The sequence below is a fragment of the Astatotilapia calliptera genome, chromosome 8, assembly GCF_964374335.1.
Source record: "Astatotilapia calliptera chromosome 8, fAstCal68.1, whole genome shotgun sequence".
In the NCBI taxonomy this organism is placed as follows: Eukaryota; Metazoa; Chordata; class Actinopteri; order Cichliformes; family Cichlidae; genus Astatotilapia; species Astatotilapia calliptera.
Genome location: NC_137429.1, coordinates 21,941,898 through 22,086,076, shown reverse-complemented (window position 1 = coordinate 22,086,076; position 144,179 = coordinate 21,941,898). Strand labels below are relative to the sequence as shown.

Below are 144,179 nucleotides of genomic sequence, written 5' to 3'. Positions count from 1 at the left end.
AAGTAATTCAGATCTTTTAGTCTCTTATCTTATCTACTAAAGTTTAATTTGGACATTTTTTTCCTCCTGTATTTTTTTTAAGTTAATATTTGGTGAAACAAAAATGAAATTAACCGTACAGTGAGAGAACTGCACTTTTATAAAGATAAATACATACATGTTGGTATCCAGATCCACACATTATTAGTTTTGTTGCTTCTGTAATTTCCCCCCTTTTTGCAAATCGACCAATTGCATTAATACGCTGACTTAGTGTTCGACTACAGTAATTATGATATCAGCAACAACAAACCTGCTTCAATTTGTGCTAAAACATTTTAACATGTTTACCAAATAATTAACGTCATCCAATAAAAATGTATAACTGAATATTTACTTTGTAGTTTTACACATGAAAATCTTGTTAAACAAAACCACGCGCGGCTCTGCTCTGACATATTTATCGGTGAATTTAAACAAATATAGGTGTTGTCACTCACTCGGAAGAGCTTTAAAACTTCTCACGGTGTTTCCTTCCTTCTGGCTCTGCGGCTCTTTACTGTATTTCTCGTACACTTTGAACATGTTGATGGTGACCATGTCCCGGTTCGCGCTTTCTTGCGCAAAGACGCGCTGCTCTGCAGAGACTTCGGCACCTTGACGCACGGCTCTTTCCAGACCTTCAGATTGAAAGTAACTCCAGCTGGACTCCAGGACCGCCAGTAAACACAGGGTGTAAAAAATCCGGTTCTCCATCGTAGCTGATGTGGAAGCAGATTCTATTAAAATTATCTTCAATCAATAAAAATTTTTATTTGTCTATTTTTAATAATTAATTAATTTTTAGTTGTTTTTTTTTTTTTTGTAAAAATTTCTTTCTGGTCCTGCCAGTTTGCTGCCCACCCAGACTTCAAATCAATGCCCAGGTTATCCGTGTCAGATCCGAACTCCACGGTTCATGGTCTACAGCTGTTTCTACAATGGGAGGAAATCCGCGCAGACGCTGCTGCTGCAGGATGACAGATGGTGACGCCTCAGAGCGCGCAGCCAACGAGAGCCATGCAGCCCATTATGTGAAGTGCTCATGAGCACTGACAGGCTTCACAATCCAAAACTTCTTAAGACAGTGACCTCTGACAGAAAATGCATCAACACTAAGGACTACATGCTGAACACCATTCTGCGCTATCACTGAGAGTTTTATGAGGGCGTTTAAAAAATAATTATGATGGAGTATAATAATAATTTTGTTTTATCATGCTGCACTGGAAGACTACTTTGAAAATCCAACTAAAACTCATCCATCCATCAATTTTCTTTACCACTTAACCAAATCAGGAACCTATCCCACCTGTGACAGGGCAAAAGGTGATGCACACCCTGGACGAATTACCAGTATACTGCAGGTCTACACCTTTTGTGGTGTCACCATTAGGACTGGTTAAGCCTTTAAAATGTAAATAAAACATATACATGTTGTTACTGTGACATCAGACAGATTTCTCAAGTTCTGATGCTTTAACTTGAAAAAAACAACTGACATCATCAGCCTCAATCTGACTGACAAACCGAAGAAAGCAAAATACCCCCATCAAACAATAGTTTACAAAAATGATCATCATGCTGTATTAAGTGGGACTTAGAACTAGTGATCAAAACTATAAACTCATCAGGAAAATGTTTACTGTGGTCATAAATAAACCGAGAAGCAGGGATGTTTTGTCAGAGATTTAAATAAACCTGGACTTTTTCTGCAATTAGAGGTCTGGTGGTCATTAGCGAGAATGCAGCTTTAAGGCACTTCCTTCAGCTGTATTGCGCAGACCGTGAATACATGTCCATGTTTTCATCTGCACTCTACAGTCAAGCCAAACGCACACTGATCCTGGCTTACAAGTCATCCCAACATATTCATATATCGTCCATGTCACTCTTTAAACATTGCCCATTATTACAATTCAATAATGACCATGTAATTAACTTCTGTACTCTAACTATCTGCAAGCCATCACCCATTTTGCAAGCAGTTTATACTCAAACAAAGGAGAGGCAATAAAAGATGCTGCAACAACACCTTCTTCATTTCTCCTTCCCTTTGAAGTTTGCCTGAAGGAATTTCTTGGATGACTCCACCATTACAGCACAGAAAAGGTAAAAAGTCTTGAAAAGGGTCAAAACCCCAAGACCTCTTGGGATTTTTGCTTGCTTCAAACAACAACTGCTTGAGGCAGATGATCACCCCTCAAGACTGTGGATCTGCTGCAGATTTCTATCTGTCGAAAGGGAGAAGGTGCCAAGTGCTTTCACAAAGAGAGGTATTGGAGTTTTCCTGTTTAATACTGTAGGGACTCGACCTTACTATATAAAGTGCCCTAGAAGACTTGTGTTGGAGCTATCCTAGCAAAACTGCATTTTAAAACAACACTTGCACTGTTGCTAATATACTGCAGGTTGCTTGTTCAACCATGAAAAACACATATTTGAAACAACAATCTTGTAACACAGAATTAGATATTACTACTGTCTTAGTGTTTACCCACATAGCAAACAGGTCTGGCCCAGATCTGGTTTCAAGCTGGATCTGCTGGCTGACTTCTGGCATGATAAGACGTATGTCATCCAGATATGGGTCAGGCCTGGCATAAATGGCACTGTCTATGCAATGGCATGCCATATCTGGCCCGATTGTGGTTTGGTGTATGTGGCCCAGGCCCATAGAAAACAGGTCTTCCCTGCTGGCACTTTCTGACGGACTGGTGTCATGGCAGGGTGTATGTCAACCAGATGTGGGCCAGGTCTGGCAATGATGGCGCTATTTATGTTCCTATTTTTCTATTTTAGTTAGAAGACCCAAATGCCATTTGCAATACTATACTGCTGTGGTAGCCAACGTTTCAAATGCAGGTTTGACAGGTTTGTGAGTGTACACTTCCAAAACCTAGTAACGGTTTGCTCATCTTTGCCAGTGGGTGGCTGTAGCTCAGGAGGTAGAGCAGGTCACCTATTGATCAGAAGGTTAGTGGTTCGATCCCTGGATCCTCCAGTCACATTTGTCAAGAGTGTGTATGTAGTTAGGAAGCACTCAGTTAAGAGAAAGTTTTTGGTTGGGAGAATGTGGCATGTTGTATAGAGCACTTTGAGTAATCCGGGAGAGTAGAAAAGTGCTATATAAGAATTAGTCCATTCACTGTCTGAACAGAGTTTTGTCATGTAACTTTTGCACTGTTTTGCATGTTTTGGCACATGTTGTTATTGCATGGCTTGATTAAGGTACACATTAGGCTGACATCTGGGGCCAGCACAGGGCCAGCAGTGTGTCTACAACTGGGCCGTGGCTGCACACCACTTACACATGGCCCACATACTGCAAAGAATGACGGCCCTTCTGTGGCCCAGATCAGGTTTGCCAGAGGTAATCCACACATGGGCCAGCACAGGACCACTAGCGTGTCTGCAACTGGCCTTGTGTCTGGCCCATGTGTGGGCCACCTCTGGCAAACCAGGTCTGGGCCACCAAAGGGCCTTCATTCTTTGCGGTATGTGGCCATGTGTAAGCACATTGTGTGGGCCAGATCCAGGCCATACCAATTTTGCTATGTGGGTATATGTTCGCTTCAGCTGCAGTCAGTTAGCCCTGGGTGATCAGAAAAATGTTATTTTTATACCTCTGGAAGCTTTATTACTAAAGCTAGATCTTCCAAGCTTAGAAAAGCTGAACCATGATGAGTGTTCAGACAGGAGCTTCACTGACTGATGGCCGAGTCTCAAGGTGAAACACGTGTCATTTTGTTGCCTGACAGTTTCTTTTAGGCAGCGAGTAGCAGAAAAAAAGGAGAGCTGCTTTGTGTGTTTCTGCTGTAGCACAATGGTTTCCCTGTAAGAGACGTGCTCTCACCACCACGGGTCAGACATCCATTAAAATACCTCCTGCTGGTCCTTGAGAGGGATCACAAGGCACTCTTTGACACCACTGTGTCCTACATCAGAGATAAAGGACTCTGCTGGGACTGGGATCCCCTTCAGTAAAACAGTGGCGTGTTAAAAGGTCGTGCTGCTTCAAGGAAAGAGCCAGATAGTATCAGCCTCCTCCCAGAGAGTAATCAAAAGATGTTATCACTCAGCGTGGGGCAGTCTAATTGGTTATAATAGGGTTTGGAAAAGTAACATTGCTCTTGTGAGTCTTCTTTTTGTGGTGTTGTGGTTTTTGTGCCCCATTTCAAAGTAGGCATATGTGACTGTGAAAACGATCAGCACAGTTGTGTTTGTCCTCATCAGAAAAAAAAGGTAAAAACATTAATAATTTGACCAAACACTTATCAAAACCCTTAAGGTGAAATTTTTTTTTTTTGCCTTGGCTGGATTACTATCTGCCCCCTCTGGGATTTGTAGCCCTGGTATTATCTGGAAGTTGTTACAGTGCCACAAAACTGATGAAGAAGCAGATCAGTTAAGATGAATGGGGGCACAAAGTGCATGCTGCTGATATTCGAGACCACCATTCACATTTAATCTGTTAGAAAGAAACAGCGGACCTGTGGTTTCTTTGAAAAATGACTACAGTCGTTTCCGACTTTTGGCCTCATAGTCTTGGTCGTTCAAGGGCTGTTTTCCATCAGGTGGTTTTTGGGTGGCCCCAACCTTTACGTGTTTTCTCACCGTGAGGTTGCCTGTTGAACTTCTTACAAGGCCATCTAAAGGTTTGCCTGAGGTTTGCTTTTTGGGGGATGTGATTGGTGGGAATAAATCCCTTTTTGCTAAAACTTGTCAGATGCTCCTGGCTGCTGCTTTTAACTTAGATTAATGAATAATATAAAATATAACCCATTTCCAAAAATGGAAAAGAGTTGGTTGGTTTTTGTTTTTTTAAGTTAATGGAACTTCATAATAACACTTTATTCTACAGCGGAAACTTTCCCTATTCTGATAACAATATATCTAGAAAATTCTTGCTTTAGGATAATGGTGTTTATTTATTTCATGCGTCATGATCATTGGCTCAGGGATCTGGTCGATAGTCATTTATCGTCCAATATTTTTTCACAAACTCCAGCAGTGTCATCAGTTTTCTTTCACCTGGCCAAAGAACCGACGAGTTTGCACCATGGACAGGCACCATCATTCACCTGCCCAAAATTCACTACTCCAGTCACTTGTCACTACCCCTCCTTCAGTGCTGATCAGATTTCAGTGAAACTTGCACACAATGATAACCTAATAATGGGTTTTCATATAAACCCTGCTCAGGGTCAGTGTCAGATGATTTCTTTTTGGTATAAATAATGTCTTAAACTCGGTTAAGGCTGCCCAAAAACAGGGCTGTGATATGATTTACATAAGATTGTCAATGTTGATACATTTTTCCTACACAAATGATAAAGAAAAAACTTCATAAAATACAAAATCATATAATACTTGAAATATCAATTGCCACATACTACAGAACATGCCTACAGCCTACAGAACAATTGATGACTATACACTAGAGAAGCACTAGGGGAAAAGTCTACAACCAGATGCAAGTGGTTTCTCGGGGTTTCTAGCAATTGCTGTAAAATTGATCGATAAAGCCCTGATCCCAGGCCAAGAGATCAGCAATTGACACTTTGATAACCGGTTGCTTGGGAAAAGTGTTCTGCATCTGCCAGGTTGTAAAGAGGTGTACAATGCTGCACCAGTAAACCTCCTTGCAATAGAGCAGATTTTATACAAGCACCAGTCCTTTTAGTTTATATGTGGAAACTCTTGTTTACCTTCAAAGTAAAAATTGTGCCTCACTGCTGGAACCAACACTTTTTAAAAGGCATAACTTTTACTTTGACGCAAATCTTCTCTGTTTCCTGTTTGCGTTGCACTTTTATCAAGTTTTACTACAGCTTGGAGATTAAAAGGCAACTGTTTGCAGAGTAGTTTGCATCTTCCATGCAAAATACGTGACTCTGGCAATTTAGTAGTGACCACATCAATCACTAGAAGCATTATCTTTGTGACCAATAGTGACAGCCATATGACATATTTTCCTTCCTTTCCTTTTATGGCCATGGTTTCTACGGGCAATGTACCCTGTGCATGACAAAAAAGCCTTCTTTCTTTCTGTACTACACATTTTATGTATTGTGAGCTGGATGAGCTACTACATAACTGATATTCTATTTAACTTTAAGCTTTTGTCAACTCATGGTCCTTTCAGGTACAATAATACAAAGAGAGAAAACTCCACACTGTCATAGAAGCTCAGTAAATTGTGTTTAATACTCACCTGTGTTATTACAGAATCTTTCTCTATCTGCTGTCTTTCACGTCATGATTTGTGCCTTCTTACACTGAATACAAGGTGCTCATTGTGCTCCTCTTTTTATTTCTGGTGAACGCTGAACACAGAAAGTGAGTCATTTCTTCTGAGGAGAATTTACAGTTGATGTTTTGACAGTTTTTGACTATGAAACTTTAAGCTCTATATTGATGCCTGTGCACTGAGCCAGGACTGCTTCAGCACAGTCATTAGCCACATGTTTAAAGGTAATTTAAACCCCCGCCAGTATTTGAGACACCTCCAGCAAAGTCTGTAAGAACCCTCATTCAACACTTTACTGCCATAGGAGAATTAAGAAAATCTTAGAGAAGACATACCTCGTCATTTTCTGTATTTCAAACTGTTCTATCCAATGAGCATAAATTCTCAGTGATTATAAAGTCGCCTCGTTATTGTGGATTTGCTGCCAGACGTCAAAGGCCCAGTGTCCCACACACGCCATCCATATTAGCAGTAAGGCCGCTAATAATTAGGTGTTGAAGCAGAAATATTAAATGGGTTGACACTCTATATTCCACAAGGACTTATTTGTACTTGATATATGAATAAAGCAGTGGAATAAATGTCCAAAATGTAATTTCCATTCTTTGTAGTTGTGGTTTTGGCTAAACAGAGGAATAGCTTGAGTTTTTTAGGAAAAAGGCTAATTGGCTTTCTCACTAACAGTTATTTTAGAACACAGATCCTAGTTTAACATCGATAGAGTGGTTCCTTGAACATGCTTGTGTTTTTCAGGAACATGAATGAAAACCTTTTTGCAACAAAAGTGCGTGAAAGGGAACTAACATGCATGGTGAAGGTAGCTAGTTCAGAGTCATAGGGGCTAAAGCCTATCACAGGGTGAGCAGTAGGGTTCACTCTGGAGAGTTCTTCAGTCTGTAAGGATAGCTTCCGTTTAAATAAAAAAATCATGTTGTGCTAAACTGAAACATGTTGAACATCTATGCACTCAATATCAAGCCTAAAGCCTAGATTAGCCTAAAGCCTAGACTGGCCTAGCTAAGCATAAAGGTTATGTGTGAGGTAACAGCTCATCTTGTCAAACCTGACAAACTGTGCCTGTCAGCCTATATGAAGTCCAATAAGTATGAATTTATATGTCTTTTAATTTATTTGTGTAAAAACAGAGATGCAGAAATGTCCAACTTCATTTGTTAAGGGTACCCAAGACATGTCACTCAACATGTCTGACAAAAATCCAGTTCTACATGTGCAGGTGGTTCAGCTAAACTTTTATACACTATAGTATAGCATATTCTGTTTCTTTTTTACAAGCATGTGGGTTATTTTTCTTTCTGTCCTGACCATTTACCTTCTTAATCCATAAATGTGGATTGCACTAACTTAGTATACCCTTCTACATATACCCTGTAGTATAAATGTAATCATGTTCAAAGTCTGCATTTTATCCATGCGTTAAATAGCCTTAGAATAGTGCTAGGCTAGCTTGTCCTCTTTTCAATCTTCTTGCTAAATTATGCTAACAGCTTTAGCTTGCAGACAGAGAGCAGTATCAGTCCTTTTATCTAGCACTCTGAAAGACCTCGAATAATCGCCACCTTAATGTTTTGCATGTACCTGTGCATTGTAAGGGCCTTTGGAGGTTTTTCAGCAATATTGTAAGTAATAATTGTACAGCAATATAACTACCAGATGAATAAGCAAGCCAAAATTCACATCCTCTATTGCACACCGAGACTCATTTAACATTTTTCATTTGTATGACATCATCGATGAATCACCTCTCCGCCACCTCCTCCTCTTTCTTCTGTGCAGGGTGAAATTGAAGTGTAGCTCGCACAAATATGCTCTCATTCACAGAATATTTGCCTGGGGTGCTCATCAGGACATGGGGAGGAGGACAGACGAGCCCACCATGTTTTTTTTGGCGTGAGACCCCATCCTTCATCCTCCCCCTTTTCCTCCCCTTGACTTGTTTTCATACTGCTGGCTGGTGCTGAATGACCATTCATGCTCACCGATGCTGGATGTGGCTGTTTGTGTTCGAGTGTGTGAGCGCCCGAGGGGCATGGCATCCCTTCATCTCATGTCTGCCAAGCCACACACAAACACACGCATTCACACACACAAACAGCATAACCCAATCCAGTCTGGGCTCTGTGTCATACCTCCCTCATAGCCAGCCAGAGTCATGCCACTTCAGCTCACATCAGCATCACTCAGACAAGAATGACAGGTCCACACACACACACACACACACACACACACACACACACACACACACACACACACACACACACACACACACACACACACACACAGAAACCTCTTGCTCTCTGGGAGATATCCGGTTGTCTCATGCACAGTGGTGCAAGTAGGTGCAGCAGTGCCAGCTGGAGTCAGAGGGGAAATTTGACCATGACAAATTTACGACTGCAGATCGTGGTACTTTGCCAAACTTTATGGTAAAAAAATAAAATAACTGCGGACATGTGAAGAGGTTTAAATGTCATTTGCGCATTCCTGCACCACCTTGTATCTTGACAGAAAACCAAATCCACAAAACCTGCGTGCGAGTCTGATGTTCACTGTGCATCCACAACATTCAGTTTAACTGTGTTTCTTTGACTGCTGTATTTTACAGTGTAGTCAGAGAGAACATAAAGGAAATCTTAGAGTAGGCGCAGTTGGAGGGGAAACAAATGGGATGGGGCAAAGTTACATGATCTTCACAAGTTCAAAGGCTTTCAGTTTAACCAAAAGATCTCCCTTTTGAATGTCAAGAGAAAACAGAAAACATCAAGCGACGGTGTTTATGCCATGTTCTCTACTCAGGGATAAACTATAAGCTGAATAAAACCCAGAAGAACAGGGCACTGTTTTCCAGTTTAAGGTCTAATAATCAAAAGGCGATACGGTGAAAAATTTAATTATATTCAGTTTTATTTATATAGCACCAAATCACAGCAGCACTTACCTAAAGGCACTTTATATGGTAATGTAAGGACCCTGAAATAATAGAGAAAAAATCCCAATGATCAGACAACCCCCCTGTGAGCAAGCACTTGGCAACATTAGGAAAGAAAAACTCCCTTTTAACAGGAAAAAACCTTCAGCAGAACCAGGCTCGAGGAGGGGCGGCCATCTGCAGTGAGAGTGAGGGGAGGAAGCCAGGACAAAAGCCACACTGTGGAAGAGAACAAAGAGTTATGTATAGCTCCAAACTGATCGATCGATCTATCTATCTATCTATCTATCTATCTATCTATCTATCTATCTATCTATCTATCTATCTATCTATCTATCTATCTATCTATCTATCTATCTATCTATCTATCTATCTATCTATCTATCTATCTATCTATCTATCTATCTATCTATCTATCTATCTATCTGAAATTGAGTTATGCTGAATTAGTGATGCGGGTGCTATGCATAACAAATGTGTGTCATTACATATTTTCTTTTTTAGCTCAGCTGTATTAAAAATACTATAAGACGTCACTAGTGAACCAAAATTGCCATCCAGTTTAATTTGAGTTGCTAAACCAAAATAGCTACCTAGTGCAAGTGGCCTAGTTTTGCCAGTTTACAGTTTTTCTCAGTCGCTTTGGTGCATTTCTCACAACAGAATTAAACATTGCACAACAGTTAGTTCAACCACCACAACATGTAGTCGTTTTGGCACAACCCTGTGGCGGTTTCACGTTCACTGCGTCCAAAGGCAAATGCCTTTGGACATGAAGCAGTTGAGTGAGTACAAATATCTAAAGAATGGTCACGTTTGACTTCCTATTCATCACTATCTCCTTTCTTTCATCATGAATGTCACAATTATTCATACTTGTACCGGCTGAATAGTCATTGTCCTTACAACTAATAGTCTTCATTGCATTGCTTGTGTCAGTGCACTCAAAATTGCTGAACAGCTTGTCAAACGATTCATACACCCATTTTGAAAACCCTATTTTGGAGGAGTTCCCATGAAAATCTCCATAAACTACATGTCTCAGGTGAACCTTATCTCACACTAATGAAAATTGGTGTGTGTCACTCCTACTTGCAACCAATGAAAAGCCTCTCCTACCCAGTCACAGGTGAACCGCGGCACAGCATCCCCCACTCCACAAGTACATATATACTGTAATGTAAACCAACAGACAGGATTGGCATGAGGTGCATACTGAATCTACAAAACAGCAGAACATGGAACGTCAGCCTCGTGGAAGAGGAGTGAGGATCGGTGGAGGACGAGGACAAAACCGGGTGAGAAGAGGCCAACCACATAGACACGTTCCTGACGAAATCAGGGCAACACTTGTGGATCATGTGATAAACCATGGCCTCACAATGGCCGAGGCTGGTCGAAGGGTGCAGCCAAATGTTGGGAGAACTACTGTAAGTTCTATCATCCAGACATTTCGTCGGGAAAACAGGTGAGCACACCGTAATCTAGTTACAGTATGCAGCACAAACTAATTTGCTCTGCACTTTCATAGTCATACAGGAGACTTGCATTAGGACATGACCTTACAGATCCTTACACATAGACGTACTGTAACTGAAGCGCAGACTTGGCCCAGGTGTGGCATAGTGTGCTGTGGTACAATACAGTAATGCTGTAAAGAAAGGAGTTTTGAATGATAGTCCTGTGACAATCACTGTAAGCATGTTTGCGCTTACATGTGTGTGTTTTCCCATCTGCATCTCAAAAAGGACTGCCAGACAACCTAGAGGAGGTGGAAGAGGTCCACTTATGACTCCGCAGCAAGAGGAAAGAATTTGTGCAATGGTGGCTGCAAACAACGCTTTGAGACTGAGAGAAATACAAAGAACTGTCGTAAACGATGACACCATCTTCGGAAATATTCAGTCAATATCAATTTCCACCATAGACAGAGTCCTCAGACGGAATGAAATGTCCATGAAGCAATTGTACAGAGTGCCATTTGAACGGAACAGTGATTGAGTGAAGGAGCTCCGTCACCAGTATGTACAGGTAACACATGTTCGCATATGTACCTCTGTTCACTGTAACAGTTTAGGCCATGTACTCAACCTACATTTATGCATGTTACTGTAATCCTATGTACAATTCCAACTGTACAATCTGTTCTGCCAAATGCACCATTACAGACCTGTCTGATTCTCATCCTTTGTAAAGCATATCCTGGAGTTGGAGGCCAGGGAACCCCTGCACATGTTTGTATATCTTGACGAAGCGGGATTCAATCTCGCAAAAGGCAGACGGCGTGGACGGAATCACATTGGAGAAAGAGCCACCATTGATGTCCCAGGCCAACGAGGAGGGAATATTACAATGTGTGCCGCAATCTCAGAGAATGGTGTTCACACCCATATTCCTCGTATTGGTGCATACAATTCACAACACCTGTTGGCTTTTCTGGATGCTCTTCATAGGGACCTGATCCCACAAAATGGAAGGGATGATCCTGGTGACAATCGGACAATGTATGTAGTGGTTTGGGATAATGTAAGCTTCCATCACTCTGCTGTAGTCAGGCAGTGGTTTGCAGCACACGACAGGATGCTTATGGAGTTTCTTCCTCCTTACAGTCCATTCCTGAATCCAATTGAGGAGTTTTTCTCTTCCTGGAGGTGGAAGGTATATGACAGGCATCCACATACCCAAATGACCCTGCTAGCAGCTATGGATGCAGCTTGTGATGACATCACAGCAGAGTCCTGCAGAGGGTGGATTCGACACTCCAGAAGATACTTTCCCCGATGCATCGATAGAGCTGACATACGCTGTGATGTTGATGCAAATATGTGGGCAGACAGACGGGAGCGTCTAGATATCAATGATTGATATGCAGCAGTGTCTGTTTTTCAGTTTGTTTTTTTTGAGTCGTAACTACTGCAGTGAGGTTTACTGTCTAGGTGAGTTTGTTTGCTGTAAAATGTTTGATTTACTGTATTTCCCCAGTTTGCACAATGCTGTGAACAGTTTCAATTAAATATTATCAAGAGTGCATATGGAGTGTCTTGATTGTCCTTTACAATTTATGGTTTTCAACATGCCATGCATGCGGTCCGGACTTGACATGTCATTGGGAAGCACCTACAAAGACATCCGTCACAATGGGAACATGTTCAGACCATGTGATTTTGTGACCAAAGGTGCTGGTCTAATGACTTGTAATTGTGACAGCCCTGACACTTTGTTTGGTATCAGTACTTGCTTTTGATGAATGTATTGTCTGTTTTGCTCAAGGGATTTGTTGTTGATGCATTGACAACTTATTTTGGACACCTGACTTTTCTTTTTGATGGAGTGACTCACTTTTGCAAGTTATCCACCATGTTCTGCAGTTTGCACTAATTGTTTTGAGAAGTGCCTTAGTAGTGGTGGAGAGTTCAATTCTGTTGTGAGAAATGCACCAAAGCGACTGAGAAAAACTGTAAACCACTTCTGCTGGTATATATTTACAAAACAGCTGTATTTAGCTTACCAGGTTTATTAGATAAGCTAGCAAATAGTTCTTACCACTAATTTAGGCCATTTTTCATTCAAACTTCGCCTACCTTAAAGGAAAATGATGGCTTTGTACAATGTGGACTGTGATTATACAAGTAATCTGGCAATTTTGCCAGATGAGCTAACACTTACAGAATATTACACAAATCATATTACATAATCTAGACCTGTTTTGGCAGTTTTTTTAGTAGTAATGTGATAAAGTAAATATAAAGTAAAGGGTAATGGGTTTTTTCAACATTTATCAAAATACCAAACTGCTCATTCACAGATAACCAATGAGCAGTTCGATGTTAAGCAGTCAAACAACCTCTGCTGCCAGAAAAGAGTCCATTATACTGACTAAAAGTTATGCTTGAATTCCCAGAAAGTCCTCCCATCACAGGTTCTCTGAACTGTGGTAGCTTCTTGTTCAACCTGCGCCCCACGATCAGTGTCAGCTTAACCCTGTGCCACGGGTCTGTCAGAACTACACATGCAGACAGGCTCATTGATCATCCCACTGGAGACAATGGGCCTGATGACTAACCAAAGTAATGAGCAGCTCTCGGCTGCGCAAGGGCTTCCCTCCTGAGATCCAACTAGCATGTGCAGAATCCAAAACCACAAGAACCCCAACACACCCCATGCAGCACCACCGCCATGTGGCTCCACGCAGACAAGGCCAGCAATCAGCGTGATGGATTTAAGCTCTGACACGCTTTCCCTCAAGCGACCCAATTAGAAAAAAAAATACTTTTGCGGGTTGTTTTTCTCTTTTTTAACAAAGCTCAAAGTTCTCATTGTGTCTTCCTGTTTGATCCGGTGATAAATGTCCTGTGCTGGAGGAAGATGGATTGATTTTAAAGAGGAAATTAAGTTTCATTATGGTTCAGAATAAGGAGTTGGGGAAATCCCTTTGCACAAAAGGAAAGTGAGAAAGCAGATCTTAAGCTAGGTGCTGAGCTCCAAACCAAAGAAAGACAGGCACAAAAAGGCTTGAAAACTCGCAGACAGACCAACATGCAGTTTTGAAAAATGAGTCCAATGTGCCGTCCAACAGCAGATTCCCAGTGAGGAGTCTCTGGGATTCACTCGCTCTCACTAAGAAGACATGTCATAAGGAGTCCCAGACCTTACAAACTTTATCTAAATCTAATCTCAGTCTGTGACTGCGTGACAGACGAAACTCAATGTCTCCCCTGAGAAGACCGCTCATTAGAAAATGATGTTCACTCTTCTTGAGTGTTGTCAGGACTGCAATTTTCTAGAAGGGAGTTGTTTTGGCAATTCCTCCTCAGAGGCCCCTGTCTGAGAACAATCATCCAAGATGTGTTTGTCAGTTATTTGAAAAATTCACAACAATCTCAAATTGGACCTATTATTCACATCTTAGACTTCTGCACCAGCTGTATAAAAAAACAAAACAAAACAGCCATGATTGCATCTCTCTCTGTGTCAGTAGGGATGTTTGGTACCATCAAGCTGATCTCAATCTGGCTCCACCTTCATATTAAACTGTTCTTTTGTCAGTAACAAAGATAGGGATGGTTAATCCTGATGGAGCTTACACACTGTGAAAGCCAGTAATGCCTTATCACAAAATTTGGTTTGTGATATATATTTTTTTACATCCTTTGCATAGACAGAGAGGAAAAAAATAAATAAAGATGCATAATCATTGAAGTAAAAGTGGAAATAAAATATACACACAGGTGAATAAAGCATGCTTTTTGAGTATTTTAAATTTTGTTTAATTAATAATTAGTCCAAAAACGCTTTAAGTTAAATTTAGATTATTTAGTGTTTCCCAAATGGTGGTACAATCAACCATAAGCATACTTATTTAGTGAATGGGGTATGTACAATTTGTAATGTTAAGTTAAAATCTGAAAAACACCTATAACGAGTTCAATAATAAAAGTGTAAGTCAGATAAAGTTTACTTTCTATCAAATATTCCTGTTTTCAGTTTAGTAATTAAGTGATGCAAATGATTTGTGGTTGAAACGTAAAACATGAAACAAGTGAAAATCTGAACAAAGAAGTTAAAAAGCAAAAATATAGAACAAAATATAGTTTTTTTGCATTCATGTGATCATGTTGATTCAATGGATTTTAAAGACAACCCAAAATTGTTTGACATGCAAAATCCAAACTACATATATATCAATTTCCTGTTAAAACAATTACATTAAATCAAGTCCACGCAGCTCTAGCTGTTTATTTGACATCACATTAATGGTAAGACTCAATCTCAAGTTACTGTGGCAGTAGAAACTCAAGTTGTGGGTTGTTTTGTCTACCCTAGTTAGGCACCAGTTTTCATTTGAGATATTTGGCTGTACTTTATATGTTTCCCCTCTGAATGCACTGGAAGTGAGGACAACCACATACATTTCCTTTGTGATGCACTGTGATTATTTTGGATTCACCCCGTGCTGTTTAACTTCTAAACTGGCTCTGGATGTTAAATAAGTGTTCGTTTAGAGGCAGTGTGCTCTTTCTTTGCAGTAAGATGATGAACAACCCAGGATATTGGAAGTGTGCTACTGCTTGTTCAGCAATCATCAGTTAAGAGGTCTTTACACAGCATCCCAGAGGAAGAAAATATAGGAATTAGTTAATGGCTGAAATTTATCTTTGGAGACACTGGTGTCCAGTGCTTAAGGCCACAGTAGATAAAAACCCTTTTACTTTTTTCACATACTTAGACATAATCATACCATGATGAAACATTCTACTCAGGTCTTAAATGTGTAACACCATACTCAAGTTTAGAGACTATGGTGGAGGACAAAATGGCAAGCACCTGGCAACCACTGGTTGCTAGGGGAAAATGAGTATTCCCTCACAGATCACGAGCAGCTGCTGTGCAATTGATTGCTAAGCCCCAATTGAGACCAGCCTGTGACCTCCTTGTAAGCACCAGTTGTTAAGGAAAAATGTGCACCCCCGACTGGTTGTTGAGTAGTTGCTGAAGGTTGCTGTAAGAGAGTCGGGAGAGTTGCAAAGAGATATATAGTCCTAAACCAAAAAACAAACAAACAAAAACCCATGCAATTGCCCTGGTTGCTAGCCGATTGCTGTTCAAATTTTGCATGGAAGATAGCAACTACTCACTAAGCGACAGTGAAACAGTAAAGAGTGCAATGAAGATTGGGCAATTGGCCTTTTGAGTATAAATTCCACCTTTTGAAATATGTTAGTCTTTTACTTTAAAGGTGAATGTTTTCAGTTTCCGGTTTGTGCCACACCTTTCCAAGTTTTTTCTAGTCTCATTTCACTAGCAAGTTTATGAAAAGCAGTTCAGAAAAGCAGAAAAGCAGAAAACCTCCTCAACTGGCTTCTTGTAGAGAACCAGTGGCTCTAGAGTGAGTCCTGAACAGCCACGCTCCTTGCCCTATCACAAAAGCTGAGCCCAGACAACATTTGGTGGAAGCCAGTTTCCACCACTTGTCTCCATGATGTCACGACCCACAGGTTGTGACCACAAATGATGGATGCTAGCTCTATATTATTTAGTTCTACTACTTTCTTATTTTGGAGACAGCAAGTCATGCATGTACACACGTACTGTGTTCAGCCACTTAAGAAGTAAATGGAGGTTTTGTTTAGTTTTTCCTGTTTGATCAATAGCTAGGGTAAGGCTGCTGTTTAGTATAGCTTTCTCACTCATATGGTGCAGCGGTTAGAGAGCTGACTAACATGTTTGAGGTCACTTGTCATGTTCTAACAAAAGTGTGCATTAGTTTTATCCACAAGGGCAGAAACAACAGCCTATATTAACTTTACATTGGTGCAGTGACATTTTCATCCTGGGCAAACGGACTGAAGCAGCAGCAGTTTTAACAGACAAATGTAAAGTTATCGGGCTAAAACAGTTCATCCACTTTGTTGTGTTTGCTTTGGCTCGGTATTGCGAAATTGTGCTGTCTTTACCCAAAGACCCCGCGATGTTTATGCAACTGATGAGCTGAGAAAGAGGGAATGCTGCACTCTATCCACGCTTCTATACATCACTTCGAGGGCTACCCTACCGAAAGGGGCCATTTTCCCATCATCTCTCAGTCAGTGAGGCAGTTACTCTCCACATTAATGGACCAAACGGACCTGACGACTGGCACCAAGAGCTCTCAATCTTCCTCTCTCCCCCACTCACTGTAATACTCTATCTTTGTATACTTTTTCTTTCTTTCCCAGTCTGTTTATGGCTCTCTGCCCCCCCCCTCTCGCATTTTCTCTTTGTCCTGTTTTCAGCATTTTGGGCCTGCTGTCCATAAATCACTTGTCATATCACTGTGACATACTCTGGCCCCACTGAGGCAGCCTGTGGTGTGATTTAGCCTCAAGTTGATTTTCGTGCCGAGTGATACTTTGTATGTCAGTGCCTCTGTCAGTCGCACACAATTCGGACGCAGCGAGTTTTCCAGCCAGCGCTCAACTTTTTATTCTCTTTTCATGCGAGAGAATGGAATTAAGTCGGTGCATTACAGACTTCAGTTTTTCTGGCCAGGCATATTGTTTTCCTTGGCCGCTGCACTTAAAGTCTGTTGAAACAGGCCTTTTTTTCATGTCTATAAATGGGCTCCTTTCATGAATCCATGAGGGAATGCTTGCTTTTTGAAGCAGTTTAAGAGGATACTGCACCGTACTCAGTCAGGGGGCTTAGATTTGCGCTCGGTATTCACACACTCCATCATATTGAGGTTAATATAGTATGGCAGGCCCACTGTATATGAATTGTCATGGTATTTATCAAAATGGCTTGCCAAAGTGCTGGAGACAGGAACAACTGGAGTGGTGATGAGAGGAGTTAGTGAATTGCTTCCTGTCTTAGAGAGCTGATGAGTGAAAGATAGGAGGAGGCACAGAACACAGATAGCAGGGACACAATAGCTTTACATGTCCTATCGTTAAAACAAATACCTCGGCTTGAAACAATATGAGCCACAGTCTATTGTTTCTCCGACTACAACTGTATTCATTGTTGAGGCGTTTACACCAAAAAAGAGCTGTGGTGCATTACTTACTCTGAAGAAAGTAACTTGTTACACTACTAGTTAAAATATTTTGGTAATGCTGTGTTGTGTTGGTCACCCTCTAGTGGACCCGTAGACCCATGGACCCCAGAAGGTGTGCTGTGGTATCTGGTACTAAGATTTTTCCAATAGATCCTTCGAATCCTGTAAGTTACGAGGGGTGGCTTCCATGGATCGGGCTTGTTTGCTCGATTAGATTGCGATATGGAGACGTTGGAGGCCATGTCAACACCTCAAACTTGTTGCTGTGCTCCTCAAAGCGTTCCTGAACACTTTCTGCTGAAGGAGGATACAGCCATCAGGGCATACTAGTTCGAAGATAGAGTGCACACAATCTGCAACAATGCTTGGGTAGGCAATACATGTCAAAGTAACATCCACTGAATGATCTGTGGCTATGCAGCCCTGTACTCAAAAACTGCATTTTGACAACTTTCTATCAGAACCAGCGTTGGTCAGACTCACTAAAATCCTTACATTTGTCCATTTTTCTGCTTCTATCAAATCAACTTTGAGGACGAAATGTTCACTTGCCCTCTAACACAGCGGTCCCCAACCTTTTTTGCGCCACAGACCGGTTTATGCCCAACAATATTTTCACGGACCGGCCTTTAAGGTGTCGCGGATAAATACAACAAAATAAAACTAGACATTTTTGATACTTGTTTCCAAACAGGAATAGCAACACACCTTAGGAGGAAATCAATATATAAAACACCGTAGCTGCTTACAATAGTTACTGATTGTTTCATGCTAAATTAAAATGGCCATAAAATGGCTTTTAGTGCTGCAAATACCGTACAGAAAGAATCCCCTGTCCAGGCCTGCATCAAAGCTGAGAATTTGAAAGAATAAGTAAAAACGATGCAATAACAAGACATCTTTTAAAGAAAAGACAGAACAGCAATGACCCAATCCTGTATGGGGGACTTCTCATATCATTGGCAGCTATTGTTGTTGATTTTTACATATCATTGATCTACCTGTAGATTAATTGACACATTAGTATCAATTATAGGGGCTTTTAATTCTAAACATGGAAATAAAGAGGGAATTGAATGAAAAGGTAAGGAAATACTTTACCTCACAGGAATAAACGGCCACGGTTCTTTGGGTGTAGCATACAAATGTCTCTCTGGTATCTTCTGTGACTTTCACCCTTAGCTAATTGTGTAGAATAGTATAGGTTTACCAGACAGGAAATAAAAACTTAGCTACTTGCTTAAAACTTAAACCCTCTAGTCACTGTTAAGATGTGCTCGTCAAGTCCATGCAACGTCCACGTTCACGTGGGTAAAAACTGTGTAGCTTCACGACCTGCCTTGATCTTTTTATCTTAAGTAAATATTTTAATCAATTATCACATACATGTTTCGAGTTTCATTTAGCACATTGTCTAAGGCAGGGGTGGGGAACTCCAGTCCTCAAGAGCTGTAGTCCTGCAGGTTTTAGATATTACCCTGGGTCAACACACCTGAATCAAATGATTAGTTCATTCCCAGGCCTCTGGAGAACTTCAAGACATGTTGAGGAGGTAATTTAGCCATTTAAATCAGCTGTGTTGGATCAAGGACACATCTAAAACCTGCAGGACACCGGCCCAAAGGGGAGTTTGGGAATGAACATAGAGCCATGCATGGCATTATAGTATGACGATTGAAGCACTATAAATAAATCGAAACTGGAATCTATTCTCATGACCCTTTCCATTGAAAACATACTCAAATATATACAGTACATATTGCTGGATTTACTCTTTAACACTTACATCACCACGGACTGCCATTTGGCTTTTTCTACCTTTAAAACCCGGAGAGCAGCCAAATGGGTTTTAGCTAAGCTTTAGCTTCAGCCAAGTGGAAGCTAAATTGGCTAGTCATTCATATGTATATTAGGTTGTTAGCTGGGAATTCTGGAGGGAGGGGAGTGGGGGTGTGTGGATGAGGGGGTGGGGGAGCTGCTAAAAGCTGTGAACTTCCTTTTGTGTTTCATCTTGATGCATTCTCAATCATCCAGGGAAATAAATCTCCAAAAGTCACCAACTTGGAGTGTTTCAGTTTGCCGTCTTAGGGAGAAATCAACACACATGGGTGTAGGTCCTTTGTTGCTGAGATTTATTGATAAAAACAGTACAAAAAACCAACCATTTGTACACATATTTACAAATAATAATAAAAAGTGAGTGAGTACATTTAAACATTATACCAGTGGTCTGATTGATGCCACAATGGAGCAAATCGAGCAAAGACTGATAAGTTCGCTGCAATTTCCAGTGTGTGAGGATCATTGGTCACCAACTGCATCACGTGCTACAACCCTGGTCTACATATCACCGTTGATGAACAGCTTTTCCCATCAAAGACTCTGTGCTGTTTCCTGCAGTATATTGCAAGTAAACCTGACAAGTTTGGGATCAAGTTTTGGGTGGCTTGCGACCTAAAATCCAAGTACATTTGCAATGTCTTCCCATATCTTGGCAAGGACCCCAATCGTCCCACTGGGGAGAGACTTTCTGAAAATGTAGTAATGAGGCTGATGGAACCATTCCTAGTCATTCATATGTAAATGTGGTGGAGCTTGCAAGAGAGTTGGCTCACTCTCATGTAGCTGAGAAGAAGGCAAGAAAAGAACAGTTGCTTCGGACACAACCCTCCACACCTAGTCCTGGAAAAAGAGCCATGTGTCAGGTCAAACACAAATGCAAGAACAATCATTCCACTGTGCGATGTGTTCACTGTGCCAGGATTGTGAGTGATTGCTGAAAATGTTGAAATGTACTGTACCGGTCCGTTGCCATGGGTTACCTGACCGTTGCCATGGGTTAACTGTCCGTTGCCATGGGTTAACTGTCCGTTGCCATGCGTTTACATGTGTTGTTATGGGTTAACTGTCCGTTGCCATGCGTTTACATGCGTTGTTATGGGTTAACTGTCCGTTGCCATGCGTTAACTGTCCGTTGCCATGCGTTTACATGCGTTGTTATGTTTTAACTGTCCGTTGCCATGGGTTACCGGTCCGTTGCCATGGTAACCGTCCGTTGCCATGGCAACGGACCGGTTACCCATAACAACGCATGTAAACGCATGGCAACGGACAGTTAACGCATGGCAACGGACAGTTAACCCATGGCAACGGACAGTTAACCCATAACGACGCATGTAAACGCATGCCATGGCAACGGACAGTTAACGCATGGCAACGGACAGTTAACCCATAACAACGCATGTAAACGCATGGCAACGGACAGTTAACCCATGGCAACGGACAGTAAACGCATGGCAACGGACAGTTAACCCATAACAACACATGTAAACGCATGGCAACGGACAGTTAACCCATGGCAACGGACAGTTAACCCATGGCAACGGTCAGGTAACCCATGGCAACGGACCGGTTACCATGGCAACGGACCGGTTACCATGGCAACGGACCGGTAACCCATGGCAACGGACAGTTAAAACATAACAACGCATGTAAACGCATGGCAACGGACAGTTAACCCATGGCAACGGACAGTTAACCCATAACAACGCATGTAAACGCATGGCAACGGACAGTTAACCCATAACAACACATGTAAACGCATGGCAACGGACAGTTAACCCATGGCAACGGACAGTTAACCCATGGCAACGGTCAGGTAACCCATGGCAACGGACCGGTTACCATGGCAACGGACCGGTTACCATGGCAACGGACCGGTAACCCATGGCAACGGACAGTTAAAACATAACAACGCATGTAAACGCATGGCAACGGACAGTTAACGCATGGCAACGGACAGTTAACCCATAACAACGCATGTAAACGCATGGCAACGGACAGTTAACCCATGGCAACGGACAGTAAACGCATGGCAACGGACAGTTAACCCATAACAACGCATGTAAACGCATGGCAACGGACAGTTAACGCATGGCAACGGACAGTTAACCCATGGCAACGGACAGTTAACCCTTAACAACGCATGTAAACGCATGGCAACGGACAGTTAACCCATAACAACACATGTAAACGCATGGCAACGGACAGTTAACCCATGGCAACGGACAGTTAACCCATGGCAACGGTCAGGTAACCCATGGCAACGGACCGGTTACCATGGCAACGGACCGGTTACCATGGCAACGGACCGGTAACCCATGGCAACGGACAGTTAAAACATAACAACGCATGTAAACGCATGGCAACGGACAGTTAACCCATGGCAACGGACAGTTAACCCATAACAACGCATGTAAACGCATGGCAACGGACAGTTAACGCATGGCAACGGACAGTTAACCCATGGCAACGGACAGTTAACCCATAACAACGCATGTAAACGCATGGCAACGGACAGTTAACCCATGGCAACGGACAGTTAACCCATGGCAACGGTCAGGTAACCCATGGCAACGGACCGGTTACCATGGCAACGGACCGGTTACCATGGCAACGGACCGGTAACCCATGGCAACGGACAGTTAAAACATAACAACGCATGTAAACGCATGGCAACGGACAGTTAACCCATGGCAACGGACAGTTAACCCATAACAACGCATGTAAACGCATGGCAACGGACAGTTAACGCATGGCAACGGACAGTTAACCCATGGCAACGGACAGTTAACCCATAACGACGCATGTAAACGCATGGCAACGGACAGTTAACCCATAACAACACATGTAAACGCATGGCAACGGACAGTTAACCCATGGCAACGGACAGTTAACCCATGGCAACGGTCAGGTAACCCATGGCAACGGACCGGTTACCATGGCAACGGACCGGTTACCATGGAAACGGACCGGTTACCATGGCAACGGACCGGTAACCCATGGCAATGGACAGTTAAAACATAACAACGCATGTAAACGCGTGGCAACGGACAGTTAACCCATGGCAACGGACAGTTAACCCATGGCAACGGTCAGGTAACCCATGGCAACGGACCGGTTACCATGGCAATGGACCGGTTACCATGGCAACGGACTGGTTACCATGGCAACGGACCGGTAACCCATGGCAACGGACAGTTAAAACATAACAACGCATGTAAACGCATGGCAACGGACAGTTAACCCATGGCAACGGACAGTTAACCCGTAACAACGCATGTAAACACATGGCAACGGACAGTTAACGCATGGCAGCGGACAGTTAACCCATAACAACGCATGTAAACGCATGGCAACGGACAGTTAACCCATAACAACGCATGTAAACGCATAGCAACGGACAGTTAACCCATAACAACACATGTAAACGCATGGCAACGGACAGTTAACCCATGGCAACGGACAGTTAACCCATGGCAACGGTCAGGTAACCCATGGCAACGGACCGGTTACCATGGCAACGGACCGGTTACCATGGCAACGGACCGGTTACCATGGCAACGGACAGTTAACCCATGGCAACGGACAGTTAAAACATAACAACGCATGTAAACGCATGGCAACGGACAGTTAACGCATGGCAACGGACAGTTAACCCATGGCAACGGTCAGGTAACCCATGGCAACGGACCGGTTACCATGGCAACGGCCCGGTAACCCATGGCAACGGACCGGTTACCATGGCAACGGACCGGTAACCCATGGCAACGGACAGTTAACCCATAACAACGCATGTAAACGCATGGCAACGGACAGTTAACGCATGGCAACGGACAGTTAACCCATGGCAACGGTCATATAACCCATGGCAACGGACAGTTAACCCATAACAACGCATGTAAACGCATGACAACGGACAGTTAACCCATAACAACACATGTAAACGCATGGCAACGGACAGTTAATGCATGGCAACGGACAGTTAACCCATGGCAACGGTCAGGTAACCCATGGCAACGGACCGGTTACCATGGCAACGGACCGGTAACCCATGGCAACGGACAGTTAACCCATAACAACGCATGTAAACGCATGGCAACGGACAGTTAACCCATAACAACGCATGTAAACGCATGGCAACGGACAGTTAACCCATAACAACGCATGTAAACGCATGGCAACGGACAGGTAACCCATGGCAACGGACCGGTTACCATGGCAACGGACCGGTAACCCATGGCATCCTCACCCCTTCCTGTTACGTGTTGCATGTTGTCCATTGTTTATTTACCTCTCACCAGTCGGCAGCGTCCGCCATGTTTGTCTGTGCTAAATGTCACCTGCGGTGTGCTCAACAGCTATTTGGTCAACAGGCTCTAGAAGAAACCAGAATCAAACTTACGTGAACACAGTCTGTATCCACACTTTTGTTTCCTCTGTGACAGCCATCCTGTTTGGTAATCTGCAAACTCAAGAGCTTGTTGACCACTGTATCGTAACCAGAGTGGTTACTTTGTAACGTCCTCATTGTTTAGTGTTACTGATTTGCCAAAATCACCGTCTCAAAGCCTTGAATTTCTCCGTTTTGAAGCACAACTTCTAGCAGTTGAAATACAAGGCTATGGGAATGTGGCATTCCTGCCACATTTGCTAATTTTGTAGCTCTTATGGACAATTTCAGCTTTAACCCAAAGTTTTAACTGCACAAGTGTTTCCAGATTTTCTGGATTTGAAAATTATAACAATAAACACTCAGTTGTCAGTTTATTAGGGAGCTCAAACTAATGCAGACTAACAACAGTCCTGCAATAAAGGCAACTTTTCATAGTTTCATCTTCATTGTAAAAAAGAGGAAGTGTTTGTGGTGCTGTTTTCATGTACTGCATTATACAGTAAGGTGTTCCTATTTGCTTTTCTTTTTTTAGCTTAACCTCATTTACAGAAATGAGGGAACAACTGATATAAATTAGGTGTACCTAATAAAGTGAGAACTGAGTGTACATCCTCTGCTCTTCTTGCTTAAAAACACTCTTAAGAAATTGAGATGTAAACAGAAGCAAATGTCCAGATTGACCTCTTGGTCGTCCAACATGTGTGTCCCCCTGTCTCTCACCCCCCCTCTCCATGCCTACTCACAGATCTCCGAAACCAGCCTTTCCTGCGAGCGGACGCGTTGATCCGGAGCGGTTGGAAGAGACCCTAAACCACTTATTCGTCACTTATAGTCCCCTCCCTATTGTAACCCTTCCCTTTGTCCCAGTGGCGCATCTCAACCCTGAGGCTGCAGATCACAAAGACTGAAAAGCGAGGACAGGACAAAGCCCTTGTTTTAGCCAACATTTAAATATTAAATTAGCAATAGCTATGTGCAGTACATCAATATCATGTTTTATATTTGGACTATATTAAACTGCACTGTCCCTTTTAAATAAAGAATTATTATTATATTAAGATCTGATTTGTTTCTTAACCCCACAGGCCCTCATTCATTCTGAACTATCTCACCAGAAAGGAAGAGGGGCAAACAGCCAGCTCAGCTTTCTTCTCTAACGACTGAGCAACAACTTGGCACATATTCTGGGGCTTTATGAATTTCCCCCATAAACATACATAGAGCTGTGATAGACTGGCAACCTGTCCAGAGTGTACCCCACCTTCTGCCCTGTGTTAGGTGAGACAGGCTTCTACCACCTTGTAAAACCCAGAATTAGATAAGAGGTTGTGAAAACGGATCGATTGGATGGAAATACACACAAAAATAAGTGTTGCAAAATGTGTTTCTGATAAGCTCTCAGTTTTTCTGGGAGCTATGTTTTAGTAGAAGCACTCCACATTTAATGTTGTGGTAGAATAATTAGAAAAATTATTTCCAAAAGGGGCAAATGAATGTAAACGCCACCACAAATCTGAACAACTTGGAAAGTCAGCAACACCTTTGGGACCAACTTTGCCAAGTTGATTAAATGTAAAATTCACATATATTGTTTGCTAACATTTCATTTGCAATATGGTGTCAGGACCGCACCATTCACTGGATCTGAATCAGAAGAGCTATCAACGACACAAACACGCTGGTCAAAAAGAATTACTGCTCGTTGCACAGCTTTTAAATCTGGACAAGTGAGCTAATAAGTGTATTTTTTACCAAACAACAAGCTGTTCCTTTAGGGAGAGCATGCCACAGTGCATGAAAATGTCTAACATTACATCTGTCATCTTTATTGTTGAGCTCCACTGTTGGCTGGGAAAAAAGTAACTTAATACTTTTAATAGCCACATTCCTGCTGGGACTACTCCAATTGAACCTCTCCACAGAGACATCATTTAAGTTGCTGTTATATTAAGATGGGATGAACAACTGTAAGTCTGGCAGCGTTTTGAGCTTTTGGGGGAGTTTGTTCTTCTCCACGTGCACAAAGTCTGATGTGATTTTCCAGACTTCCTGTTCCTGTTGTCTGTCTGTCTCTCTTTAGACACTGCCTTTAACTGCTATGTATGTTCATTTTTATAAACTATTTGAATTATATTACTTACAATTCACAGCTAATGGGTAATATTAAAGGTTTCCATATTTTCTGTAGTTAAAGCTCAAGGATTGACCCTTTGTTATTGTGGCATAATAGAGCATTAGTTCTTGCTTTATTTGAATTTGGAAGATTGGGGTTGGGGACCGCTGGTCTACTTGATTTTGTACTCTACCTGAGCACTCAAAGTGCCAAAATATACTTGTCATGCAGACTGGAGCAGCCACGGTTCAAAACCACCAACAATACACATCTGAGATGGTACCATTTGAAGTAGGTACTTGCTTATCACATAAAGACTTGCTACTCAACTCTTTAGCATCTTTCAAAAACTTTTTCTGCGACTCTGCTGCTTTGTTTGACTGCTACACCAACTGCAACTCTTCTTTCATTCAGAAAATACTTTCTGAATCTGCAGCAGAGTGACAGTATTTAAGGTGATATCACTGTAGGGCTGTTTGTTGCCTTCTGCATCTGTAACTTTCTTTTTGTAGTTACTGTTCTGCACTTTCACTGACACTAATTAGCCAGTGTTGCTGTTGTCGTAGATGTAATAGTATGTAAAGGAGCCTGAACACATAATCTAATCCTTAAGCCAGAACTGACTTCAGCTGAGAGACATTCTCGTTCCAACCAAACTCGTAATCAGACTTCAACTTCACAATGCTGCTCCCTCTGTTTCTCTCTCCGTCTCTCTCAGGTTGCCATTAATGATCACATGACCCCGTCCTGAACCTTTGATACTAAATACTCCAAATGCAGTGTGATGGGGCAGTAAAACCACAGCAGACTTTCCCTCCCTCCATTCTCCCCCCGTCCTCTTTCTTTTCTTTCACACTTCCTGTCAGTCACTCAGTTTTCCTGTGCGTCAAGTGTGTGTTTACAAGTGAGGTCAACCTGCCGCTTTCTGCCAAACACCTTTAATTAAGACATTTGATATTGCTACCTCATATTACTGTGGGAGAGTGAAGAGGGACTTAGCTTAATGTGTCATTTCATAATTTACCTCACTGTCTGTCCCGTCACGAGACGAAGGCTTGAAGGAATGGAAAATTCCATCCGAAGCATTAAAGACTAACATGTGTAACGAGTGTGGTTCAGTCTAAAATGGTCAAATATGATAAAAACACTAAACATAAGATTAATTAAAAAAATAAACACAAGTGTTACCAGGTAACATAGTATACTCTGCCAGCTCTTCGATGTGGTAAAAAGGACACAACTGCTAGAATGCAAATAAAATCACGAGTGTCCGTTTGATGTTTAGCTGTCATCAATTAAAAAACTTAACAATAGCTACAAATATAACAGATTTTATCTCTAACACCAAAACAATTTTCATTACCTTTTAAAGTTAGGATAAAATGTGATTTGACACAAAACAGAATCTTCCAAGTGTTGAAAACAGAAATTTGTGCACAAAAACTACAGCAGAGTGTGTTCTGATTTAAACTAAACAGGAAAATCACAGGTTTTCCACTTAACACATTAAAATGAGCAAACCAAGGCAACAGCTTACTATGATACATGAAATCTCAACCCCTATATCCTGTATGCACACAGTGGTTTTAGATATTCCAGCTTTGCCACACAAAAAAAGACTTCATACAGTAGCAGAAATTAAAGACTTTTTTTGCAGTCGTGATCGGCACCTTCATAAAAAGATAGAACAAAGACAGGGGGAGGCTTTGAGAACCAGTAAGTAAAATTATAGGACCTCCTGGTAAGTTCTTAAAATATGCTGCTGTAACTTGATCCCAAAGATCAGTTGTACTCCTTCTTCTCTCATTGGCTTTTATGGGCAAATATTTGAGGTTTTCCAAAAATGCACCAGCAGCTGTATTCAGGAGTCTGAACACAGTGTGAAGGTTGATAAAGCATACCTAGGAGATTTTATAAAAGGTTAATAAATCCTTAGTGAATGCTTTATTAAACTGTTATAACCCCATTGCCAGATTATTAAAAAAATCTGAATATAGTTACATTTCTGTTAATCAAGAAATTATTTAAAGCCAATTTTAATGGATATCAGAGCATGAAGTAAATATTTCTGTTGGGAGTTATCACTCGCATTTTCCCCCAAAACCTGAAAGCTGACAGGCCTACAGAGAATTACCCCACTCTTCACACCACTTTAGCATCTTTCAGCTCAATGTTTTGGTTTTATTATCCTTGTTTTCCAGGCAGCAGGTAAAGAAAAGCCTTACCAATGTGGTGAACAGCTTATTTATCAGCTAAGGAGCCAGGGAAGACAAAACTGAATCATGCAAAGGGCAGAAAAGGTTTGCTATCATGCACCGTTTGCACCAATTCAATTTCAATTCAATTCAATTTTATTTATATAGCGCCAAATCACAACAAAAGTCGCCTCAAGGCGCTTCATAGATACAGAGAAAAACCCAACAATCATATGACCCCCTATGAGCAAGCACTTTGGCGACAGTGGGAAGGAAAAACTCCCTTTTAACAGGAAGAAACCTCCAGCAGAACCAGGCTCAGGGAGGGGCGGCCATCTGCTGCGACCGGTTGGGGTGAGAGAAGGAAGACAGGATAAAGACATGCTGTGGAAGAGAGACAGAGGTTAATAACAGATATGATTCAATGCAGAGAGGTCTGTTAATACATAGTGAGTGAGAAAGGTGACTGGAAAGGAAAAACTCAATGCATCATGGGAATCCCCCGGCAGCCTACGTCTATTGCAGCATAACTAAGGGAGGATTCAGGGTCACCTGGTCCAGCCCTAACTATATGCTTTAGCAAAAAGGAAAGTTTTAAGCCTAATCTTGAAAGTAGAGATAGTGTCTGTCTCCCGAATCCAAACTGGAAGCTGGTTCCACAGAAGAGGGGCCTGAAAACTGAAGGCTCTCCCTCCCATCCTACTTTTAAATACTCTAGGAACAACAAGTAGGCCTGCAGAGCGAGAGCGAAGTGCTCTAATAGGGTGATATGGTACTACAAGGTCATTAAGATAAGATGGGGCCTGATTATTTAAGACCTTGTATGTGAGGAGCAGGATTTTGAATTCAATTCTGGATTTAACAGGTAGCCAAGCACCACTTTTCCCCCTCATAATTTTAAGTTTTCCACTGGAGCTCCAATTTCAAAAAAGTATTAAGACGTTAGGGGAGATTTTTTTTGCTCAGTATATCAGATTCAACCACGGTGTTGCTCTCTAAATCAGTTTTTCTCTTGAAAATGGGATCATTTTTTGTATCCTGTGGACACAGGTTAAAACCCCCCCACATCATAAAATATGAAACCGAGTCGCTCAAGATATGCAATGTAAATGTGGTGTGAGGAACCCCTAGAAGCCATCGCCGTCTGCCTCCCCCTGTTAAATCTGTAGCTTATCCTTATTTATGAGCACAGGTAGAGGTGGGTTTAGGAGATGACAGAATATGGATATCATATATGGACGCCGAAGCTACACTCGGCAGACAAAACCGACATCCACGTGGAAATGTCCCAGACGCACCCTCTTCATCAGATGTCCAGGATGAATCCCACAAGCAAACATCTGTAGGAAACTGAGCATCTGTGCGTGTGTGCGTGTGTGTGTGTGTGTGTGTGTGTGTGTGCGTGCGTGTGTGTGTGTGTGTGTGTGTGCGTGCGTGCGTGCGTGTGTGTGTGTGTGTGTGTGTGTGGTGAGGATGAGAAAGAGAGTGATAGCGATTACAGGAATGTTTCTGATTCATCAGCAAGGCTTATTTTCAGGTTTCAGATGCCAAATAAAATATTTGGTTATTGTGTTTCAGTGAAGGAGACTGACAGAGTCAAACACAGTTATGGTAAAGAACGAGAGAACATAAAAAGAGAGGAAAGAAGGAAGAGAGATGGAGAAACAGAAAGGAAAAAGATGCAAGCAGAGGCAGAGAAAGGAAGTCTTCCGCTCTTGCTTCATCTCATCAGTCAGACAGGTTCATGACTGATAGCAGCCAAAAGACCAAGCAAGGAGCCTGTCCCCGCCGTCGTCCACCCTCTGCTTTATTTCATTGTGAAAGTTTTATACGTGGAAAAATAACAGGACGTGGAGCCAAGCGGCTCAATGGTTGAAAGAAAAGAGGAAAAAAAAAAGTCTGAGCCCTGTGAAACAAAAGGCTTCTGTTGTTTCTAAATCAACGTTAATTTTTAACTTGGCGATCCCCCGCCTGGAGGAAGCTTGCGGTAAAGAAAAGAAAATGAGGGGGGTTATTTTCCTCACATTTGCCATCTGAGGTCCGGGGTTGTTTTTTATGCAAACCTTGTGGCTTAGCCTTAAAGTTTTGAATTTCACCTCTGTGCCCTCTAACGCCCGCGCCCCTCCAAGCCCAAAACGGCTTTTTTGACCATGTGGGAACGAATGTAGTGATGGCAATGAATCAGAGCGAACGCTCATCCTGGGATTTGTCCACATCACGACAGAAGCCTTGGTGGAAACCTTTGTCCTGCATTTGTCCTCCAGATGATTTGTTCTTAAAGGCCCAGAAAACAGACTGAAGTCAGTGTATTTTAAATTCAAACTCTCGGGCGCAAATGTACGGTAAAAGGCAGGATTTGAGCAGTCACAGAACATTTAACTTTATGGATCTTGGTAGGTTTCACAGAAGCAACAATAACAAAGAAAAAAAAGATACGCAGAAGGAAAACTCGAGTGGTGAAAGCGAGACGTGAAATGTGCATATTCCATATCTACATCTGTCCCTGGCAATGAGTTGGCTGCTTTGACTTTCAAGCAGGAAGCATTGCTGTTTTAGTTGGAGAGTCGGTTTAAGTTAAATTAACTGGATTAATACGAGCTGTAGTACGGGCTGGTATGTTAATCTAACACTTCAGATGGGTTTGTCCAAGTCTTGCTGCTTGCTGTACCAAAACAAGGCAATGAAGATCATAAACTGGGAAAACTGACTGAAAGAAGCCAAAATGAATATCTGAACTCAACATTGTCTGAATTTTCAGTTAACATTATTCAACTTTCTGTGATGAAGAAGTTAATAATTTTACATATTTCCGTCTTTCATGAAGTATAAAGATAATATACCAAGATACAGTTATCATTACAAAAGAGGAAGGAACCTCACTTTTAATATTCTTTAAGCCCCCTAAGTTGATAACCGCTGTCACTAACCTCTGCTTAATTTCTGCAAACGGTCAGAGAAAAGAATCAGATGATAATTGCCTAAAGATCTGCATTCTGCCTCCAGGTCACTAGATGGCGATAGGTGTGGCTTTTTGTCTTGACATTGGGGAAACACAATCACATGATAATACTGGAAAAAAAAAAAGTATGACTTAAATCTTGATTGCATCGTTTTCCAGAAGGAGACTCATCGGTGGCATGAAGCTGCACAATCAGTGGTTAATTAAATGTCAGTCACAAGTCATCAGCCAACAAGTTTGAGGTTTCAGAGTCAGTCTTCATTCATTGTTTTTTTTTTCTGCAAACAAGATGGCGACATACGTTGAGGCTTCCAAAGAGGACTTTAAAATAATTAAAATGAGCATTCCTCCTAACTTACTGTATCTCTTTCTTGCTTTACCTATACCGATTCCTGTGAAGCAATTCAGGCAATGGAATAAACAGCTCTCAAGATTCATTTGGCTCAACGAAAGACCAAGGATGAAGTTCTCTACTTTGCAGTCGCTGAGGGAAAAAGGGGGCTTGGCTCTACCTTCTTTAAGGGATTTCTACTTGTCTGCTCAGTTGAGATCTTTGGTGTGTTGGTGTAACCCATCTTATTGTGCAAGGTGGATGGCGATTGAGATGTCTCTCTCGGAGACGCCGATCCAGTCTAGGCTTGGTCACACAGCTTCTGAGTTGGGCAATATTTTGACAACCAGCCAATGGGTCAATTTGACATTAAAAACATGGAGGGGAGTGGTCAAGCAGGCACAACTTCAAGAGGAGATAAAACTTCTGAGGTGGCCAGCATACAACCCTGAATTTTTACCTGCCTCCCATGACAGCAGATTTAGACAATGGGCATGGCATGGTATTACTGCTGTGTGCACAGTTATCGCAAAATCTAAAATTATGGCTTTTGATACTTTATGTAAGACTTGCGACCTTCCAATACTTGCAATTTCGTCATTGTATTGGTAAAAAAATAAACAGCTGTGTCCTTGGAGACTTCTCGATTGTTAACATCTTCATTGACGCTTATGACTCTGGGAGTAACAAAGCCCTGATAAGTAAACTGTACAAATGTATGATTAAGTTTAAAAAGGACTCAACAAGTTACATAAAACAGAAATGGGGAAAGAGAAATGGAGATTGAGATTACAGAAGATGGGTGGACAAGGATTTGGGAAATGTAGTTCACCACAACTAATTCCAACACGTGGCGGGACTTTTGTTGGAAAAACATTATACGTTTTTTCATAACACCTAAACAAAAGTCTAAATTCAGTGCTACAACTGCACTGTGCGGAAACTGTGGGGAAGTCATGGCAGATCATGGACACATATTCTGGTCCTGTCCGGCCGTACGAACCTTCTGGTTGGAAGGAATGTATGACTTTCACCCTGCGACTTCAGGGGGACTTGGGAAGGAGAAAATGGCTGGGCTTTACAAACTGTGGCAGCACTCTTTAATGCATAGAACTTACAATATATAGTTTTTATGTATGCATGTATGTGCAGATGTATATACGTGCATATATTTGTCTTCCCATGACCTCATTTTTTTCCCTTTTTGCTGTATAAAAATTTTTCTAAATAAAAACTATTAAACCAATAGCTGCCTCCACTTTTTTAAACTGACTAAAATTTCATGATATCGCCTATTGATGTATGTATATCTTAATTTAGCTGTTAATCATTTTCGATCGTGGCTCAAGAGTTGGGAGTTCGCCTTGTAATCGGAAGGTTGCTGGTTCGAGCCCCGGCTTGGACAATCTCAGTCGTTGTGTCCTTGGGCAAGACACTTCACCCGTTGCCTACTGGTGGTGGTCAGAGGGCCCGGTGGCGCCAGTGTTCGGCAGCCTCGCCTCTGTCAGTGCGCCCCAGGGTGGCTGTGGCTACAATGTAGCTGCCATCACCAGTGTGTGAATGGGTGGATGACTGGATATGTAAAGCGCTTTGGGGTCCTTAGGGACTAGAAAAGCGCTATACAAATACAGGCCATTTACCATTTTCAATTCAGATTTATATTATTACTGTTACACAAACTTAAATTACAGAACTAAATGTGGCCATGCGAAGTCATGCACGACACATTTTTAACATCAAACCCTAAAACTCACTGGATTTAAAATTGGGCAATTTAGTTTAACTCAACCCAGCTTACAGTTTACCAGTTTGATTCTAACCAGTTTTGGTTATTTGACCTTACAAAAGGACACTGGGGTAAAATGAGTGTTGGGCTGATGGATTCCTGGAGGATCGAGGTAAAAGCAGGGGAGGCACACAGTCCTGCAGGCTTTGGCAACTCTAGTACTCTGGGAAGAAACCATAAAGAATTTACATTTTTTTTTTTTTAACAACCAGAAATAAAAAGTCACATGTAATAACAGTTGTAAAGAGTCAAAATTATCTTGGCCCTCTATACAAGGATATCCTTTAAACTTCGTACAGTCACCCTGGGTATAGCTCTTAATATAATCTCCAGGTCAATGACTTTTCAGTATTTGGAAGATGGAAAGTGGTATTGGCCATTTTAAAACTTTAATTTCCTAATGACTTCTCAACATCATCATCAACTCTGTTATAAACTGACCTAATTACATTATCACTGTCGTCATACTGTTGGGTAATGTCGATGTGTTACCCAACAATTTTAATAGAATACAATGACTTGGTATTAAGATTAAACCTCAACCATCAGTTTGATCAATCAGATGGAAAATCTGGTTATAAGTCAGCTGACCTATATAGTGTTAGCGCTATAATGACCTAAACTTAATATGTGTGTATGTAGGTTCTTCTTATATAGATTAGCAGGGTGCAAACATGCTTTAAAAGCTGGACGTTTTAACATGGGATTCTATGGGGACTTGAGCTTCAGGTGGCACCTAGCAGAACTTCAGTTTTTGTCACTTCATCACTGGCTTCATTCTTCAGCTACAAAGGTTGCCCCTAGGTTCAACCCTCACAGCTCCCTTACTTAAACCATAAAGTGTTTCCAGTCATGCAGTATTTGAAGCTGATTGTTTCCTCCTGTGTGAGAAAGGAAAAAATCCCAAACCGATTCTCCCAGAATTTATGGCTGTTCAACAATTTTGAACGTAGACGCTAACAACAAGCCAGTAGATTGGCACGCCAGCTCGGTGAATAAGTAGCCTAATTTAATCCATAAGTGACTGAAGGAAGGACAACAAGATCAAACTTGCTTCTCAGTTATTTCTGCTTATCATATGCCAGCCTCTTTAGACATGATGTAGATGAATATGTATGGTTTGAGAATGAAAGCTAAATGGTAACAGCTCCATGAGAGGTCGCTATCCAAACATACTCTGTGTGAAAGATGCAAAGCATGACAGAGAGACAACAATGGTTCAGAAACGTGAGACAGAGTAGCATGAAAGAAAGCAAATATCTTGCTCTGAGTTCCGCTCTACTTTCTTTAAGCTTCGAGGCATAAAATGAGAAAATTCGACCCATTGCCGACGATAAAGACAATGTTATTGCAAGACTCGCGGTGTTGCATTGCATGATGTTTGTCTCCCTGGAAACGAGCCCGTTGGAGAGGCGGATGGGTTAGCAGTAGAGCTGAGATCAAAAACAGGTGAAGACTCTCTGCTGGTCATACTATCTCTGCACCTTCTGCCATATAAATTGGGAGCAATTGCGTTCAATATGGTCAATATGACAATTTTCCTGTCAAAAGCAGATGTGTTCAGTCTGCGTTCTGGGTGAAAAAGCATAAGGAGCAGCATTTACGTCATCACCAAACACTACACTGAAAATCCGATAAAGTTCATATCTGGAGGCTAAGCAGATGTACGGTGACAGAATTCTGACTTTGTGTGACTGAGCTCGGCGACTGAGAGCTTTACCTGACTGCCATTGATCTCCATTTAAAAGCCAGGTCTGGACTTGATTGGGAGGTGAGCGGAGAGGCGGCCAATTTGTCATCATTTGGGTGACAACTTGTCTGACTGACACACTCCCTCGTTGACCTCTCTGTGCTTTGAACTGATAACAAAACTGCACGTGTGCGAGGAAAGAGCGGAAAATGAGGAAAAATGACAACAAGAAGGGAACAGGAGACGTTAAAGAGAAAAGCAGGGCTCCTGGGTTAAATTGTACAATTTCAAACTTTTCCAGACCTTCGTATCATGATTTCCTTTGAAGGTATTGATATTCACCGAGGTCTGTGTCGACTTCCATCGCATGCTTTTCCCCCACAAAGACAGATATGAAAATATGAGATCATTTGCATTTGACACCACATTCAATCACATTTTGGTAAAAATGTTTCACTTTCTAGTTTAATTTTATTTTTGGTCTATTAATTTCCAGACTTGATGCTGTTCCAATTTTTATTTTTAAATTTTGCTCTAATCGAGGAAACACTTAATATGCTAATGGATTTAGCATTATGCCACATTGGGGCTATGTTTAGACTGTATACAAAAGATGGAAAGAAATCATGACATCACCCTCTGGTTTATGGATATTTCGAGCCAGAAGTGACAATATTTGAATGAGGTGAAGTGCTAAGTTATCAGCTAAGGCCAGCAAGCTCTCTCCAAATTTCACACACTGAAACTGAGGCAGTTTTTCAGCCCAGGAAGCTGCTGCTCAGTGCTACACACAGCTGCGCAGACACACATCGACATGCTGTAACTGGGTGCTGCCACTTGAGGGCAGTATCAGAAATATGTGGGTCAATGTGTAGCCTGCTATGTCTGTGCAGTCAGGGAAGACAGATGTTACAAGATATACAAAGGAGTTCTTTACAGTGGATTAAAGCCAAGTGCTAAACACAATTAAAACTGTCCACTGCAGTCACTGCCTGTCCTTTAACACCAGGAATGTTTCATATCTGTTGTTTATGCTCTTTATGGTGATCTCCACTGTTTTCATTCCTTATCCTGTCCAAGCCAACTTCGCAACCAGTCCACAGTGATCCTAAGCATAGCATACAAACAGGCTGATGTTGGCTCACATGTGGAATACACACACTCAAGTCTCTCTGATCTTTGTGTTGGTTGTATTCCATAATGGGGGGGAGGGGGTTTCTGTGTAGGTGGAAAAGTCTACAAATTGATGCCAACTCAGACCATAAATCACCCTTAAGGCAGATAGAGGAGGACTGCGAAAACAGTATTGCAAACGCTGGAGTCCCAAGTTAACCAAAGAAAACAACTTAAACAGAGTTCAGCAATGAAAACTTCAAGTTTGTATGAGTTTGTGCTAATAACACTGTACATTTTAGTATATGAATATTATGAACAACTGATATCTTAAAGGCTGGACACTCATAAATATCCACCAGTTAGTTTTTTAATCACATTTTCCAACAAACACTGATGCGTTCTCATAAAATTGAGTCATACATTCCAAAAATCTCATCATCTTGGAAACAGTGGCTGAGGTGAACATCACCGTTCTGCACAATCACATTTCTTTACCAAACAATTGAAAACATGATGGAAAGAGAGAACACAATGGATAAAATGCCATCTTCTTCATCTTTAGCCTCATCTCCTGAAATGACGTCAGGGCTCTAGCACATGGAAATGTTCACAAATGCGTATTTATTCCAGATATCGTGGCACGTGCTAACTGCCAGCAGATTAGACATGTCCATCTCCGAACAGCTGACAACAAATCGGCTAAACAACAACAACAGCTGGTTATAAGATAACCAACAGTCAGCTGTGGCTGTTAGGAGATACAGGCTAAATTTCACGTTTTTCATCTCTCTGCAGTGGCGACAACAGCACTGTGGACTTGGGAGGATGATAATAAATGATAAAAACAATGTGAAATCAGTTGCCCAGTCAGTCTAAGAACAAAGCCCGTCTGCTTTGTTGGCTTACCATCCTCATCCTCGACCTGTGCCCGTGCTGACAAAGCAGCCCGTCAGTTGCCGTTGGTTCTCCATCAATTTTTGTGTTAAAGGTGGGAGGAAAAAACTTTACGCTCTTCAGCTACTGGTCTCTCACCTTTCAAAGTATCTCTAGGTTTGCCTTGCCTAGATCCAGTCACCCAGCTTGTTTCATTTGCTAGTTTCAAAACTTCTTTCAATACAGCACTCTTTTAATACACCATGAAGTTGATTTTACAAATTAAGAGTCCAATTCAGAGTAAAATTTGGTGTCCTTTGTGTAACAAATCATATGGACAGTGTCCTGTTTCTCAGTTAGATCAAAATATTCAAGATTCAAAGTGTTTATTGTCATGTGTCACAAGTGAAAAAAGTTGTTCAGTGTTCAGTTGTATTTGGAGTTACCGTAAGGATCTGAATGTTCAGTTTTTTCCCCCTATTAATATTACCACAGTTAATAATAGCTTGCTACCCAAGCTAGCTGGCTAATTTGCTGATCATTTTCAAGCTCTCATCCAAATATTTAACTCAGTTCAATTCAATTTTATTTATACAGCGCCAAATCACAACAGCAGTCACCTTGACGCGCTTTATATTGTAAGGCAGACCCCACAATAATACATACAGAGGAAAAACCCAACATTGAGCAAGCACTTTGGCAACAGTGGGAAGGAAAAACTCCCTTTTAAGAGGAAGAACCAGGCTCAGGGAGGGGCGGCCATCTGTCGCCACCGGCTGGAGTGAGAGAAGGAAGAAAGAACCAAAGGCTGGGTCTCATCTCATCAAGACATGCAATGGGTAAAACTTAGCGATAGCAGCCCTGAAACTGAGGGGTGAAGTCCCGTTTGTGTAAAACCTATTGACACAATCTGTCTTTTAGGCAACTTAACGATGGGGATGCCAGCGACAATAGAAATTAATGTAAATCAGAGATCTTATGATTGCCTAATTCTTCACAGGAACTCTGTGTAAAAGCTTTTTAAATACAGCGATGAAACAATTATTAACATAGCACAAGCCACAAGAGCACTGCTGAGAAAGTCCGTGTGAATGTTTATGTTTCGTGTGCCTTTGTTCATATTGGTAATTAAACTGTTTATGCATTAACATTTGCAGTTTGTGCTTTTGTTTGCTTTTTATTTTTGCCCATTTACTTCTTATATCAAACACTGTGCTCAGTCACTGTTTAGTTTATTGCCTGTGATTAAATAAACACATGCCCGTGCCCTATTACTCACACAAACAGTTCAGGACCATCAACGTCTAAATTAGAAGAAGATGACGACCTGGTTTTCGTAACTCCACGAAAAAACAACAGTTAATAAATAAACCAAAATCTGAAGTTGATTACGAAAGTAATGAGTTTTCTGTTTCAGAAGGAGCTTTTGTATTTTTGAATTTTTTTTTTACAAGCAGTTGGTAGCTGTGCAAATAACCCGACACGGGGAGCCAGCCAGGTACTTAGATGAGGTTGCAGGCATTGTGAAAGCAGAATAATTACATGGGATAAATGTTTTTTTGGCTAACAGCATGGAATGGAAGATTAGCTCCCCAGGGAGAGAATTAAAAAGATCCAACCTCTAATACTGCTGGCTTGAGGACGATCGCTGAGGCAGACAAGATGCAAGAAAAGAGCCTTTTTCTGCATTTCAACATTTTGTCTTTCTTAGATTTGGATGGATATATAATTTAAAGAGAACGGTAAACAAGAATCATGTGTGCACCAGCAGCTTTAAGAGTTTCCCACCTCTTTAAATTGCTCCACGGGTCTTTAGCGGTTGTTGCAGGCCAGCAAGAACAACTGATGAAAAGAAGGCAAAGTTCAGCTACAGCCAGTTGTGAGTGACTAAAGCAGCAGTCAACAACTGTTACTATCAAAAGAGCTGTTTTTGAGCAATTTCGTATAAAAAGAAACAAATCTGAGTCTTACAATTAAAGTCAAATGACCTATTTAATGCAAATTTGCCTTTTGAACATTTCTAATGGTGTGTAAAGAATTAAAATCTGGGACTTCAGAATAGCCATTTATGTGTATACGCCCGTGTTTGCCTCTGCCACTGATATCAGCAAAATTAAGAGGATAAGGGACCAAGCGGTAGGCGTAGGCTATGAAATTTGTGTAATTTTTTAAATTCTCAATGGCGTAGATTCAGCAGGGCGCTGGAACCATTCCTCACGGAGTTCGGTCCATGTTGATATGATAGCATCACACAATCGATGCAGATTTGGTCCATTTCATATCCTCGATGCAAATCTCTCGTTCCACCACATCACAAACGCTCTATTGGAGATCTGGTGACTGTGGAGGTCATTTGAGTACAGTGAACTCACTGTGATGTTCAAGAAACCAGTTTGAGGTGTTATGAGCTTTGTGACATGGCACACTATCCTGCTCTGCGCAGTCATCATTAAAAGGGTACGCTTTGGTCACAAAGAGAGATTCAAGAATGTGCTGCTACACCACCAGCAGCCTGAACCTTTGATACACGACAGGATGGATCCATGCTTTCATGCTCTTTATGCAAAACTCTTCGAATGCTGCAGCAGAAATTGAGAGTCATCAGTACAGGGGCAGTTTTTCTAAGCTTTTGTTGTCCAGTTTTGGTCCCAGTTTCCCACTCGATGGCATCTTCTTCTGCTGTAGCCCAGCTACTTCAAGGTTGTACACTTTCAAGTGATTATTGCTGTCTTCCCTTCAGTCTGAAGCAGTCTAGCCATTCTCCTCTGAGCTCTGGCCTAGAGAACTCACCAAATATTCTCTCTTTATCTGGATCTTTGTTTTCAATTGTTTGTTTGCTTTTTTGGACCATTCTCTGTACACTTTTGAGATGGTTGTGTAAGAATATTCCAGCAGAAGTTTCTGTAGGTATGTAAGTGAAAACAGTTAGTGGCTGCAAATACATTCAATACAGATATTTATTTTTGATATTTAGTGTTGATATCATATTATGCTTCTATGTTGTTGTTATCAGCTTGCTTGATTTACTTGGTATTATTCTGTAATAATTTTATTGGTATCAGCTACGTTAAAAACAAAGTGTGGTAAAGGAGCAGGAACATTCTGGAGACTATGGTAAATGTCCTTTTTTAACCCTTTAAAGCCGGTTTTGCGTAACTATTTTTAAATCCCCGTAGAACCGGAACCACGTAAGCCAGCGCAATAATTTTTTTTAAATATGAAACCGGAGGAGTTCTACTTACATCTGATGCCATCAGCTTGTCCTATGTCACAGTTTCCTTTCACATATAGCTTTGCAAAAACTGCACAAAAAGCGGAAAAAAATACAGGAAAAAAACACAATATTCCAGAAACACATTTTGCCGATCCGATCAGCTGTTCAAAACACTTCCTACATTGAAATAGACTTTAGTGCGTGTCCGAAACCGGAAGTGACGTCGTTTTCGCGGAAAATGTAGTTTTTTACTTGTAGGCCTATACTGCCTACTGGTGTTTTTAAAAGTCAGGTTTGACTTTATGCTTTTCTGAATAGTTTCTGGGATGCTTAGAACTCAAATTGCACTGCTTTAAATAGTTTATTTTGATGCACATGCTGTTTTCTTTGAAAATTTGCATCATAGGATTGTTTTTCATTTTTTCTGCAGTATGTAAAAATTGGTGTATCTGAAAAATAAAACTATGAAGACACTCAAAATAAATTTCCTGTGGTTGGAAACTATTTTTTCAACTTTTTTGTATTTAAAGTTTTGAGGGATAAGCCTCTTAAATTTCTCTAAGTAGAAATGTATGTAAAAAAAACAAAAAACAAAAAAGGATTTTCAATTTTTTTGTAGTTTATTGCAATGTTTTGCAATTTATGTAGTTACTATGGACTTAATGCAGACATATTACTAAAATTTGGGCTATAACAGTTGTATTGATGTATAGCAACTTGAAATGCTCCCAGAAATGGCTCCACAGCATGTAAAAATATAAAGTAAGCTCTGGCGGACTTGGTTCTATGGTAGGTCTTAAAAGGTTAAAAGGTGGTTTTTTTTTTTAATTTTAGTGCCACAAATCATTTTTAAAAAGTATTAAACATATATATAAAAAACATTGGCCAAAGAGAATGAGGTCTGTGTTTTCAGCTTTGAAATGTGTGAAGACTGGCATGTACAGCAGTGTTGGGGAGTAACGGAATACATGTACCGGCGTTACGTATTTAAAATACAATTTTGTCCAAATACGTTACGTATTTAAAATACAAAATATGAGTAACTGTATTCCATTACAGTTACCGTTTAAAAAGGTGGTATTCAGAATACAGTTACTTTGCTGAAATAAAGGGATTACACGGCGGTGTTTTCCTGTTTCATATGTTAGATTGTGCCCTCTCTATTTGTTACAGGCATAGCCCTAGCAAATGTAGCCTCATGGGCAGTGTAGTCCAGTTGTAAGTAAGCTATTAAGACTCGACTGTACACTGTGTTCGTGTTTTCCTCCGAAACAATAGGTTCCGTAGGAGCAGTCTTTCAACGCCTCTCCCTGTCTCTCGCTAGCAAAGTTGACCCAGGCAAGAAAGTAAAGCTAGTTTTCGGCTACGAGCCCGACACGAACCCGACGTATTAGCCAGAGGTCCCTTTACTACGCGGACCTGTTTTATATACGCACGGAATAGTTTTCTATACGAGATCACTGCAAAAAGTGCAGCCTTACCTAATGTCCACCCTACTCTTACTCATTTTATATTAAGATTTAAAAATCTAGTTGGTATTGTTATGACGAGTAAGCTTCAGTAATAGTAATAAATCACACAGCAATATAACACTGAGCAGTTCCACTGGGTTTTAATAAAAACTCACACAATGTGATCTAATCTTTATCAAAGTGAAAATAATACTGACAAGCTGTCACAGTTCATCCTACTTGACTCGATTTGGCAATGAGATTCCTGTCAGGTTACGTGTCTGACTGGATCTAAGAAGTTCCTTGAAAAACATGTGCAAACACGCCTGTCATTCACAGGTCTCTCCAGCATCCCTCTTAATGACCAAAAGGTGCCCTGACCTTCTGTGGATACGTGTATGCGTGACACTTCACTGCCAGCCTCCTGCTTGGCACCTTTAGGGGTTCTTCTTTCCTCACTGGTTACGTCCAGCCTCCTTCACCTCCACCTATTCTGTCTTCTTCTCTTCTTCTGCCTCTGCTGCTAGTCCAGCCTCTGCACTTCTCACTGTGCTCTTCTACATTCTCTACTTGACAAAGCTAAACAATTTCATAGTTAATATTGATGTCAGCTTTGATTTTACATAAAAAGCTGAACGTTAGTTCCACATACTACCAAAAAAGTGGTATTATAGGATACACGAGTAAACGCATGTTCAGCAGCATGAAGCAGAAACCACCGCTTTTCTGGACAGTTCAGTGTGCTAGCATGTTGAACAGTGGTTCTTTGTTAGAAGACAGAAACATTCTCCCTGTGTGATCACCACAGGCCTCACACACACACACACACACACACACATACAAACTAATGGAGCTTATGCCTCAGAATAGTTGCCCTCCTATGAAAGTTTAATAAGTAGGGAGAGGGGCCAGTCACAATTCACACACACACACGCACACACAAACTTAATGAGGAGTGTCTCACACGTAGTGGTTCAACTGACGCCAGCAATGGTGGGAGAAAGGAAGGTGTCTGAGTGTGTGTAAGTGTGTGTGTGTGAGTGTGTGTGTGTGAGTGTATATACATTGCGGTGGGGGTATTTGAAGGTGTGAATCAAACACTTAACTAAGCTTCTCCACTCGTGCTCTCCCAGGACTTACACAAACACCTTAGGCTGCCTGTCATATTTCTGTACACTGACTATATGAAGCCACTCCTGACTACATCACACCCCAACCACAGTTTTTAGTAGTATGCTCAGCTTGTGCTCGACTAAGCATACGCTTAGAATAACCTGCAGTAGATGCACTACTGCACATTTCATTCACTCTTTTCATTTCATGATGGGGCAGCGTAGAATAAGACTACTGGAGCATTTATTTTTATTCCAGCCCATTCATTCTCTTTCCTTCTTAGCAGACTATGCCTTCCTAACTTTGACAATTACTGAAGCTGGTCTCAAGTATTGCAACTGTATGATAAGAAGATTTTGATATGCGACGATAGGACTCGTCCCTACAACGCTGTGCTGCTCCAGTTTTGCGTATTACGACACAAGCTGAACTGAAAGTTTGATATGATGAAGTGTAAAATGAAAATACAGAATTCACTGTCTGGGAACCAGAGACAGCTGACTGAAATTTAATGGCATTTTTGAGTCTAGATCAAAGCAGCGGTCTGACCAAAGCGCAGGCCAATACTGCTATATGAATCCAAGCTACAGTTATGTGAAAGAGAAGGTTTTCACAGGAGTCTATACTGAAACTAAGCTCATGCTCACGTCTAGAAATTTGGAGTAAGTAGGAGCCAGGTGCTGCTCATCAGATGCACTTCATTAACTGAGCATCAGCAAGTGTGAGCACCTATATAAAAGCAGAGGTTTTGGTAGCTTGCAGGTCTGGAGCTCTCAACTGTGTGTTAGCACAAAGCCACAATCAGTACTTGACAACACAGCAAACTGTGCAATGCTCGGCGAAACCGCACAAAACCTCAAAGCGAGACTGCACTGGTGGAAGGGTAACGATATGGGTTTGTTTCACAGCTACAGGGCCTTGGCACCTTTAAGTCACTGAGATGGGCAGACTTAAGAGCGACAGGACTATGCGTCGCTTAATCTTTGATTTTATCTATTTTTTGCTGTGTTTTACTTGCATCTATTTGTAAGAGTGAGTGTAAACACAATTTTTTTTTCATTTCATAAGCTCGAATATGCAGAAAATGGGTTTAAATGTTAAACAAATTTCTTCAAGTCAGAGACTGTTGCATATAATTACATTTTTGCTTAATGCAATGTGCATAAAATTAAAAGATTAAAAGTAATAAAACAAGTTTTTAAAAGAGACTTTTTCATTTGATTCAATTTTACATGATGGATTATGCAGAAAAAATAGAATTTGGCTGAAAGGGCTGAAATTACTTTTGAAAAAAGGTAATCAGTAAAGTAACGGGATTACTTTCTTGGAGAAGTAATAAGTAATTAGTACCTAATTACTTTTTTCAAGTAACTTGACCAACGCTGACTGGGACAAAGATCTCAAGCAAAAAGAAACGAATGAAGGTCGAAGTTTAGACCTCAACACGACTGAAACGGTGTGGTTGGACATTAAGAGAGTTGCATCTAATCATTGGCTGAACTTTTTCACATGGCACTATCAGTATTGTTAGATCTCACAGAACAGTAACAGATTTTGAAAATGTTCAATAATCAAAAATATTTCAGATGCTATATAATGTCTTGGGACTACCACAATGGTTTTTGGGACATGAAAAAAAATTCTTTATAAAAGTGTTGATTTTTCTCATTTCTTTATTGTTTACCTCTTTCAGTCGCCCTCTGATGAGTGTTTGCCTGTTTGATATACAATGCGGTGACTCGTGACGTTATAATTTCAAATGCATAACATCAGCGCACAATTATGTATTCACTGGTTTTCAAGCAAGCAAACAAATTTGGAGTGAAACCTGTCGACATCTAGGAGCTTGTAGCCTGGAGCTTCTGGCGCGGTTGCATTTTATGGGAACTGAAATGATAATAATTAGTCGGCAGAAGAGTTTCTGATCTTCCAGAGAAAATGAGATAAAAGCTTTTGGAGCTTCTGTAGGAAAGCAAATACAAAAAGAAAGCGCTACCAAGTTCAGGTTTGTATATTTTGAAACCCTAAATGCATTTCACTGCTCCCGGTTCTTCTCCTGTCACAGTTACTTGTTGAGTATTTGCCTCTCTCTCAGGCCTGAGCTGTTGCTGCAGCTTTCAGGATGTGTTTGTTGTTTCTTGAACTTGCAATTAAGGTTAATGTGACAGACATGATTTAAGTACATGAAAGCATCTGTGGCTTCCTGGTAAAATACCTCACTGGAGAGGTACTCCAAAGACGCGTGTGTGTGTGTATGTGTGTGTATGTGTGTTAGGTAAGACACACAGGAGCTAAAACAAGCCCCGAGGTTGTAAATTATCAACAATCTCGGGAGAAAACCCTCTCTTTGATATAAAGACATGGCACCTAGGATTTGTGGAATGCACTGTCAAAAACTGCCTGATACATCCAGACATGTTTACTCGGTTCATGTCTTTCCACAAACCAATCAGCGGGCAATAATGTTTAGGCCCTGGGTAAACTCGGTATAGTGTTTCTGTTCATTTAGCTGTTGATCAAATGCAGATCTTGAATTTTATCATTAAAAAAAAGACCGTTTTCCATTTTCAGCATTTGTTTTAAATTTATGGTAAACACAGTCGTGGCATATTGAGTAAATCGTAAAACATGACAAAATAATATTAAAAAGATGGAAGAATACAAAGAGCTAACAAATCTGTCCAAGTTACAGTGGCTAGCTGCAACGGGCCATACTGGGGCCTAAATGAGCTTTGCAGGGAATGTCCAGTGGCCCGTTTTCTCATAATGAGCATGGTTAAAAAAAGAAGAAGAAGAAGAATTTTTTTAAAGCTACATAAACTGATTTATAGCTGTAAAGTTGCAGGTTTGTGAGCAAGGTTTGCATCCTGTATGGACCTTTTCAGTTTCCAGTTATTTTGCACTACATAGGTTTGGACACTTTCGCTAACTGATTGGGAAAAGGTTGTTTGGGTTAAAATACATCCCTTTAACTCTAGATGACATAGCACCAGGTTATATCACTACCAAAGGACACTGAGACACACCAGTGGGTTTGGCATAACAGTTCCATTTAGATGTCAGGAATGAGCATGGCTTTGGTTCTTCATCATCAGACTCTGGTCCATTCATTTACAAGATAGTCTGTGTAACTTCTTGGTGTCTGTGCTGCCATGCTCCTAGTGTGATCTCATCTCTGGCATTCATTAAAATCACACATGCAGACGCACCACATGTCCAGAGCAATGGTGGTCCACCGTCTGATGATCTGCAGCACCCGGTGGGAAAGTGAATCCTACACGGTGAGCAGGAGATTCGGGACTAGTCCAAGTTCTCACCTATTAAAACGAAACAAATCACCCCCTCAAAGAGAGGGCAAAATCCCCCCTAATAGCTGCAAAGGCCTGTCGTGGGCCTGCACATTCAGTCACTCACACATACACACACAGAAAATAGAGACAGTGATGAATTGTACTGGGAAAATCCCTGCTGTACGGATCCTTCAAAGGCTAAAACCTGCAAAGCTCTTCAAGCAATAGCCTCACAGCACTTAAAGTGAGCTTGCTTTCCCCCAGTAAAGGGAATTAGGCTGAATGAAAAGCACTGGAAAGTCATTCAGACACTTTATTAAGATCTCAAGTCATAAAGCCACTGGAAAGCCATCGGATCCATGGCCATTTGGACTCCGTCTCCTATGGACAGCAATCAAAACGCTTGATGCATAGCGTACATCTGGGATAGTGCTTGAGTACCGTGTCTCCTATATTGGGGTCCAGTTAAGAAAACAATTGCAGAGGTGAGTTGCAACCAGTGTTCTCTGTAAGGCAGTGGAGTTCAGTTCACCTAAACAATCCAGCAGCTGAAACCTGGAAACTTCACCACAACACTCAATTGGAAATGTTGGGCACATAAAAATTTCAGTTAAAATCAGGCCAAAGAACTCTTGGACACTCAAGGAGTCTCTAGATACAGTCACAAAGCATCAACATGTTATATCATGCTGATTGAGCCAGCATGGAAAGGCTGAGTTTAAAAAAATACTATAGATAATTTTAGTGGACTCAATGTTTTGTTTTTCTTTTCTGTCAATCTGAACATTACACATATATATAACATCATGGCGTTCATATACTACATGCTAGGTGAAGTGAATAACACGGATTATCTCTTCATCGTGGTACCTGTTAGTTGGTGGGATATATTAGGGTAAAGGCGATATTTTGTCCTCCAAGTTGACGTGTTAGAAGCAGGAAAAATGAGCATAAGGATTTGAGAGATTGAAATTGTGTTGATTAGATGACTGGGTCACAGCACCAGAATTGCAGCTCTTGTGAGATGTTCCTAGTCTGCAGTGGTCAGTGTCTATCAAAAGCCATACAAGGAAGGAACAGTGGTGAACCAGCACCAGGGTCATGAGCGACCAAGGTTCATCGATGTACGTGGCGGGCGATGGCCGGTCCGTGCGGTACTCCCATGCCTCGACGGGTCAGGGCTGTTTTGGCAGGAAAAGGTAACCAACACAATATCAGACAGGTGGTTATAATGTTATTTCTTATCAGTATATAGTTCTTGTTTATTACACTTTTTAATCCACTTCCCATACATTTGCAATACAATAATCATTCTATCTCATAATTGACATTGGAAAAAATGTATCTGGAGTATGACTAGTGGTACAGTTAACAGCATGCACAGACATCAAAGAGTTAAAACTGAGCAAACTGTGTTAAAACTGTGGAAATTGGTGATGACTATTGATAGCAACTCAGCTAATCAAGTGTTTCTGGTAGCACAGGGTGGCCCAACACCTTACTAAGACAAATCCAAACCCCCAATAATCCACAATTTTTGTGAACAAACACACGTCTATGCTGCTCAATTAACTTTAAAATAAGAAAAAATTCTGAATTGCTTAAATTTAAAGCCCGATTCTATACTTCCTGTACAAAGCTACACATCCTGATGATGTAAGCCATCACATCCTTCTATCCAAAGTCTTCTGACGTTCAGGTTGGTTACTGTAAAACAATATCTAATGCAGCCTGCATTTACAAAACCACTCATCTTCAAAGACTCATGCGCAGCTGTGATGGGAAAAGTCATTTCAGATCCAAACAAAGATTACAATAAAATGCAATTGTGATGTGAGCCTTCACATATGTTCAGACCTTCAATATCATGATGTTTCTTTCCATTAATTTCAATTTCAACTTTGTGCATCTGGCACTGAGTCATAGGAAACATTAAAATCAACAGACAGCACAGCAATAAGTGGAGATACAGTTACAGCGTCTTGTGCTTACACAGGAAGTCTGTGCTGCTTCGGCTCCACTGGCTGACTGAAAACCTTTCATATCCTTGAGTGACGCATTTTATCTATCAGAGGAGACAGGATGCCTTTGCAGTTATGTAGTGGCAATCTGAGAGGGTGGGTAAAGAAATAAAAATATCCTGGTGAACATCAGGCGTCAGACCAAGTCTCTCTCTTTGTTTACTTAAATAAGATGAAGAGGAAGGAAGATAAGAGGAAATAAAAGAAGAGACCAGAGCAGATAGTATTGACGTTATGCTAGAAGTATAAAAACACAAGGCAGATGATGATATAATACAAATGATGGAGGTGGAAAGATCGATCCAAATATCGATAAATATCAATTAAAAAGTTGGTATTGGTATCGGCTCGATACTAGAATGATAGGATTGATATTTTAAGTACTCTACTCTAAATTTAGTCTGCAGTCCACTAAATTATGTTGATTACTTGCTTTGTCTTCCTCCCCTCACCCCTAACTAGTCACAGCAGATGGCTGCCCCTCCCTGAGTCTGGTTCTGCTGGACATTTCTTCCTGTTAAAAAAGGGGTTTTTCCTTCCCGCTGTCGCCATGTACTTGCTAAAAAGGGGGCCGTCTGATTGTTGGGTTTCTCTTTATCATTGTAGTCTTTAACTTACAATATAAAGCACCTTGAGGCGCTGTTGTGGTTTAGTGCTGTATAAAAAAATAAAATTGAACTGAATTAAATAATTTTTCATGGAAATAACAAGCCGTATGAAAAATGTCTGAACCTCTTTGTGTTGACTGTCACATCTATTTTATTTATAGGCTATGGCACATTTAAGCAAAAGACGTTGACCCATAGTATTGCCTTTATAGGATCAATGCATCAGTATCAGCTGACCCTGTATATTCTAGGTATCGGATCAATACCAAAATTTGCAGTATCGCATTCCACTTACAAAAGACGTGCCTTTTAAATTTCCTGAGAACTACATTCATTAGAATTAAAATAGAACATGTTAAATATGAAATATTATGAATATTGAAATATAAAAAAATGTAAAAATAATAACATTCAGTATAATAATCAAACTATTTTGTCTCAGTAACCCCGCATGTCTGCCATATGGACAAGCCAGAAGTCCAAGAAATATCAGTGGTGAATCGACGACTGCATAGAATTTTTTAAGAATTTGATGACCAAAAGCAGATTGTTGCAGTGACCAAATGGTTGACTAGACATTGAGCATACAACACTTTTAACCTCTGTGTGACCACTTTCGTTCAAATGTCTTGATGCACGCTCAATCATCCAGGTAAGTAAATCTCCAAAAGCTGACTTGTTCATCTGGACGTAGCGTTTTCAGTGGGAGAAACATTTCGCCACTCATCCAAGTGACTTCATCAGTCAGCTGACCTGCAGGTTTCTGAAGAAGTCACTTGGATGAGTGACGAAACATTTCTCCCACTGAAAACGCTACGTCCAGATGAACAAGTCAACTTTTGGACACTTTTCAATTTTAAGGAAGTTGCAGGAGTGGCATGGTGGGAGGCAACTTGTCTCCAAACAATTGCAGTCTGACTCAGACTGGCTGGTGATCATTTAAAGACAAGTTGCAGTTGAACTTTGTGCAACTGATGTGCAACGTGTCACTTCACAATATGCAACCAGTTCAGGCCTGCATAATTTTGCAGTGAAATTGCCATTCTGCGGCAACTACATCAATATTTGTCGTAGAATATCTGTTACAAATCTACACGTTTTTAACTAGACTCTAAATGCAAGTTTATGTGAATTGTTGGTATGTTGATACCAACAGTTTCCACAACACAGGTGTAGTTTTCATCGTACCACAGTTTATCCATGTATTATCACAAACTGATTGCTATTTTGACTTTGATGGCAGCTGACCACGAGTCGTCACACAGGCTTGCAGTCGTTTTGGCAGTAATCTTGAACTGCGGTTTCTTTAGTGAGGCTGTAGCACTAGCGAAGATTTACGAAACAAATGAAAAGCCTTATTTATCTTAAGAAAAATAGTGCAGTTTCAAGAATACATTTCAAAAGTACAAAAATCTTTTACAAAGCTATTTGACTTCTTTGAGAATTAAAATAATTGGACAAGATGTAGAAATCATTTCAATTTTTCATACATTCCCACTCTTGTGGAGTAATGCTGGAACACACATAAAAGGAATCGAGGAAAGGAATTTCTCTGGGTATTTTTGCAATTTTAAAGTCCTCCAGTGGAGCTCATTACACTCCTTTGTCACAATTGCCAAAACAATCCGTTGCCATTTACATCATCAGTGAAAAGAAATGCATTACAAATTCACAATTTTTAGCCAATACAACAAAATAAGATTTGGAGATTTGGAGTTCTAAGAAATATAAAATATAAAAGTTCACACACGTGAGTGTGCAGGAGGGGGGTTGGTTCTGGTTATTTGTGCTTTACTAATACATTTGGCTGTAATGTTAAGTAATCGGTCATATCACAGCAATTAAAAACTTGGCAATTTCACACAGAAGAAAACATGATTGCAGGAACTGTGGTGGGTAAAATTCTCCAGGACTTACCACACATACCTGCGGTTAGCTTCCTAAATTGTTGACTCCATGTTCGACAATGCAAATCTCATTAAACATGCTGAGCTGCACAAAGACAAATGGGCTGAAGTTAACAAGGCAGAGAGCATCTGGTAAAAGGAAATCTTGGATCTTAACAAGGCCAAGCCACACAGACAGAGCAACGTGGTGTAAAAAGACGTTATATGGAGATAGGAAGAGGATAGCTTTATGGGACAGCTGTTTAACCCAAGAGCAGAAGGAAGTGTTAAAGGATGCTACCGAAGCGTGCTGGCATCAACAGTCCTTCATGACTTTATCCTGCATCCTAAAGAGTTTGTAGAGGAAGAACATTATATATATATATATATATATATATATATATATATATATATATATATATATATATATACATATAGTATATACACTGGGTGAATGTGCAGTAGTAGCAGCAAGCAGGTGAATTCTGTACATTAATATGAATAGACATCTGACTATTCATATTAATGTACAGAATTAATGTACAGATGGCTGGTTTCTCTCGGTAAATCTAACTTGAGGGAACCTCATATATTTTCAGCAATTTTACTGTTGCTGATTAGCATAACCCAGCGTGCAATTTAGCACGCAGGAGCCAATCATTCCAGCTTAACAATTTCCAGACACATTCGACATCTTATCGCACTTGTACACGCATAAAAGTGACTCTTCGGGATCTTTGAATCCCATAGCATTCCTCATTTCTTCGTGGGCACTGTAGCTGTTGTCTCCGTCTTTCCTGACTCATGGGGGCCGGCTGGCTGCCATGAAAGGAGGGAGGGTGCTGTCCTTCTCGTTAGCATTGGGACCATTTAAAGCTGATTATATGGAGCTGGCTGTGCCATAAAGCTTCCCTTCATGAGAGATCACCCAGGCAAACCGCACGTCCGACTGTCAATATGATGGCCGTTGCCGGGTCGGCCAAACGCAGATTGCTGGAATGCGGGGGTGTTTAATCAGAAGACAAATGCCATATTTTGTGCAGTTTGTTTTTAGGGCCCAGCAGGCGGGTGGTTATGTCTCCTTAAATTTGTGCTGTTATATAAACCTGCATTAAGCACATTTTTCTCTCATGCTTCTGTACTTACTTCATATTAATATACCTGTGTGTTTGTGTGTGTGTGTGTGTGTGTGTGTGTGTGCGTGCGTGCGTGCGTGCGTGCGTGCGTGCGTGCGTGCGCATGTTTGTGAGAGATAATTTGTGGCTGATTTTCTAGAAGTGAGAGAAAGTTAATGCACACGTGCATAAGTATACATGCAGAGAAGCATAGTAGGTCTAAGTTTGTGCAAGAGAGATATAAAAAAAGAAAGTACTTTGGGCACGTTAACATTTAATTATATGTGCATGTGTGTGCGTGTGTGTGCGTGCATGCTGTGCCAATGGCCCAGTGTGGCCACCCATGATGACTGTGGGGCCTCAGAGTAACACAGCTTGAAGCAACAGTGAAACAAAACACACTTGAACCCCGATGACTTTCTCTGTAAGTAGCCATTTAATGGTGCTGCCCTGAAAATACAAACAGCACAGTAGCAACCATTGTGTGAGACTGCCTTCATGCATCTAGCCTGTTTTGACACTTCTGTCCTCCATTCAGCAGAATGCATAAAGAAGGGCCATAGAAGAAATGTTCTCTGTGGGAAAACTGACCACAATTTAACTGCTGATCTGGAGTCAGATGTGCTCCTTGGAATTCTGTTTGTTATGCTAGCTAGCCAGCAGGGTTAAGTGTTTATGGCACTTGGATAAGTGCAGCATAGAAATGTACATTTAAAACAGTATTTTTTAATGGTTCAGAGCACGTCACTTCAGGGCTTTGATGGAAATGATAATGCCGATCCACACTTAATTTTCAATTTTAGTGATTTACACTGCTATTCAAATATAGATTGAATTCCTAAATACTGGGCACGCGTTTCATTTTCAACACTTGCTATGGTTTTATGGACCCTAATATTCCAGTTATAACCAACATAAAGGGATCTTAATGGTTTGTGGACTACCATTCTTAAGCCAAGAGTTTAGCATGTTGGCCATTGCCTTGGATATTTGAAACCAAAGTAACTAGTAGGATGAGAGGACGCAAACTCGTGCAAGATAGATTGGTAGCAAGGTTCAACCATCGCTCATTGATAAAAATCTACCGAAAACTAGGAAGGATTTTTTTTAGCTGAGCTGAACAACAGGAGGGACCTGACTGAGAACTTGTGAGAGCATTCGTTATTTTTCACACGGTTGCCACAGCCTAAAGCATTGCCAGCTTTACTGTCTGTTCAGCACTAAATGGGACCAGAAATTAAATCAGCATCATACTTGATCATAGATGACACATCAGAGTTGAAATTTGCAATCAAGACTGTAAACTGTTCAGTGTGGAGTACATTTTATTTAGTCTTTAAAACAATCCGGCTTCTTATCATAAGCAGAGAAGTCATTCCCCGACATGCACTTTGCAGCTTGGAAAAATTGGCGGGCTTTTGATCACAAGGTGATTGCACAGGTTGCTTTGTGGGAGGCAACCTGTCTCCAAACAATCAGGGTCAGACTGAGTGCAGTCACTCCCGGACAGATCGGTTTGAAAATAGTCTGATTTCTAAACACAAACAGATTGCTAAACATGTTGCAATCGATGGCTGGTTGTGTCATTGCAATGCAGCAACTATGCCTAAATTTCTGTTTCAGGTCTATGAGGTACTAGCTGAACTCTGAATGTGTGTAGTTATTTTTGTGAATTTCTGTTTAATGTGAATTCAATTTTATGATTTGTATGTACACAGCAACAAATTTGCTGCAACAGTTTTGTGATTTTAACCAATTTTTCTCAGTGAATTGCAGGATTATCACAAACAGATTGGATGTAATTGACAGCTTGACCCCATTCAGTTGCACACTGATGGCAGGCTGATTTTGGATTATTGCCATTTAATCGCAGTCTTGACGCACCAAACTCCCTTTGAAGACAGCAACCGAGCCCATTTTTCAGAGGCAATGGGATAGCAAGTTTATTGCACATGATTGGAATAATTTTTGATCATGCCGTGGGCTCCACCACCATAATGATCTTCTGTTGAGAGTGTCCTTTTTAATGGAAAAGTTTGCCATGTGTAGATTTTGTCCTTTTGTGCATGTTAACACTGGACTCAAAATCACATTGTGTGTAAATGTCTAATCCAAAATCTTTGATCAAAAATGAAAAATGAATGATGCAACTGGAGCCAAATTTGCAATCTGTAGCTTTTCAACTACAGTGACAATGACAACTGAACATCATTACAGAAAAGCCTGGGAAAAGCTACAATTACTTTTACTTTATTGTTTTAAATCCCTGTGCCTGGCACAGCTGTCATTTTCTTCACTCCCAGTGAACCAGACCTTGGCATTATGCATTTTCTGAAATGCATTTGCACTGGATAATAAAGTCGAGCATTTATCGCTCACGCTCATGTTTCATACTTCGTAAATCTCTGCGTAAAATGCATTAGAAACCCGCGGTTACGTTTAGTTTTAAGACATCAATAATAGTAACTCCATGTCCTGAAGAGAACTTAAAAAAGAAGTCATGTTTTTGATTTGTGTAGGATTACTTTTAACAAAAGACATCTGTCTTTAACCAAAAATGTGGAGTACCATTTGGGCATACATGTTTTATAAAACAAACAATAAATAAGGTAGATTTACACTGGATTAAAAACGTGCATGACCTCTCCAAACACTAAATAAGAGCTGGGCTTTTGGCAGAGAGGCATTTCGTAGGAGACTGTACATTTTGTTCCAGGCCTTTTGAAGGATGCAGGATAAATAAATGCATGAAGGTTTTCATGGCAGTTTTTCCTTAAACACATTTAAAAACCTGTGGGTGGTGGTGCCAGGTAGCCTGGGCTGGCTTCTGGAGATTAGGAAGACTTGTTATGTCTACCATTCTGACTTTTTCATTCCGTGTAGCTGCATTTTGTTCTGTAATTGATTGCTGGTTACTTTGATTTGGGACAGACCTATCATGACGGCATGAAGAAATAAACCTGAATTTGAAGTTGAATTTCAACTGCTACCTCTATTACAGCCAGAGACTTAGAGAAAATATGCATTAAAATCAGTTCCATGGTGAACATATAAACAGTATTTAGCATGATTAGATGCACCAACTCTAGAATGGATGTGGATAACTCAAGGCTTTACTGTAGAGGATTTTCTGTGTTGTCCAAACCTTGAACTCTACGACGTGATAAGACCGCATTCTGGCAAGAGACAACTTTTACTTGAAAATCTTTGTTGGAAACCATCCTGGTCAGTCATTCTTGGCCTCCTGGGGCTCCGGAGTACTCTTACCAACCACTACTTTGTTTCTTAAGTGGGGAAATAAATAACCGAAATTTGTGTCTTCCATGTCGATAAGCTCAAACCATTTAACAGGAATGCTGTTTTCCGCTTCTCGCTGGACCTCAGCGACCTCTGAATATTCTCAATGTGCATGAATCAAAAACCACGGGAGTTCAGCCAGACACATACAACGATCAGAAATATGTAGAGGGTGACACACCCCAAATCGCTTGGAATGTCCTGCATTTGTGGGTGCAGTGTTTTGAAGAATGATAAATGAATGCAATCTATAAATCTAATACTCTTTCTGTATTTTTTTTTGATCAGCGCAGCATGATATAACAATGTTTTTTCCACCTTCAAAAGAATCCATGTGCTCCTTTGCACTGTAGCTCACTGTGAAAACAAATGTAAGAGTGTCAGAATCTAACAGAATAACCATAAAGTGCACAAGTTGTGTTTTCATATCAGTAAATCATGAGATTACACTCTGCTTCCTGCCAGTCATTTGATGCCCACAGGAAGAAACCGAAGTGCTACAGGGAACGCTCCGTCAAAAATGTGCAACTTTATAGACCCTGGCACGTCAAGGATCCAACGGGGTCATATTTGTATTTTAACATAAACCTGCAAATGTTATCAAGTTATTGCAGAAAAAAGCAGCTTTGGTTCAGATGCTGTGCAGACCTACTTCCTTGTTATATAATTGGATGCAAGCAGTTAACAGCAATCCCCATGTAAATGCTTACACAGCATGGCTTGATTTCTATTTCAAAATTGGGTCTGATATCAGCAGGGCGTCAACCCTCTTGCTTTGGTTTTATTCCCCACAGTAACTGTATTTGCATTGTTTCGTGTACTTTGTGTGGTAGAGCTCTACTGTGCTATGCACATTACTAAACTGCTGTGAGATTGCACTTAATAGAAGGCTGCTGCTTTGGAATAACATCTTTTTCTTCACTGAGTTGCAGAGTGTCAGTCTTAGTAGCTGCTGTAACCCTGAAATGTACTTTTGAGGGGCACATGTTCGTTAGAGCATTGCTTAATTATGGGAAGCATTTGATAGCTTTCTGTGATGTGTGATTTGGAGACAATGGCACTAGTAAAAGACAGGAGGCCAAGCTGGAAATTAGAAATGAGTGTATCAGACAGGTGTTCTGAAGATAAAGTTAAAGAGGCAAAGTTGAGATGGTTTGGGCACGTGCAGAGAAGACAGAGTGGATACACTGGGCAACGGATGCTGAGTATGGACCTGAGGAGGAAAAGAGAAAGACCACAGAGAAAGTTCATGGAGGACATGCAAAGGGTTGGTGTTACGGAGAGGGATGCTCTTCCCTAAAGGCAGCAGCCCAAATAAATAGAAGAAAAACAGCAATTTAATCCAAGTCTTTAAAAGGACGTATGAGTAATATGTGAGTGAATGAATGAAACTATGGATGTGCCAGTAAAGCCCAGTAAATGGGCTGTAAAAGGCCCAAGATGTTATCCTTTAGCAACGAAAAATAAATGGCTTTGGTCATGTCTGTTCAACATTCGTCTTCCTCTTGCTGCTGCACTTTTACCCAGCCGGGAAACCACATGCATAGTCTATATGATTTAGTCCATATCTAAAGACAATACAGGATGGGCTTCCGTCTGGAGTGCCACTGGGGTTTTTGTATTGGCAGTCTGAAGAGATCGTGTTTTGTATCCCACTTAGTGGTTTTGGGAGAGGAAAGACACTTGCGGAAATTAAAGAACTATTTTTTTTTGTGGAAACAAAGATCATCTGTCTCTCGTCTTTTTCTCTTTTGACAGGAAAAAGAATGTCTGAGGGTGGTGATTAATGAAACCATGGCGAGGGTACAGTAAGTCAGGAAACATGCTCACACGCAGTCAAACAGAGCCCAGGCACCTGGAAGAGGCATGGATATAATATCCATCACAGTGAGAAAGGATGACACATTTTATGTAGTGAAACGTTAGCCTCCACCAGCCGGCTCAGCTGTGTGTCCTGGGGCATATGTCTTTGGCACACACACACACACACACACACGCACACACACACACACACACACACACACACATATGCTGGGGCTGAAGGAGCTTCAACTGTCATCTGAAGTTAAGGATGGAATCTTAGTTAGAGAGAATAATGGTGTCATTATTACAATGAGGTCATCGCAGATGGAGCAACCAGTGTCACATCTACACACATTCATAAACACAGAAGCAGACAATAACCCACTACACACCTATTCATACGGAAAGACCTAATAATAATAATGTATACTTTATTGATCCCCGTGGGGAAATTCCACTCTGCATTTAACCCACTCAGTGAAGCAGTGGGCAGCCACTGGGACGGTACCTTGCTCAGGGGTACCTCAGGGTAGCCGTTCAGTGGATTCGAACCCCCGACCTTCCGATCATGGGGCCACCATAGGCATCCTTACACATATAGACCTGTCCACCGTCCACACACATGGGTCGCAATGGAAATATCACTTTTTACTGCCCCTCACAGGTTTGTGAAGCATCATGAAATGTTCAGGAAACAGAGCAGCAGCAACTGAGCGTGCTCCCAACCGCCAGCCGCTAGGGTCTGGAAAAGCTGTGGTCGCTGTGGCTATCCATTGAGGTTTGATGGGAGAAACAGCAACTCGAGATCAGTGACGTAACCTCCCAGGTTTGTCCAGATGAAGTCCAGCAGGTGTTTTTTTTCACCAACTGTTGGGTTTCAAGTGTGTCTGATTCTGAACAGAATGCTAGAGGTTGTCCTAAAAGGGAAAACGCAGAGAAGCCTGTTAACCTCACTCAAGAATGGAGCTTTTTAACATATGTATAATGTAGAAAATCCTTTCTAAGGCTCTGGGACTCTAACCAATCGAGAAAATTTGGAACAGTATGGGTGGCTGTAGGAGGTAGAGCAGGTCATCTACTGATTGGAAGGTTAGTGGTTCGATCCTGCCTCACTTTCTGATGCATCATCAAAGTATGGAGTTACTTATAATCATAGAAGAAAGCGATTGTGTGAATGGGTGAATATGGCATGTTGTATTGAGCGCTTTGCGTACTCTGGGGGAGTAGAAAAGCACTATATAAGAATCAGTCAATTTACCATAACAGTGGTGAACCTTCCCAGGAGCGGCCAGCCTACCAAACTACTTCAAGAGCACATCAACGACTCATTCGGGAGGTCACAAAAGATCCCAGAACAACATCTTAAGAACAGCAGGCCTCGTTTGCCTCAGTTAAGGTCAGAGTTCATGATTCAACAATAACAAAATGGCATCCATGGAAGAGATCCAAGGAGAAAACCACTGCTGACAAAAAACAACATCATCTCATATTTGTCAAAAAACATCTTGATGATCCCCAAGACTTCTGGAAAAATATCCCGTAGACTGACGAGACCAAAGGTGAACCTTTAGAAAGTTTGAGTCCCGTTAAAATTGGCATAAAACTGACAGAACTAACAGAGGATTTAATAAAAAAAGGAACATTATAATAACAGTCAAACATGGTGGTGGTAGTGTGACGGTCTATGGCTGTGGTCAGGATGTGGATGACTTCCTGTAATGGATGGTCTCTAACAGAAATGCCTGAAAGAAATGTTTATGCCCTGAAGTTCATGCTCACTTGGGTTATGCAGCAGGACAATAAGAAACAAACCAACAAGTCCACATCTGAATGTCTCAACAAAAAACTAAATTTAAAGTGGTCAAATAAAAGTCTGGATTCGAATGAGATTTAGCTGTATTGGCATGACCTTAAACAGGCTTTTCACTCTTGAAACCCCCCATGTGACTGAATTACAACAATTCTGTAAAGAAGAGTGGGCCAAAATTCCTCCACAGCAATGTGAAAAACTCATGGCCAATTATCATAAACGCATGATTGTAGTTCCTGCTGCCAACGATGGCACAACCAGTTATTAGGTTTAGGGGGCAATGACTATCACTCACAGCCAGGTAGGTTTGCAAAACATTTAACCTTAATAAATGAAAGCATCATTTAAAAACTGCATTTTGTATTTATCTTTGTCTAATATTCAATTTTGTTTGATGATCTGAAACATGTAAGTGTGACAAATATGCAGTAAGTTAAGAAATCAGGAAGGGAGCAAATACTTTTTCACTACACTGTACACGGATATTGTGATGATTTTTTTAAATGTATGTTGGCCAGCATGTAGATGCTGTTTTATGTCACTGAAAACTGAGATTTTGAAAAATTGCAGGGTGAAGATTTTCAGAAACTCTATTTCTGCGTTTATGTGTGGAAGAAAAGACACAGATTCTCTATTGCAATGTCAAAGGTGTGCACTTGGTCTCCTTTTTGACATCAGACACTTCTCTATTTTGCTTTGCTCTTAATAGTATCTGACGTTGTTTTTTGGGTTTTAAAGTGGCTGGAGATATTTTTCAAAAGAATACCAGAAAATGGCGTTATTTTAGCTACCAATTTTAGCTATTTGTTCATTCAGCTAGAGTTTATTACATATCATTAACATTACTTTGGCTAACATATATGCCACATGTACATACTTTTAATTCAGTATGTTTATTTTTATGTGAGCTGAAGGCATATTGACTTACCATTAGTGAACCAGAATAATTGATTCCACTCTGGTTCCATCTTTGGATCCCCAATTAGGACGAGAGCACAGATTTCACATAGAGTCACGCGTATTCAATTACACATGCACATCCATGCATTCACATGCGCACTAAACAGACAGGAATGCACACACTAATAACACATATACTTTACCAATCTGATGGTCTGTCTGCTCCGCTAATAGCCAAGCAGACAAAGACAGTTAGACTGATAGTTCCTGCAATTCTCTGTAATGATGGACAGAGTTGAACTTATAGAACATATAAAAAATGAGAAAACTAAAGTAACAACAACAACCACAAAAACATACATACTTACAGTTATATTAGGATCAACTTCAGGTAGCACTAAAGTTACATTCATATCAGTCTTGAGTCCTCAAGACTTCCAGAGACGCTACTGAGCACAAACTGGAGCACAAGATAATGTCAGGCTGTATTACTGACAGCAGCTGAAGCTCTGCACTGCCATCTTCTGGATTTGCATATATTGTAATAAATGGCAATGAGTTCATGGGACACATTTGGTTGAGAAACATGAAAAACAGCAAGGGCTGGAGAATCAAATGGAGAAATAACAGATCATTTATTATTCAAATATCAATGGAAACTTTAGAATTCTTCTCTCCTGCAAAAGCAATAATCACAGGCTTTATATTTTTTGTATATTTCAATATATTGTCCTACCATACAGTAACAAATAAAGCATTAATATTTTTTTTGATTGTTTTATTTTGGTCAATTCATGTCTGTTGATTTTGATCATCCTCTAATTCATACTTTTTACATTAATATTGCCACCCTTTCTGCAAAATTATATGAAAAATAATAAAGACTTAAATTTGTGGTTTTGAAAGGCACCATATGTTTTTATACATAAAGGAGAAAATACATATAAGGAAACTCGTTAAAATTAGAAAGAAGTACATTTCTGTATTTGAATGTGTAAAATGAATCTTGGTTTTGTTGCATTAATGACCCCCATATGTAGAGTCTTTATTGTGTAATCGAAGCTAACTTTGCTGATCCAGCTGAAGGATTTTATGCAAACAGACCCTTTCATCCAGGTTTCTTTCTATGGTTGAATTTATTGGGTATGAGGTCAAAAATCATAAATGATTCAGAACCTGCAGAAAAAGACTCTTTGTATCCATAAATTCCCAAAAGGAAAAGCAACAGAACTGCCCATAGGAGCACAAATAAGAGGCGGAGATAGCTTGACCCCGCAGGTCAAAAGAATGCCTTTGCATTATGCAAAGTCGCTCTTTTTTCTGCGCTTGCATGCGTGCATCCATCCTTCAATTCAAACCCCAGTCCACCTTGTAACAATCTGTGCATGCTGTGCATCAAATCATCCGTTCCGGGGAGTGATTGAAACAAGATGGACATCACACGGGGAGCACGATTTGTAAAATACATAGCAACAAATTATTTACAGGGATCTTTGCCACCCAAAAAACATTTACGGGGAGAGGAGTCCGAGTTTCTGCTGGGACGAATAAGACTTTTATGAGATGTGATGGACAGATACAAGGCTGAGATTTACGGCTCTGTTCATCCACGGGGATACATTAAGGAAGACATGGAAGGGAGAAAGGAGCGAGAGAAAACTGCAAAGGGACGTGAAACGGGAAATAAACTGGAGGAACTAGAAGGGTGAAAAAAAGGGTAAAAGAGTTCTGTGGGAATTCCTTTCATTCACTGCCATTATCTTAATGTCAAATAAAAGAACAGCGAGGGCAGTGAGGTGTGGTCACACTACATTCCTCTGCAGTGTTTTATTTCCAAACCCCGAGCATGTGGCTAATTTGCCCTCTAATGTTCGACAACTCTATTCCATCTTGCGCTGAAACCCTCACTATGTACACATTTCCAGTCGTTGACCCGTGTCCTTACTTTATATTACAGATTTGAATAGCACCGTGATCACAGCCCATCTATTTAAAGAGGTAGTGAGAAGCTAATTGGGCTATCAGTTTGCTATAAAAGCATATGCTGGGCTGAATGGAACCAAGAGAATCAACCACAGAACCACAATTTTAAGTCAAAAAGTAGCAGCAGAAGATAAAGTTGCTGCTTTGTTATCCTTAATATGGAGTTTGCCATAATATAGTAGCACAGTGACCAAAATCTCATATCCCAGTATAACCCAATAACATAACAATAATATATATAACAACATGGTACATTTTCTGTCAGTTCAGTCATTTAATAGATTATATAAAGACCACATGGAAAAAGCTTTCTTTTATAGATTTCAAGTATATCGTGAATCATCATATGTTTAATTCTGAATAAAAGAATACTGTATATCAAATTTGAAGCACTCTTCACAAACAAATGGTTAGATGTCCTAACGTAAAATATTGTGATCTAAAATACAAATGTAAAGATTGTAATTTTAAGTTTAAAAATATTGCTGTCAACAGTTTATTTTACAACTCTGAAACAAAGGCATAACATTAAATGACACAGAGACCCAGCACTGACACTTGTCAACTCCATGTCTAGAATCGTGAATTTCATAGAGTAAAAAACTAACAAAGTTTTGAAATTACCCAAAATATTGCTTAAAAATCTAAAAAGCACCAGAATGAAAATGATGGCATAGGATGGCTGGAACACCTGGCAAACACTGCTGTCAACATGTTGCCGCTTTGTTTAGCAGAAACAGAACAACCCAAGCTATCATTTTAAGTTCGCCACCTGGCAAATGTTCATCTGTAAACCCTGTTGTGTCTTCACCAACTCCTTATGAAAGCGTGTTCCTTTTTAGCAGTTAAATACTTACCAAAATTTGCTAAAAAGGAAAAAGGATTTATTTTCTCCTCTTTGTTTAAAAAAATGCTGTTTGCTTCCACTATAAATTCTGTTGCTGATGAGAGTTGTAACAACAACCGTACTAAATTACTATTACTAAAACATATCAGAACCACTGCAGGTAAAAAATAAAATAAAATAAAATGTTGCAAAAAATGGTAAATTTGCACAAAAATACAAAATTAATAAGAACAAAATTGTCTCAAAATCACATCCTTTCACTTTGCAAGTTTTGGATAAACCTCCAGTTGCTGTTATTGAGGACATGGATGATGCAACCAGCAACGCCCTTGCACGCACGCATTGCCTTGCAGAGGGAACGTACGAATCAGGGAGCTGTATTCTATTCTCAAAGTATGCATACTTCTGATTATATTACCAATGCCTGACTGCAAAGTCTGCTATAATTTGATGAGATAATTGACTGGTACCACCTAAAGTGGTGCTGTTGTTTTAGGTCTAATAAATTTGTGTCTTTTTGAAATTTAGAAAATTTCTGAACGTTTAATCTGAGAAAATGTGCTGTTTTGTTGCCCTGAATTACCCTCTGTTACTCCACCCGGTCCCAGCAGATGGCTGATCCCTAAGTCTGGTTGTGCTGGAAGTTTCTTCCTGTTAAAAAGGAGTTTTTCCTTCCTACTGTCGCCAAGTACTTGCTCAAAGGTGGCCGTCTGATTGTTGGGTTTCTCTGTATCATTGTAGTCTTTAACTTACAGTATAAAGCACCTTGAAGCGACTGCTGTTGTGGTTTGGTGCTGTATAAAAAATTTAATTGAATTGTCTCAACCTCTTCGTGTTGACTGTCACATCTATTTTATTTATAGCCTATGGCACATTTTCCTTCCCACTGCCAAAGCGCTTACTCATAGGGGGTCATATGATTTGGGGGGCTTTCTCTCTGTGTATTATTGTATGGTCTAACTTATAATATAAAGCACCTTGAGGTAACTGTTGTTGTGATTCAATGCTGTATAAATAAAATAAAATAAAATTACCTGAATTTTCTGCATACCTCTTGTAAGCAAAGTGTAAGAGGTTCAATATGCCAACCACTTGCTGTATAGATACAGTGCAGCTCTTTTTCCATTTGATGGTAGAGATTTCTGGCTGTATGACTGTTTCATATGTGGAAAGAAAAGGCTCCACATAGAAGCTGTTGCATTTTAATTTTGAGAGCAGTTTAAGAAAAAACTAGAACAAAGAAAACATGCACACATTTGCCTTAACAGAGCCAAAAACCGTAATGCTTTTTAGCAGTTTAAATCATTTAGGAGTTATAAATCACAGGCAGAAACCTCAAATTTATGATGTGGTCACCACTAGAACTAGAATCAAAACATTTCCAATCTTTGGCTACTGCCCTGTCTAAGATCTGTTTTTTTTTTTTTTCTTTAAGTAAAACCTCAAGCTGTGAGTGCTAATGTGCCCCAAAGGAGTGGTCTGACAGAGGACAAAGGGCCTTTGGGGGAGACGGGAGGGCTGATTGAGGCCTGGACAGAGAGCGTATTGGGCTTGTAAAACTTGTCTGGGGCTGATGCAGTCTCGCTTTGTTTCACTGGGGCTGATGTTAACTGCCCCAGCGAGGTGGAGGGTCCAAGCTTAGTCTGTTTCTCCTGGACACGAAGGTAGCCGGGGGCTTAAAGAGAAAAAGAGACAGCTCTAGAAGACACGGCTCTCACAGCAGATGGGCTGGCTTTACAGTACGAGTGAGAGTTGTACTTTATGGATTTGACCCTATACATTCATGTGGTGATGCCACCCGGATGACAGAGTTATTGCTGGCGTCACAATAGCCCTCATTTACTGACAGTGCACATGCACCAATTACGCTAATGTAATCAGTTATTCATTGACAGTCTCGTACCTGAATACGCTTTTACGTTAAGAACATATTTAGAAGTGTCTTAAACCATATGTTCAAATGAATTATGAAGGCCTGGCTGTCTTAGAAAATTTTAAAACATCTTTAGAATTACTACTACTACTACTACTAGTAGAAGTATTGCTTTTTGGTCAGGATTGATAGTTTTCTAGAGTACCATATGCCACAACATTCTCAGAATTACAGATAAATAAAAATAAATCAATTACACAGAAAGAATATGAACTGCTGCACTGAAAAGTGTAGGCTTTAAACTTTTAATTTAAATATATTTCAGTATTATTATTGTATCTTATCTTAAAGTTACAGTGTGTAAAATCTCACAGTTTTTGAAAGTAGTTCCAGTGAGCAGCAACGCCCAGAGGTTGAGTATGCAACATCGTCAACCCCTATTGATCGCTTTCAATTGCAAGGCAGTTGCACAGGTTGCTTGAGGAGAGGCAATCTTACTCCAAACAGTCACAGACTGAGTGCAGTACTTTTCATACAGATCAGCAAAGGTTTTGATAATAATTACCCTCTAATTTATTAACGCTTGTCATGGCAGATGGCCCCGCCCCTCCCTGAGCCTGGTTCTGCTGGAGGTTTCTTCCTGTTAAAAGGTAGTTTTTCCTTCCCACCATCGCCAAGGTGCTTGCTCATAGAAGGTCATATGATTATTGGGTTTTTCTTTGTATATATTGTTGTAGGGTCTACCTTAGAATATAAAGCGCCTTGAGGTGACTGTTATCGTGATTTGGCACTGTTTAAACAAAACTGAATTTAACTGAACGCAGATGGATTGCTAACAAACTGCAATCAATCTGAGTCAGTCTGCACCAATAAGTAAAACTTACTGGTTATATTCTTACGGAAAAACAAGGCTGCTATCATTCTGTTGTTTAATTGTTCTCCTGCAGCAATTATTTTACTATTCTTCGAGGAGTTTTTGAATTTGTTTCAAATCTGTGAGGTTGGCTTGACTCCCAATGTAAGTCGCTAATGTAAATCTCTGTTTGATGTGAATTTCTTCGTATGTAAATGGAAACAGCTTTGCAACAGACAGCAACAGATTTGAAGTTTAAGCTGGTTTATAACAATTCATCACCATATTATCACAAAGTGCATGTAATTGGCAGTATGACCTCATTCTACTATAATGCCAGATGTCTGGGCACTCGAGTTAGCTGACAGCTAGCCAGCTAGTTAGCGTAACCTATCTTTCCATATTAATACTTTAACGTTTACACCAGTACTGTTTACTGGTGAATTTAAAGCAGTGGTCATGAGGGAAAAATTATAAAGAATGAAAATGGTTCTCATGTTTATTGTAAAGTTAAACTACTGTAAAGTTCTTTTTTTCTTTTTTTTTTTTACATGGGAGTCTACTGGATAGACTAGAATCCATCCCTATTTTCAGCACTTCCATACAATTTTTCTCATTGAAGTGACAAATGTTTTTATTGTTATCAGCTATTAACAGCTGAATCGACGAAAGGTTAGCTTCATGCATTTGGCTGAAAAAACAAGCGTGGCAGATACATTTCAGACAGTTAGTCACTCCTGGAGTAAGGAGGCAGAGTCAAATGCTGACCTTATTTTGGAAAATATACACTTTTACTGCCTATGCTACTGCTGCCAGTATTAGTAATTTAAAACGGCTGCTTAGACAAGCAAGATGCCAGACAGATTCATTGTTCATCACAATTCATTTCCTTCTTCATATAATATATTTGAATCATATCCCCCCCCCCCCCCCCCCCCTTCTTGACAAACCTCATGTGTCAAAGGTAATTATTTTAAATTCAATTTCTAGGTTTAATTTTAAAGTGAGCATAAATTTAAAAGAACAGAAATCAAACAAAATTTCACAGTTTCACCATTTGACATTTTTCCTTTGTACTATTTTATTTGATTGACCTCTTGCACTTTTGGAATACAGTTTGTATCTAAATTTTGTAAATTGGTACGTTAACTTACATTCTTATATTATTCCCCCTTTATTAATGTAAAACTGGGGCAGATTCCTCTATTTTTTGGCACTACTGTACTCCTTCTTCTTACGTAAGTCTCATTAAAGCTTCTGGAAAAATGAGTTAATTTGTCACACAATACCTTATCCTTCTGGTCTTATCATCACTGTAAAGGGATTCAGGCAAATTAAAGTCCCATCACTCCTCTGTCCACGTCTGTAACGAGTACCATTCCTCCACCGCTGTAAGTTCATAACCAGAACGTTTGGCCTTGAAGCATGAAGAACACAAGGTCCTGCAAGAGAGACTGAGCCTCTTTCCTTTTGGCCACTTCATCCTTTGCACAGATGGTTTTCTTCTGGGAAAAGGTGTTGAGTGAGAGCTGAAAAGGCTGGTTTATGGCATTAAAAGAGCCCAAGAATACTGAAGACTGTTCATGCTGTTCTTCCAAGAACCACTGGGGCCAACAGTGCAATGAGCAACGCAACAGGAATGAATGTGAGAATAATTGAGTTTTATTTTTCTGTCTTGAGACCTCAGATTCACCATCTTTACATTTACGAATACAAATAATGAAGAAAATTTGGCAGCTCTGCAGTGTGGCACATGGTAAGTGAATTAGCAATGAAACAACTGAACCTAGCAGTTAGCAATGCTCATTCACCACAACTTCTAAAAATGTATCTCTTGTTTTTCACCTTTACTTACTTTGCTTTTAACATTTGAACAACTTGCTAACTTTCTTTGTAACTTCTCTGACTGCTAGCTAGCTAGCACCAAACATTAGCACCGAGAGAAATACATGATAATCAGCAAATGTGCTGCGATATCAAATTTGCTAATGATGAGTTTTAAATGCTTTCAGAGAATGGCCTTAGGGTGAGCTATGTACTTGTCAAATGTCTTGCGAGCTGGACGTCCTCTTTAGCCACAATACATTTAATTGGGCGTGCTGTTGATGTAAATGGGTGTAACCAAGTGTGAAATTGGTGTTGCTGAGAAGGAACACATGCACGAGACACATTACCTTTCCCAGGATAGGTGGATCTCGTCAGTGTGTGGACAACTCCCACTGGGTGGAACTAAGAGAACATGAGAGCTGTAAATCGCATCTAATGAAGTAACTGCTGAACCCTTTGACACCAATCAGAGAGCTTATCATCGCCCAGCAGATGTATAAACGGTCATTTTTGTGGTAGGGGGACAAACCAACCTTCTAACTGCCATTTGATAATGTTTAAATGCAGTATCTCTTTCTTCTTAGCTTTGACACATGAGCTATTGGATTCCTGTCATCAAAATGAATAAATCTTTCATGATCCTTTCCGCCTCATGGACTGCGACAACCGCAGCTCTGGCTCCAGCTTGGGTCTTGTCGGTCCTCTCGTTAGGCTGTTTTGCTTTTTTAAAGAGATGTATGATGAGGATTTCCGTTGAAAGAGCTGCTGAATTTCTCCCTTGAGTTCCAGACAGGTTCGGGGCGACCTCCCACACCGAACAGTGTTGACACATTACGAACTAGCCGAGTAATTCTCCCATTTCCTTTGATTCTCATGCTTTCCTCAAAATGTGTCTGTGTGTGCACATATGAATACGCACCCACTTAGTCCTTCACCCTCTATTCATCTATTTGACATATTGAACTGTTTTTTCTTCTCTTTTGACTGCTTCCTTTTTACTGACATCCCCTCCATTACCGTTTCAGTCTTCTCTGCCATTTTGACTCCCCCAGAAATGTGGATTTCTTTGGCAAACACCTCCATTAGGATGTGCAATTACCGATGTTTTCATTTTCAAATATTGTCCCATTTTGGTCAGGATATAATTATAATTAGGATTTCCTTTTCCACTTGCCAGTAATAAGTCAAATTTGATGATTTCCCTTTTATATTTCAAGCAGGGCTGGAGGGCTTTTTCCAAGCACAGAGTTTGTGTCGCTGGATGCTTGGCACCGCAGCCATGGTGATGGATTTGAAACCCTTCTCAAAAACAACATAGCTTACCTTTAATCGCGGCGGCCCACTTTACACATTAGCACAATCAATTTAATTGGGGAAATAGCTGAGCGAGAGGTGACATCAAAGACGCAGGCAAGCAGCCAAACTCATGCAATCACTCGGCATCCATTGCTGCCTCTAGATGAGGCTGTGTGTCACGGTAGCTACAGTGGAAAATGTGAACCCCGCACAATGTCCTTTAATAGACAAGAGAGGTCTTTGAGGCATGCCAGCCTGCGTTACGGTGCCTATTTGTCTTGGTGGAGTTTTTATCAGGTTATTTTCAGGGCTTTAGAACTCAAAGATGTGTTAGTCTCTCCACAAGAGACACTAACTGATGAGAGTGAAAATGTGCACCCTTTGAAGGTTAAAGTGTGGACCAGCTTTGTTTTCCAGGAAGCAGAGCTTAACCTTAAAGCAATAATACTTTTTGGAGCCTCAAGTGCCACATTATAAAACTGACTCTTAGCAAGCATTCCTGGTGTCATTCATTTATTGCCAAGTTTCTGGCCACACACAAACATGAACACCAACACACACAGTTTAGGTCCATTATTCATGCTCTGTTTTACTCCCCACCAGGTTTGGGTAAATATCTACTAAATGTTCTACTGCCTTCATTGGCTAATAATGTCCTTAGCTGCTGAACCTTGCCACAGAGAAGTGTGCAGAAACCATAAGATGTAAAAATATAAATGATTTTTTTAAGGAATATTATTTAGTTAGTTATTTAACCCATCTTTATTCAAAAGTAAAATAATTCTTTAATGCTATAGTTTGTGCTAAGTAAAATTCATGATATGATCAGGTCTGCAGCATAAAACTGTATATAAAAGATGGAAGTCACTACTATTGGTTTTGCATTGTCATTTTGAATTAAACCGCTGGTAGTGTGTCAGAAATGTCACTGTTATTTTTGGACTTTTCTTTCAAAGTCTCCAGTTTAGCGTTTTGGTTCTTTCCATCAGCCTGGGGGGTTTGTCAGCTGACTAGCTAGGTTGGTTAGCAAAGCAGCATCTTTAACCTGCTGTTAAATGGGATGCTAACCTTTACCAGCAGGAAAAAAAGAGCTAAGCAGCCAAAACCAAAATGTAATCCAATTACAAACTGAATTGATCGTTTAATCCACCCACAACAAGCAGTCATGGCAGATGGCTGCCCCTCCTGAGCCTGGTCCTGGCAGTGGGTTCTTCCTGTTAAAATAGTTTTTCCTTCCCACTCTCACCAAGTGCTTGCTTGCAGGGGGTCTTCTGATTATTACAGTGATTATAGCAATCACAGCAAGCTTTAATACCATTTACACATTTGTCTTGTATGAAAAATTGACCATTGATACTGTTCCGCTCTTAATTTATTGCAATATAGGCGCTCTTTGCAATGAGCTAATTTTATTTTGAAATTCGTTTTATTTTGAAAACCAGTTTCAGAAAGTGACAGGATGTCAGCCATGTTTGTTTAGTTCCTAGCGGATCACATGTGGGGAAATTTGATCCAGCGACATCTGCCTTTTGTTTGTGCCATCGACACCACCATCTGTAAGTTTCATTTGTATTGAATTGTAGGATTGTATTTTATGTATATTTTGTGGAAATATTTGCTGTAGATGAATACTTTAGTAGCTGTGTGCTAACGCTAATGGATGTGTATTGGAATCTAATTTTGTTGTGCTAATGATGCTAGGTTAACTTTAGCTATGTTATTTATATTTCAGTTTTACTCCATGAGGAAATACTCACTAATTAAAAGGAGTTGGACGCTACATCCTGACTTCGCGCGTTATTTCAAGTGGAGTTAGGCTACTGCTGAATTGTGTAGCGTACACACACAAAGAGCAGGATAGTAAAAAGACGGTTAGCAGCTGGCAAAACAACTCTACGACAGCAAGCTAAGTCAACAAACATGGACGAAGCACACCCCGAAGGTGCAAGACTTAAAGAACCAAAGCCTCCTCAAGACGGAGCATCAGTTAAAAGCACTGGTTCAGTTTCCAGATATTCAAGCAGATCAAATGTCAGTGCAGCAGCAGCACACGCGAGAGCCAAGGCAGAAGCTGCTCGTGCACGTGTTGCCTTCGCACAGAGAGAGATTAGCATTAAAGTCGACAAAGCAAGATTAGAAGCTAATCTCGAAGCCTTAAATCTTGAAAAGGAAGCTGCAGCTGCAATTGCCCAAGCAGAAGTTTTGGAAGCAGCAGCAGAGATAGAGGTTGAAGCACATCCTAGTTGGAAAAGTCTCCCAGTTATGGTGCAGAGTACACATGAACGTGTAAGCGACTATATCAGAGACCAAACTATGCAGCTTAACCAACGCAATGAACCAGTCAATCTCTCAATATCAGAGCATCCCATCGAGAAGAGCCCTCCACCATCGGCTAAGTACATCATTAAAGAAGAGTATATCGTGAAAGACTCATGGCCCACACCTTTCCAGCCACAACCAAGTTCTGAGGTAACGCATGCATACCAAACCGCTCACACCTCTATCCCATCAGCTCAGCCAGACATAGATGGTCGCCTCCAAGTTAACAGTGAGGGACTCCTGCAAGAACAAAAGAGCAATACGCCCTACCCTAAGCCAGAGCTAACTTTTCCTCAGTACCTCAACACTTCTCATACATACCCTCCAGAGTCTTCAGTGATGATGGACATGGCGAAGTACCTGGCAAGAAAAGAGCTTGTGAGCACTGGCTTAACCCACTTCGACGATCATCCAGAGTCATACAGAGCATGGAAATCTGCCTTCTCCAATACCATTAAGGGTTTGGACCTTACTGCAAGCGAACAGCTGGATTTACTTTTAAAATGGCTCGGGAAGGAATCTTCTGTGTATGTCAAGCGCCTAAGAGCAGTTCATATCGACAACCCAAATACTGCACTCAAAATGGTCTGGGACAGGCTCGATGAATGCTACGGTGCTCCAGAAGTTATCGAAAGTGCTCTCTTTAGGAAGTTGGACAGCTTTCCTAAAATAACAAACAAGGACAATTACAGGTTAAGGGATCTTGGAGATCTATTGATGGAACTACTTTCAGCAAAAGAGGATGGCTACTTGCCTGGCTTAGCATACCTGGATACCGCCCGTAGCATCAAACCCATCGTGGAAAAACTGCCATACAACCTGCAAGAAAAATGGATCACTCAAGGCTCAAAATACAAAGAGGACTACAAGGTTGGTTATCCCCCCTTTTCATTTTTCACTTCCTTCATCTGCTATCAAGCTAAAACAAGAAACGATCCCAGCTTTGCTCTTTCTGGAAGCAGTCCTGTCACAGAAACGCCTATCTCACGCCACACAAATTTAAGAACCCCAGTCTCAGTTCATACGACCAAAGTCGTTTCTGAGGGCCCACAAAGCGATCCAGATCCTAGAGAGGATATATCCAAGCATTGCCCCATCCATAAAAAACCCCACCCCTTAAAGAAATGCCGTGGTTTCAGGCTAAAGACCATTGAAGAACGCAAAACGTACTTGAAAGATCAAGGCGTCTGTTTCAAATGCTGTGCATCCACATCTCATCTCGCACGAGACTGCAAAGTTGTCCTGAAATGTGATGAGTGCAACAGTGACAAGCACATCACAGCTCTTCATCCTGGTCCACCACAACTGTCAACCAAGGCCTCAAGTTCCCGAACAGGTGACGGCGGGGAGCCGGGAAAAGAGGACACTATCCCAGAACCAGTTGCAAGCGCTCTGTGCACTGAAGTTTGTGGCAATGGCGCTAGGTCAAAATCTTGTTCCAAGATATGTCTTGTTAAAGTTTATCCTAAAGACTGCCCACAACAAGCCATCAAAATGTATGCTATGCTCGATGACCAGAGCAACAAGTCTCTAGCCAGGTCAGAGTTCTTCAACTTATTCGGAATAGAAGTTGGCTCATACCCCTACATCCTGAAAACTTGTGCTGGCTTAGCCGCAACCTCCGGCAGGAGAGCAAATGGCTATCAGATCGAAGCAGTAAATGGTGAAGTTAGCCTTGCGCTACCAACACTGATCGAATGTGATGACTTACCAGATAATCGTGATGAAATACAGACACCTGAAGCTGCCCTCCATCACCCGCACCTCAAGAGCCTTGCCAGCAAAATCCCACCTCTTGATAATGATGCCAAGATCCTTCTTTTGCTTGGGAGAGACATTCTCCAGGTTCACAAGGTGAGGCAGCAGATCAACGGTCCTGGTGATGCACCCTTTGCTGAAAGGCTTGACCTTGGATGGGTCTTAGTAGGTGATGTGTGTTTGGGAAAGGTTCATAAGCCCATTGTCCACTGTTATAGAACGAACATACTGGAAGACGGAAGGCCATCATTGTTCAGACCTTGTACGAGCCACATCCATCTCAAGCAAACTGTCAACTCCAGTCAAGTCAAGGGACTCTCACACAGTTGCCGTAGCACTACAATGGACGACAACTCACTCGGCAACACAGTCTTTGCAAGAACAGCGGATGATGACAAGCGTGCCTTCTCCATAGAGGACGAACAGTTTCTGCAGATAATGGGTGATGAGGTTTTTCAGGACGAGTCGAATAGTTGGGTGGCTCCTCTTCCCTTCAGGCCCCCCAGACCACCTTTGCCCAACAATCGTGAGCAAGCAATGACCCGCCTCTTCTCATTACTTCGCACACTAGAGCGTAAACCAAGGATGAAGGACCAGTTCATTGCCTTCATGCACAAGATTTTCTACAACAATCACGCAGAACCAGCCCCTCCACTCCCTAAAGGTAAAGAGTGCTGGTATTTGCCGATGTTTGGGGTCTATCATCCCAGGAAACCCGACCAAATCAGAGTTGTTTTCGACTCAAGCGCACAATGCAATGGCATCTTGCTGAACAACGTGCTACTCACCGGACCAGACTTGAATAACAGTCTAATGGGAGTCCTTATTCGTTTCAGGAGAGAGCGAGTAGCAATCATGGCTGACATCGAACAGATGTTTCATTGTTTTGTCGTGAGAGAAGACCACCGAGACTACTTACGCTTTCTGTGGTATAGAGATAATGATCCCAGCAAGGACATTGTTGAATACAGGATGAGGGTTCACGTATTCGGCAACAGTCCTTCTCCAGCTGTGGCAATATACTGTCTCAGAAGAGCTGCAAAGGAAGGAGAACAGCAGTATGGGTCAGACACCAGACATTTTGTGGAACGCGAGTTCTATGTAGACGATGGTCTTGTTTCCACATCCACAGAGGAAGAGGCGATTTCTCTGCTACAGAGAACCCAAGCATCTCTCTCTGAGTCAAACCTGAGACTACATAAGATCACGTCCAACAGCGTTGACGTCTTGAAAGCCTTCCCTGCAGGAGATCATGCTAAGGGCATTAAAGATCTTTACTTAGATGGAAGCGCAGTACCCACACAGCGAAGCCTTGGATTGAGTTGGGATGTTAAAAGGGACACATTCACCTTCCAAGTGTCAGTCAGTGACAAGCCATTCACACGACGTGGGATTCTCTCCACCATAAACAGTCTTTTTGACCCTCTCGGCTTCGTCGCTCCTGTGACCGTTCAAGGCAAGTCGTTGCTGAGAGAGTTGACCTTAGATGGAACTGACTGGGACAGTCCACTCCCTCAGGACAAATGTAAGGTTTGGGAGACATGGAAAAATTCGCTTCAAGAACTGCAACATCTTCATATCCCTCGAGCGTATACCACCACCTCCTGTTCCAATGCCAGTCGTAAAGAGGTATGCATCTTTTCAGACGCTTCAACCAAAGCAATTGGTGCGGTGGCGTACCTCAAGACAACAGATGCAAACGACCAGGTTCATGTGGGTTTCATTCTTGGAAAAGCTAGACTTGCACCATCAACTGAACCTACCATACCTAGACTGGAGCTGTGTGCGGCAGTGCTAGCCGTAGAAATTGCTGAGTTCATCGTTCAAGAGATCGATATCCAAATCAATGCAGTCACCTTCTACTGTGACAGTAAAGTGGTGCTGGGCTACATTCATAATCAGTCCAAACGTTTCTATGTGTATGTCCACAACAGGGTCCAGAGAATCCGCCAGTCCACACAACCGAATCAGTGGAGGTATGTACCTACGGAGCATAACCCAGCTGACCATGCTTCTAGGTCCGTTCAAGCCTCACAGCTCACCAGAACCAACTGGTTCACGGGTCCAACATTTCTATACAAGTCACAGCCAAGCAGCGAGCAACAAGAGACCTTTGAGTTTATCAACCCAGACGCAGATGTTGAGATACGACCACAAGTTACAACCTGTGTTACAAGTCAAAAGGACAAGTTGCTGGGTTGTGAGAGATTCACGAAATTCTCTTCCTGGAAGTCCATACGGAGAGGAGTTGCAACACTCATCCATGTGGTTTGTTCCTTTAAGGCAAGCAGCCGAGGAACCAATGGATGTAATGGTTGGCATTGGTGCCCTAAACCTCTCACAGCTGACGAGTTGTCCAAGGCAACTACAGTGATTCTTCTTGCTGTGCAACAAGCTTCTTTCCTTGAAGAGCTAGATGCTCTCTCCAAGGGAGCCGATGTTTCCAAGAGAAGCGCTCTAACGAAACTCAACCCGATCATAGATGCAGATGGTCTGCTAAAGGTTGGAGGCAGGTTGACATTAGCTGACTTAAGCGACAAAGAAAGGCATCCCGTCATTCTGCCAGGCAAACACCATGTATCCACGTTGCTCATCAAACACTATCATGAGCAGGTCGAGCATCAAGGTCGTACCATCACAGAAGGTGCCATTCGAGCTGCTGGCATATGGCTAGTTGGCGGCAAGCGATGCGTGAGTACTGTTCTTCACGGATGTGTCACCTGTCGAAAGCTTCGTGGGAAAAGAGAGAAACAAAAGATGTCAGACCTGCCGCAAGAGAGACTAAGCACTTCACCACCCTTTACCTACACTGGTGTGGACATTTTCGGTCCTTGGGCCGTGATAGCCAGGCGCACAAGAGGAGGTATTGCTCAGAGTAAGCGTTGGGCCGTTCTCTTCACTTGCATGAGCACACGTGCAGTCCACATAGAAGTGATAGAGTCTTTAGACATCTCTTCGTTCATCAACTCCTTGAGAAGATTCTTTGCGTTCCGAGGTCCTTCTGAACACCTATACTCAGACTGTGGAACCAATTTCGTTGGTGCTTGCAAAGAGTTGGAGTTCCAAAAAGTTTTGTCGAAGTCAGAAGTTCAGAGATACACCAACAATCGCGGATGTACATGGCATTTCAATCCACCTCACTCCTCGCACATGGGCGGTGCGTGGGAACGCATGATAGGAATTGCAAGGAGAATCCTAGACTCAATGCTGATGCGTACTCCCTCCTCCAGTTTGACCCACGAAGTCCTGTGCACCCTGATGGCGGAGGTGACGGCCATCATCAACTCCAGACCGCTTGTCTCTGTCTCTTCAGATCCTGACGTCCCTCAGATACTTACCCCAGCAATGCTTCTCACTCAGAAGCAGAGTGTTCCACCTCCTCCAGGGACATTCACTGAGAAGGACCTGTATAAACAACAGTGGCGCCAAGTGCAAAGATTGGCTGACCAATTCTGGAATCGTTGGAAACGCGAATACTTGCAGACACTGCAACTTCGTTGTAAATGGCAAGAAACCAGCCCAAACATCGAAAGAGGTGATGTTGTCTTGATGAAAGATGATAGTACATGCCGGAACGACTGGCCCATGGCTCTTGTAACAAACACTTTCCCCGGTGGTGATGGAAAGGTCCGCAAGATCGAGATCCGGGTCGTCAAAGACGGAGTGGCCAAAGTGTACCTCAGGCCTATAACGGAGGTTGTTATGGTTTTAAAGAACCAGGACTGAAAATGTTATGTTGTGGTTTGAATATTGATATATGGCATCTTAACAGATACCAGGCGGGGAGTGTTCCGCTCTTAATTTATTGCAATATAGGCGCTCTTTGCAATGAGCTAATTTTATTTTGAAATTCGTTTTATTTTGAAAACCAGTTTCAGAAAGTGACAGGATGTCAGCCATGTTTGTTTAGTTCCTAGCGGATCACATGTGGGGAAATTTGATCCAGCGACATCTGCCTTTTGTTTGTGCCATCGACACCACCGTCTGTAAGTTTCATTTGTATTGAATTGTAGGATTGTATTTTATGTATATTTTGTGGAAATATTTGCTGTAGATGAATACTTTAGTAGCTGTGTGCTAACGCTAATGGATGTGTATTGGAATCTAATTTTGTTGTGCTAATGATGCTAGGTTAATTTTAGCTATGTTATTTGTATTTCAGTTTTACTCCATGAGGAAATACTCACTAATTAAAAGGAGTTGGACGCTACTGACTTTAGAAAGTCACTTCGCGCGTTATTTCGAGTGGAGTTAGGCTACTGCTGAATTGTGTAGCGTACACACACAAGGAGAGCAGGATAGATACGATGTCACATGAATGTGGATATTACCTATATGACCAAAATTGGTTTAAGATGTTGGCTTTGTTTTTGTTTTCCACCTTTGGAGGTTGTCACTTGGTCATTCAGCTGTCGCTTTTTATTATGGGCATTCTAAGAAACTATTCCTAAAGAAAATCTAACAAAGGGGGGTTACTTTATTAACTTGGAACACCTGCTTCCAGAAACAGCAACTCTGGTAATGCTTTTACTGTGAAAACTGGGAAAGTCACTCATTAATGGTTGTTACCTTTTGTTTTTCAAATCCAACAAAGTCCGACTTAAAGAAATTTTCCCTTCTGTGTAGAGTCATGCACAAAATCCAAATGTATGGAAAACGTATGTGGAGGATTTTTTTTATTATTAGTACACCACAAGACAAGGGTTAGAAAACATCTGAAAGGCCGCACAAATCCATCTCCAGCCCATCTTTCACTGATCCGTCATCACCACGAGCAGTGACCTTAGCAGAGGCTGCAGAGGTCAAACCACGCTGTCCATCTCCGTTACTCAGTTCATGAATAAACAGAGGCCAGTGTATGGGCGTACACGTCTGCTAGGGTGATTACACGCACGCAGAAACATACGCATGCATGCTCAAACATCCTCGTGCCGATTCCACTGGCATAATTAGAAACATTTGGGATCATTTGCAAAGAGAACACAAGCTCTGATGGGATCCAGATGCACTACTGGGTTTCACTGAAAATACAGGAACCCTTATTTATGAGGGGCCTTTGCTGGTTCCTCACTCAGGGAAGTGTGTGTGTTTGTGTGTGCTGCCCAGTTTGTTCATATACTAAATGGGTGTTTGGGAGCAGATCATCCGTATTCAGGTCATACTTAGTTTAATGGCTTTTGTTTTTGTGAGAAAATGAAGGTTTGCATTTCTCAAAATTTCACTCAAATTAAAAAAAGAAGCAGTTAGTGGATCACAGAAATGCCTGATGACGGTTACGTCCCTCTGAATGATACTTGTTACATGTTACTTCAAGAGGTTTGCTCCAGTCATCTTCTTGTTTTGATGTCACCAAAATGTTTGCTGTGGAGAAAAATAAAACAAACCATAACCATTATGAACTAAGTCATAACACAAGACTCAGTACTAGTGATCTCTGGTGCAAGGCACAGACAGTGTTGTTACATGTAGCACAATGCTTCCACCTTGTGGATAAGATATGAACAAACACTTTAAGATCAGTGGGAGTTGATAGATCTCACAGTGGGGTATTGGCAGGAGAATTATGATGACGCGTGATAGCCCCTAGCAAGCTTCTGGTACAGTTTTGGAGGGTTTTGGTCGATCTTCTTATTTAAATTGGTTGGTTTTCTGGCACCAACCAAGCTTTTAAGCATAGTCTAAAACTTTTAATAGGGTTGAGTGTGGGGCTTTTTAAAGGTCAGTGTTAGTCTGCCTTATCCATTCCAAAACACAATCTACATCAATAACATTATTATTTCTCATTATCCAGACACTCACCTATACATCAGATATTCTGTGCAGACATAGCCATACTGTGTCTCCAGCCTCTCTGCTCTTCTATCCCGTCTTTATTTCTTTGAAAAACAAAGATAAACTTTCATTATTAGTTAGAAGCACAGCCTCTTAATCTAATAAAAGTTACATTCCTTCATGTCATGGCACGTTATGTAAGATGTTAGTGTTAGCAACATTATGCCAAATTACAATGTTAGTTATGTAAGAGCAGTGTTTATCCCTGTGGACTATCAAACACCATTAAATAGACTTTCCAGTGTCTTTCTGACAGTGATAAAAAGTGACCGTGTAATCACATATGACAAAACTCCCACAGGCTTTTTATCACAGTGTTGCTGTCAAGTCACATCAGCTGACGCTGTGGAACATTCCTGACCTTTCTACAGTGTTGGAGTCCATTTATGAGATCAGCTTAATGTTCCTGTCAACTGATCAAAACAGCTTTATCGGCCGTTCTCCCTACAGTCTCCGTCGCCACTCCCTGCTTTGTTCTAAAGCACACGGTTGCTTCAGATGATGCTGGCGAAGCAAGACGATGAGGTCACTCATGAGCCAGCGAACTGATCAATTGTAGGAAGAATCCCTGGTAAACAGGCAGACAAGTGGGTGAAGTCGGTGCATGTAGAAACGTGTATGTGTGTGTGTGTCAGAGTGCGTATTTACCTGGTGGAGGACGACAGAGGGTCAGCTGGACTTCAGGTGGAGAAGTTTTGAAAAGCTTTAGCACCTTCTGCAGGATAAATAGTTGATAACAAACAAAAATGCATGCAGATATTTTTGAGATTTTAATCATCGTATATACTGCATATAAACCAAGTTCAGTAGCATTCATACATATAAAATCCATCGTATCGTAAGGCTATATCTGATTTGAATGGAAGAAAATCAAAGCCCACTAACAAAATTAGCAAACACAGATGATTAAGCTTAAAGGGACGGTTCACACCAAATTAACAAATCTTCCCTCTTGCCTGCAGTGCTGTTTATCCTACAGATTGTTTTGGTGTGAGCTGTCCACTTTTGTAGATATCAGCTGTAAAAATGTCAGCCCGCTCTTGAATATAACAGAACTAAATTGTACTTGCCTTGTGCTGCTCAAAGCACCAAAAAAGTACATTTGAAAAACTCAGCAGTGATGTCTCTTTCCAGTAATCATGACCCAGTTACTCAAAAAGATTCTCAAGTAAATCTCAATGAACATCTACCACAAAATCTACAGCCCCAAGGATGAATTTGCATTTGCACTGCCTACTTTAATTTAGCATCTCCACATACTGGATAGGACAGCTCCTTGAGCGACTGGCCATTGATGGCCAGCAGGACATCTCCCTCCTGGATTCTGCCGCTCTGCTGAGCAGGCTGACCCGGGAAAAGCTGCTTTATCCGGACGAGGCTCCCAAAATCTCGGGTGGGCGGGTCCAGCTCACACATCAAGAAGCTGAAGCCCAGCCCACTCTCATTCTTGATCAGAGTCACTTCCTTGGTGTTGTCTTTGAGGTCGAGGATAGGGCCAGTAATGGGATAATGATAAGGTGAAGCATTGGAAGGGCAAAGGAGAAGAAGAAGGAAGATAGAAGAGTGTGTAGTAAATGCCTTCATTCAATAACGTCTCTGTTAATTCATGTTGCTTAAATGCTTACGAATATGTTACACCAACTCCTAAAAGTTCACTTATTCACCTATTCCTTTTTCCTTTTTTTCCTCTCTGGAAGGATTATGTGATAGGCCAGTCTGAATCTGTATTGTTTGCTCTTCAGTCAAGTCAGAGTGATGTCTCCTGTTTTCCCCACTACACCTTTTTGTGTAACAGTTTTTGTAAAGATAGTGGTCCAAAATCCCTCCTGACTAACTACATGAAACATCTCATTGATGTGCTTGCCATTAAGCATTTTGTATTAATTTTGTATTAATGTATTAATTTCTAAACCTGAGCTGAGGTGTCGTACCATCAGTAACAAAGCTGTACTCGTTGGGCCGATCAGATATCGTGTTTAAAGTAGTGCTCACAGATGAGGAGCTGTTGAGTCTTAGCTGGCTGGTAGATGAACTCAGGCTTGGATTGGATACAGTGCTGCTGGTGTCAGCAATAAGAGAGACCCTGGGTAGGTTGACCAACTCCCTCTCCACAACCAAGGACACTACCTATGATAGAAGAAGACAGGACAAGATTGGGATTTGGTTAAAAAAAAAGGGGGGGAGAAGGAGATATGAGAGTAACAAAAGGAAAAATGTAAATGGATGGCCACGGTGGAACAGAATTCAGTTTGATATGAAGCAAAAAGATGAGACCGAAAACTGACAGGATAAATCCATTTGCAGCTGGACTGAAATGGAATTCATGTTGGATTTCTACTAATGTGGCTCAGTCTGGACGCTGTGCTCGCTCATATCTCATCTTTAAGTGTCTTTGGAGACACAATGACCACAGGACGTAGAACTCAAATCCAGAATCATGGAAGTGAACTAAATCCATCTTTATACTGTCAGGGTATTATAGTTGGCACCATGGACAGCAGCAATAGACAGAGTGCAGCACCGGCACTTTAGTGAGAGATTATTTTAGACCTTACTTTAGATCGCTTGAGATCCAATAAAGATACAAACTGTATCTAATATGAAGGCAAATGATTTTCAGGAGTTTTTCTGAGTCTGAGCACACAAATCTGATTCTATAATTTTGGATAGTTCATCATGCAGTAGTTGTTTCTCACATTGACATCCACAAATCCACATCATTAGTATGGCTAAATCATAAGTCACCATCAAATGCAGACACTGGTAATCCTTGGTCCCTTGTAGTCGCATTTCATGAATTTACCTCCCCAGTTTTACTCAAGCACTCCACAGCCTGCTGGTAGGTGAAGCCCTGGAAGTTAGTGCCGTCGATCTCCAACAGTCTGTCACCTGAAAATGAAAGAGTTAAGAAACAGTTAACTCTTACTATAACACTTCTTCCTTTTACAATTACAAATGTGTGATATTGTAGTTTTGACTCCTTTGTGCCTCCGTGTTATTTGCTTTTGGGTTGTTGGTTTTTTTAAATTTATTTGATTAAACCATTAGGTTTTAGCATTGCTTGATTTAACACAGAGTGTAAGAGATGAGAGATGAGATAGCCTTTATTTGTCAGTTGCAGTTGCTCACAACCGAGATGACAGACCTTGCCGACCGTACATACAATACACAAACATCACATTGGGGAGACAGGTCAGGCTAGGTAGCAAGGGGGAAAAAACATCGAAATGTGTAACACAAAAGGATAATCCAGGAATGCACAGATATCAACACACCATAACACAATAAAACACAGACAAGCAACATAGGAGAGTATTCCAGTGTGTACAGCTGATCTGGGACCGCTGCAATCTTCGATTGCGCCTCCAGCTGATCCGTTGTCCACATCGGATGGGAGGTAAGCAGGAGGCGTTGGATTCGGGGGAGGGAGGGTGATAGTGAGGGCGTGTCAGTATCAGTGTACATGTTTCGTGTGTGTGCATGTGTGTATCCCGTGTTCAGCTGAGAGAAAGTGTCACCACGCCCGGTTAAGTGAAAGTCAACAGTCTCCAGTGGACCCAGGTGGCCTTGAAGGAGGGACAAAGAGTTCTGACAACAATCCTGTTATCATGGGAAGAATTTGTTGTTCCAGTCGGCTTCAACCTTGGCAGGACTTCAGCTGGCGCCAGGGGGGCCGCATGAGTGAAGCTGATGAATGTTTGGGTTTAGTGCGAACAACTGCATCCAATTTTTACAGTTGGTCTAATGTCCATCACTGGTCACCAATTATCTCAATTCCCGTTGTTCTTCTCCAAGATCTTATCCATATTGTGTTCAAAACACAGTCTGAGTACTCAAAGCCCTGCTATCGTCTATCATGTCTGCCAGCCTCATAGGATTTTGAACAGCTGTAGCCGCTTCTTGTTCTTCGATAAGCCAGCTCCAATCAGCTCGAACTCTGTTATCGTGGTTCCAAATTGGTAGATGTCGTTCACTGTCCTCCATCGAGAGTGTCGCCAGACACACGACGCAACCGACCATCGAGTATCCGGCAGCAAACGTCTCCGCAGGACAATCGGGCTCTCCCAAGCCTAGCAGGGTGTCAATTCCATTACAGGAGCAGTTGATCAAATCCATAATTCTTTAGGTTTTAGAGAACAAGACTGGGAAACTCTTTGAGGGTTAGAGTTAGACGAGACTAGACAAACACATAGAAGCAGCAGCAGGGAAGATAAGAGAGGGAGAGGGAGAAAGATGTGTCCACCTCTTCCGAGAGCCAAAGAACAAAAGAGTGTAATACCTATATGCAAACGTCCATCTCTCTCAGCAGCCCCTCCTGGAACAAGGCTCTTGATGTAGATTCCTCCATTAGGAAGGTTAGTGTTGATGCCACCCTAAACCATCATTAACAGAAGACCTTAGTTTAACTTGATGACAACATAGATATATTGATAATTATACTGTGATATACTGATAATAAAGTTGCTTAAAAAGTTTATTTTGAATAAAATAGGAGAGCAACCTCTGTGATAGATTCTCAGCATATTCCAGTCAATCTGGGTCAGTCTCTTTGCAATGGAGAACTCAACTCAGCTGACTGTCAACTGGTTGTATCCTAGTTATTTTCCTATATCGTCCATTCTGCGTGTTTTTATTGAAGAACATTTATTAAAGGAGCTTTAACTACAAAGTACTTTACAGTGTCGTATTGCTTACTTTTCCAGTGCAGATCAGGTCAAGAAAGGTAACTCTCTCTAATCCTGTCAGACCATAGATGTTAATAAGATTGGCTGCAGTCTACTGCTGGAGATGAGCTGCTGTACTAATTGTCCTCCATGACTGTCAAGCCTAATGTTTTTAATCGAATTATTCTTCTTAACACATTAGTTAGATGCGTACAGGCTATTGAACGCTAATACCAAAAAAGCTATTTTCAAAATCTCACTTTGTAGTCCACATCTTAAAAATGGGCAATACCCTGCCCAATCTGTTCATTCTATATTCATTCATGTCACAAACTTACAGATATGCTAATGCCCAGATTTCCTGATATCTTCCTGAGCTCCATGCTGATCTCTTCCGGCTTCACGCAGTTCATAGATGATGACAGAGAACAGCTATCCTGAACATAACACAGACATTAACAACACAAAGTTCAAGCTTCATCCTTACCTCACCTGAAGTATGCTTAAAGAAGGTTGTTAAAGAGATATTTAGCAATTAATTGTGCAGAATTATCACAGTTTAAATCCCTAAACTGCTTGGATGTTACCTGTGTACTGAGAACTCGAACTTCAGGGGGGAAGTGTAGTTTCTTGCTGGTCTTTGGCGTCATCATGACTGACACAATCTCATCGAGGCTATCATCTCTCGATCGTCCATCTGTCATTAGTGTTGTCTGGGATATATATTTTCTCAACCCAGGAGAACGACAATTATTACTGCTGGGACTGATGGGAACTGTGGATAATGGCAGCGACACTGTAAGAAAGAGAAACAGTATTCAAAGAATCGTAAATGAAAATGTACAGGATAATTTTGCAACAGCAAAGATGGTGGTAGTGCAAAAACTTTTTAAACCCTACTATAAGTGAAAAAAGAAGGGTTTAAAAAAAGTAGGGTTTTTTAAATTTATCTAAGCTAGCTAGTTGCTAGAGAGCATATGGGAGAAGGACGCAACCCATAACAACAATGCTCAGTGGCTATTGGACCAAAGAGCAGACCATGTCAACCTTCCTGAAAAGGGTCCAGTGACCATCACAGTGGCATATATCCAAGAAATGGTCCCAGTGTGAAGAATTACATCACTAGGCCCTGATATAATTCATGCCTACTGGCTGAAAAAGGCTGACTGCACTCCGTGAGCATCTGGCAGCACAAATGAACCAGCTGCTTGTAGATGAGAGACACCCGGAATGGCTAAGTTGAGGCCGGACAGTCCTGATCTCCAAGGACCTCCAGAAGACAACAGACCCATCCAACTAGCAGCCAATAATCGGCCTCATTACCACATAGAAGCTCCTGTCAGGCATCTTAGCAGCTATGATGAACAGGCACATGGTTCAATAAATGAGCGGGACACAGAAAGGAATTGGCAGGAATACCAGAGGGGCAAAACATCAGCTACTGGTAGACCAAGCAGTCGCTCAAGACTGTAAGACCACCGCCTGGATTGACTACAAGAAAGCCTATGAGTCAATACCCCACACATGGATGCTGCAATGCCTAACTATACAAGATCAACAGGACCATGAGAGCCTTCATCAGGAACTAAATGGCAGCACTAATAATGGCGCACGATCTGATATCGTCGTGTTGGTGTTGTTCCCAGATTAACATAGTAAATGTTGTTCCAGGATCAGCATTGCAAGTGACCAGTCAGAATGTTGTGATGTCATACTTTTGTGACTTCGGGAAAAACCGCCGTAAAACAAAAAACTGTACTTAAGCTGCGAGAAACCACCTCTGTCCGCCGATCAACGGACCCTGACCCTAACCCTTTAATAAACGCTAAGCAGAATTGACGCCCAGCTGGAAACACCTCACGCAAGTCGAGCTGCCCGAGATTCACAGAATTTACAGAAAATGTAAAATTTTTGTGATTTATATCATTATCGGGACAATAGATATCTTATATCAGGATATGAGATTTTGATCATTTCGCACAGCCCTACAGCACAGGAACAAAATCTCAGCACAAGATCCATAGAGGCTGAGATCTACCACACCAGGCAAGACCCCAGGTGTGGGCTGTGTAATGCCCCACATGCCCTAAAGACAATCCAGCACATATCAGCAGGGTGCAAGATGCAGGTAGGGCATACATGGAACGCCATACCAAGTGACTGGCATAGTACACATAACATGTGTGCCATGTGTGACCTGGAAGTCCCGAGGTCAAAATGGGTAGTCAAGAATGACCGAGCTAAGATCCTGTGAGACTTCCAGGTACAGACAGACAAACCGGTGATGGCTAACCAACCTGCCATGCTAGTGGTGGACAAGCAGAGGAAGATGGCTGTCGTGGTAAATGTAGCTATACTGAGCGATAGCAAAATCAGGAAGAAGGCTGAGAGAAGAGCTCGAGAAGAAGTCGGGAGTGAACAGTGATCCCAGTGGTAATCGGAGCCCCCTGTATTGAGTGCTTCTGTAGTCTCTTTTTGATAGCTAGGTCTATACAAGCTAGCACATGAACTGAAACCTGACTAGTAACAAAATAAGTCTGTTGGGTACTTGCTAGTCTTGCAATCTGTCATCAAATCTTCTTGAAACTCTTGGACAGAGCAACAGTGGGCAGTTTCCCATTATAAATACTTATTTTTTAAACAAAGTTAAACAGAATCTGCTTGAAAAAATATTGCTGGTTTTAAATAAGAACATGTAATAAAATTATTCATTTACATTGATCTGAATCTTAAAATCTTAAAGTATACAAGCCATTTACATAATCCTGTTTTATGTTTCTTTTTTTTAGGACTTTAAATGTAAGGCAAAGCAGAAAGAATGAAATGCTAACACATATTAACACTCTCAGCATTAAGTCAAAATGGAGACTGCGGTTTCAAGCTTTTTATAGTGACAATGGAGGCTGGAAGGTGGAATCAACAAAAAGCTGAAATGTTGCTAGCAGGCTAAAAGGTAGAAAAAAATAAAAACCAGCTGAATCCTCAATATTACACATAAAAGTGGTCAAAGGTCACAAGTACTCAAGTATTATTACACACATACAGTAACCACACACACACATACATCCATACACACATGCACACAAAGCACCTTTCGGCTGTGAGATAATAAGCTGCACCTCCTCTGGGCTGTTTTGCATGACCTCTGCTGCCTCGCTGAAGGTAACACCTTCCAGGCTGATGTGGTTCAGAGAGATCAGACGGCCACCTGTAGGCAAAGGTCATGGTGAAATTAAATGGTGCTAGTGTCCAGTGACAGTACATGTACAGACTACATGTGACCTCAAACACCCCATAGACACCTCAAGTGCCATCTTTGTCCTCCTTTCTTCTTACATGCTACATATTCTCTGCATCATTTTTCTTAGAATAAAAGACGATGCTGGATGAAACAGTCAGCATAATATATTGGAATCCGTTTTCCTTCTTTCTAAGTGTTTTATGTGGTGTTACTTAACTTTAAGTAAAATATCCACATGAGTCCATACCAGCTCTGATGCGTCCATCTTTATCAGCAGGTCCACCAGGCACAATAGAGGCTACAAAGATGCCCAAATCATAACGCCCTACTGTGTCCTCGCCAACTATTACTATACCTGTAAAAACATAAACCAGATGAACAGAGAGTTTGTTGGGTTGAACATATTCCAGAGGAACCATCTGTCATGGTCCTGCGACCATGACTCAGTGACTTTATGTTTATGTTCTTTATTGTTATTACTTTCATTATTATTCATGGCTGTTTTGGGATGGTTTGTGTTTGGGATTTTAGACACTGGGTTCTGGGTTTGTGCTCCCTCTGTTGGTCCCTGGTGTTAGTGTTCCCCTGTCTCGTCAGGTTAATCAGGTCCAGCTGTTTCCCCCACCTGTGTGTGATTTCCCAGTGTCTCTTCGTGTACTTATAGTGTGTGATTTCCTCTGCTCCTCGTCACGTCGTCTGTGTTCATACCTGGTGTAATCCCCTGCGTGCTCTCCCTGCTGTTCTCCCTGCTGTTCTCCCTTCATGCTCAGGTTTGCTATTTCTTTGTGTAGTTTCTCCCAGTTAGTTCATCCTTAGTTCTGTTTTACCATCCCCACTTTATATTGGATATTATCAATAAATCACCCTCACACCTGAATAAGTGCTGCGTTTTGAGTCCTCCTTCCGCTCTCCACACGGCCGCTGCCCCGGACCGTGACAGTACGACGCGACCACAACATGGACCCAGCAGCGCTTAACCCGTCCAGGGAGCTACGGGAAAATCTCATCGATGCCACACAGGAGCTCATCGACCGGTGGCTGGAAAACCCGGGTGGCACGTCCCAGCGCGCTATAGAGAGGCGGCTACAGCGTCTGGTGACCGGTCTCCCATGGCTTCTGGGCTCGCTTTGTTCGTGGGAGCGGGAGTTCCTCCTTTTGGACCTTGGACTTCACCCCCCGTCTGCTTTTACTTTCGAGCAGCCCGAGGCGGTGAGTGAGCGACATGTTCTGGCTTCCCCAGATTCCGGGACTCTGTTTTCTGGGGCTATTCAGAGCGGGATGAGAGACAGTGTAGATAGCTTACCTACCTTCGTGGTAACGGATCCTTCGCAAGTGGGCGTCTACAAACCCTCTGTAAAACCGAGAGACTGTTTCTCTGCCGCTCCTTCTGAGCCAGGACTTTATCACCATTCTCCGGCTCAGTTCTGTGTCCAGCCACAAGCTCCCAGGTCTGTGGCTCAACCATTAGCCTCCCTAAGGGCTCAATTACCCGTTCTGCCGCCGCTCCAGTTAACCACTCAGCCACCACCACCGCTAGCATCGCTACAGCCCACAGTTCCGGTAATGGCTGAGCCACAATTTTCGCACTGTTTTTCCACCGCTGTTTCTGGGCAGCGAGACAAACTGTTTCGCTACGGACCTGTTCCTCAAAAGCTGGCAACATTAGAGACTGTTGCTCACTCCGGGGCTTCCCCAGAGGCTGGGTTACTGCCCTCAGCTTACTCTGGACCCCTGGAGGCCAAGATGCCAGCTGTGAACTGCACCGGGCTGTCACTGCCTGAGCAGGGTCAGTGCTCTGCGCAGCTGCAGCCCTCCGTACGTGCGCCAGAGGCCCACGTGCCTACTGGTTTTGTTTCACGTGCGCCAGAGGCCCACGTGCCTACTGGTTTTGTTTCATGTGTGCCAGAGGCCCACGTGCCTCCTAGTTTTGTTTCATGTGTGCCAGAGGCCCACGTGCCTCCTAGTTTTGTTTCGTGTGTGCCAGAGGCCCACGTGCCTCCTAGTTTTGTTTTGTGTGTGCCCGCTGGTTCTGCGGCTGTTTTCGCTGGGGGGCCCGAGGAGCCCGTCCAGCCTCCTGCTTCGCCTGCTGGGGGGCCCGAGGAGCCCGTCCGGCCTCATGCCACACTGACTGCCACGTCGGCTGGGGGGCCCGAGGAGCCCGTCCGGCCTCATGCCACACCGGCTGCCACGTCGGCTGGGGGGCCCGAGGAGCCCGTCCGGCCTCATGCCACACCGGCTGCCACGTCGGCTGGGGGGCCCGAGGAGCCCGTCCGGCCTCCTGTGGCTGCTTCTCCACCTGTGGCTGCTTCTCCACCCGTGGCTGCAGCGCCGCCTCCTGCAGTACCACCACCTGCAGCGCTACCACCTGCTGCTACCACGCCTCAGCCTGAGGACGCAGCCTCGCCTGGCCCGGCTTCATCCTCGCCTGGCCCGGCTTCATCCTCGCCTGGTCCGGCTTCATCCACGCCTGGCCCGGTTTCAGTTTCATCCACGCCTGGTCCGGTTTCAGCTTCATCCTCGCCTGGTCCAGCTTCATCCACGCCTGGCCCAGTTTCATCCACGCCTGGCCCGGTTTCAGCTTCATCCTCGCCTGGTCCGGTTTCATCCACGCCTGGCCCGGTTTCAGCTTCATCCTCGCCTGGTCCGGTTTCATCCACGCCTGGCCCGGTTTCAGCTTCATCCTCGCCTGGTCCAGCTTCAGCTTCATCCTCGCCTGGCCCGGCTTCAGCTTCATCCTCGCCTGGCCCAGCTTCAGCTTCATCCTCGCCTGGCCCAGCTTCAGCTCCAGCGTCAGCTTCGCCCGGTCCAGCTTCATCCACGCCCGGTCCGGCTTCATCCACGCCCGGTCCGGCTTCATCCTCGCCCGGTCCGGCTTCATCCTTGCCCGGTCCAGCTTCAGCTTCTGCTTCAGCCTCGCCCGGCCCGGCTTCGGCTACAGCTTCGTCCTCGCCCGGCCCAGCCTTCGTGTCTGCATCCTCGTCTGGTCCAGCCTTCGTGTCTGCATCTTCGTCTGGTCCAGCGTCTTCAGCATCCGCATCTTCGCCTGGTCCAGCGTCTTCAGCATCCGCACCATCGCCTGCAGCAGTGTCTTCAGCATCCGCACCATCGCCTGCAGCAGCGTCTTCAGCATCTTCGCCCGCTGCGGCCCCGGCTTCTGTGCCTTCAGCCTCGCCTGGCCCAGCCTCGTTTGGGTCTGGAGCTAAACGGCCGTTTTCTAGACCGCTGGCTAGGCTACTGGCCGGGCGCCGTCGCCTGACTGGCCGCCGTTGCCTTCCGCACGGCCGGCCCCCGGACCGCCATCGCCTGAGCGGCCGCCGTTGCCTTCCGCACAGCCGGCCCCCGGACCCTCTTCGCCTGAGCGGCCGCCGTTGCCTTCTGCACGGCCGGCCCCCGGAACCTCTTCGCCTGAGCAGCCGCCGTTGCCTTCCGCACGGTCGGCCCCCTGAACTTTTTGCGCGCCGTCACGGCCTTCTTCGTGGACGGCCTCCCGAACTCTTTACGCGCCGCCACGGCCTTCTTCGTGGCCGGCTGCCTGAACTGTGTTTTGGACTCTGCTCCCCTGTGAGTTTTGTTTTTTTTTTGTGAACATTTGTTTGGGACTCTGGGGCCTCCGTCTTTGGTCTTGGCCCGGTCCCTCCGTCCTGGGCCCCCTGCCGCCCGCCCGGATCTGGTGGTGTGTTTCTGTGGCTGTCGGGGGCCAGCCCTTGAGGGGGGGGGGGGGGTACTGTCATGGTCCTGCGACCATGACTCAGTGACTTTATGTTTATGTTCTTTATTGTTATTACTTTCATTATTATTCATGGCTGTTTTGGGATGGTTTGTGTTTGGGATTTTAGACACTGGGTTCTGGGTTTGTGCTCCCTCTGTTGGTCCCTGGTGTTAGTGTTCCCCTGTCTCGTCAGGTTAATCAGGTCCAGCTGTTTCCCCCACCTGTGTGTGATTTCCCAGTGTCTCTTCGTGTACTTATAGTGTGTGATTTCCTCTGCTCCTCGTCGCGTCGTCTGTGTTCATACCTGGTGTAATCCCCTGCGTGCTCTCCCTGCTGTTCTCCCTTCATGCTCAGGTTTGCTATTTCTTTGTGTAGTTTCTCCCAGTTAGTTCATCCTTAGTTCTGTTTTACCATCCCCACTTTATATTGGATATTATCAATAAATCACCCTCACACCTGAATAAGTGCTGCGTTTTGAGTCCTCCTTCCGCTCTCCACACGGCCGCTGCCCCGGACCGTGACACCATCACACATATTTATACAGAATAGTACTAATATGTAGCAGAAATGGCACAGTGATTGTATCTAACATGTATTAGTTATGTCCAGCTGGTTTTGAAAACAGCATTTTATATATACAAAGTGAGTTTAGCTTACCTAGGCCAAGCTTTGGGTCTTTCTTTAAGGAAACACATATAACTTCTCTCTCAGATGGTGTCCCCAGTTTAGTTGGAGTTTCTACAAAAAAATATAGTTTAACAGTGGAGTTAACATGTGGGAAAAGCAGCTGTGTTTCAATGACTTGATGATGGAGCATTGAATCACAAGGCAACCAACCAGAATTAAACATTTTTAAGATGCTGCTCTATCATAAGAGTACTTGGTGTAAACCACCTGTCATATGTCGGTTAAAGTGGCTGAAAGTGTATTTGGTTATATAGTGTACCTTGGGCTGCTGGCGAACCACAAGGGGCTTCAGATCCACTCCTCTGAGAGCACGATGGTGAGAGCATAACACTGCTGCTGCGCTGACTGCTAGAGCAAGCATTAAATAAGAAACACAAAGCACAAAAAAATTACCCGTGGTAACTTCATGAAAGCTTTAATATCTTTCCTCTTCTATTCACCTGTCTAGTACACTTTTATAAAAATAATAATCTAGATAAGGATTACATAACTGCAGGAGAATCACTGACATTCTCACGAAAGTATGGGCCATAAAAGCCAATTGCTCCTCTGTCGTTGCTACAGTTATGAGATAAAAAGCTGATGACCCAAAACATTACGACCACCACTAGTTGGTAGTCACGTTGCACTACCAGCGCAGCTCTCACAAACCAAAGCATGGGTTTCTGAAGCAGTTCTGTAGCATTAGGCATCAACACGACAGCAGCAGATCCTTTAAGTCCTGTAAGGCGTGACTTGGATCAGCATTCTTCCAGCACATCCCCCAGCATGCTCTCTCCAGTTGGACGTTTGTCCCTGCCTTAGGTGTTGCTGCCTGTAAGTACTCACCACAAGCCTTGCTGTTTCAGAGATGATCCAACCCAGGTGGCTGGCAGCAACCAGTTGGTTCTTGTCAAAGTTACTCAGCTCTTAACACCTGCCCATTTCTGCTGCATCCAACACATTTCCTACAAGAACCAACTGTTCACTTATCATCTAATATATCCGTATATATTAGATGCTACAACACGATCAGTGTTCCTTAAGTGGTCATAATGATTTGGTTCATCTGTAAATTGAATGTTCAGTGCGGGAAACAGCGTTATGCTTGTAAAAACCGCTGGAAAACAAAGTACCTTTGCTCGTTGAGGCGCTGCTGTTTTATGCGGGCCTCGATCTTGGCTGTGACATCATCATACAGCTTGGTCATGGACTCATTCTGAGGCGTGGTCAGACCGCTGTCATCCTGAGGGGTCTCAGAACATGAGAAAGACTTAAGCTGGCTGCTCTGAGCACGGCACACTGCTGCGTACTGCACAATATTGTCCTCTGGAGAACAAAGAGGCAGAAGTCATCTTTAGTATTTGGACAGCAGAGTAGACTTTATGGTTGTGTTTTTGTTAGTTTCTTGGTGTATTTCTTCACTGAGACAGAGTAACACTGAAATAACTAACCTGACACCAGGCTGTGGCTTAGCTGACGGGAGTTCATCTCATTGTTAAACTTGTGTTGCGCTGAACAAAGGTTACAAAGGTATTTGGCTATCTTCGACCTCTCCGTGATGAACGTGTGCTTCTTCTTGCTGCCCCGGCACTCTACTACAAATTTATGCTTCTGCGGAAAAATGAAGGAAAATTTTCTAGACCATGAAAGGAAACCGTGTGTCACTCCCATAGACTGTATAAAACATGGAGGAAGGTTCCAAGTCTCATTCCTAATCAGCAGAAGGCAACTACTCTGGCTGCAAAGAGATGTCTGGTTGTGTGGAAGTCTATGGGCAAATGGCCCTAAGCTCCTTTGATTCATGCTCTCAGTAAATATTTTCCCGCTAGGTTTACGGTCTTAATAACTAGTTTGAAGTATTATGAAAGTACTTTTTGAATTCCATTACTATCCAGAAGGATAACTCAACAGGTTGAGCTTAAGGTCCGGCCAACTTTGTGATGGACAAGCAGCTACCATGAAAGAGTATGGTTTCAAAGACCTAATACGGTGATAGCCAGAACTTATTGAGACTTAAGAATAGCTTAGCAAACAACAGCTCCATCCTTTACACAGAGTTTATGGTCACTACCAACCAATGGCGAAACCATTACTTCACTCACATAAGACGAGATGGTTGCTGTGTCCCTCCAATAGAAAGTCTGAGCAGTGGATCTGCTGCCATTTTTCACCTCATAGACAATAACACCTTTGGCACAAACCCCAAGAATAATCTCTCCGTCTGAAGGCTTTTTCTCTCGTGTCACACGGTGGAACGAAACGCCGTACTCAGGCAATTGTTGACATACCTAAGAAAACACAAAGCGGTAACCACCATTTCTGTGAGACTAACAGTGGTCACAGCTATGAAGATACAGTAAAACACACTGCATCATTATTTAAATATTGTCACAATAAAGACAGGTTTGATACCTTGAGAAATTCAAGTTCTGATTCGTCGGTGAGCATTTGAGCATTGTTGGTGTGAAGTCGCAACAGCTCCCCCTGAATGTAAGGCAAGGCACATTTCTCCAACACGCTCTTGGAGACATACTCATCAGGGCGGTAGTAGCCCCTACCATATACCTGCAAAGAACACCAGATAACAGACTTATGTTAATGCTATTCAAATAATTTCTGAACAGAATTAAAGGATAATGACATCATCAGGATCATAAGCTAAACAATAATAATCAAAATATTCACCCCAAACTAAGGGTATGATGGATAAGCAGGATCTATAGAAGCACTCTACCTGGATTCCAGCTTGATCCAATCTATATATGAGTTACTAACTAACTATAGTGACGGCATATAACTACATTCTAACTATAGTTTAGCTTCAGGTACAGAACCTCAGGCATGGAGTCTCCATACTCCGTCTGCATGGCCAGACCTCCTAGGTACAGAGCAGTCTCCTCATGACAGGACAGCCTGTCCTCCAAAAGATCTCTCCTAAGCTGGAGGTAATACTGGTGTCGGGTCTGTTTGTGCCTGATGGAGAAGATCACACACACTCAAAGGTTTCTCCCTCAAACTAGGGCTGTTGGCAATAATCGAACAGGGGGAAAAACAACATACAAAAGAAGAGAAATGTCGTTGATGAAGAATTTGACCCTGAAGAAAAGGACAAAGGTGGCAGTAGGCACTTTTTTCCAGCTATCTGGAGCAACTTTAGAAATCTTGGTGTCGTTGTCCACAAAGAAAAACTCATTATCTGACCAGAGAAGAGAGAAAAGAAAGAAACTTTAGTGACTTGATAACGTATCAGTTACAGCATACCAGCACCACACAAAAACGTTTACCATCAATGTAAGCAAGGCCGAAGTAGAAATGCTCCACAAGGTTGAAGTGAGCCACAATCATGTCAAAGACGTCTCCTCCTCTGGATTTCACCTCGCACCTGACAAGGATGCTCTGGCCATTCGGCATTACAACACTCAGCTCTCTTTGAGTGGTAGGAGATTTCCCTTTCTTTGACTGCAAAAATAGAAGTTTGAGAATATCAGATTTTTATCTGTCTAATTAATCTAAGAGGATTGACGGGTCAATTTTGGTTGTAGATGAACAAAATAGATTATGAAAGATATAATTTTTTAGATGAATAGACAGAATATTCACTTTGCAAAATATTACTCTTCAGAATTCTATAATGGATATTTTGAAACTAAACTGATTAATATTCCATTCAACCAGAGACCAATGCAACTGAGGAAAGCACATCAAAACTGTACTTGAGTAAACACATTTAGCAGTATTCTAGTATTGTGTGTCCTTGAAAGAAAATCTCCTAAAATATCAGGACTGTACTCACCACAATGGATCCAGGAAGTTCCAAGACAACCAGCGGCTCATCCAGCACTCTAATAAACTCAGGACCCATGTCCTGCAACACAGGAAAATGGAGAGGAAAATATAGTGTCCTTAAGTAAGAATACTCATTACATAGAATGGCACTTTTCAGAAACATATACATATTACTGGATCATAAGTATTAATCCATTGTTGCTTGTATATCTCTTTAATGTTCTACGTGTTCATCATTCTTATTATTTGTATTTGGTTTTGTGGTTTATCTATAATAATGTAATTCAGCTGTAAAATAATAAGTACACTTTAAGGTAAAGGGTACAAAGCATGACATTTGTAATGAAAACGTAAAAGCAGAAAGTGGCACAACAAATACAAAATACAAGTATAAATACAAATGTATTAAATTTAAACTTTATTAAAGTAGCTGGGACATGGGGGAACTATGGTACCTTGTAGATACGCCACTGGAGGGTTGTGAAACTGACAATTTTACTGTGTGATTGTGGTACACACAGGAAGTGGTGTCCTACTCAATTTGTTAAGGGAAAAAAGTCTGGATGGCGGCATATGTTGCTCCAAATCCTTATCCCTGTAACCCTTGTTCCTTCTCTAACCTATGCTAACAGAATATCCCATATTATTTTAATTTTTTTACTTTTGAAGACTGTTTTCTTGAGTCTTGGCAATCAGTGAACAAAAGAAACAAACATTATAGCTAAAACTGAAAAATGTTCTCATTGTTGAGAATTTTGCCTACTTTGTCTTTCACAGACTGGTGAACCCTTCACTGTCAGCTTTGAAAGGACCTTGTTTATCTTGGGTGCTTCTTTAAGGTCAGTTATGTTTCTGATTCTGATCAATCTAACAATCAAAACCTGTTTAAGTCTGAAATCCATTTAAAAAGACCATATTTCTCAATGTGTTGTAGTAATAACTAAATATATAGATGATTCACAAATTACATACATTATCACAATTATTTTGGGAAACATTATACTATACTATAATATAATGTCACAAATGCACTCACCTTTACTTTCTTATCATTCAGACTCATTGAGGAGTCAAACTGTGTGAGGGATCTTGAGTTGGCATTTCGATTACCATCCATATAAGGACTACCGGGGCTGCGGTTCAGCTGCTGCCAGCTGCCGTACCTCTCTATTTGCCGGCCTCCCAAGGGAATCCTGGGGAAAATTAGATTTCCATTCTCAGTCTGATGGCAGGTGAGATCCGTCACTCATGAGATGATAGCTTGTGCACACAGGAGTAACATTTTGATGGAACTAGCTTTGTTAAACACTCCTTTGGGATTTGACAACTCTGTATGGTTTCTATGTCTTTTTTAGTTATTTTACCACACCTTATTTAAGCAAATACATTTCACTGAACATGCCCACCCGTGACGCAAACAAAATAGGATTTAAAATGTGGCAGAATGCTGTTATAAGATGTGTAAAACACATTTCATACCCTGTGGCATTAGCTGAATAAGATACCCCCGAGAATGTTCCGGACATCTTCTTCTTCAGCGACCATGTCGAGTTACTAAAAGAGCTCCCTGAAAAATAAACATGTATGTCACATAAAAGCTGAATATTATTTTTAAAATATGCTTCTTAGCTTTCTTGCAGGATAAAGACTGATACCACTGATGTCTAACATGTAGTTAGCTTAGCATATTAGCTTAGCCTGGAAGCAGGGACAAGCTCTGTCCACGGATGATGAGACTTCTGTGGCTCATTAATGAACACATTTTATATCAAAATCTATACTTTATCTATACTTTAAAAAAATATCAACTTTTGTTGGTTTTAAAGAATAATGTAGTTAGATTTACTGAACAAATTAGGTTTTCTTCAGTTGAGTCCTTTGTGTTGTTTCAGTGAAAAACTGCACCCGCGATCCTCACAAGGACCAGCAGAAGAGAATGGATGCATGGATGGAGGTTATGTAAAGGTTAGACTGTGTTTTACTCAAGAAACTTGTGACCCACCTGTGCAGGCTTGCTCTTATTTATTTTTATCTCTTTATACTATTTTAATTTGGTGTATACTTACTTCTGTACTGTAAAGCACTTTGTGAATTCTGCTCTTAAAAAGCACTATATAAATAAACCTTACTTACTCTAAAATGCTAAACTGATTTACTGAAAAGCCATTGAGTTAACCAGCCACAGTATTCTGCTGAAATAACACAAATGACTCAAGTAAATTTATACTGTTGCTTGGGAGTTACTTAACACAGTTATGTGTCTCTAGGACAGTAGGAAAGGGGATTTCCTTCAGGGGGCCCCGAAGGAACAACATAACTTTCTCTCTTTTGTTTAATTTAATATTTAGCATAAGTTAACTCAGCAAGCAGAGCAGTGCACACAGTCAGGAGTCAAAATTGGGACGCTGGCACTTGACAGCTAGCAAGCTGAAAGAACGTAGAATGACACAAATCAGTGAGAAATGACAAAACTCTTAGGCTGTGTCCCAATTCAGGGTCTGCACGAGTACTATAAGTACAAGAAGTGCGGAAGTGAGAGGCTTGTGAAATGGGACGGTCTACCCTTCGTCGCGCTGTTCAGGTTGCCTAGCAACCATGATACTAACCGCAAGAAATGTTTCATACAGCTTTGTGTGACAGAAATGAAGGAGAAAAAATGTTTTGTTGGTCATTCATTTTTGTCATGACATCACTTTGATTAGTTGAGTATCTGAGGCTGAGACCACGTGACTGTAAAACATGATTGTTGGGCTTCATTCCTGTACTGAACAGTCATTTCAAGATTAGTTAGTAAATAACAATTAGCTAATGTTGGTCATGAGACTAAAATCATCTCACTGTGGTAATGTAAATATAATATGGACAATATTATATGTATTGTCCGATTATTATGATATATATATTTGTAGAGGCTTTAAAACCAAGTTAACACTGAAAGTCACTAATGTTACATAACTTTGCCGACATGTGGCCAACAGCAATGTTTTAATGTTATTAAACATTTGCACATAAATAAGTGACATCCTATTCAGTACTTACTTTTAACAGTTCACTCTTCGGCCGCTCCCTCCTGCAATATTTTGCGGCAAAATTATCCACACCCACCGCCACGCTATGAATTGTGGGATATATGGGACCACGAAGCGTGAACCGGACCATGCTTGATATTTGGGGAAATCAACGGCGCATTTGGAGTATGCATTTGAAGTACACTTCGAATTGGGACAGCCGTCGTCGCGTGGCGGTGACGTAATCGCACTTAAAATGCGTACTTCAAGCGTGCAGACCCTGAATTGGGACACAGCCTTCGTGTACCACGGAAAATGTTAGAGAAAAGTGGGACAGACCATAAAGCATGACTCATCTGAAGAGTACCTGTCCTATCAGTGCCACTAGAGGAGTATTGGTTCAGCACCAATCAGCACTATAGTTAGGACTGACATCAATCTCATGCTATTGTAAAGCATTGTTAGGTAGTGTACTTTGACCAGACCTTTGACAATCAACATTAAACTCTTTTTTTCCTCTTCAGACAAAGTGATAACTGATGAAAGACCTGCTTTCCCCCTATTAGGTGGACCTCAACTAGATCTACACTTTCACTAATGAGCACTAATGAACTATACCTGCTGAATGCAGCAGCTTTACATTTAATATACAGACATGAAAGTGCTATTGTTTTTCTAATGCTTTAAGCTAATAAGACTTTTCAGAAACATTACATTTGACAATTAGAAGCACTTTCTTACTGTGTAATCTGTCCCGGACCACTTGACTGCGGTCTGTTAGCTGGGATCCATTATCAGCCATAGAGACGTGATCAGCCTGTAAAGAAATCATTGTCAAACTCAAGGAAACAGAGTTATCACAAAAATCAAAACCAGACATGATCTCAGCTAACCGGCGGAGCTTCAACCTAAACACTTAACCACTACTCACCGAGTTTCTGTAAACATCCTCCACCAGCTGCCTAATAAGACGCTCTGCAGGAGGAAGCATTGAAGCCTTGTGGTGTAGCTCACAGGTTTCCAGCACCGTTAGCAGGTCCGTCCTTCTCAACATCATGTCCTCGCACATGCTCAGTAGCAAACCTTCCAGCTCAGCACTTATTTGGACTGGCTGTGGAGAAAAATACAGAAGAAAAGCAAAATGAATGGCACGCAAGTGCTAAGAATAAAGAAGAATGAGATTACGGGAAGATATAAGAGGAGGAGTACCTGGTTGTGAGGTAGGTGATAGTCAACACACCAATAAAGAGTCATCCCCAGTGAGTATACAACCATCTGAAGAGTAGATACACACCAAATACGTGACTACTAAATAAGTTAACCTGAGATTTCATTGTTATCTACAATTTAGAGATTATTTTTTTTAATCCTACGAGGTATCATGCATGATTTCCAATTATGGTTTTTCTTTTGGTCAGTGCAAGATTTTCCAAATTTAGTCAGCTGCATATTTAGCAAATTGGCCACAGCTGTGCTTGTGGAACATCTGTTTTTTGGAACAAGCACGCACTGCAATATAAAAGACCTCAAAGCAACAACAACACACCTTTTCGACTGCAGTCCTCGAGGAGGCGGTGTGACCCTGCTGGACTTCAGGGGCTGTGAAGGAGGCCACGTCTTCATTTCGAGCACAGCTTTTGAAGGCCAGACTCCCGTTGGCTGAGAGCAGCACTGAGCCTGGGCTCAGCACGCTGCTCATGTTGCCTGAACCTAAACGGAGAGCACACCACAAGCTTGTCACCAGCTCGAGAGATTTGATAAAAAGAGATTTCTTTGAATAAGATCATGCTTTCAGCCACAGTGTGTTTGTTATTGAACATTACTTTTGGACTAGAGAAAGAATATCAGAGATACTAAATGTAACTTTCAGATCTGAAAAGGGGGTCAACGAGAAGGTGACTTCTTTGGGCTCATGGGGAAAGGGCCCTCAGTTTAAAACATCAATAAACTTTCATGTATGGAAGCATTTACATTCTTGGTTGCTAGTTTCAGGTCCTAATAATTACAACATGATTTTCACTTTGTACATTATGAGCTCCCTTAGCATCAAAAGAAAGAAAAAGTAGGATGCATACAGCTGCCTTACCTCCTAACTGACAAATAGTTAGTCTATGACTATGAGTTGTCCCCTGGTTACTTTGTAATCATCTACATCGACCGTTTCACATCGAAAACACCATGGCAAACGTGAAAGGTTTCAAAATGGGACCTCATACACTAATGAGTACAGTGGCTATATCCATCTTTATTGTACAGTCTATGTTTTAAATCAAGCCCTGTCCTTAAACAGTTGTGAATTTGGGAAGGTGATGAAGGAAAGTTACCTTTTTTGGAGATTTCGAGTAAGGCATCAGTGGTGGCAAGAAGCAGACACCAGACCTCATCCTCATCCAGCGGTGAGCCCCGGGCCTCCAAAACCTCTGCCAGGGTCACAAACGTACCCATACTTCTGGGATACTCAAGCAAAAGAGACAAACCCAAAGCACCCCATTACCAAATTTTTATTTTATTGCAAGAGAATAAGGCTCTTTGTTTCCTTATGTTACAACGTAAAAGTTCAGATGTTCATCTACACTACATTTTGTGAAATAGACTCATTTTAGATGAAATACTCAATCAAATGCCATAGAAGCTTTCTGAAAGTTGATTTTTCCTTTTTTGTGTCATTAGAATTATATTTAAATGAAAGCTCTTGTGACAAGTGCTTAGCGTATTTTCTTAACAAATCATACTGATATGCACATCTGAAGATTAAATGAAAGATAAGGAAACAGAAAACGTTAGATGTTGTAAGTGTATTTTTGAATCAGTTTCTTTATCAGTGCTAACTAAGAGCCTGCTGAGCTAAGCGTGGTGATCAGCACATTTAAAGCACTTATGTGCGTAGGTTAAAGGATTTCTGAAGTGCTAAATTACCTTGAGAAGCTTCCAGTAAGTGAAAACATCCGGTGTACTGAGCAGGAACATGAAACACGGCTTATTGCTCATCACTATTATCAATTTCCAATCCTATAAATTTAATATATGTATTTTAAACAATACATACTTAATACAGTTCAGGAAGATATGCAGGATGGGTCACAACTGAACACATTAAAATGCAATAATCCTTGATTTTTACCTGCTTATATTTACTTTAACATTGGCTTTAAAGTTCCTAAATGTTAGAAAATCATATAAAATACATTTTGAGTAAGTGGGATTTCTTAAAGGAAAAAATTGGCATTACTAGAAGAAGTGCTAGAAAGGCTTTCTTTCGGTTAATAGCCAGAAAAAAGGCAAAGCTTTTGTTCTTGGACTCGATCAGAACAGCCCTCCATGACTCACCGTTGGAAAAAAATGCATCTTATGCTGGGTATTACTGTAGCCCCTCAGTCTTTTTATCTCCTCTCACTTTAAGACCGCCCATCCTAAAAGGCCATCTTCTTCTGATTGGCTGCCTGTCAGGAGGGTGGGGCTCTCAGCATCTCTCACTGACATCACACAGACTCCAGAGCAGAAAAAAACTGTCTGAACTTGAACCTTTAGTGCTGTCTGAAGCCTGAGTTTATGGCTTACAGGGATTACTTGTACATTCTGTAACGTCATTATTTGAAACTTTGGCTATTGTAACAGTACGCCATATGTATATGACAGAATTTAAGGGAAAGCACAAAACTGATTATACACAATTTTTTTTTTTTTACAAAAAACTTATCATCATCAGCAACAACAAACCTGTCAACAAACTTTGTAGCAAATAACAAGACGAAGGAGAAAACTAAGTTACTATTTCATTATAGTACAGGGAATATAACAAGCTGTAATGTAACCAGATTAACAACCTAAGACATTTACACAACATTAATAACTTATAAGGTTTCCTGCTTTGTTGCCACTGCAGTATAATAAAGGAATAAAAGTGGAGGCATGGAAAGTTGTCGAGGCTTTATATATTGTTTTCACGCTGGTGTCTTTAATTTACTATATTTATTCATTCAGTTTATTTTTAGGTTGTGCTGGTGGCAGGTTCTTTGGCTGGACAGAACTAAAGTTTGGCATACAGTTTATTCCATGACCTTCCTGACACACGAACAGCATTAAAACAGTGACAGAAAGCAGACAAGATCGATTGCCAAGTAACCCAAGCTCTGTTAATCAGGTTACGTGTGCTTTGATTTAATTCAAGATGACCTAGGGTCAAGCGTCTGTGTGGAAACAATTAGTGTGGCCCCTTCTTACAACATGTCTATTAAAGCCAGGGCGGTATCCCAGTCATCCACCGTGCACAATACCAGTAACAACTGGAGAACTGAAGAAGCTTAATGGAATGCAACGAAAATGCCTTTCATTTTTCCTGCAAGTCATGTCAAAAAAATTCAGAGCTGAACACGGTTTATTGTTCATCGCCACTGTCATTTTCCATCCCTATTCTCGAGATAAGGCAATGCTGAGTTTCAAACGATCATCTAGGCAGCTCTTAAGGCCCTTTGCAGACACGATTCCAATAAGTTTGGGCTGTAAAAGGAAATAAATGATGCAGGACTTTTATTGTACATTGCTTCTTTACTGCAAATTAAGCACTTTTTTTTTTTAGCATGCTGTTCTCTCCCTGCTGACCACTGCGAAGCCATGCCCAGGTAAAGTATTTGTCAGGCAGCCACTGCCTCACACTTGACCTTTTGGAAGTCAAGGGTGGGTGTTGCTTAGTGATCATGTATAGGCGTGATTGGGGATCAAGCTGTCGGTCCTCAAGTGTATACATGACATAACTGAAATTCTTGCTTTCTGCAGTGAATGGTGCACTTTTTCAGATATATGTAGAACTAACGTGTTTATTTCTTTAAATAATGTCGGTTTTTCTGTTTATTTCTTCAAAGATTTACTTAACCAAACTAGCTTACTCCATTGGGGTGGCTGTGGCTGAGGAGGTAGAGCACTAATCAGAGGGTTGTGGGTTTGCATGCCAAATATTCTCGGGCAAGATACTAACCTCAAGTTGCTTTCAGATGCATCAATCAAACCTATACTTTCAAAGTAGTTTTACCCAACACTGAAAATGCCTTCAATGAAAAGCCCTCTTTTTTAAAGATGTTTTATTGGCATGCAGACACATTCGTTGACACAAATAAGGCAAAGTACATCAGTTGATTTAAAAATCACAGCTCCAAATAAAAACTCCTGCAGAGAAAGTAAGTCACTGCATTGCTGACATAAATGACAAAAGTCACAGTCTTTCTCTTCACACAGAGCACATGATGAATGACTTCAGTTGCTCTGTGTCACTTACACACAAACAGATAAAAATGAAGGCGGCTCAGTAAAATACTCCTGTTTTTCTTATTAATAAGCTGTATCTCACTCACTGTGTGTGGGATTGAAATGGGTGTTTTCTGCCTTCCTCAACCGCTCCCTGTTCTGCAAACTTACCAGCACTGTTCTAGAATAAAAAGTGAGTAGCTATAGCAGCTGACACAAAGGATAAAGTACAAAACATGCTGACTTTTGGTGACAAACTGTGTGACTGTACGCAAACACACACTTTTACACTTTGTCGGATGAGCGCTGCTCAGGCTATAAACGATAAAATCTGCATTCCACGCATTATGGAGCCTACCTTATTTCATCCAGTATCTGGAGAGATTCTTCTTAAGTTCCTTTCTCTGAACCTAATCCTTCCTCCTCTTATTCATCCCTTGCTGCCGTTCCACCCACCTCTCCCTCATCCCGGCGCTCCCGTCTGGCAGCTCGTGACACCCCAGTCATCTCCTCATCACAAGAAAAAGAACCCATAGCACAAATTTCCCCTGTGCTCGCATCTAATGACGTGGCCCTCTGCGTTTTCCCTTATTTTCTACTATTTTTAGACCGGGGAAACTAAGAACATAATTGGATTTGCAGGGCAAGCTAACAACAGATGGGGCAGCAAAGCACCAATCCATTGTAGGCAGCACTGTGTTAATCTGATGCTTCAACTACTAGTGACACATTAGGTTAAAGCAGGAATAAACACAGTGTGTTCATGCAGCTACTGACAGCTTCATGTGACTTCTCTAAAAGTGATTTTCTGAAACTTGGATTTATGCATCTGTGGACAGGCAAGCATTATGTTTCATTGGGCCCAGGTTCTTTTGTTTAAAGTATGCTGACAATCTACATCATTAGTAGTCAGCTTTGCGTTTAAAAACTTGCAAAATAACAACTCGGTTGTAAATCATGTAGGTTACAACCTCAGATACCTCAGTACTATAAAGTCCTGTAATTAGACAGGCTCAAAAGTTAAATATTCCTTGAGAAAACTGTGCCATTTTGGGGAGGCAGTTTTATATATATTTTTTGTCTGCTTAATTACTTCTTTTATTACCCTAACATATGAAAGAGCACTTCGTAGAGACGTCTGCATTTCCCCCATTCTCTGCCAGAGTAAGCTTTTTTTTTCTATATAGACAACAGGATGAAGTGTGGAGACAAGGTACTGACAGGACAAGGAATGGAAATTGATTTAATAAACTTACTATAATAAAAAATGGATAAACAGCTAAATAAAAGAAGGTAATTGATGTGTAAAGCTGTGTATAATTATATATTAGAAAATGTGGGGCTGGAATGATAAATATTGCAGTTCATAAGCTATGAAATAGCGATGAAATATTGAAGTCCACTGTGTGATTTCTTATTTCGAGGTGTTGATCTGACAATTGGGCATCACTGATTAGCGCTGCTGCAGTGAGCAGGTCAGTGAAAATGGCAAAGAAAGATGGAGATAGTGAGCTGTTGTGTGAATCTTTGTGGTGTGAGCCCGTCTGTGTACCATTCTCTTACTCAATGGGAGACTGCCTCTCCAACACCAAATCTGTGTAGGGTGCTGAATAAAATGTCATATGTATTTTACTTATACATAATTTAATTATATGTATGGGATATATGTTGATTTTGAGGCCTTGATAAGTCAAAATGTTACAAAGTATGATGCTATGGACCAACTTTTGTACTTTTAATGAAAGGTTTTTATCTAGAAAAGTAAAGCAAAGGCTACACCTCATAAAAGTAGTCTATAAATACCTTTAAATTGTCATTCAGGACAAAATTATTTTCATTTGGCGCTTTAACATGTATAAGTTTAACTGGAATAGTTATTTTTTATGTGAACCTGTCTTACATTTGCTTGATAGCTAGGTGTAGAAAACAGCTATAAAACTGATAATACTTTGTTAGCGCTATTTTAAATGTTACTCGTCACTTTTGTATAACGTTTTCAGTAGAAGATGAGTAGTTGTACCTTTCAGGTTTTTAAATAACCCTTTAGCAAGTAGTTAACATCCACCCATTCCCATTGAACGCGACATCATTCCAAAACGTTGCAAAACCGTCGCTTCCGCTTTGCAGACGTAGCCGCCGGGAACGCGCAGGCGGTTTTGAACGCCCCCTGGTTCTCATTGTGCAGCCGAGGAAACATCGGAAGGTTTCGACGACGTTGGTATGAAATGGCAGAAACTGCCTGGGTCGCGGAAGCACTGAGACTAGGTTGCGTAGAAGCTACACATGTATCTTGCGGTGTTCCCAGCCTGCTAGTGTGACGAAACGGGAGTGTAACCGGAGGGAAGAAAGGGATTAAAGCGCTGTTTTCCTCCTAAACACCGTCCAGCTTGTGTCTCCGGCAGCAGGCAGCGAGTGGCGACTGCGGGGTCGACACTGTTGGAATTAACCAGAGAGGGGTGAGCTCGACATATGGATTTTTTTTCTCCCACTGAGACATGTTTGACGTGTTATTGTCAACTGCTGGGAGGGGAACGGACAAATGTGGGTCACACACGTTACTCTAAATGGGTGTCACCATAACGTATAGGGTGACCAGCACCACAGCAGGCAGGACAGGTCTGGCCTAAATGGTACAAGGCAACCAGAGTGAGCGGCTACACTGGGAAGTATACCTATCCATGTCATTAGCACAGCTTACACCGCCAAGCGTGAACCGGGTGGTGTCACAGAGGTATAAAAGTATCAGGCTCAGACTGCAGTCTTTGTGCTTGTGTGTGTTTTTAATGTGATGATTTAACCTGCAGATTGACAAATGTACTCCTTTTTTTGCCAGTTGCATCAGTGTGAGAGCATTTCTTAGCTCCTGTCTTTATTATAAACAGGGATGAGATCAGAGGATTGTGTGTTTCTTATCTAACACACGAGATTATTGGCTGTATTAAGAATTTTATTATATGGCCAAAGTTGGGTTAGGCAGAAATCACCCCAGGTTGCAGCTTGTGCACTCAATATGTGCATCTTGGTTACACTGAAGTGCTTCTGTCGTCATATTTGGGCGATGCAGCTCTCACAGTGCACTGCACATTGCTAGCGGGGCTTTTGGGAACAACCTGCCAAGAGGACAGGGATGGTCAGGCCAAAAGATCCAAGAAATCTGATTCCTGCACCAAAAGCAAAAGGTAGCCTGCAGAGCCAGGATTATGAATCCACATCGAGCCCACTCTGACATCTTGATACTGAAATGTCCGAGGGATTATAAGCCTCTTAACTTGTGAATTTTACCATGGTTTCAGCTGATTTGTGTTGTCTTTTTGTGACAACTGTTTGTATCTAGACACCCATCAGCAGGCCATTTTATTAGTAGACACAAGTGTGTAGCATCATTTTTTTTGGAGAGTGGAGTCATTGTTTGACATAAAACCAGTCATCACGGTAGCGATGCAGTGCTCATCCTGCTTTAATTCTTCTGCTGGGACCAGCCCTAACACAAATACAACAATTAACCCAGCACGTCACAGTTCAAACAGTCACAGCTGAGAGCAGAGACGGTTGTGCCTCTCTGCACTTTTAGATTATGGACACAAAAGGTTGGTCCATATTGCTTTGTTTTTGCCTCCAGAGGCCCTAATATCATATACATTAACCTAAATAAATTAAGCTTCTTAAAAGAAGGGCCCAGAATTTCTGAGCAGGAAACGGAAACAATCATTTTTTTGTATATTATGAATTGTGACACGTCCTCTTCGTTATCTGCAACATTTTACACACTGCTCCGGTCGTCTTTGTTGTTTTCAGACGTCGTCTGTGATTTGACATCGCTGTCACAGTGTTTGCTACTACAGTATTAAATAGTAATGTTAGACTGTTATCAGTTATGTTTACATACTTGGGTTGTGGACGTGCAGTCTCATATAATGCATTTATTTACTGTAAACAGCATGCTGATAAGACACTTAAGCGGAGCCAGTTTAAAAATGCTAAACTAGCCGACAGGGTGGGGGGAAAATCCAGTCTGTCAGCAGCTTATCCAGCTGCCTGGTTCGGTACCTGTAGATTGTCACCATTCTAAAATTTTCATCATCATCCATGAGCTGAACTTCTTATATGTTGGCGACAACAATGATGATGCTACCTGCAGGTCCTAATTGAAATAGGCTTTCAGGCTGTCAAACAGTGCACTCTTCAGTTTGTAGGAATATTTTGTGTTTGACCAGGCGTTTCCTCAGATTAGATGTATTGCCTTGTATTGAATTTTGAGCTACAAATAATGCAGAAAGCACTATTTTGAAAATGGAATCACACCTGAGACTGCTTTCTGCTTTCCACTGCCTCCTTTTCGGCGCATGTTGTTCTTCTAAACGTCGCGGAGGTGGCATCGGATGCTTTGGGTCCCTTTGTTGTTCTAACCCATTTTTTTTTTAAATTTATTTATTTTAAAGTCAAGCCTTATGTTGTCTCACACATTAAAAGAATAATTCCCAGTGTCATCCTCAGAGTGAAGATTACAGCTCATTAACTCTGGTATCAGATTATTATTTGATACTGGCAGATACCTAAAGCCAAGGTATTGGTATCCTATCAGCACTGGAAAAAGCTGAATGAGCAGATCCCCAGTCTGGAGCCTAGGGGATGGGTCTATTTACTGGTATTATAGCATGTGCCCCTCTGCTTTATAGATTGGTTAAGCTTTTCTTGTGGTGTGTTTCCTGTCTGCTACCATGAGGCATGTGATACTCACACAAATTAACTGCCTGGGTTTTTTTTTGTTGTTGTTTTTCTTTTTTTAAAATTTAGGTTTTTCTTATTCAGAGTATTGTCAATTACTTGATCAGCAGTTTGTCAGACAGCTTGAAATCTAGGCCAAGATTACAGGAAGTTTAACAATAAACCCCCCGTGGTTTGTGTCTGCAGATGGCCATGAGAGAAGTGTCATTCAGGGCCTTCATTGGTACCAGAATTTGGCACTGAATAAGGCCTTGTGAGCTCTTATCAGCAGCAGCTACTTTGGCTGAGTGCGAGCGCTTTGAAGATAAAAAGCGATACTGCTGGTGGAATCGACTGTGGTCACCCAGATAACTTGGAACTGTTTGATATTTGCAAGAATTTCGCGTTTATGGTTTTTCTTTTCTGGGTGAAACGGAACAAAGGTAGACAAGATGGGAAAAGAAGGATCAGCTCCCAGCAGTGACAGCGTGATGGACAGCTGTGTGGGAGAATATCTGGACAGGAGCGGCAGTTCAGAAGCCATATCTGCTACTTTTTGACACAGTTATCTGTTTAGTTCTGTCTGGCTGTCAGAGACCTTATTTGCCCACCACCAGTGTGTCAGTGGATGGCAGTAGCTGTGCCACATGTGTTTAATTTGAATTCTGATACAGCTGCAACTTTCATGTGCCACATGTGTTTATAAAAGCGGGTTGATGGGTTTAAAAATACTGTAGTGCTGTAGTATTGTCATTTATTTTCAGATTAGCATGTACAAACGAATCCTAATTGATAACTGAGCCAGTTGTCAAAAAACCTGCGCCACTGCTATGGCAATTTTTCTTTAAGAGATGTCTTAAACCTTAGTTCTACTGAGCTGCTTCAGTATGTTTTCACATGTGTAAAAACATTTATCATTAAGAGCAGGATAATAACATACATTAGCTAATTAAATGGTTGGAGCTGGTGTCTTAAGAAAACATCCCTGATGCTTGGGCCTGGCAGAGCGTTCAAAAGCCAGCCTGGCTGTGGTGAGAGCAGCTTACACTCGGAGTCCTGCTTGGTTTTCATCTGGAAAACTGCAGAATCTTACCTGTACAGACTAAATAATTAATAAGCTAGTTTAACAGCTTCTTGCACAGTTAAGTATTTCCTGATTCATGTTGAGACAGAAATGATTGCTTCTTTTTTTTTCCCCATTCAGTTATATGTAGATCTTGGCCCGTCTTACCTTTGTGGTCGTCTAGGTTTGTGCTGTTGTGATTATAATTTCTTATTCAAGTGGTTCAAACCTACCTGTGTAGGTTGACTTGATTTGCAGCTCCACAATTCCTTTACATAGATTATTTTATTTTCATGCAGGCTTCCACACATGCACGATTCGCTGCTTTCTAACAACTGAGGTTGATGGGGCTGATAGCTTGATACACTCCATCAGATTGCTGAGTTCCATCTTAAAAGGAAGCTGGGGATTTACCTGTCTCACAGGGATCCTGAAAACCTTTGCACTGCTCTTCCTTCACATAGGAGAAATGATCATGTACCATTTGTTTAGACATACTCTTTGCAGCGCTGGGATAGAGCTACACATACTAAGTAAAACAGAGCTTGAATACGCCCTCTCCCTCCTGTGTGGCCTATATTTGATATGCTAAATGACTTTTTCTGAAAAGCGTGTCCAGGAGTGTTTTGCATGGTATTTCTGGTCTGTGCGCAGAAGGATACCTCTGGCAAATAAAGCTGACATTTTTGCTTTGTGGTGGATGCGGCTAAATGTTGTACATGAAAGAAGCTGAGCTCATTTGGATTGAACGGGGAACTGAATATGAAAGCGACGTGGAGGCCTCAGAGTATTCGCTGTCAAAGTTACGCTAGACATAATTGTTCTAGTAAATTCTTGCATAGTTGCTATAGTAGTCTAATTAAATGATTGAAAACTGAATCCTTAAAACCATTGCTGTTTCATACTTAACTTCATTTAAGAGCTGCTTTGAAGAAACATACTGATGACAATTTCTTTTCCTTTGATTCAACAAAAGCTGGTCAGCTGGCAGTTTTACTGTCGCCTTGGTAGTCGGCAGCATGCAAAGTGAGAAAAATTAAATATCTTCATAGGTCCATCTAGCTGAACTGGATAATTTAAATTATTAAAACAAACTAGTGGGGCTTTACACAGTGAGACCTGACCTGAGCATTATGATGATGATGATGATGAGGTAGCCTTTATTTGTCAGTTGCAGTTGCTCACAACCGAGATGACAGACCTTGCCAACCGTACATACAATACACAAACATCACATTGGGGAGTCAGGTCAGGCCAGGTAGCAAGGGGGAAAAAAAACATCGAAATGTGTTACACAAAAGGATAATACAGGAATGCACAAATATCAACACTAGGGATGGGTATTGATAAGATTTTCATGATTCCGATTCCATTTTTGATTCTGTTTAACGATTCGATTCTTTAACGATTCTCTTATCGATTCTTTAAAAAAAAAAAAGGAGAACACTAAGGTCGATTAGCTTAGAACTTTTGTTTTATATCTTCTCTTTGAACAAGATAGAAATTTATGAGTAACATGGCCTTACAAACCCAACAGTGACATCTTAAGAGATCCACAGCCTACGGCTCTTCAATGGGGTGTCACAGGGTCCCCAGGAAAAAAAATTGTAAATGTAAAATAAAAAAATAAATATTCTTCTGTAGCAATTACACAAGAATATCCAGTAATGTCCCTGCCTACAATTAAACACATTCACTTACCGAAAATCGGGGCATCTGTTGTGGCAAATGGGTGCAAGCCTTTTACCACAAACTTAGTCACTGCTCGGTGACATTCGTCTATCCTGGCCTGAAAGGAGACGCTACCGGTAGACTGCAGCGAGAACTGCCAGCATCTGAGCCAGAGTCTGTCTGTCTCTCTCATCATGGTCACCTAAATGCACAGCAATGGCAGGTTTTGTAATAAGACAGATCGCGCTAACATAATATGCACTGTTAGTTGATTATTTATCCGCCGCATTAAAGGAAGAGGACGTGCAAACGTTACTGCTGCTGCTGGGTTGAGATTCACGAGTCCGGAGCAGAATTAAAAACACGACATTCATTTAAGGTCATCGCGTGTTTTGTGAGCAAATGCTTTTGCATATTCGTAGTGTTTCCTCCCTTAAATGAAATATCTACTTTGCAAGTATTGCAAGTTGCCCTGTTGTCATCCGTTCTCGTAAAGTGTAATCAAACTTTTGAGCGTTTGAGCCGCTTAGGCGCCGTGTTTCCTGCCAGGTAAATGACGCTCCGCAACGTGGTGACGTCATTCAGGGCGACTGGAACTGAATGACGTCAGTGAAACAGTGGGAACCGGTTCTCAACAAGAACCAGGTTTCGATACCCATCTCTAATCAACACACCATAACACAATAAAACACAGACAAGCAACATGGGAGAGTATTCCAGTGTGTACAGCTGATCTGGGACCGCTGCAATCTTCGATTGCGCCTCCAGCTGATCCGTTGTCCACATTGGATGGGAGGTAAGCAGGAGGCGTTGGATTCGGGGGAGGGAGGGTGATAGTGAGGGCGTGTCAGTATCAGTGTACATGTTTCGTGTGTGTGCGCATGTGTGTATCCCGTGTTCAGCTGAGAGAAAGTGTCACCACGCCCGGTTAAGCGAAAGTCAACAGTCTCCAGTGGACCCAGGTGGCCTTGAAGGAGGGACAAAGAGTTCTGACAACAATCCTGTTATCATGGGAAGAATTTGTTGTTCCAGTCGGCTTCAACCTTGACAGGCCTTCAGCTGGCGCCGGGGGGGCCGCATGAGTGAAGATGATGAATGTTTTTGTTTAGTGCGAACAACTGCATCCAATTTTTACAGTTGGTCTAATGTCCATCACTGGTCACCAATTATCTTAATTCCCGTTGTTCTTCTCCAAGATTTTATCCATATTGCGTTCAAAACACAGTCTGAGTACTCAAAGCCCTGCTATCGTCTATCATGTCTGCCAGACTTATGGGATTTTGAACAGCTGTAGCCGCTTCTTGTTCTTCGATAAGCCAGCTCCAATCAGCCCGAACTCTGTTATCGTGGTTCCAAATTGGTAGATGTCGTTCATTGTCCTCCATCGAGAGTGTCGCCAGACACACGACGCAACCGACCATCGAGTATCCGGCAGCAAACGTCTCCGCAGGACAATCGGGCTCTCCCAAGCCTAGCAGGGTGTCAATTCCATTACAGGAGCAGTTGATCAAATCCATAATTCTTTAGGTTTTAGAGAACAAGACTGGGAAACTCTTTGAGGGTTAGAGTTAGACGAGACTAGACAAACACATAGAAGCAGCAGCAGGGAAGATAAGGGAGGGAGAGGGAGAAAGATGTGTCCACCTCTTCCGAGAGCCAAAGAGGGTTATGAACCCAATCCAGCATGTAGTTGAGCCAAAGAGACCAGTGCAAAGAGAGAGATCCTAAACACAAGAATAACCAAAACAATCTGACTGTGTGGTTCAAAGACACACGAGTTAAAAGGTGCGTTTGGTTTAATTTGGTTTAGTCTGTGGACTGAAAAAGACAGGGACCATTGGGCTTCTTATCTGCACTCAGTTCAAACGCCTGCATCACTGATGGTATGGGCTGCATTAGCGCCTGTGGAATCAGCTTGCACATTGGAAAGGCACCATAAGGGCTGTAAGGCTCAGACTAGTGTCGGTTGAAGCATCGTAGAAGAGCTGGTTGGAGTTTAAGGGAAGGATGGCTGCAGGTTTAATGTATGAGGGACATTGAGTGCACAGTTGGATACTATTACGTCACATTAACACAGCAAAATGTTGCATTTTCCTTCAGCTGAAATGCCAATCCAGAGAGCCTGTGTAGGTAAACTCTGATTAAAAATGCATGAAGACTGTTATTGAATTTAGCAGCTAGCACATTTATTATTGTTTCTCCTGCTGTTTTGTTGTGTACCCTTTGTTGTATACACTGTGTGTCTTTTTGTTCAACATCCAGCAGCACACTTCTTGCTTGTGTTCAGGGTTGTTTGTAAGTTGTGCTCTGTATTCATCCCTGTACCTCTTCGCCGTCCGGCTTAGATGCCGAATTTTGACATGGTTCTGCAACGGGGAAGAGAGATGTTCTGATCAGAGTCAAAGAGAATAATGCAGCAGGAGAGGAGAGGGCACAGATGAGGAGAAGCAGAAAAGACAAAACACAAGCAGCGCAGGCAGAGCTGTGTTTACAGCAGGGTGGCATGTGAGCCAGTATAAACATCCATTTCTGAATGAATCTGTTGGTTTCTTGTAATTCGGGTTTGTTAGTTTTAATTAAAACTCAAAAGATACGTCTTCAAACAGACGCGCATCTCATTTTTGATACTTGGAATTAGAGCCAACAGCTATATGCAAAACAAATAGTGTATTTTTAAAAATGTGGCAGGAGGCACATTATTTGACGTGACTACCGCCGCGTTTGAAGAAACGCAACAAAAAGAATGTGACCCCGTGTGACGTAGACCACTTCAGAATGTGGTCTAACAGATCCAGTCTCAGTACGTATTGGGTGCTTTCACAGCCGTCACTGTTGGGCAAGCGCAGTGACTCAGTTCCTTTCTGCACTGCGTCTCAGATGTGACTCAGGTTTAACTGAGGTGTTCTTGACTTCAGTCCTTCAAAGCAGCGTTGAAGCAAAAGTGAAGAAAATGAGATAAAGCTGAATGTTCTAGCCCTCAGCAGTTGGCTGTGTTTTCTTCTGTTCTTTGAAATGCACCTGTGTTGGTCACGTGGAGGGGCAGCAGCAGTAATCACTGTTTGTTTGACTGAAAGTGTGTTCTGGGTTTTATACTTATGCATTAAATGTGCCATAGGTACTTGACCCTTCTGAAATCCTACACTGTGCTGTATCCTCATTAGAGATGGCACGATACCACTTTTTTATGTCCGATACCGATATCATAAATTTGGATATCTGCCGATACCGATATGAATCCGATATAGTGTTTTTTAATCAACAAAACTGTTTTTTAAATATCTTGCTGCATTTTGTATAAGTTCATACTCAAGTTTAAAACAACAACTACACTAAAGCTATTCTGTTATACCTGTATGCAAAATTTTTTTTTCATAGTTCAGCAATACTGATCAATCTAATAAACTTAGACCTACACCATCCTCCCTATTCTGGTATTTTAAAGAGTACTTAGCGTAAATATTAAGCAACCTAACTAAAAGGGTTCCAACTCCCAGCAACAACAAAAATAAATAAATAAAAAATAGGAAACCACCCCTCATGCTCCACCTCATGATGCTTAATCGACGTAATCAACCTTAATTTGATGCAGTGTGAAAGAAAATGCACAGAAATCAATTATTTTTCAAGAAATATTAAATAGATTCAACATCTTTCTTCAACAAAATTGCAGACTGCACAGATGGTACCTTCCCAAAGGAAAAAGTACTATAGCTTACTAGGGTGGATATATATATATATATATATATATATATATATATGACTTAATAGTCACTATATACAGTAATTGACTTCTATTCATTTTACATCAAATTAAAACTTTGGGTGTCAGATAATTATTTATTAAAAGCTAGACATTTTAAATGAGAATAAGAAAGAAAAGTATGTCTTTGTGCCCCCTTTCCCCTGTTCATGCCCTATCGGCCCCCCTGGCTAAACTTTGCTAGATCCGCCCCTGCACAGTTACCAGCGTCAGCTACGTAGAAAAAGATCCTCGAGTAGAAAGTAATATTAAATACATTCTAACAACAGCTGATCAAGCTTAAACGTGCTGCTGTTGTTCAGCCGCTGGTTTCCTCTTTCTGGTGCAAAGTGGGCCAAAAGCAAACTAGAGACACGGACTCGCGACAGAAAAGCCGATCAGCTGATCATTAAGCAGTTTCATGATTGAAGTAGCAGCAAGAAGAGGCAGTCGCTTGTTAAGATTAACGCAGGAATGCTTTACAAACATTCAGAGATGGACTTACACACTTGCTTTACTTCTCTCGGGATAACTTTGTCGGAGATGAAATGCCAGGTTGCTAGCGAAGCTCCAAATGCTATCCAGACTACCGACAGGTCCCGCATGCCACAGCCGCTCTATCACGTGATGCATACTGCTCCGACGTGCTAACGTTCTGAGGTGGGTTACGGCGTGTTGCAAGTTTTGTGAGGTGCTTTCGTGATATTTAATGGATCGGATTACATTTTTTATTTTTCTCCGATATCCGATCCAGTAATTTAGGTCAGTATCGGACCGATACGTAATATCGGATCGGTCCATCTCTAATCCTCATACACACCTTCTTAGATATACTACATATCGAGTCATCACAGCCATACCACATCTGTTCGGTACTGCTGTTTCTGCTACTTATGCCTCTGCTGCCATTTTTCAAATTGACTGGAACAGAATGATTCAATTCCAAGAGAGAGACCCCACCACTAACTAATGCTTCAGCAGTGAAAGGATAGAGCAACACAGGCACACTACCCCCAGGTTTAAAAGCTGGCACTGGTATCGGTCACTTGCTTTCTAGATTAATCTTAGTAAGTAATCACAGAATTTAAGATGACTCCACTGCTGTTATAAAGGGTTTTTTTCCCAAATAATATCTTCCATACCAAAACAGTATTTGTTGTTGTACTACTCTTACCAACAGAGTGCTTTGTTTAATATGATTTTGTTAATAGACATATTTCTTTGAAAGCTATCCTAGATAATAAGTTCTTAATTTCTGTGTATCAAACAGAGTAGAGGAGGTTGGTGGGCTGACTGATACTAAAAAGGAAGAGGGTGGGGTGTGGTCTGCCTGCAGTAGCTGGAGAAATCCAGTTCAGGGAATGACCCGTGGAACGTACAGCTATCACTACACAGCCAACCTCCTCAGCACAATGCTCCAAATTCCACTAATGATTTGTCATCTTCATCTCCTGCACGAAACCCGGCTTCCTTCTTCCTCTGTGCCTTGATCACTGCTCCCGTCGCCCTGACCTTTGGAATTTATATATGTGTGCGCAGGTCCTCTGGGCTATAAGTTGGATTGCAGAGGCTTAGTTGTCATTACAGTTGATGAAGCTTCCTTTAGGATTCAAGACACGGCTGGTTTGATTTTTCTGAGATTAATGAGTTCTTCCGGGTTTGAATGGGGGGGGAGAAGCGGAAGAAAGCAAGACAGGATTTGTACCATTATGTTTTGCGCTGCCGTAGACCTGATCACTACAAGTCAATTATTTTCAAGAAATAAATCTGATTTTGTTTGGTACAGATAATGATCCTAAATATTCATTATGACAGGGTCATACATAATGCTAACACTGTGAACATTTGATTAAATGTAACCGATAAGATAACTGCTTCCTCCTGGCTTGTTTGATTGAATTAACTAGTAGCCATTGTGAGATAATAAACTGTGTCAGACGGCCTATATTGTGGGATAGTGTATGGAAATACTTTCCTGAGTGCTTCAACAGAAATTCTTCAAATATCCGTTTTAAATTCGGTGCAGTTTTCTTTTCTATAAGAAAACTATAACCTGTAGATAAAAGATGGACCTAGCCACTGTCACATCACTCATTAGTTTTGAACTTTCGTTTTTGTTTTTTATTTCTTTCAAAACAGTATAACCCCTTTTCCCATTAATACTTACTCGGACTCGGATCGACTGGTTCACAACCCAGTGTGCGTGCTTGTCATCATAGCAACACGTCTGGGCATCCAGCAATGTAATTAATTTGCAACATGAACGCTACAACAAAGGTGGACATGTGGCTTTTTGTGAGACCCGGGGAACACAGCCATTTTGTTTTGTTTCTTTTTGGGGGGGGGGGTTCGGTGGCTTCAATTTTTGTGAACGAGACGCTCTCATGACTCATTCAGTGATGCTACTGCGGTGTGGCGACGTCACATTTTAGTACCTGCACGGATCGCTTGGCATCCCGGTCGAGCAGGTACTAAAAAAGTACCTGGTACCAGGTACTATGACCTTATGGGAAAATACTGAAAACCGTGGCGAACCGTGCCGAGTCGATCCGAGTAGGTACTACTGAAAAAGAGGATTATGTGACTGTCAACTGGAAGAAAGGGTACCACAGAGGAGTGATCAACTAATATATGTTCCTGCTACCTAGCTTGGTTAGTAACCTGTGTAATTTTGAGCACCAGAGAAACTTAAGAGCAGACTGTCACTGTGCCTTTAAAGCCAAATCTATTTGTTTATGTGCTGTGCAGTTGATCTGTGGGTATGGACTTTTGGAACTAGTCCCACATGGTGACTGAAGTAACTCCAGTTTTTAGAACTTGTTTACTTGCATTTCCTGAACAGGAAAGCCTTGAGAAAAACACTGTTGAAAATGTAGCTTTTCTGTTTTGTTTGATGTAATGAGTCAGTGAGGGTGGTCTTTGCTCAGATCTGATAGATTTGTTCCTCCAGTCTCAGCACAGTACAGTGTGTATCATTTACTCGATGATTTATCTGCTTAGTCTGTCAATTGTAGCATTTACAGACACACGGAGATGCATTTTCAACACTTTTCTGCTTTGTCATTCACATTTTTATGCACAAATTGTAAATATGCCAAAAAAGAAAAAGGACGGTGGAAAAATAGTTATTGGCAGAGATAACAAACGGCAACTTGGATGCTGGTAGGACCTGTTCGTATACTTTGCCTGGGGACAACTGTTTATGGCTCACTGATTTTACACTGGGCTTTAAACATAAAGAGGGTGTGCTGTAACACACAGCTATAGTGTTTCTTGATTGAAACGTGTTCTAGAAATCTCTATAGTCTGATCTCCTGTTAATACTTTGCAGGTCTTGAGAGGCGAGCTCCATTTGGATGCCCAGTCACCGATTGTGTCCAAGACTTCACCATGAACCGAAACAAGCGTGAAAGGGAGTACTACAGTATAGATGTGGGCGATTCAACTTTTACAGTTTTAAAGCGCTACCAGAACCTAAGACCCATTGGATCCGGCGCACAGGGAATTGTTTGGTGAGTATATTTACTTTCTGCTGACCCAGATGACAACCTTCACTTGCAGATTGGTCACTTCTTTACTCAGCGAAAAGTTAGATTCAACTTCACCACCAAAACCTGTCTAACATTTGATGAAAGCTTGAAAAGCACACCTTGGACTTTGCCGGCTGCCGTTGACGAAAGTTGATAAGAACAGATGTAAAAAGAGCAGCATAAGTTGCATACAACACAGAAAATTGATGCATAATATTCTATTTGTTGACAGCACCGTGTGGTGTTATCTTTCCTGTGAAGTTTTGTTGATGTGAGAGGGTTAGGTGTTGGAGTGAACTGATCCACACCACAATTGGTTTCTAAAATTTTCTAGGGTTTTTTTTTTTTTTTTGGTATTCTTTCATATTTGCAATGAGCCATGAATATTTTTTATTTTTTTTTGCTTATGCATCAAGTGGTTGATTGATTGGCCCATCAAAATCACATGAGCTGTCAGAATGAATCCATTTCAACTTGTAACATAAGATGAGCTTGACGAACTCATCTAGCGTCTTTGCTGTCATTAACCTTCTCTCTTCCTCATACCAGGTAGGAATACCAGAAAACTGATGCACAACACAGTTAAGAGTGTCAGCTAAGACTTTAGCTTGTCATGTAAGAACTTGCTGGCTACAAAATCTCAACAACTGCAGTGCTTAGTGCTGGAAAAGGATTAATAGTGGGCCTGTTAAACGTTTCTTTATTTTCTGTCCCATCTGTAATGTTACGACGCCGTGAGGTCGTACACACGTGATCAAAGTTTTGTTTAAAGTAATAAATTCAGGTATGTACAAGTAATCCCTAAGAACCAAAAGCTCAGGCTTGACACTGCTCTAAATGCTCAGTTTCTTGTCTGTTATGTCAGGGAGAGGGGATATTCCTAATATCATCAATTCAGGCATACAGACCCACTCACATGAGGGGTGGACTACAAAGCAATTACAACACAGAGCCCTTTTTAACGTGCACGTTCTGCTTCAGGCATTCTGCACACTCACATTTCTGCACCATCTGACTCTAGTCCTCACAAAATGACACAGTTGAGTTCCACCTACAAGAGAATCCGCTCATATGAAGATTATAAAAATATTACTAGAAAATCCTACAGAGGGATGCTACATAAAACAATTGTAAATGTGTTTGTTTGTACACTTGTTTGACTATTCATTTTATTTCTATGACAGCTGCACAGTGGAGCTCTTTAACGTGACATTTAAGAGCATTTGCTGACATTTTAGCGGCATAAAACAGAGCAGCACAGCAGGACTAAACATGTTCGCGCATTTTCTGCAGTTATAACTAAAGTTCCTCTGACAGTGTAAAGCATACTTGGCATTACTAATGTACATCTCTGTATATGAAACATCACTTATGGCCGGCATTGACAAGAAAAGAATTTGGGTCTACGTGGTGCTTTATCCAGCCAATTATAAACCTAAGCTCATTGGCAGCGATGTTGTTTTTGTTTTGTTTTTAACAGACAGAGTAACCAACCTAAGTTTAAAGTAGGAGGAGGCATTATGGGCTGTCCGAATGTATTGCTCAATAGACAAAGTTTGCTGACTCATTCTGCATAGAAATTTCCGATCCTCAGTTTATCCGTTATTACCAACTAAATTTGTTTCTTTTATTTAAAAGGAAACCGTACGGGTGTAAAGATTTAATATTTTGGTTGCAGAAATGAAGAAAAACCAAGCTTAGTTGTTTAAATAATGTAAAAAATAGGTCTCCCTCTCTCTTTCTAAGGCCTCGGGGAGCGTGTTATATGTTCTATTAGATGGATTTCTAAAATTCTCTCAAACCACATATGGTATATTTGGTCAGATTTAAAACCGAGCAAGGCATGCTATTTGTCAAATGATTATATTAAAAATGCTTCAAAAGGCGCCGCAAACGTGGTCAAGACTTCAGGTCGAGTGGTTCTGTTACTGGCTGTGAAGCTGTAGCTTTCTGTAACCTTTAAACATACACAACATCGAAACCTTATTTGATGATTTATATCAAAATGTAGTTCGTGTATGGCTTTCATGACCGGGGAAATCATTTTTTGGTAATGGGATGTAAACATGTTTGTTTCTATTGTAAAGCTGGTCATTTAACCCAGGGGTCATTGGGCTTTATGGCAGTTTGCAGAACTACAGATTTTTGGACTTAAGTGCAACACAAGGGATAACTTTTTAGAGACTGCCACATTCAGTATAGCTCCCCTTAGGTGTATATTATGGGCAAAATATTAGCAACAGACTTGGCTCACTTTAGTTCAGTGGCGCTATTTCTCTCTTCCTCTGCTCTTCCTTTCCTGTCAGTCTCTACTGTCCCTAATAAATAAAGCTGAAAAAGGCAAAATCTTCATATTCCTTTGGCCGTCAGGGAAAAACAACAAAAACAAAGAACAATTTTTGACATCCATTATTGCTGACTGAATTTCTCCTGTGCTCCTTCACCCCAGTTCGGCGTACGACCACAACTTGGAGAGGAACGTTGCCATCAAGAAGTTGAGCCGACCCTTTCAGAATCAAACTCATGCAAAACGGGCCTACAGGGAACTGGTGCTAATGAAATGTGTCAACCACAAGAATGTAAGAGCCAGAATTTAATGGCATTTTTGTTTCTTTTGCATGGTTTGAATGTTTTGGTCTAATTCTTTAGACGTTAGAGGATAGCCTTACCTTTTGACTGTATAGTGTAGGTGCATTTCATGTAGATAAACCTGAGCATTGAATAGAAGTATAATTTAAGCAGGAGCAGAGAATGTACAGTAGAAATTAAAGGGGACAATTAGCTTTGAAAAGTGTTAGCAGGATGCATTTAAATGCTATTCTCATTCCTGTCCATTACAATGATTTAAGTATTGATCTTTAGAGTCACTATATTCAGAGTTGTGTAAAGTATGAGTCAGCAGGGAAGCAAAAAGAACTGGACAATATGTTTGTTTTAAAGCAGAACCTGCTGAGCGCCACACATGGAAACGAACCATAAAAAATAGTGTTTTGAATGACCACAAACTTCTCGGTGCTGCTGCCTCGGAGGTGTGAATGAGGAAACTATCCTGCTGTTATTCATAAATAATGCTAACGCTTCCTCGTTTAACTTTTCAAATTAAGAGTTGGCCTTCGTGTCCAGGGACGTGGATGTGAAGATGTTGTCAAATATACAAAACAACTCCAGCAATTACACTTTTTTTTTGTTGTTGTTGTTGCAGATTATTGGGCTGTTAAATGTATTCACACCACAGAAGACACTGGAGGAATTCCAAGATGTGTGAGTATCAGCGAGTCAAATCGCAGCTGCTCAAATCAATACAGGATACAGAACGCCGGGGGCTTAGATGATCTTTTTGGGGGCTTAGCCGGATCTCTTGTTGTGCCTCACGTTAAATACTTCAGGGAAATGATGCTTTATAGTCAGTGGGATGTCAGGTGTGCACATTTCATGGTGAATATTAGAAAAGCACAGACTGAATCAGCTGGTGACAGGAATGAACCAGTTTTCAGGCTGATTGGCCACAATCTGTCACCAGCCTGACACTCACCTGTCAAGAGCTGTAGCTATACTATATACAGTGGGGCAAAAAAGTATTTAGTCAGCCACCGATTGTGCAAGTTCCCCCACCTAAAATGATGACAGAGGTCAGTAATTTGCACCAGAGGTACACTTCAACTGTGAGAGACAGAATGTGAAAAAAAAATCCATGAATCCACATGGTAGGATTTGTAAAGAATTTATTCGTAAATCAGGGTGGAAAATAAGTATTTGGTCAATAACAAAAATACAACTCAATACTTTGTAACATAACCTTTGTTGGCAATAACAGAGGTCAAACGTTTACTATAGGTCTTTACCAGGTTTGCACACACAGTAGCTGGTATTTTGGCCCATTCCTCCATGCAGATCTTCTCGAGAGCAGTGATGTTTTGGGGCTGTCGCCGAGCAACACGGACTTTCAACTCCCACCACAGATTTTCTATGGGGTTGAGGTCTGGAGACTGGCTAGGCCACTCCAGGACTTTCAAATGCTTCTTACGGAGCCACTCCTTTGTTGCCCGGGCGGTGTGTTTTGGATCAGTGTCATGTTGGAAGACCCAGCCTCGTTTCATCTTCAAAGTTCTCACTGATGGAAGGAGGTTTTGGCTCAAAATCTCACGATACATGGCCCCATTCATTCTGTCCTTAACACGGATCAGTCGTCCTGTCCCCTTGGCAGAAAAACAGCCCCATAGCATGATGTTTCCACCCCCATGCTTCACAGTAGGTATGGTGTTCTTGGGATGCAACTCAGTATTCTTCTTCCTCCAAACACGACGAGTTGAGTTTATACCAAAAAGTTCTACTTTGGTTTCATCTGACCACATGACATTCTCCCAATCCTCTGCTGTATCATCCATGTGCTCTCTGGCAAACTTCAGACGGGCCTGGACATGCACTGGCTTCAGCAGCGGAACACGTCTGGCACTGCGGGATTTGATTCCCTGCCGTTGTAGTGTGTTACTGATGGTGACCTTTGTTACTTTGGTCCCAGCTCTCTGCAGGTCATTCACCAGGTCCCCCCGTGTGGTTCTGGGATCTTTGCTCACCGTTCTCATGATCCTTTTGACCCCACGGGATGAGATCTTGCGTGGAGCCCCAGATCGAGGGAGATTATCAGTGGTCTTGTATGTCTTCCATTTTCTGATGATTGCTCCCACAGTTGATTTTTTCACACCAAGCTGCTTGCCTATTGTAGATTCACTCTTCCCAGTCTGGTGCAGGTCTACAATACTTTTCCTGGTGTCCTTCGAAAGCTCTTTGGTCTTGGCCATGGCGGAGTTTGGAGTCTGACTGTTTGAGGCTGTGGACAGGTGTCTTTTATACAGATGATGAGTTCAAACAGGTGCCATTCATACAGGTAACGAGTGGGGGACAGAAAAGCTTCTTACAGAAGACGTTACAGGTCTGTGAGAGCCAGAGATTTTCCTTGTTTGAGGTGACCAAATACTTATTTTCCACCCTGATTTACGAATAAATTCTTTACAAATCCTACCATGTGGATTCATGGATTTTTTTTTTTCACATTCTGTCTCTCACAGTTGAAGTGTACCTCTGGTGCAAATTACTGACCTCTGTCATCATTTTAGGTGGGGGAACTTGCACAATCGGTGGCTGACTAAATACTTTTTTGCCCCACTGTATATGTGCCATGTATGAATGCACTTTAGTTGCCCTGGATGTGTTTCGAAGTCGACAAGATGTCCGTGTAAGTAGCTGTAAAATCAGAGGGGAATGCTGGGATGTGGGGGAAGTGATGGTTACCAAGAGTATGATGGGAACGAACATGATTAATGCCATCCTTTTGAAGCCCAGAGAGAGAGAGAGAGTGTGTGTGTGTGTGTGTGTGTGTGTGTGTGTGTGTGTGTGTGTGTGTGTGTGTGTGTGTGTGTGTGTGTGTGTGTGTGTGTGTGTGTGTGTGTGTGTGTGTGTGTGTGCTCGCTCTGCTGTGGAGCTAAAAAGGAAACTGGACAAATCGTAGCCAGAGGGTAGCGGGGCCATTGCAGAGTTGGAGGATGAACACTGCATTTGCTTTGGTGTTTGTTTACTTGAATGTATACCGGCACATACATATGTGTACCCATACTATTGGTAATGCATTGTAGCCAGTTTCAGTATTTTATAAGCTGTGTGCAAGCACAGGTTCTGCTTTGTAAATGATCGTTCTCACACAAAGATGTTGCTTTGTTTTTTGTTGTTGTAACAAAAAAAAAAAAATCTGTCAGCGGTTTCTTACTCCATGTAGTGACTGATGATGTAACAGCTGACAACTGTGATAACATCATCACTGTTTGGAGGAGATACCGTACTGTCATTTCCAAAATGCCAGGCAAATTAAAGCTGATTGGGTGAGAGAATCTCACACTTTAATGTCGCTTCATATTCTATTGGCATGTAGGAAACGTAATACAGAGTCAGGCACGTGCACATGCTGCATCTATACACTGTAATACACCCACTGAAACAAACATAAAAAGCCCCTGTGTTTGTTTGTCTCTGCCTGTGTGCTTATTTGAACCTCTTTCCTTGCAGGTATCTAGTAATGGAACTGATGGATGCCAACCTCTGTCAGGTGATTCAGATGGAGCTGGACCACGAGAGGCTGTCGTACCTGCTCTACCAGATGTTATGTGGAATCAAACATCTGCACGCCGCAGGGATCATACACAGGGTAAGCCATACCAGGGGGGCCATATATGCAGCTGTACAGATGTGACTGGGAGCAGTTGCAAGCTGAAGCTTACACTGAGTTAAGTCTGTGTTTTTATGAATTTAAAGTTTCACATCAAAGGAAAAATATGAGACTACTGAAAGATATCGAAGTGTAGTAGTGAAAACACAGTAGGGTGGTTGGAGGAAGGCAGTGACGGTGGTACGTTTTTGCTGACCAGTTGTGCAAACCAATGCTTAAATCATCTCTAAGTAAAATGTGATGTAATTTAACTTCCTGCCATGATATACACTATAGATGGCATGCTTGTGGGCTAAGCTTTATGGGTTCTTGCAGCTTCTTTAGTGTGCAGACATAAAAGTGGAACCTTCCAGCCCGTCCACAGGATAAGTTTGCCTGCTAAAATGTCAAGGCGCTCTTTTAAAGCTGCAGTTGACTGGATCTCATTGCATTTACATTTACTGACGTTTCTAACATGAAAGCACCAGATAACACAATCACACATTTACAGGTTGCAGTGGAGACACACACTGCACACTTGTCGTTACCTTGAAAGATCACACACAGAATGACAGTACACATCCTGAGGCATCAACAGCTGTATGAATAGGTTTTTCATATGGACACACTTACAGAGTGACTGGCAGCCTCCTGTCAATCACCCTCAGAGAGATGTGCTCCAGTAGATTAGCAGAGCTCCTCTTGCTCTGCCAGCCAGAACTAATTGAACCGCAGGCGGAGCTAACCAGCCTCGCTCACACTGGCACAGCTTGGCACGCGAAGCTTTCATCAGGTGAACAGATGCAACGTGAGTCACGGATCGCCAGAGATCGTGCTCTCGTTTTTTTGGGGGCATTGTCTCAGTGATCAGAGCTCTCTGGTCTGTTTCAACTGCTCAGAAGCTACCTATGGAGGTGGCAGTATGACTGACTGTGGTTTAGCCCTCCAGTCTGATGTTCTTATGATTAACAAGTGATGATAATTATTATCAGGAGGATTTTCAGCTGTAGCGCATTAAAGATTTCCTGAAATTAGCGTTTGCCAGTGAGTACCCTTCAGGTGTAGTCTGTTTATTTTCTTCTCAAAACCAGACGAGGCTCATTAAGATGTTATCAGATTAGCCTGCATGCAAATAAGATTGAAAGGGGGAAATTATTGCAATAAATCACCTGGCATATGGCCAGGTTATAGCCATAGGCAATGAGTCTTTATCGCAGGATTGCTTATAGTTCCTCTCGATTCTGTCAGGTTAGCTTCAGAAGAGAGGAGACACCCTTGAGCAGATGGGCTGTTTTTTAAGTTCTTGTAAGGAAGCATTGCCAAAAAAAAGCACACAGGGAAATGAACACACTGAACTCAAGAGAACAGATAAACAAGGATGAAATGGTGTAACCAAACAAAACAAAGACTTTGTGGTTACAGTGATTCATCATCCTTTCGGTGGGTATCAGCTTTTCATTTAGTAGAGGAGAGAATGATCGCCTCTTCTGAGGGAAAACAAACCCTGATATTTGAGCCCCATTACACCAGCGACTGTGTTTCCCATATATAGACATTTCTAGGAATATTTGTCCCTGCACCAAAAAAAAGTCTCCTTGCAAAGCGAGTTTGATTTTCAGTCAAGTCTTTTAGTTGTCTTTTGTGAAATGTTTAATCTATGTCAGGTTGTAACTTTTGCGGTGGTGTTGTGTTTGAACAGGACCTGAAACCCAGCAACATCGTGGTAAAGTCCGACTGCACACTGAAGATTCTGGACTTTGGTTTGGCCCGGACGGCCGCCACTGGTCTCCTCATGACGCCCTACGTGGTGACGCGTTACTACCGCGCCCCTGAAGTCATCCTGGGAATGGGCTACCAGGCCAACGGTAAGTGCAGGAAGTGGATGAAGCGGCTTCTTGACAGCGACCGGCTAATGAGGAGCTGCTGCCTGGCCTGCTGCATGGCCCTCACCCCCTGAGATGTTTCAGGATCACTTCCCAAACACTCTCTCCCACACACAGGCACACACTCCCTTTTCCTGTAAAGGTTACGCTCAGGGGGGGAGTTGGCATGTGTGGCATCGGTGCTTTGTGGGGAACTTCCTGTCTGAGGACTGTGGTGCCCAGCAGTGTTTTAGCATGTGTTTGATGTTTTATTAACAAGTTGCCTGAGCTCAGCTCAGCTAAGCCAAAAAGTAAACCTCAGTATGAATACAGGCACTAATGCATGCTTCAGCAGTTTCACCGTGCACCCCTGCTTGAAACACATCACAGTTTGAGCAAGGCAGTCTGAAGCACAGAAGTTGACGTATGGTATAATATGTCATATTGATCCATTAGATGCCAGAGCACCAATATTACATAGTTGAGCAGAAAGATTAGTAGAGAACTAGGAGGACTGTGCTGTGAATTAGTGCAGCCCAAAGCTAGCAGAGATGAAACGAAGCATAAGAGATGTACTGCGATATGTGATTAAAACCTATCACCACTAAAACCTCAGTTCTGTATATAGATAAAAATCTATAACAGTGCAGTAAAAGCTAGGGAGACGCATTGGGTGCAGCTGTGGTGCCGGTGGTTTGTGTTAGATGAGCATTTCCTTTTAAGAAGATGGCCTTGTTGTGGGAAGTCTGAGATTCTCTGCTGTGATTGTGTGAGATATTGACATTATCAGCACTGAGCTGCAGACACTGTAAGGTGAATGCCAGCACAGCTCATTAGGTTACCGTAATACTGGACATAAAATGTCTAGAGAAGCCCACGAGTGCAACAGTTTTGTTATAATGTTCTGTCCCAGTAAGGAAATAAAGACTGAATTCATTGGCTAATAACATGCTGAGAGTCAGGTGGAAGCAAAAACACTAAATGTAATTGGAGAGCTGCACTGTTTGTTTGTTACTTTTAAAATTCTGTTGATTTAAAGTGTACATATTGCCCTAGAGCACAGGTGCAGGTAGTACAAGTCCCCTCTCAAAAAACAATTAGAGGGTCTCATAAAAACTAATACTCATCAGAAACACTGACCTGATTCTTTTTTTTTTTCCTGCTGACTTGTTGCATCTTTCTTTCTTATTTTATTTCATTGTTTTGGGTTATTCTCTTCTCCCTCCTTTGATGCTGCGCATATGTAGTGGATATTTGGGCTGTGGGCTGCATTATGGCAGAAATGGTTCGCCACAAAATCCTTTTTCCAGGAAGGGATTGTATCCTTGAGCTGCTTGTAGCAGTGTCTGGCATTTCATGTGAAATGAAGATGGCCTCAAAACAGTCACCTTTTCAGATCTTCTTTTGTTTCCTGATTTTTATTTTTTGTTATTTTTCTTTCTCATCAAATACATCGCAGCTATAGAAATTCTGTTTCTTGGATTTGCCTGACACCTTGACTTGCAGCCGCCCACCTGCTCTTCCTGCAGATCCACTGGCTCGACTCCCTCCTCACTCACTCGAGCAGCAACACTGTTGCTTCGAGCACCATAACTGTCACATGAAAGACCTGAAATAGAATTGATAGTTTGCTCTGCCATAGCTGAGAAGTGAACTGCATAAAATGCCCTCCAGTATCCTCGAACTGCTTAGCGTATGGCTTTTGTTGTAATGTGAAAGAAAAACTCTTAATCTAAAATTTAACACAAAAAAATGATTTCTTGGCATCATTAGATAACACTTTCCAGCTTAAGTTGCAGTGAGGATACAGAGAACATTAAATTGCATTTTTGCAAAAAAACAAAGTTCTCATAAATGTTAAAAGTCATGGTCTGAAGGAGAAGTAAACATACATTTTTGCAGCTATGATGGAGACAAACACCTGTTAAACACTGATCCAGGTGTGAGAGTGCTCTCAGATGCATGCAGGTCATTTTGCGTCATGTGTCACCTTGCACGAACATCATCGTGTTTATGGATTATAATTTCCCCTCTCCTCTTGTTCTTATTTTCATTTTTGTTTTCCATTTGGTTTTCAGTCCTGCATGCTAATTCGGTGGTTGTCATTTCATTTTTCAGTTGATGTCTGGTCTGTTGGCTGTATCATGGCTGAAATGGTCCGGGGTAGTGTGTTGTTTCCAGGCACTGATCGTATCCTTAAGTTGAACCTCCATCCAAACCCCCGTCCTCCTCAAACGACCGTTGTCCCATCCTCTGTCTGACATCTTGTTCATATCTTTGCACACAAAAGGGGGGGAAAAAACCTGCCAAACCTGCTGTTTAATGAGCGATGACGACATTGCGCTCAGGGTCGACATTCATCACTCGCAGTGGCAGAGCTGGAAGAATTGTAGCCATCTTTCATGGCAAATGCTGGCTTCTTACAGCAGGAAAAGTACAAGTTTAATTATGTGGTGACAAGAATAATGGCTCCAATCTATTTAGGTGACCCAGTAAGTCTTATTACACCAAGGTTAGCACTTCTATTATGCTGTATCAGACCCTGTTCAATATAAATGGTTCTAACAAGAAAGTAAACATGCACTACAACCCTATTTGATCCCACTAGAGAAACTGTGAAGCAGTGGAGGGAAAGAATACAGGCATTTTATGCCCTGATTCAAAAAGGTCCCTATATAACAACATATTGTTAAAGAGCTCCTTTGTTTAGTAGTTATGGGTTTTTATTAATGGGCTGATCATGATGTCACCGACTAGTTCCTAGTCTTAAACTTCAATACGACATTAGAATTTCATCATCTAGGTGTATTATGTATCAGACTGTAAAACTGCACATTCACTGACTATCAGTCCGCAGTTGCTAGAATATCCTAAACAATCCTGCTTTCTGACACTTAAAGTAACAAAAATTCACATAATGGACTTAAAGTTTTATTCAGAATAAGTGACTGAGCCCATAAGATCAGGAAAGTATTTACCGAGGTAAATACAAACTTTTACTACAAACTTTCAAACAAGGCTTTTTGCAAACACCAGTATCGCCCCCTGTTGGACACTAGAGAGAATGCTGGTTTTAGGCCCTCCCCAATTGGTTTTAGTTTAAGATCCAAAAGCCAGCTCCACCTTTTATGTGAAAAAAAGGCCACTCTGTAGCTTTGTGTCAATGCCATCCTCTTTAAATTAAGTCAAGGATGATATTGTCAATTGATTTGTTTTTATCGGATCTTTTTAGCAGTGTAGGGTGTTTGGTTGAAAACATGGCTTAAAGGCTAGCTTCCTCATTAGCTTACTACTAGGATGCTAGCAGTCGGTAGCTTTGATTTGTCTTTATGCAAATTATTTACATTCACAAAAGCTGCTAAACAACAGACTAAAGGATAAAGAAAAAAAAATCAATCATAGCAAATGTACTTTGGCATTAGGAACTTAACAACCAGAGCTTTTTGTTTTCTCAAGGCTAGGTTTCTCCTTCTGTTTGTTCATTCATGTTTGAGGATGAACAAAGATGTGAACAAGCAGTCTGAATGTGTTATCTGTCCTTACATGTGTGTGACTTGTATTTCCAACATCTGGATGTCTTACAGGTGAACCTCACATTGCTTCACTTGACGTCTAGCTATGCAGAGTGCAGATGTTTGAAATATGTGTGTGTATTGTTTTTTTCAGATTGTGTGTATCCCACTCAGCCCATCCTAACAGGTTTCTACAGGAATAATGTGCAAACGAAAATCGTTTAGTTTCAAAGCTGTGTTGTAGCTATTTGTGGTTGTAGTCATTTGCTTTCGTTCTTTTTTTTTTGTTTGTTTTGTTTTGTTTTGTTTGAGCTTTCTTTATCAGCTCAGTATTTGGGGAACATGTCCAAACCAGATCAAACATTCCTCAAACTTCTCTCAAACTGGAGCATCTTGTTTTCCAATCCAGCCGTACGCTTTTCTTAACACTATAACCAAAAGATATTGACCAGTGGAACAAGGTGATCGAGCAGCTGGGGACGCCATCTCAGGAGTTCCTGATGAAGCTCAACCAGTCCGTGAGGACCTATGTGGAGAACCGGCCACGGTATGCTGGCTACAGCTTCGAGAAGCTCTTCCCTGATGTCCTGTTTCCTGCAGACTCTGAGCACAATAAACTGAAAGGTAGGGGTGTCTTGTAAATTCTTACTCAAGCATAAGAAGGTAATGAGTGTTGAAACAGTTTTGGTGGATGGTTGTTAGTAGGAGCAATGAGGCAGTCATTAGTTATGCCACAGTGTGTTTCCGTTTTACTGCTTGAAACCACTGTTTCAAGCTGTGTTGTTCTTTTTTTAATGTAGAATTTATCATCTGTGACCTTTTAGAGGTTTTTTTTGGGGGGGGGGTTGTTTTTGCATTTGGAAGTGTAACAAATGAGTCCGTGGGTAGTCAGTGAGTACACATTCAAGGACGTATAGATATGAACTTCTCCTCCACATGTGCTTTGGGTTTGCAACCTAACAAATATCTGCTGACAGCAAAGCCAAAGCAAGATCACTGCTCGGCGGCAGTCTTTGCTTAACTACTTATTCTAGAAGCCGGCAGCACCAAAGTTGTTTCTTCTGTGAAGAGGAATTCACCTCAAGCGTGTCTTTCTCTGTAAATGCAGAGGTGGTGACAGGAACACTCACAGTGAGTGCCACAGAGCTGTTGTAAGATGTCGCAAAAAAAAAAAGTAGTTCTTTTTCAGTCCTTGTTACTTCACAGAGGTAGGAATGTGTGATGACAGTGTGTTCCCCCCTCAAGTTCTCTGCTTTAACAACATCAATTAGCTGTGATGACTCACTCTGTCAGGTTTCATACAGAATGTGAAACAATGTGTGATAATCAGGGCGGATGTCCTTGACAGGCTCAAATGGAGACAAAAGTGGATACATGTTCTCTGTTGAAAAGGCAAAAACCTCGGTGAGTTTCCCATCTTGGATAGCATCGGGGAGCAGTGTTTTGAAAGCTGGCTTTATTTGTTCTAAAGGCTTTGTGCAGTTTTTTTTCTAGTTTAAGGTCTGTGTGAGTCAGTGTCAAAACCCTAAAATAGACATCACAGGTACAAACCTCTGAGTGAGCAAATAAGCTCTAACCATGTACCGTTCAGACTTTTTGCTTGGGAGGGATAGCCAATCACAAGAAAGTTTAATTCTCTCAGTCATACAGGATTGGTTCATGACTTCCTATTAACCTCCGTTAGTTTAGGGTAGAATATGTATTCCCTGGGTAAAAATGGTCACAAAGACTACGCTGCACCAAAAACCACCTTGTGGACCTCACAACAGGAATTATTGTGATTTGTGGTGCTTTTCCGTACACTCAGCCATTTTCACCAATATTAGCGTTCCCCCATGTGCCAAATCCCACTTTAACCCTTGACTGCTCTTTTTTTTCTGTTTAGGTGTAGAGGCAAAGAACAACAAAAAACGTTTGTATTCCCATGGACTGCTACATTTTATCATTATATAATTAAAAGAACAAGAGCTTCAGTTAGCTTGGCACGAAAAAAGCTGGTAGAAATGTCCTTCAAAGAGCTGCTTTTTACTATTTTGGGTATATTTCAGAGCTTGTACATTTTCACTTTTACTTGAATAAAGAAGTTTAATGAGTTAAAAAAAAAAAAACCCACCTTGTGATTGCTTTGATTGCTAGTAGATTGGCACAGTCGCCCGTGGTTTGATGCCCAAACTTGCTAGCCAATCAACAAGCAGTAGTGAAACTTGAAAAAGTGTGGTGCAGAGAATTTTAGCCCTGAAAGTAAAAGTTGTCTTACTGCTGAAATCAATCAATGACACAGCTTTTACTCTGAAGCTGAACGTGCTCTGTTTCTGAGTGGCATCTCACTCTTCAGTTTCACTGCTGCTTAGCAACTAGTTGGTGAATGTTTGCAAACAAGTTGGCAACAACGAGCAAACTCCTGTAATCCTTCACGATTAGTAGATTAGTCACACAGAGGTCACTTGTAGTCTCTATGTGAGTGAGGCCTTAACTTAAAAAGGAATGGTCAGTGTGATTCAGATAGAGGCAAACTTAGGGTCACAGAATAAGACAAATGGGGATTAATCTCAACTGTGAACCCCCAACCAATTTTGGCAGATGGCCTCCCTTTACCTGAGCCTGGTTCTGCTGGAGGTTTCTTCCTTTTTAAAGAGTTTTTCTTTCCCACTGTCACCACCTGCTCTCTCATAGGGGGTTGTCTGATTGTTGGGGTTTTCTCACTACTATTGAAGGGACCTCACAATATAAAGAATATTGAAGGGACTGTTGTGATTTGACGCTGTATTAGGAAAGAAAATGGGTCTGAAAATATACATTTGGAGCTTAATATAAGCAGAATTTTTCCTTTATGGAAAAACAGGACTTTATAAGTGGTACCACGAAAATTATGTTATGAATTTTTTCCCTTCCTCATGGATACTCATTCGTTTACATTTCAAAGCGGTTGCTGCCTACATTGTTTCCTGCACCAACATCCCATCTCAACAGGAAATGCATCTCATCAACCAAGCCGCACACTCCTGCATATTTTTTATGTTCAATTATTTCCTTTCAGCGAGCCAAGCCCGTGACCTCCTATCAAAGATGCTGGTAATAGATGCATCAAAGCGGATCTCAGTGGATGAGGCTCTCCAGCACCCCTATATCAACGTGTGGTACGACCCAACTGAGGTGGAGGCAGTAAGTACTTGAGTTTCGTGTATTTTCATTGCATTCCTGTTTGAGTGATAATCACATGGAAGTGGTTATCACTGCTAATAGCATCTATGTTCATTGATTATGGCAATCACACCTGAGCTCTACCCATTTCAGACCTCTTAAAAAATCCTTAATGTGCAACATCAAAGCCGCTCTAAGTGTAATATAATTTACTTTAGGCTGGAATATATCCCTCATATTGAATAGCTGATGGGAAAATTCGATTTAAGGGTCTTTTGAAGTTTAGCAGGAATGCCGCAATGTAGCTTTCCTCTGTAGAACATTGAACATTTTCCTGTAAAACAAGTGAAAAGGTAAAGTTTAACACCTTTCAAATGCCATTTTAAGCTCCCTTTTCTGTCTCAAGACTACAAACTGTAAAGCTGTGTCTTTGTGCTTCAGTCTCTAAAATTGAGATGGTGACAAATGTGAAGCCTCTCCTTGGAAACGCTGTGACTCAGCCAGTGCAGATTGATTTTTGACTGCGTTTTGGCAGATTGGGAAATGAGGCGAATTGTTGCTTTTTCCTCCTCTCCCCTGCCTGAAGGCTGATGGGTCAGATGGGTTTGAGTCTCAGTGACCTCTGACCTCATGGTCAGAGGTCAGATTTTATGAAAACCTTGTGAACACTTGAAGAAGGTGATGTAGTAATACCATAGGTGTGTCTAATAGCAGGCTGAGGGTACCACTTGTAGTCGCCAGTATTTTTCAACTCGGGATTCACTGAGTCCGAGACATCCTCATACACCTGCTGTATGTGAATGACTTCTGTAAATTTGACCTCTGGTTTGGTAACACTCATAAATCAGAGGCTACTAGCGTCGGCGTTTGTCTCTTAAAGAGGCAGCATCAGCATCTTCTCTTTGCTCTGTTAAATGTTAGAAAAGGGAGAGGTTTAAGCTATGGCCTGAGTCTATAATGTGTGCGGATGTGATATGAATGTGTGACCATTTGGTAAAAAGACACATTATTCTGTTTTTCTTTCCAGCCACCACCGGTGATCACAGACAAGCAGCTGGATGAGCGGGAGCACACAGTGGAGGAATGGAAAGGTAGGAAGGATCCTCTCCTCTCCTGTCATAAGTACTTAGCCGTTTACAGGGTGATGCATAAGGTTGGTCTAGCTTTGTGCTTCACAGCCTGTGGGACATTTAATCTTTGTTCTGGAAGGGAGTTGCATGTTTTCCTCTGCACAGTCTGTCAGAAACCATAAATGCCCCAGTGTCAGACACGTAGTCCTCATTTTCTGCTGAAAATAACTCTGTGTCCAAAGCAGCATATTTCCCCCGTTGGTCCCCTCGGCCAGAACATCAGAGCTTTACCGGCTTGGGAGAAAGATAGAGAAGAGGGAAAAGCTAATTTTCATTGGTGTATAAATGCAGATTTACATTTGGTTTTTGTTTAGTCTAAGTCTGCAAAATGAATGAAAGCTTTCAAAATTAGTGCAGTTCATTCTTCACGGTTACTTTACAATCCCCGTCATCTGTTTTTAGTCACAAATACTAAGGTGTGCAAACCTGCATCACCTTCCTGCTGGGTCTTTATTAACATAACTGTTCCTTTAATGTGAAAATGGTAAATTTAAAGCCTGTTTGCTTCATTCACAAAAATACATATTCCTGGATTATGATGCTTGGAAGCCTTGTGGGTAGAAAATGAAGCGTATGCTGAGGTGCTAAATGCTAGAGTTGCTTTATACTGGTGAGAAAATACCCACAGGCTACCATGTTAAAATGCTCATCTTATGCATACAGGTTCAGTTCTCGCTAGCTAATTTGTCCTTAATGACAAACGTTTGATTTTAGTGGTGTTAAGCCTTAAGGATGAATGGGGTGGGCACTCTTACATTTAAATACAATCACATCTGTTTTTATGAAACAAAACAAACTGAAAAACAAGCAAAACAAGTAGAACCAGTTTTTCCTTAAACTAATATGCATGTTTTATTATTCAAATTAATTTTAAATGCCGTAAAAACTAAACTGAGTAGCTGTTTTTCTTGTGTCCAGTCACATGTTTAGATTGAGCAAAATGGTGAGCTCATCACTTTAGGTTCAGGTTTTTGGAAATATTTGAGCTTTTTTAGATTTTTTTAATAGTAAAAGAGGTGTTTTCTCCATGTTAGTATTCCTTTGAATATCTTTAAGCTCCCCTGTCCTAGCAGAGCAGTGATAACAACAGGAGGTTCACACCTGAAAGTGTAAATGTGACACACAGATGGCTTGAAGACACACTGTCCCATTTCTGTCTCCTTAGAGTGAAATGTTCCCGTGTAAACTGGGCATTCATTTATTACCATTTTTTAGTCTGAAGCTTTTTGCCAAAAGAAGAAAAACATTTGTGCATGACCTCATCTTAAAACTGTCTTTCACCCTTTTTTTCTTCTTCAGTTTTTAAAGTGATCTGAATAAATGGCTTTCATTGTGTTTGTTACAGAGTTGATATATAAAGAAGTGCTAGACTGGGAAGAAAGGACGAAGAACGGCGTCATCAGGGGACAGCCGGCGTCCATAGGTTGGTGGACTTTGTTATGTGAGAGAAGGTTTTAAAATGAGTTTGTAATGGAAGAGATGAATATGTTTGCACTGCACAAGACGTCTGCGCATGATCACGGCTGCTGCACTATATTGCAAGTGATTGTAATGTATCTGAGACTAAGATGCTTTCCTTCAGATGACATTTGCAGCGCTTTGATTTCATTTCCGTAATCGCTCTAATGGGAGCAGATGCGAACAGCGTTGGCCCTGACGTGACCCGCGCTCACATTTGTGTTAATTTATTTATTATTTCGGTGAATCTTCAAAGTCGTGTAGATAAACCGGATACATTCAGGCATTTATACGGCATGTGGTTCAGAATGAATCCACTCGTTGGTTTGTCAAATGTAAAAACCAGCCTTCACCATCCCGTCTTTATTAGATCAGCTGCTAAAGCACAATGCTGTTTCGTGACTGACCACAGGCCCATCCCTGCTTCTCATAGCACAGGTGCAGCAGTGAGCAGCAGCCCCCAGCAGCACCACCAGCACCATCCCTCCACTTCTTCCTCCACCTCCGCCAACGATGTCTCCTCAATGTCCACCGACCCGACCCTGACCGACACCGACAGCAGCCTGGAGACGGCGGGCCCTGCCGCCGCCGCTGCTACAGCCTCCGGCCCAATGGGCTGCTGCAGATGACTATCGCCTACACCTGGTTCTGGGCTGGGCCACGCCACCTGGTCACATCCAAGACCACCAGCCCGACACCGGCCCCTAGACCCACCCGCTGTGTTTGCTTCCCCTCCGTGCTCGTCTTCAGTAGTGTAGCTTTAACTAGCTAGCTGTTTGAAACATTTCTGAAAGGACAGATCTTTTTCTTTTTTAATGAAAGCTGTAGTCTTTTTCTTTACTTCTTTTCTTTTTTTAAAAAACAAAAACAAAATTAGGATTTCTTTTCAGTTGAGTCCTAGCTGTAATTTATTGTGGAATTTCTTAATTTTTTCAGAAACCTGAGATGATCAGAGAATTTTTATCATTTCACTATATTCCGGTTTGTATGAGCCAACAGTGAAAATTTAAAGAAATATCTGTAAAATGTTTCAATGTGATTTTTTTTTTTCTCCACTTGTTAAGCTACTGCTTTTACAATTTGCCATATACGTGTAGATTGAGTTTGTACAGATTTTATTGTAGATGTAGTTTTACTCTTCGATACAAGTTTGCAGTGAGCCATTGAAAACCTAATTTAATTGACGAACTTTGTCTTAGCACTCCCCCCGTTTCTATTCTCTCTCCCATAATGTGGATATTAGATCATATGTATATCCTTTTATTTGAACTCTTTTGAGTCAGTACTACATTCTTCATTGTAAATTTTAACTTTAACGAAAGCTTTATAATCAACGTATTTTTCCCATCATTTAAAAATGCTGACATTTTCTCACCATGTGATTTGATTTTTTTTTTTTTTTAACCTCTTACTACAGGATTGGTTATGGCACAGTTAGGTCCTGCAGGATATCCTCTTGATGACTGTCTTCTGTATTATTTTTAAGTGCTTTTAAAGTACCTCTTATCTGCAGATGGCTGTGCGACACGTTGGAAGTAGATAGGCGGAATAGTTTCGGTATCAATTCAGGACTTCAGAATGTTCTTCATTGTGCTTCGGGAGGTTTTTGTAAGACGTAGAGTAGTTTGAGGTTGTGAAGTCGGCGATGGCGTAAGTGGAATGTGTTTCGGTCAAGTAGGGCGACGTGATATTCGAGAACGCATGCGAACGTGTTGATATTTGGCATCTCGGAGCGACAGCGGTTAGGTGTAAAAGGTGTGTGCCTCCTTACTCTCAGATCCCGTTATTAGTAATGTGTTTTTGTTTTTAATTTTCAAATTTTTTTTCGTAATAATCAGCGAACACTTTGCGAACTAGACTTGCCTGTAACTATGGCTCAAACGAACTATCTCTATATAACCTAGCAGCACAAAAACCAGAGTCAAAAGAAACAAATTTTTTCTTACTGTATGCAATAATAGCGTCCTGTTTTAAGTGTATATGATTTTTGTGTTGAAAGGAAAAGTGCCTGTTGTTTGTCATTCATTCCTGAGTGCGTGTAGGAGGGAGCATTTTATCCGTCAGCTTCTGGATAACAACAGTAGTTTCCATGTCAGAGCGGTGACGTGCGAGGGGAGGTCGTAGTTCTCACGAGCGTGTTGTATATTTTTCTACTTGTTTTGGTTTTGGACTGTTGAGCAAGAGACTGCGGTGTCTTGCAGGAGAAGGTGGTGGTGACGTATGCATTGAGGTGCTTATGCATTTGTTGGAGTCATTTCAGAAGAAGAGGCAGTTTTATCAAGGTCTTTCATCAAAGTAAAAAGAAGTGTTTCTTTGCAGTGACAGCAACCAACATATAGAATAATGACAATTTTTATACATGTAATTTTCTTTAAGTCGTTCATTTAATTTGTTGACTGATGGACAGAAAAATTAAGTGCTGGATCAAACTATATGAGCAAACTCTGCGACTGAATTCATGCTAGTATTTTAAAAAGCTTTGGATAAAGTTTAATATTAGAAAGGCAGATTGACACTAGTAGAAAAAAGGCAGAGCCATGCAGCCACATCACATATAGCACATAACACTTGTATTAACTGAAAAGAATGTCCTTGCCATATTGAATCAGCTAGCCATATTAGCTTATTTTCTTGCAGCAAATCTGCCTGCCACCAAATGTTTGCATAATATTTATTTATGTGATGCGCTCTCACGTGGATCGTGGATGCTGACAGCAGAGGAGTACATGCTACAGTGCTAGGATTGTCAAATTGTGTAAGACAACACCGTCTGCATCCTGTTGTTTTCAGTGGTGACATTATCTTTAGACTGTAGCATACACTGTAGCTCCACTCAGGCAACTTCTCTGCCAGATATTTAACCATTTATTAACAGCATGATTTCTCAAATATTAACACCACTGAGGGCCTTGTCGGTGTCAGGTTCTGAATTCGCACCCTATTCATGTTATTGATCTATAACAACTAGTAACTTTACATCTAGTGGTTTTTACTCAATCAGGTTGAACCATAAAATATGTCTAAATAGCTAAAAAATTATCTATAGTAAAATTAACGTAAACGCCTAATATTGCACCAGTCTGTGATGGCTAATGCTCGCTAATAGTCCTAAGCTGGACATATTACATAAGCCAGCTAGTTATCCAAAACCTTATCAGATCCAAACTTATCAGATCAACAGTCACACATTATTCAAAACAGATTTTCCCAAAGGGTGGCATGTTTTCTTTCCTGAGCTAGCATGTAATTTATTAGCGAAACAACTGTTGGTTTTGTTTTTTGTTTTTTTGTCATGTTACTAGCTTCGCTGGTGTCATTTAGCTGCACAGCCAATAGTATTTCATATATCAGCAGACAAACATGGCTATCACTTAGCTGCACAGTTGTTAATATTTTACATTACAAAGCAAAAGCTGGCCCTATCAGTGAGCTACAGGACAGTTAGCATCCAAAATGGCAGCCTGGTGTTAGCTTAATATCTGGTGTGTTAAGAGGCAAATGTTAGCGTTTACACTGAGCTACACTGTATTAAAGTATAAAAGATGGACGCAGTCTCTGTGATGACGTCTACATAAAAACAGGAAAGTGTTTACTGAGGTCAGAGCAGAGTGCTGTTTCTCCGAGCTTTATTTTTAATAGCCGACTCGTGGCTATTAAAAAGATTGCAAGTTTAAGGACAAAGTACAGCGTTAGCAGCTGTGGAGCTTCACCCATACAGCACAACAAAATCAACCTGCAGTCATTTAGTTTCTAACTAAATGTTGTAAACTAAAAATTGATTTTTTTTTAAATGACACAGTTAATGCAGAGAAGCAGTGGTATGCATCAAATTGTCATATTAGCTGAAAAGAAAGATGATGTTCTGTAAAGTGCTCTTAATTTTCTTAGCCCATCGGTAGGAACAAATAATTGGAGTATTTTCTTCTTCTGAGGTTGTTGTTGTTTTTGTCATTATTACATCTCTCAACCACTTTCATTCTGATTCAAGTCAGCTTTGATGAACTACCTCACGCTGAATTTCTGCCTGTTCTTGCATATAGTCGCCTGCAGAATTAGCTATCGAAGACATGTGAATAACAGATTCCATTATTTATTTATTTGAAAGTGTACTATTTGTCGGTTTCAACAGACTTCTAGTTTTGTACATTATGTATACTTCACCTAGAAGTAAGAGAATTGTTATATGTATTTTTTTTTTTGTTGTTGTTTTCTTTTTGTTTTTGAACTAAATGTGCAATACCTTCAGCAAACTGTGCGAGTAGTATGTGATGGGCCTAGCCTTTGTTAGCTGTCTCCTGAAGGTAAAGAAAATGTTTGGTACTGTCAATCCATGTTTTGATTTTGTTTTTTTGTTTTTTTGTTTTTTTAAATGAATAAGATCAGTTTTTATTTCTGTGACTTGTTTATAGTCAAAATGTTACGTATTTGGTCTTACCCGTCAAAAAACAAAGAAACAAAGAAAGTCTTTCACCTGGAGTTTGATGCAGAGACCGAAAGTTCTTTGACTCACACATGGGTGACAGATTTTTGATTTGGGGACATGCTTAGAATAATATTGTTAAGAAACTCACACAAAAAATGAGTCAATACCTACAAGAATTCATTATATGTATGGTGCTGGTTTGTAATGTTTGCTAGTGAATCCAGCCATGCAAGTAGTTTTAAGATTTCCTGGATCTGCGACACCCAAAAAACTGCAACCCACAAAGAAGTGCACTACTAGAATACATGCATTGGGATCTGATGATGCCACCTCTTAAAAACTCAAAAACGGAAAAAAAAATGAAAAAAATAAAATATACTGCAAATAAAACAAATACACTTTGATTCATTCATTGTATGTCTGTGTCTGTGAATAAAGACAAATGCAGTTCTTAAGGGTACTCGCGGTAAATCCCTGCATTTAAATCCTCCCAGAAGTAACTAATACTATCAACAGAATATGTATATTCGGTATAATCTTTATTTAACTGTGAAAGTCATTAAAGACACATTTTTCCTGGAAAAGGGTGATACAGAAAGTGGTCTTGGGCTAAAAAAAAAAAAAAATCAAACATTTCAACATACCACCTGGTAAAATACTGCCCCCTGGTGGTGCAAGGTTTATTTAAGATTCGCAGCGGGTAATTACATAAAGTACCTTTTAGGACCAGCAAACTGTGAAGCACCATAATAACAGTAATGAAAATAATAATAAAAAAAATATTCATGTAGTTGTCCTTAAACATCACCACACATGTCAAACATTCATGAAACCCTTTCAATCAAAATGTAGCTTCTGTTGAGACAATCAGTTTGGGTCAGTTGATATATTCATCAGCTAAGGACAAGTATTGATGTGTGTGTGTTTTTGGTTATTTGTGATATTTTGCAGGTATAGTTAAGATTAACAAGTGATGACCACTCATGGCTTGTTTGATTTTTTTTTTTTTTTTTTTGTTTAATGGCCTGAGTGATGTCATTGGGAAAGAACTGCTATAGACCAAATGACCTGAAACAAGGATGGGAACAGTCAGTTGTGGAAACGGAAGAAAAAAAGTAAACTATCAGTGACTAGTATTTTTTGCAGTTGCCATCTTGTTTTGTTTTCTGCTTATTGTGAACCAAAGTGACCGTATTTGAATAAGAAGCTAGGCATCGACAAAGAGCTGGGTCTGAATGAGAACCTAAAAACACCATGTACGTCTACATCCTGGCATCTTATCTATTCCTTTTTTCTTTTTTTTTCCTCGCCTGTCCCGTTTGGTTCTTTTGCCATCAGAATTATTGTCTAAAGGCAAAGAAAGATGCCCAACGGATTTCTTTCACCAAATGGACCATCCCGGCCTTGCCGCATTGGTCCATTTGATTGACCTTTGTTTTTATTGTTTATTTTATTTTATTTTCACTTGCTACACACGGGACAGACATGACTGGGGGAAAGAAAAGGGAGGAAAAAAGAGAGGTAGGGAAAGAAAAACAGCGAGGAAGAGGAACGGTGATAAAGGGCAAAGAACAAACAAAACAAACAGACAAAAAATACATATTTCAATCACCTGTTGAGAAAGAAAAAAGAGAAAACAAGCAAGAAAAGAGAGCAATATAATGAACAACATCATTGCGATAATCTAACAGTAAAAAACAGTAAATATTGAATATTATTGTGCAGCACGTAAGATCGACAGCGCACAGTGTAATTTGAGGTAGGAGCCAAAAAGGGTGTAGTTTGTGTGTGTGAGCACCTGTGTGTACACCCCCGAAGGGGCCCGAGCGAGCCCCACGCTCCAGGCCCCGACAAGCAGCCACCAGGAGTGAGCCGGTGCATACCTGGACGCCCATCCCCGGACACCAAGAACCACCAACGCACCGATGTCTGAGGGTGTCTGCCACTGACAGGGGGAGTGGTGGGGGGAGATAGGCCTCCATACCTTGGAGGGCCTGAGATGCCCCTAGAGAGGTGGTGTCTGATACCCGACCTGACATATAGACACAGACAAACAGGCACACACAGAAACGAACATCCATTCCCACCCTCATGCTCTCATATGCACTTACTCCACACTCACCCAACGTGGAGACAGACATAAATAGACACTGTACACACAATCACACTCCCCAAGCGTACTCTATACCCCAGGTCTAGGTACCCTTGCATCTTATCTATTCCAAAGTAGCTGAATCTTAAAACTTATCTTCCTGGACCGTTTTACTCTGAATGGGATCATCAGCCATCATAAATCCACTAAAAAACTTAGCCTACTTGGTAAAAAGTGAAAACTCTACTTTTTGCAACAGTGCAGTTGTTTTATGTTGCTAATCTGAAAGAATGGCAGTTAGCATCACTTTGAAGCTAGGTTCACTTTTTTATTATCTCTGTGAGATCAAAATATGCTCACTGTGTTGTGCTTATTCTGTCATTCAAAGTTTAAGTATTACAGGATTGTGAGGTGTGCCAGTATTGGATTGATTATTAGCCAGCATCTGCTATTTGGGCTAAGACTTTAGACAAGCAGTCCCCAATCCCCGGGCCGCAAGAGTTGAAGCTCGGGTGTGAAATTTATGGTTTATCGCTTTTTTTTTTTTTAAATCATTTTTATCATTAACTCTGTTTCCATGGGTCTTTTCCCGTGTGTTATGAATAAATCCTCTTTTTTTTGGTACCAGTACTAGTTTTATTTTGTTGTATTTATCCGCGACACCTTAACGGCCGATCCATGAAAATATTGTCGGACATAAGCCGGCCCGTGGCGCAAAAAAGGTTGGGGACCGCTGCTTTAGACTGTATATAAAATTGGAGGCCAGTGTCAGGATTTGACCACACCCATTTTGATTCTGGGGCCAAAAGTGGCCATATTTGAACAGAAGGTGGAGCGCTAAGTTATCACCTGTAACGCTAACAGAAACTCCAGTAGGTCAGGTTAATCACCGTCATGTGTGTAATCCTTGTCACCTTTATTTCCATACATGGTCATTTGTTACAATAGTGGAAATCCATAATAAATAAGCACCATAGATGATCCGCAGAGCAATAACAAACATTTAACCTTCGTCATGAGACATACATAGGAGAAAAGTAAAAGGCTGTTGGAATCAAAGAGTTAGACCAGCGTGTACATGTGCAAATGAAGTCAATATAACAACACTGTATTTTAGCTCTTTAAAAAATGGTCACATTGCCCAACCAAAAGCACGCTTTCACATATAATTGTACTGCCTAAGGGGCCCTTCGGGGATTGACTGTTACTAGTTACACCTCTCGATGTTCTGATTAACGGTAAGATGCTGAAGATAACGTTCTCACAAAACTCAGTAGTACTCACTCATCTTGGGAGCAGACATTTGAGTGTTACAGTGAGTTTGATGCTTTCTCTATTGTTTACAATTTTCTATCGGGCTGGTTTGATCAACGACACATTACATTCACTATAAAGATACATTCTTAATGCAAAACTTCCATTCAATTCACAATTCACTTTCACAAGAATTGGCACCTTCGAGGGACTCATCAGCATCAGCAGTTTATTCCATATGTCTTTTAAAAAAGCTATTATGGAGAAGTATATGCACCACATCTGTGGACAAGCAAGCAACACTTCATTTTTCCTAGTTCAGAACACTTCCCTGAAGGCACAACCAGGAAACTCCATTGTTTCTTTGAGGGCAGTGTTCAGCTTCGTGTGCCAAAATCAACATGGCTTCCAGGCAGGCCATTCTGATCTCTCGTGAGCGAACTGAGGCGGTCTAGCTTTGGTATTTTACTGTGTACTGTAAATGGACTTCATGTACTGAGGCACATATCCCGTGTGCTAAGCTGAAAAGAACCTGTTATATTATCTGTACATTAAAGGTATGTTGACATCAGTGAGGATCAGAGCGAACCAAAGATTGAGGCTTTGCCATCAAATGAGTTCGGGAACCATGTCGATGGTGACGAGAGGCACTGGAAGAGCCTGAGGATAAAAGAAGAGCTATGGCAGAAGTCCCATCTGTTAATGCGTTTGCTTTTTTTTTCCCCTCTGAAAAGAAACTGTTTGGAAAGAGTAGTTTTCTTAAACCTGCCTTTGTGTTGCAATATACAAATTGAACCTCCTAAAGCTACCACTGTAGTTAAGGAGTCAGTTTACCCAAATAGTACAAAATACTCGTAATTAGAAGTTATAAGCTACTCAAAAACTTTCATTTGCCCAGATTTGAAGATATACAGTACATGAATGGGATTTTGGCCAGCACTAACCTAGTATAATTTCAGTGTCTGGTGTTTAAAAGATTAAAATGATATTTAAAAAGGGTCAATTTGTAAAAGTTACAGTTCTTTTTTAGAAACTAACATTTTCAAATTCTGAAACAGAAAAGCGTTTGCTAGCTTCCTCTACAGCCTAAACTGACCCTGCAGTATAAGACACTGTTTGACATTTTGGGAAGTGTATTTGCTTTCTTGCCAAGTTTTAGCTAAAAAGTCCAATATCATCATGCATACTAACGCTAGACATAGCTACCTCGGGTTAGCATGAAAACCACAACCTAATATTTTCTTAATATTTCAGTTTTTAAGTGCCCAGAAAATGAAATTATATATGTTAATCAATTAGCTTTGCAAGTGTCAGTGAAGTTTTTATATATAAACAGTACTAGGCCACCATTTTAACTTCTGTTACGCTAGGCTAATTGGTTAGCTACCTTTATCAAACGAGCCATTTCTAGCAATTTCTGACCAAAAAATCTATGTATGGGGCCAAAATGCTTTTTGAGGTGTATGATGAAGGAAACTACGGAGCCCCGCAGGGGACATGGGAGAAAAAAAAATTAAGACTGACTTTTGCGAGATCTCGCAAAACTATCTCGGGATCTCGCAAAAGTTTTGCGAGATCTCGCAAAACAAACTCGGGATCTCGCAAAACTTTTGCGAGATCTCGCAAAACAAACTCGAGATCTCGCAAAACTTTTGCGAGATCTCGCAAAACAAACTCGGGATCTCGCAAAACTTTTGCTAGATCTCGCAAAAGTTTTAGCCGCATTCTTCCCGTTAGCTCGAAGCTAACAGGAGGTCGAGACCTACTTCAGCCGGGAGGAACACCGCTTTCCCGGCACATCGTGCCTCGACCTCCCGGTCGACTTCGAGCCGGCGTCCGAAGAATGCGGCTAAAAGTTTTGCGAGATCCCGAGTTTGTTTTGCGAGATCTCGCAAAACTTTTGCGAGATCCCGAGTTAGTTTTGCGAGATCTCGCAAAAGT

General features: G+C 41.4%; 3 protein-coding genes and 2 long non-coding RNA genes across 14 annotated transcripts in view; 2 read left to right on the top strand and 3 right to left on the bottom strand.

Moving 5' to 3' along the window:
- gdf10b (growth differentiation factor 10b) overlaps positions 1 to 956 on the bottom strand; it is a 4,241-nt gene extending 3,285 nt beyond the window's left edge. The window contains exon 1 of the mRNA XM_026177153.2: positions 480 to 956. Coding sequence (XP_026032938.1) covers positions 480 to 735 — 256 coding nt within the window. The 5' untranslated portion in view covers positions 736 to 956. The remainder of the gene's footprint in view (positions 1 to 479) is intronic.
- An 8,894-nt stretch (positions 957 to 9,850) lies between these two features.
- Positions 9,851 to 12,248, top strand: LOC145430446 (uncharacterized). The gene is made up of 2 exons (XR_013911020.1): positions 9,851 to 11,249; positions 11,415 to 12,248. It is a non-coding gene; the product is annotated as an uncharacterized LOC145430446 (long non-coding RNA).
- A 44,997-nt stretch (positions 12,249 to 57,245) lies between these two features.
- LOC145430326 (uncharacterized) lies at positions 57,246 to 76,520 on the bottom strand. Of its 2 annotated transcripts, XR_013910810.1 has the most exons (5): positions 73,236 to 76,520; positions 71,313 to 71,377; positions 71,055 to 71,222; positions 70,880 to 70,918; positions 57,246 to 57,767 (listed from the first exon to the last, which is right to left on the bottom strand). It is a non-coding gene; the product is annotated as an uncharacterized LOC145430326 (long non-coding RNA). The 2 variants fall into 2 exon arrangements; XR_013910809.1 differs by lacking the exon at positions 73,236 to 76,520 and having other exon boundaries at positions 71,313 to 73,229.
- A 455-nt stretch (positions 76,521 to 76,975) lies between these two features.
- Positions 76,976 to 103,032, bottom strand: frmpd2 (FERM and PDZ domain containing 2). 6 transcript variants are annotated; one of them, XM_026177150.2, is made up of 30 exons: positions 102,822 to 103,028; positions 99,550 to 99,682; positions 98,772 to 98,935; positions 98,435 to 98,500; positions 98,157 to 98,336; positions 97,967 to 98,042; positions 95,697 to 95,784; positions 95,254 to 95,410; positions 94,225 to 94,296; positions 93,716 to 93,890; positions 93,492 to 93,627; positions 93,266 to 93,404; positions 92,844 to 92,996; positions 92,534 to 92,719; positions 91,883 to 92,042; positions 91,565 to 91,757; positions 90,709 to 90,797; positions 90,420 to 90,500; positions 86,301 to 86,408; positions 85,904 to 86,020; positions 83,400 to 83,608; positions 83,151 to 83,249; positions 82,428 to 82,521; positions 80,952 to 81,037; positions 80,080 to 80,275; positions 79,409 to 79,623; positions 78,797 to 78,863; positions 78,510 to 78,716; positions 78,116 to 78,192; positions 76,976 to 77,677 (listed from the first exon to the last, which is right to left on the bottom strand). In XM_026177150.2, exons 2-28 carry the CDS (start codon positions 99,668 to 99,670, stop codon positions 78,679 to 78,681), a joined length of 3,465 nt encoding a protein of 1,154 aa, XP_026032935.2. In that variant the 5' UTR covers positions 99,671 to 99,682; positions 102,822 to 103,028; the 3' UTR covers positions 76,976 to 77,677; positions 78,116 to 78,192; positions 78,510 to 78,678. The 6 variants fall into 6 exon arrangements, with proteins under 6 accessions (XP_026032935.2, XP_026032934.2, XP_080161349.1 ...); XM_026177149.2 differs by having other exon boundaries at positions 99,550 to 99,674; XM_080305223.1 differs by having other exon boundaries at positions 79,219 to 79,623; positions 99,550 to 103,031.
- A 1,603-nt stretch (positions 103,033 to 104,635) lies between these two features.
- mapk8b (mitogen-activated protein kinase 8b) lies at positions 104,636 to 135,846 on the top strand. 4 transcript variants are annotated; one of them, XM_026177140.2, is made up of 12 exons: positions 104,636 to 104,919; positions 116,972 to 117,152; positions 119,620 to 119,749; positions 120,373 to 120,431; positions 123,228 to 123,366; positions 125,066 to 125,231; positions 126,476 to 126,547; positions 129,182 to 129,364; positions 131,778 to 131,902; positions 132,909 to 132,972; positions 134,357 to 134,434; positions 134,908 to 135,499. In XM_026177140.2, exons 2-12 carry the CDS (start codon positions 117,031 to 117,033, stop codon positions 135,096 to 135,098), a joined length of 1,329 nt encoding a protein of 442 aa, XP_026032925.1. In that variant the 5' UTR covers positions 104,636 to 104,919; positions 116,972 to 117,030; the 3' UTR covers positions 135,099 to 135,499. The 4 variants fall into 4 exon arrangements, with proteins under 4 accessions (XP_026032925.1, XP_026032927.1, XP_026032924.1 ...); XM_026177142.2 differs by lacking the exon at positions 126,476 to 126,547 and adding an exon at positions 127,347 to 127,418 and having other exon boundaries at positions 104,640 to 104,919; positions 134,903 to 135,846; XM_026177139.2 differs by lacking the exon at positions 126,476 to 126,547 and adding an exon at positions 127,347 to 127,418 and having other exon boundaries at positions 104,640 to 104,919.
- The last annotated feature ends 8,333 nt before the right edge of the window (positions 135,847 to 144,179 follow it).

What these genes read in the sequence shown, in the direction of transcription:
- frmpd2 (XM_026177150.2), bottom strand. Translation starts at nt 99,670, where the DNA reads ATGGGTACGTTTGTGACCCTGGCAGAGGTTTTGGAGGCCCGGGGCTCA. An exon ending in CGAGGACTGCAGTCGAAAAG is followed by an intron (nt 98,501 to 98,771) that starts GTGTGTTGTTGT and finishes TCTACTCTTCAG; the next exon opens with ATGGTTGTATACTCACTGGG. An exon ending in CAGCGCCTCAACGAGCAAAG is followed by an intron (nt 90,798 to 91,564) that starts GTACTTTGTTTT and finishes TGCTTGCTCTAG; the next exon opens with CAGTCAGCGCAGCAGCAGTG.
- mapk8b (XM_026177140.2), top strand. Translation starts at nt 117,031, where the DNA reads ATGAACCGAAACAAGCGTGAAAGGGAGTACTACAGTATAGATGTGGGC. An exon ending in CTGGAGGAATTCCAAGATGT is followed by an intron (nt 120,432 to 123,227) that starts GTGAGTATCAGC and finishes CTTTCCTTGCAG; the next exon opens with GTATCTAGTAATGGAACTGA. An exon ending in CACAGTGGAGGAATGGAAAG is followed by an intron (nt 132,973 to 134,356) that starts GTAGGAAGGATC and finishes TGTTTGTTACAG; the next exon opens with AGTTGATATATAAAGAAGTG.